Here is a 110,824-nt window from a genome sequence, read left to right as displayed (position 1 = left end):
AAGGCTTTTCCACGCAAGTGGTCAACTTCGTTTATTTTCTTTTCCTATCACCATATATAAATGGTAATTTTGGCCCAATATTTAGGTTTCAATCCTCTCTAACCTTAATGGGAAAAAATTTCTCAATAAAAACAGGAAAAAAATGGGCATGGAGATTAAAAAAAAACTCTATAACCAATTACGAGGATATATGAATCTTCTCCTCGCCCCACCTTATCTCCATCTTTTTTATTAATATATTTATATATTTATTTAAAAATATAAGCATATATTTATAATTTTAGATTATTTATATATTTTTAAATTTATTTAAGTATTTGTTATGTATATTAAAGTAGTTAATATATTATATTTGTGATATTTAAAATAGTAGATTGATTTTAATTTTACTTAATTTTGTTATTTAATATTTATATTGTGTTTAGATAATACAAAGAAGAGATTTTTTCTTACAGAAATGAGAAGAAAATTTTTTTTCATAGGAATGAAAAAGAGATTTTTTTTAATGAAAAAAGGGTGAAAAATCATTTTTATCTTCATAACAGAGACAAGTTAGAGATGAGGAGTAATATCTACTATGAAAAACGGAGATGGGAATTGAGATCCCCTCCCCATTGTCATCCCTCTCACAATGCATCAACTTGCATACACAAATCGGAATTCCAATTACCCATGAAACAATTGAAAAAATTGCACGTTATATTATTTTCACCTGTAGTTTCTGATCCCCAATAATTATTTGACCTACCAATGACAGAGCTTACTCCAGCATGGACACTAAATCCTAAATCCCAAAATAAGGGCACGTTCAATTGAAGGAATGGTGTTTTCCTAAATCCGCTCAAATTAAGGGCTTTTGCCATATACAATGTAGATGATGTTTTGATAAAGACGAGACAACAGAAAGAGGATTAGAATCAATGCTATCATTTCACCGCCCAGTTTGGGTAAGATGAGGTGATGAGCTTCTGGCTTCTGACTGACTTCTCTTTTAAGGGAAGCCTACGTACAACTCAATGGTAATCTTCTTAAATTTTCAACTCACATCCCCATTTGCAGGCCCCATGCTTTCTTTCTTAATCAGGTCGTTACGAGACCACAAGCCATGTGGTTCTTCTAATAAAGTCAGTCATCTCATTTCAACTTTATTGTTATGCTTTCCAGGCTTGAAAAGATATTTCCAATGAGAAGAGATCCGAAGAATTTTAATTACTGGCGGTGTAAGTCAATTAGATGATCTAACCCACCTGATTACGCTTATAATGTCTCATTGTGGGACCTGTTGTTTACCCAACTGTCCATACATACATTTAAGCACTGCCGTGCTGTACAACTTTTATTATTGATATACCCTTCGAAGTTCAAAAAGGTAGCGTCTGGTTAGTTTAGTTCTTATGAATAATATAATCGGTTAATTGCCACCCAACTAACATCACCAGTCAGTGCCATTCTGGTTCGCACTTCACCTATATATACTCTACATTGCATATTCAAAAAGCAACACTAGCCAAGCTTATTCTTTACACAAATCAAAAAATGCCTCATAGAACCACTATCGCTTCATCTTTCTTTCTGCTGTTTCTCATGGGTCTTCTTCTGGGTGTTTCCAGTTTAGCCCGGGAACCATTTGCTTGCGACCCAAAAGTTGCAATGACGAAAACTTTGCCGTTTTGTCAGGTATCTTTACCAATACAGGAAAGAGTGAAGGACCTCATTGGAAGGCTGAGTCTGAAGGAGAAGTTTGGGCTGCTTGTGAACAATGCAGGAGCAGTTCCACGCCTTGGAATCAAAGGATATGAATGGTGGTCTGAGGCTCTTCACGGGGTTTCCAATGTGGGTCCGGGAACCAAGTTTGGTGGGGACTTTCCTGGGGCCACTAGCTTCCCACAAGTCATCACAACCGCTGCTTCTTTCAATGCATCATTGTGGGAAGCAATCGGACGGGTAAAATCTTAAATCTTTCTTAATTAAAATTAAGCTCTATACTTCTTGCATGACGATGAAGTCAACCGTTGAAGAACTCTTTTTTGTTATATTCTCTCCTCTTCTTTACTCCATATAACATGAAAAATCTTAATCCTGCAGGAGCCTTCCCCAGCAAGCCAATAGGCCCAGCACTAAAATAAATCATATTATATATCACAACTTGCATTTGTGGCCCACAATCCGTACAATAGAGGGATTCGTTTTATTTGTGGATAATGGCAGAGATTAGCCGCATGATTGTGGTTAATACCATTTTATGCATATTTAATGACCACAAAAATGAAAACATATTGCAGGCTAAATGATCTGTTATGAGCAACAAAAATTCTTTATGCCTGCAAGCGTAATGCAATGATGAGTTTCATAAGCACGGATCAAAAGTGTTTATCTGCTTTTAATTGCTTCTACTTTAGACTGATAGGGCAATCCAAGATTAAAAAAAGTGAAAATATATTAACTTGTTCGAGATTTATTATTAATAATAGTGGTGTTCACAGGTTGTGTCAGATGAAGCAAGAGCAATGTACAATGGTGGCATTGCTGGACTTACTTATTGGAGCCCAAACGTGAACATTTTTAGAGACCCAAGATGGGGCCGCGGGCAGGAGACACCCGGTGAGGATCCTGTGGTAGCCGGTAATTATGCTGTTAGCTACGTTAGGGGGTTACAGGGTAACGACGGTGAGCGGCTGAAGGTAGCTGCTTCTTGTAAGCACTTCACAGCCTATGATCTCGATAACTGGAATGGCGTAGACAGATTCCACTTCAACGCTAAGGTTGGTAAACTACGGATGCATATTTTTGTCAAGGGCAATTACATTTAAAAGCTGACATCAGATTGTGCTTTTACACTTGTGGGCAGGTAAGCAAGCAGGACATGGAGGACACATTCGATGTGCCATTCAGAATGTGCGTGAAAGATGGTAACGTAGCCAGTGTTATGTGTTCATACAATCAGGTTAATGGTATACCCACCTGCGCTGATCCTAAAATACTCAAGAACACCATACGCGGCCAATGGCGCCTCAACGGGTAATTAATATTGCAACTTTTATCTTTCTGATTTCACACTTTATATTCATGATCTTCCTATTGGTGGCCGTCAGGTATATTGTTTCAGACTGTGACTCTGTTGGGGTATACTACGACACTCAACATTATACATCAACGCCTGAAGAAGCAGCTGCTCTTGCCATTAAAGCAGGTTAATCCCTTTTTCAACACAAACTATTAGCCTTCCCGCATCGGCACATTGTCAGTTAGAATGTAAACCAACTTTAAGAACTTAATTTTGTATATATAGAGGCAGACGGTAAGTAAACATTGCAGAGTTTTGCAGGTTTGGATTTGAACTGTGGACCTTTCTTAGGAGTTCACACAGAGAATGCGGTGCAGAGAGGGTTGGTGAGTCAGGCGGACGTTAATAACGCATTAATGAACACAATTACCATACAAATGAGGCTTGGCATGTTTGATGGAGAGCCATCTGCACAACCATATGGGAATTTAGGTCCCAAAGATGTGTGCACCCAGGCTCACCAAGAGCTTGCACTCGAAGCTGCCAGACAAGGCATTGTTCTTCTTAAAAACCATGGCCCTTCATTGCCTTTATCCCATCCCCGTCACCGCACTATTGCTGTCATTGGTCCTAATTCTGATGTCACTGTTACTATGATTGGTAACTATGCTGGTAAGTCAAGGAAGGATGGTAGTTTATTGTTGTTATTTTTTTCAAGAAGCCTTATGTTTTTGTTCACCACCAGGAGTGGCATGTGGATACACAACTCCCTTGCAAGGAATAGGGAGATATGCCAAGACAATTCATCAACAAGGTTGCAAGAATGTAGCATGCGCCGATGATCAGTCATTTGCGGCAGCTATTGACACTAGCCGTCAAGCGGATGCAACGGTTCTTGTGATGGGGCTTGATCAGTCCATTGAAGCAGAACAAAGAGACAGGACTGGGTTGCTTTTACCGGGACGCCAACAAGAGCTTGTGTCTAGAGTTGCTCAAGCCTCTAGGGGCCCGACTATTTTGGTCTTAATGTCTGGTGGACCTATTGATGTATCGTTTGCCAAAACTGATCCACGAATTGTAGCCATTCTATGGGCTGGGTACCCCGGCCAAGCTGGAGGCACGGCCATTGCTGATGTCTTGTTCGGAACGACCAATCCTGGTTTGCTCTAGTCTAAAAATCTCCAGTTTCATGTGTATTTCTTGCTTATTTTCATTCTCATATTGTTAATGCAATGCAGGAGGAAAGCTGCCAATGACATGGTACCCACAGGAGTATATTAAAAATCTGCCAATGACAAACATGGCCATGCGATCCAGCCCATCAAAAAGCTACCCTGGAAGAACCTACAGATTTTACAAAGGTCCAGTTGTGTACCCATTCGGTCATGGAATCAGTTACACAAACTTTGTACACACTGTAGCCAGTGCACCCACCGTGGTGGCTGTCCCCCTACGCGGGCGCCTGCGCTTTGGGAACGTAACTGTTTCTGGCAAGGCAATCAGAGTTACACATGCAAAATGTAAGGGGCTCTCATTAGGCATTCAGGTGGATGTGAAAAACATTGGTTCCAAGGATGGTTCTAACACATTGCTAGTATACTCCACACCACCAGCAGGGCATTGGGCGCCACACAAACAATTGGTGGCCTTTGAGAAAGTGCATGTTGCTGCTGGAACTCAACAACGAGTTGGAATTAATATACATGTATGCAAATTTTTAAGTGTTGTGGATCGGTCTGGAATTCGAAGAATTCCAATGGGTGAATACAGTATTCATATTGCCGATACAAAGCATTCCGTGTCACTTCAAGCAGCTCCTTTAGGGGTGATAAAATCTTGAGTTCTTCCTACCAATTTCATGGGCAAATATAGTCTCAAGTTAAGGATCGATAAGAATGACTATAATTATTTTTTTACTATTGATAATTTGAGTTCCAGTTATACATTGATGATTGTTGTAACTAGTGAGTCCATTGAGAAGCAGAATGGGAAAATCAAGATAGAGCTGAAGCTTGTATAGGAGAAAAGGTCTCTGTTTCTGTTTGTTTGCCTTCATTATTGGTGAAAGACACCTTGCTAATATGTCCTTTTTTATAGTCTAAAGGAGATACCGAAGAGTCAAAGAAATCATGGGTCTGAGGACACCAAATGTTTAAAGAAATGCGTCAGTAGTGTCGATGAAAACGATGGATGTTTATATTAATTTACGTAATCGACATCTAAACTAAGGCAGTAGTCAAATTGCAGGTATAAGCTATGTGGCTGTCAAACGATGATCATCCATGTTGCAAACTTGTAACTCAAGGTTGAATTGAAACATAAAAGAAGACCCGGTTGCGTATAACCCAAAACTAACTGGGCCCTAGATTGTTAAACTAGGATTTGTTTTAGAACTTTCCATGGTTGGAAATTTGATTTTACATATGACATGATGGCCCCAACGTTCCCCTTTTGTTCAAGTGTCTGGTGTACCAATAATAACCGGCTCCTTCCGTCCAATCGAAGTCTCCAAATTCAGAAAGTTAGGATCCAGTTAGAATTCCTATTTAGTTCAACAAATTAAGTTTAGTATCGAACTTGTAATTGTGGCTGCACTGCACTATTCACACTAAATGGCCACGTCCTATATGTCTAATGTGGAAGCAAGTGAGCTGTATACCAATCAATGTCTCGTCATTTCGGATGAGCTGGATCTGGATATCAGTTAAACAAACTGCATTAAATTTGGACGCCCTCAAGAAATTCAAATTATTTAACTTTATGTAGAATCAATGGCCAAAAATGGCCGGCCTAAGCACGCTATCAAGTTGATGTGCAGCATTTTCAGAAGATAAATTACATGCTCTGCTACCATGCCCCAAGTCATGACTGAGCTTTAGCACGTGCAACAGTACTAGTGTAATGCCAGGACAGAAAATCATTGCCGTATGGCACAGGCTTCAACATTTATATACAAGAATTGATGGCTCTCAGAAAACCAAATAGCATGACAGTATCAGAGAATACATCAATCTTCAGTGCCAATTGACTATTATCTACCACTCACTTATGTGTGATGATCTGTATGGCATCTCCATGGTTGCTCGGTCCCTATATAATTAAGGAGACACGGTCCCAGAAATTAATATAAACTGGTGAGTAAATTTGCAATCATCTTCTTAGAATTCAACAAAGAATTTGCCTAACCTGCTGCAGTCCCATGTTAAAATGCCTTGCTCGGCTTCTGTGTAACTCAAAAGAAACACACAGGGATTTTACTTTTTCATTGAAGTTATTATTAAGAAAGAAAGCTCTAACAAACAAGTCGGGGGTGCGCTCGAAAAGCTTCGGGCGATTCTAATCCATCAGGAGCCCATGACTTAGCAAAGCTCAATAAACACTTTTTCACATGTGATTTCAAATAATTGCAATAGCCCTTTTATCTTCTCTCTCTCTCTTTTAACCTTTGGATCGGTTCTTGCTTGAGTCAAGTTCTCATCTGAGATGCCAATGAAGATGAAATGGTCACGGTCAGCGGTGCTGCCAATTAGCCAAAGAGGTCAAAACTTAGAGCTTAAAACTCTTCTTTTCACACGTGTCATCTATGCCAGCCATTGAAAAAAAAGTTAATTAGACTTAGGAGAACTGAAAACAAGAAGGGTCAAATACTGAAAGCTTCAAAATCAATTATCAAAGACCTGCTTCTGTTTTTAGATACTGTTATTGGGAGACACGCCAACCCAGATTCCCGAGAATATAAGGCTTTTATCAGTTAAGCTTTCACCTTGCAGGGGTAGACATTATTAAGCAAAGTTTATTTATAGTATTCACAGGACTGTTATAGGGAAACCTAGTGCATTTGTGCTCGTCTGTTGGGTAACAGTAGTAAAGATTTAATTTTCAGAATTCAAAAGGCCAAAAGACATATTCCCTCCCAAGGTTTATTGCAAACCCAAACAGTACTTATTAAATATTAAAAATCTAAACTTTCACTTATAGAGTATTAAAATTAACAAAAACAGTTATTTTCAGGGACAAAATCATTATTTAATCAATAATATAGTAAAAATAATAAAATATTTTCATTTTTTTTAAGTTTAGAAAACTATTCCCAAATTAAACTTTGAAAAATCTCGATTAGATTTTGTATTTTCGAGCCCTCTCTTTCACTGGCGACAGTCCTTCCTTCTCTCTCTTCTTTGGCATTTTCACCTTTAACGAAAACATCGTTGGTGAAGACACATTGATGACTAAGATGCTAAAAAAGGGGTAGAAGAGGAGATTGTTGCCAAAGGGAGAGAAGGTTGGAAAATGCAAACCTTAATTAGGGGAAATTAAAATTTAATTTTGAGTGAAAATGATTAGTTTTCTAAATTTATAAGAAAAATAGATAATATTTTATTATTTTTAATATATTACTGATCAAACAATGATTTTACGTATATAATTAATTATTTCTGTTAATTTTAACACTTTATAGGTGAGAGTTAAAATTTTTAATACTTAATAATACTAATGGGTTTACAATAAACCTTGGGTGGAAATATAGCTTTCGGCCAATTTAGAATTAAGTAGTGTATGATTTGATTGGACTGGATTGGATTGGATTGAATTATTAAAGACTTTTGAGGAAAGCAATTTTGGCTGGCCTTGTTGGCCAAAAGAGGCTCATGAGGTATCACTTTGGGTTAGCACTTGCAAAGCTGCACGTCCTTGCACATGGGATAGTATCCCACGTGAAATTCCATCAATTTGACACGTGCCCAGCGCAGAGTTTTGCAGAGAAAATTCAAAAGTTTTAGAAAAAGAGAGACATGACATTGGATGAAATGACTTGAAGAAAGATGAATGGCTTAAAAAACAATACATCATAAGATATTATTAAGGTACCAGCGTGTTTTATTATGCCGTCAAAAAGAGTGGTTATGCATAAGACACCTTATCTAAGTGTCTTAATAAGATAGAATCTCCAGGAGATCACATCTCACTTGCCCCCTTGAGCACAAACATGTCTTAAAAATGGGAGAGATTTTTCATTAATAATTAATTAATTAATCTAACACGTAACTTATTAGATTGCCACAAATCTTAGACACCCTGTCCAATCCCTACGTCGATTCCTTGTTAACAACTTCTAATTAACATTAATCACTCAGAATTAGGTACTAATCTTCATCATAGACGTGGCTAATTAATAATCTTCTATTTTCTTTCTATTATGATGTGCTGGTTTGATTAGGAACTTAAACCGATTTCATAAGAACACCGCACTAACTAATTGAGGGTCCTATATTATTATATGACTAAATTGTATTAGTGATTTAATTTATGAATAATAATTGTATTCTACCTAGTTAATAATTTTAGGCGAGAAACAAAATATGTTTGCGTAATAGCAATGATTTAAAAATCAGATCAAATAAATCAGTTCAACCAAAAATTAGTATCAAAATTGATCTAGTTAATATAAAAAACCAGTTTTACTATTACTCAATTAAACCCTGTCAAAAATTAGGTTTGACTTTTGATTTTTTTTAATTTTAATTGTTTTTAAATAATTTGATTATTTTTTTATTTTTTATTATTTTTTGATTGAATCGATCAAATCATAAACTAATAAAATAATCAGTTTGATCACCGATCTGATTTTAAAAATATTGTTTAGTAGACTTTATTTTCTAATTATGTTAGTTTAAGGTTCAAAGCAACCCATTTTGATGATAAAATTTGTTCCCCTCGTCTCTTGGAGGTCTAAGGAAGTTTATTTTATGAGAAATTGTACTAATTGACGCTATTAGAAGATAAGAACTACAAATACTTTTTCTGTCGCTGAATGATACATTTTTATTATTAATTACTTGTTTGTCAAAAATACCCTCATCTCTCATCTCTATTTTTATGCATACTAATGAACGAGAAAGATAAATGAAAGAGTCAAAATGTCACAGTGAATCCTATGTTTCAGCCAAAATAGTTGGTAAAATTATATGTTTTGGCCAAAAATACCCCTATCATCTACGATTGTTCAAAACTCATCTTCAATCTATGAAAGATGTAAGTTTTGGTATTTGAAAGTTTTGATTGATATTGGTTGTTTAGATTAGCTTTTTGATGGGGATGTTGAAATTAGTAGACTTTTGATGATTTTTGCAAAGCATGAGCCTGCATATAACACCAAAAAATGTCAAAATGAGTCAAAACTATGAGGTTTCATACACTTTTATATTTACGAAGTGATATTAATTATATTATAATTTTATGAAAGATGATTTTATATTGTTAGAATAAGTTGTCGACTAGGTAATATCACAAATGCCTCGGTTTCAACTAATATTTTTTGGATAAATCAAACTCAAATAGATTCGATTTATAAGTTTTTCAATGACGATCTTAATGTTTTATATATTTTTTAAGGATTCTTTGGTGTATAAAGTATTTAAATTGATTTAGTTGTTTAGAAAGGATAGGTAAAATTGAAAATGAAGTTCAAGTTTTCTTATTCTGCGGAACATTCAGAATAAATGAATTCTATATTGTCAAGATGCACAAGCATTTGTACTTTTAGTTAGTCTAATATTTCATATTTTTGTGTGATAAAGAATAGAAAACTATAAACTTTAGAGAAATCCACATTTGATTAAAATAAAACTTTTCCACACTATAGTTTTTACTCTATGGTGATTCCGGTTTGTGTTGAGAAGTGATATGAATTGATGAACTTCATGCAAAATAACCATCCTCACAAAATCATTAAATTCCATAAAATCAACAAAAAAATAAAAATTTCCTCACATAAACATTCTTTAACAAAGTCAATACCATACCCCTCCCAACCACCTTGCCCATCTCCACCCTTAACAGGAATAAAGCAATTAAATGTCCAAGCCACGGTATCAGCTAACTTACAATTGTTTTGCTTCTCTTATATCAACCATTTAGATTTTGCTTTTCAATGGGTTTGTTGTAGAGTTATGGTTGTGTGCAGTGATAGGTTGAGGGACGACGAGGAATTAAGTAGCCATGGCAGAGGAGAGATTTAAACAATGAGGGAAGATGAATTTCACCTTACAACTTAACAACAACAATATCTCTAGCGATCTTTCACGCATCTTTAAGTGTTTGGATGCGAAGCATGGTGAGAGATTAAGTACAGTGACAGAAAATTATGAAATATTAAATGGAGGTGAAATGGAGAGATGAGAGAAGATGAAAAGGTTGGTATGATTAGATTTAAGGCTAGTATTGATAATAAAAAGTTAAAAGTGAAAGTGTATTTTAGTAAAAGGAAAAAATAAAATACATCAATTCTCAAGTTTTAGCTCGAAGTAACATCATTTTATATAATTTCTCTTTTTTTATTCTTTCTTCACCTTTATTGGTTAGGGAAAACCAGCAAGCTTCCAATCTAAGCCTCATAAGCATAAGGGTATCTATCCATTGTTCACTTTATTATTTGAAGTCAACTTCCCAAAAACTATGAGAAATCCAATAATATAATGAGGAAAAATTGGGGTTGTTAGTTGTTATAGAACTGGTAGTTAGCTGAATCAATGTGAACGTCTACCTTGCATGCTGAAAATAATTGCCAATAATAAGGAATGACAACAAATGGAGGGTAGAGGTTGCTCCAAAATAATGCAGAAGAAGACAGCACCAATTATAGTTTTATCAAGCTAGGGTCCAAGAATAAGGGCAAACTGTTCTCTCTAACACCAAAATTAATTTAGTGATTCCCCTCTGGAAAATTTAGTCAACCCGATTCCGAATAGAAGATGAGACATAGCATGTGTCTTCCACAAAACAAAAATAGGCGTATGATATGTTGTTCTCTCTTGTTCACATATATATTTCTACTCTCCCATTTAAAATCTGACCTAATTAGGGCCCATAATTCTCATGCAATGCCAAGCATAGACTTCATTAGCACGTTTAATTTATAGAAGTGATGGTAATATTCGTTATATCCTCCATTCCCTCTCTCATCCTTTCCTCCAAAATTTGAAGGGAAATTTATAATTTAAAGAATTCAAACATTAAAATGTTTGTTTACAATGGTCTCTTTCAAATGAAACAAGTTGACACTGTAGCCCATGCAAGCAACGGCTAGTTTCATCGCTGGTGATGATCTCCAACAAGAAATGGGCCCTGTTCATCAAAGAAATACTCCCCTTTCACCCGCAATTTCCAAAAATTTAGCTGTAGATGAGTTGCAGAGATGTTTATGGAAGAAACTGACCATTCTCTACCCTTATATTACTTGTCTCTGGGTCCAATGGTCCCGAAAAACAACAATAACAAACATAACATTACAATAATTTCGCTCAACTTCTTTGGCTGTATCAGAGAAGAACACTCACCATGAATAACTTAACTCTTGATTGGAGTTGAAGCTGGTTAACTTGGATTGGATTAAGACGTTTTGCAGGTGGGTTGAACTGAGAGTTACCTATTTTCCCTTTTCTGGCCTTAATTTTTGGAGAAGAAAAGAGGGTTGTTTGGTTATGTAAATGGGTGAAAGATTCAGTACAATCTTGCTGCCAGGAGGCTTTGCAAAAATTACAGTAGAACTTCTCATGGCCTCGAGTAGTTTAACTGGTCAAAGCATGGAATTCCCAATTATAATCCTAAAAGGTCCTGGGTTTAAGATTCAATGCAATCTGTTCAAAATAAGAGTCTTGAAAACTTTTGAATTATCAAGTATAATAATTACGGACTGCTGAAATAAGGTTCTTCATTTGTAAAAAAGAAAAGAAAAGAACAGTTCTCTGTCTTGTCAAACCCAACGCAGTAATGCAGTCTGTGGTCCTCATTTCTATGTATTTTCCTAAAACTCAATGACATTTCAGTATTAGTTTAGTCATGATGAAGAACAAAAATTAAAGTATTTTTAAACATAAATGAATGAATTATTAAAATATTTTAATTGTGATAATTGAGTTATATTATAACTTAAATGTGATATGCAATTTTTGCATAACCAAACATTAATTAACTTTTTAGAGATAATCTCTCACATAAATACATTTATTTAACATAAGGCTAAAACTTAGTTGAAAAGACTTAATCCTTTAAAAATAATAGTACAATAATATTTGGTTCCGAAACAAAGGTGGATGATCTGTACATGTGAGACCTAAAGACGTTGATGACACGTGGAGGCCAGGTGGATATGATGACATGGCAAGGAAGTGGATGTGGGTGTGGGTATGGGTATTCGGGTGGGGTAGAGGCTAAGGGAAGAAAGTTAGGGCGAGCCTTTAAGACAAACTCATATGGCTATCTATCCATATTCATGTGCATTCATTTATCAATCTGGGTGAACTCAAAAAGCAAACCAAAAGCATGATTCTTGTGGCTTACGAGACAAGACTCGCTTTCTTTCCCCCTATAAATATGTTTCAATTAATTTTACCAATTCCTCCTTTTTATTCTTCGTTATTTACAACCATGTCCTCTATCTTAATTTGCTCTCTTTTTATAAATAATCACGTACAAAAAGTCAATTAATCTCCAAGATGTACACTTGTAAATTTTTAATGACCATTGCTCATTGAATTCAATAAGTTGTGTTAATTGTGTTAATCAAATATTATTAACCTTTAACATTGTTTTATATATTTATTAATCAATAACATTTTACATATGATAACTGTGTTCACGAAGGGCAAATAGGTAAATTCAACGTCATCAGAAATAAATAACCAGAGAGATATCCTACACTATCTTTACTTACTTTTGGGGCAATTTGGTGGCGTGTTATCTCTTCTCCGCTGGTTGAACCCGAGGACCCGTGATTTTTGTATCCGGTCATAATCATGCAGTCACTGGCTATACCAGGTAACGAATAATTATACCGAATTTTATTTATTTCCATTATTAAAAAACTTGGGGAATACTTTATAGACTGTTATAGGCCACGTAGGCTCGCAAGGTGAGAGAATAAAAATGTTGTGGTGCCAGCTATGAAGTTGAAGGATCAAAGCTTCTCTGAGGTCAAAGCTGGCAAATTATTTTTATGGGGCTTTGTTCTCTGTCCACAGCCTTTCCCTATTTATTTACACTTGAGAAAACTACGCGCATTTTAAATCGGCCCCTCTCTTCTCTTCTCCGTCTCTCTCCCCACTTTGCTTCCTTTTTTTCTATCTCTACAAAAACAGAAAAATGTATGTGTTTTGAGAGAGATTAAGAAAGAGAGAGGGGTTTGGTTTTCATGGTTGATTCTTCTGCAATAGTAACAACATTAACAGCTACAACCATGGCTACTTCTCCTTTAAATTATGGTGAAAAGAAACACTGGTGGCTGAGCAACAGAAAGGTATGGGACGTTTAAGCCTTAATCTTGGTTTTTTATTTTTATGCATTCTTCTTGAGTGAAAAAAATGCAATGTTTTATTGATTCGTATATACAGATGGTGGATAAGTACATTAAAGATGCTAGAAGCCTTCTTGCGAGTAAAGAGCTGAGTGGGATCGCTTCTGCACTCAGTCTTCTTGATGCCGCTCTTGCTCTCTCTCCTCGCTTTGAACTCGCTCTTGAACTCAAAGCTAGATCTTTGCTCTATCTAAGACGATTTAAGGATGTCGCTGATATGCTTCAAGACCATATTCCTAGCCTCAAAATGGGTAACGATGACTCTGGTTCTGTTTCTTCTGATAACTCCTCTCAACAACTTTCAAGAGAAAGAGTCAAGCTTTTGCCATCTAGTGGCTCGTCCGATGACTCACTGGGTCGTGATCCATCTTTCAAGTGTTTCTCCGTCTCGGACTTGAAGAAGAAAGTCATGGCAGGGCTATGTAAAAATTGCGAGAAAGAAGGGCAATGGCGGTAATTTCAAATTTTTGTTTCCCTGTTGTATTGAATTTTCACAATTTTTCATGTGTTTCCAGGTTTCTACTTTAATGACGCCATTTATTAGACAGTCAGTCATTATTGACTGCAACTTTTGAATTTTGACATTTTAATTAAGTACAAAAATAAATGCATTTTTGCCAACTAAATTAGTCATTGAAAAGTTGAAAAACATGCGAAGAATTTCATCAACATCTTTTGACAATCAACTAGCTTTGCCAGCTAAGTGGAGGAGAGTAGTACATTTGTCAAATATCTATTTCATAGGGGTATTTTCGTAATTAGAATACAGAATCCTGAGTCCATCTTATCTGACTCAGTCGACTAACTTTGTTGCTTGCAGGTACTTGGTTTTAGGTCAAGCGTGTTGCCATCTAGGACTCATGGAGGACGCCATGGTTCTTCTCCAGACTGGAAAACGCTTGGCTACGGCAGCATTTCGCCGTGAGAGCATATCTTTATCCGATGATAGCTTCTCTTACTCTAGGTTTCCGATGTCCATATCCACCAACGGCCACCACACACCACCTGCAACTCCTCAACGAGTTGTAACCGAGTTAGAGAGCATATCACAGCTGCTCTCACACATAAAGCTCCTTCTACGCCGTCGTACGGCAGCCATCGCTGCACTCGATGCTGGTCTACACTCGGAGGCCATACGCCACTTCAGTAAAATCGTTGATGGACGTCGAGGGGCCCCACAAGGCTTCTTGGCTGAATGTTATATGCATAGAGCTTTTGCTTATAAAGCCTCAGGAAGAATAGCTGAATCTATCGCTGATTGTAACAAGACTTTGGCTCTTAAACCCAGTTGCATTCAAGCACTGGACACCAGAGCCTCGCTTCTTGAGACCATTCGTTGCCTTCCTGACTGTTTACATGATCTTGAACACTTGAAACTCTTGTATAATTCAATCTTGCGTGATAGGAATCTTCCGGGCCCTGCTTGGAAGAGACATAACGTGAGATATAGAGAGATTCCTGGGAAATTATGTGCATTGACCGCCAAGATTGAAGAATTGAAGCAGAGAGTTGCTTCTGGACAGACTGGAAATGTAGATTATTATGCTTTGATTGGCTTGAGACGTGGGTGTTCACGATCTGAGTTAGAAAGGGCACATTTATTGTTGTCCTTGAGACACAGGCCCGATAAAGCTAACACTTTTATTGATCGGTGTGAATTTGCAGATGATCGTGATCTTGATTCTGTTAAAGACAGGGCAAAAATGTCTGCATTATTGCTGTACAGATTACTTCAAAAGGGTTATTCTAGTGTTTTGGCTAATATTATAGATGAAGAAGCAGCTGAGAAACGGAGAAAGAAGGCCACAGCTGCTTTGCAAGTAGCTATTCAATTACAACAACAGGAAACTCAAAAGTTCAAATTGGAACCGGAATTGAATCAACCTTCTGCTAAATCTATGGAGATTTCTGGTTCTAATAGAATTAATTCAACTGAAAACAAGGGGCCAACGGCTTCCAACAAAAATAATGTGTATCAAGGTATTTTCTGTCGAGACATAGCTGCAGTTGGAAATCTGTTATCGCAAGCTGCCTTCAACCGTCAACTTCCTGTGAAGTATGAAGCACTGAGCTGCTGAATTTTTTTGCTGGGAAAATTGAAATGAATTAAGGGAAAGGCTCTTGAGATGTTACCGGCAGTGCAATCTCTGGTTCAATTTCTCTGTTTTGTACAAAAGGATAAATATAAAAGGTTGCCGGGAAATTTTGTTGTCAGTTCTTCTTCTTTATGTACATGTACAAAATTTCAGTATTCAATTTCTACTTTTGGTGTTTTCTTTTTAGCTTAATTTTAAAGTCATTTTCATTTCACTTCTTTTAAATTTTTATTGCTGTACAGTACTTAAGATCTGCATGTTGATGCACAGATATAGAGAAGCTGGCTTTGGCTTCTCTCCCATGTCTTATTTGTTGCATTTAATTCTTCTCTGGTTAGTTTATCCAATGACTGACAAATCTGACATTCCACTAGATTTCATTTTTTTTTCTACTTCCACCAAAGCTTTGTTATTTTACTTTATATATCCACTCGGTTTTGTAAAAACAAAATCAAATGACATGGATTTGGTTATGAGCATTTTTGCGGATGGACGTGTTAAAATCAAGAGCGAAAGGGCAAATGTCATGTCAAGTACCCCCATCCACAGCAGGTAAAATGTTTTCCCTTTCAGTAATTCTAGAGAAAAAATAAAAGAAGAAAGGTCAAATCAGCACTCAATACAAGAAAACAAAGGCATCTAAAAAGGTAATGTCTATTCATGCTACAGAATGGCATGATTATCTGCTTTAGAAATTCAACCCACATTGCCACTAATTTCTTCTCGCAAAAGCACTACTGATTGATGTATCCCTCGCAATTTATTCATTCTGATTTTGCAATGATAATGATAAAAGTGTGCACTGTAGATTCATCTCTTTAAAGAGAGTTGTTGGTTTGGTTGTATCAAATTGATAGACCTAATATCTTCTGTTCTGTGCTAACAAAAAGCCTGTGATTTCTGCAATATGAAAAGGGGGCGCTATAATTTTTTTTATCTACTTTCTTGTCTTTTTACTAGAAGGTTTTTGCCATAATCGAGGTGGGATTGTTGTCAAAATTTGATCTTGGCAGCTATTTTTCCTTTCCAATAGCAAACAATTGTGCTTTCAAAGAAATTTTTTCTTCAAAGAACAAAAATCCCAATTGGAATGTGAATTACCCTTATTATTTATTTATACATTTAATTTATTTATAAGTGATTTCAAAGATTTTGATTGTCAAGGGGCTCCAATTTCACTCGTTTAGAATCTTTCCTTTTAAGAGAATTCAACAATCCTTTTTTTTTTTTTCATACATCAACTTCTTATATCTTATAATCAACATGGCATGCCATAATGACAGCCAACTTCCGAGCTAGCTTGCACTATTCTATCATAAGAAAATTAAATGTAACTGCCCAATGGTGGCAAAATTTAAAACCCACATGCCTTGCACATCTATTTTTAAAGCCATGAAAGTGGCCAGTCATATTTCTCAATTGCATCTTGCCCCTCTGACAAGGAAATATTTTATTTATTTGTTTGTTTATATTGCGTCATTTTAAAGGTATATATATATATATATATATATATATATATATATATATATATTCTTCCGGTGAAAGAAAAGGGTTCTTCACGAATTCTCACGAGGCTACCAAATTGATTTTGTTTTATTTTAATATAAGATCGTCAGAGATTATGGGCATCTCTCAGTTGTATTTTTAAAATTAATTATCTGCAAGTTGAAGCGTAATTTCTACACAATTATTTACGCTGTGTAATGACATTAGTATCCTCATAATTTGGGGCAGGTGAGAGAAGTTAAAGGAGGACAAAGGTGGGTAAAAGAGTAAATTAATAAAATTTGGGTGGAAAAGAACACGTGATGTTTGAATGTTGGAAACGTTGGAAAGAGGAGAAGTCGTGGCCAGATATGATGATGTCAGGGATAGCATGTGATGGTATCATGTGCCTTTCAATTTCAAACAAATAAATCATAAGATTAGAAAAAAAAAAAAAACTGTTAATTGAATTTGGCATTTGATGGCTTAAGAATATGACAAAGAACTTTTTCGATTAATCAGTTTTGAGTAAAAGTAAAACATCAAGGAGAAAGAACCGAGAATGTGTTCATACTTGTTTTCAGTTGTAATTCAATATTGAAAATTGAGATCTAGAAGTTTGACATTTTTTCACATATTCAACCAATTCTGAATCGTTCTCATGGGAAATGGGATTCATTTTATGATAATAAAAAGGAGGCAGATCTTCTTCTTCAAGTGGGAAATCAACAAGGATGGCAATGGCATTCCAATTAGTCAAAGTTAATGGCTGGCAGCACAAAACCAAGTCCTAGAGAGAGAAATGGATCTATTCACATTACTTAACCAATAATTAATATGGTTTAAATTTATAGAAAACGTTAATATTTGAATATGAATCTCACGTATTCAAACATATATATTATTAAAGTACATGAAGAAAGACAAGTTCTGTACAAGTAACGTGCAAACATTCTGTGAAATTTGCTTAGCAATTCAAAAAGATGTTCATTTTGTTTGTTGTTGTGGCCGGCTGTGGGAGACATGCTTATATGGTGAGAGTGAGAACCCTCAATTGGATTGTGGCTTAGACGAGTTAGTATCACTCACTCTGGTCAAGTAAAACTTCAGATTCCATAACATATCATCGATAATATTCGAACGCCCGGAGGCAAGAAGAGTTTCTCTCATTTACTATTGTTTGTTTGTGTCGTACCTTAGTACTGGTATGCCATGCTTGCTGCCTGTCTGCCTGGCACATGCAGTCTCAGAGATATTTAAACTATGACCGGAATTTTTTTTGCACTCCACTCGTGTGTTATTCAATTCAAGGCTTTTGCATTTGCTTACACTTTTTTTATTTAAAGAAAAGCGGCGGTAAATTTCGATAAACACACCACCTCCGTTCTCTATTTACAAAAACCTTTCCCCATCCCATAATCAATTGAAGAGGGACCTTTTGGGCCTCCACTCAGGCCCAATATCCCATTGTTTCGTCCTGAAGGCCTACGAAGCAATAATAAAATTAAACCGAATGAACAATATTCTTTGCATAGTCAAGGAGTTGACAACGAATTTTAGGTTGATTTATTCCTGCTCCTTGCTGAGATCATAATTAAAGATTGAATGCACAAGCAATCTGTCAGCAAAATTCCATTAGCATCAAGCATAATGTCTTAATCTTGTCTATCTTGAATACGGGAAATATAAATTATTATATAAGTGGCATCGAGAAATAATTATGAACTATTTTCCAGTATGGTACACCAAAAAATCAGCTTCAGAAAGTAGGCAATAAATCCTATAATGACAGAATTCTACATGTTTACAACTGAAAATGTACATGATAACATACGCTCTTCTGCAAAGACAGAAATGAAATCATTTGCTCTTTGATGAAGGCCCTTTTTTCCTTTTCTTAGATGGATTAATCCTGCTGCTACTACACTTGGGACAAAACCAATCCTCCTCTGGTACATTTTCAAGTGGAGGGTCACAACAATGAATGTGGGTACCAACCCCGCAACCAACAGAACCACTTTCGTCACCGCAGATCAACATAACTTCTCCTCTATCAGTACAGCCACAAACTTGGCAACTTATATCATTGTCCTCACCACTATCTGGTGGACCTGAGTCTGCAACTATTTCTTCTGCTTTGCTGAGCAATTTAGCGAAAGATTTCTCTGCCCAAGCATGAGTCTTGTATAGCACATGTCGCTCAAGGGAATAACCAGGCTTGCAGACAAACTCCACTAAATAATCAGCCACAATGCAGGGTACCTCATGTTTTAAGAACTCTTGAACCCATATATCAACACATGGCATGCCAGGACTGACAACTGCAAAGTCTACTCCAGATTCAAGGAAGCGAGTATAAGGGGGAGCAGTTGCTAATATGATCCCATCTCCAGCCTTCACTACACGCTTCAGAGTATCCTGGATGACCACAGGGCAGATAATTATTTCAGAAGGGCAAACAGAAGCGAACTCTGACCATCATTTATTTAGTAGTTGAAGGAAACGCATTAGTAAAGGAGAATTCACAAAATAAAGACTAATTAACGAGGAGATATGATAGAATCATAATGCAAAATTATTGCCAGCAAAATGAAGACTAAAAAATTAAATAAATACCAGAGGTGGCGCAATGCATTCTCCATATACAATAATGCGCATTCCATAGAAGGCACCATGACCTGTTCTCTCCCTCAAGAGCCGCCACTTCCTTGGAGCCTCTAAGTTAATAGCACCATCTTCACTAAGACCATTTGTGTGCCATTCATAAGGCTCCTCCAGCAAGAACTTCCCTGCCTGATTACAAGCACTTAAATAATCCATCTTAAGAATCCACCTGCACTCAAGACAGAATCAAGTTAACAATCTGCCGGAACAAAGAGGCTAAGATAGCTAATGCTTGATATTTGGTCAAAAATAAAAAGCAAAATTCTGAGACAGTCCACCTCCCAGATGCAGCAGCAGCAAAGAACTTCTCTGTTCTTCTAAGATCAGGGGCTATGAAGTGTGTTGCCTGGTATGACCACTGATGAGAATCTCTGCAACATCTTCCTTTCAAACGCCTTATAACTTGTTGAAACTCCTTTCTCTGCAGTCTGTGTCCACTCAATATAAACCATACAGGTTCAGTCACTGGTGCACCAATTGTAACCCTCTCAAAATTATTATGGATCTGCTTTGGTGTCTTCAAAGATTTAAGATCTGATTTCTGAACACATGAACTTGAAGTTTGGTTTTCAACAACTGGCCTGTTTTCCTTCTCCACTTCCACAGAGTTCTCAATTACAGACACAGAGCTACCACAAGTTTTGATTTCAGGATGCAGCAAACTTTTATTCATTTTAGTACAATCCTCTTTTGTTTTATTTTCATTCATAGTATCTTCCTTATCCACATCATTCTTAGATTTCACAACCTTTGCATCAGCAGGTACATTCTTTGGCTTGGCCTTACCTGCTGGACGTTTCTTCCTTGTATTTACTTTCCCCTTCATACCCTCAGCTTTGCAGGCTGATTCATCCAAGTCAAACTTATTGGGGCAAACTGTTTTTCCCAATTTAGATTCATTAGTCTCTTCTTTTGCAGCCATTATCTCATGTGAACTAATATTAGAACTATTTGCTGCACGTCTATCGCCAGATTCTACTCTCGTCATATTTTCTTCTTTTAGTATCAATTCAACCACCTCAAACTTCTCGTTATTTAGTTGCTTTTCATGCTCATCTTTCTCATCAGGAGCCTCAGTCTCATCCTCCATGGGCTCAGTCTTATCACTAGTTGCATCGTCACACCCTGTAACAGTATTTGTATCCAGCTCTTTTACAGCTTCGACACTTTTGGTTGGAGGGGGTTTCTCAAAGACCATAGTCAACTTCTCCTGGTTGGTTTTCTCCTCTCCTGCATTTGAACAAACTGCAGGGTCATTTAGGGAGGCAGTTTTACTCAAGTAAATGGAACCCTTTTGATTAGCAGCACGTCGAGAACCCAATGTCTTTTTGGCAACCATCTTCTTCCTAACGGGCTCTGCAATTATCTTATCATTTCCTCCCTGAAGTGACTCCAAGTCGACAGGCATACGCGATTTCTCCATCTTGAAATCCCTATCCTTGGGTGATGAAGCCTCTATTTTCTGCTGCTGGTTCTGTGGCTCCCCTGCCTGAGCTTCAATTTCAAGTTTGTGTGCCAAGAAGGACCCTTTCAGTCCTCCAAAAGAAGTTTTAGATGGCTTATCATCATCTTCATTTTGCCCGGTCTCAAAGGTCATAGTTTCAAAGGAATCCAGATCACATGTCAGTAAGTTCTTGTTAACAATAGAGGAACCATCATGAGGATTAAGAGCAAGATTCAAATTAGCAGCTTCATCTCTACAATTATTATTAAGGGAAAAATGTTTAGTATTCTCAAGTGTCTGACATGCTGGAGATTTTGGATCCAATATTTTAGCCCTATAATTGGACATTGGACTTCTGTTGCATTCTGTTGCATTATGACTAGTCTTTTGTGATTTTGAACTGGCACTAGACATATTTGTAATGGTCTTTGCAGGTAAGCAGCCACTTGACTCTGCCTCCTGACATGATTCCTCCTCTCTCTGGGGAATTTTAACATAGCCTGCGGCAGTTCTGGCTTCTTCATGTTCAATTTTGGAGGAACTGGCTACAAAAGCCTTACTGACTTCAAATCCACCTAAGTTTGCTTCTGGAGATCCACTTATATTGCCAGATATATTTGATACAGACGTTGACAGTGGGGATTTCCACAGGTTTTTCCTTGAGTAACTTATAGAATTTTTTTTTGACTCAGAACAGGAAGGCATTTCAGCTCTTCTAAAGGTAGATGCCAAGTCATTTTTCACTCCTGTAGAATGTGGAGTCCTCTCAAGCACAGGATCAATAAAAGCATCAGTTTCTTGCAAAGCATGCACCTCAGGAGCATTACCACTATCATGAGTCAGGAATTGATGAGATCCACTCGCTGTTGAATTTAGCAGCGTTTTTGGCAGCTCCATTGCTGTTTTTGGCGATTGGCAAGCACTAGCTATTACTGCTTTCGAAGTATGTGGACTCTTACTCATGTCTTTCCCCACAAATTGTCTCGCTGTGACACCTTCTGTCTCTTCTTCAGAATCTTTAGCTTCAGCTTCCATCGTCTCCAATTCATAGCCACTGTCAGAAGAAAATTCACTCTAGAATCAGTTGATTCTAACTTCAAAAGATGTTTTAACCATTTTTACCTAAGGCACCTCAAGCTTGCCAAAGATGCATGTGAAAAGCAAAAAGCCATTAATTAAGAAATCAAGCAAAGAACCTCAGACATAATACAACAAGCTAATTAAAGAATTCAATAACAACTACACAATAAAAAGTAAATATATGTTCACCCACTGTAGCGTGTCATGGAGAGGTCTAATTCTATCCATATTTCATAAGTTATAGAAATAATAGGCCAAACATACATACTTTTATACCAACTTGACTCCTAAGCAGAATACTACACATATATATGCATTTCAAAAAGCCAAATTATTATTCAGCAACTAACAAATATAATTTTATTTTAACATACAAAACAAAGATGATAGACCATACCCAAGCATAGATACATACAGACAAAATAACAGCATAGAACAAAACATTCAAATACCTCACCTCTTGTCATAGTTAGCTTCAGGAAGAAGATCCCAATCCCTTAAACTGTAGAAAGAGCAAGTAAGATTAGATAAAAGAAAAAAAATTATTCATTGAAGACCAATGCAGCAAATCTTGGTTCAAGTATTAAATATGTACCCCTAAAATTATATGGTATTTCATTAGTATACACAACATCATTTCAAAACATAAGAGAAAAAACAAAATCTATAAGTATACCAATCTTCCAACCAGCGGTGATTAACAAGCTTTATCTTTTTAATTTTCTTTGCCAGCTCATACTTCTCTCCTGTAGAAATAGACAAAGCTTCATTAAAATATCATTCTAATAATGCTCCTTGTTCAGGATAAAATTTAGCAAATATGAATTGATAATCTGAGTGTAAATTATAAAAAACTAGTTTATCCATGTGATAAAATGAACTGTCTTTATAAAGAAGCTTCGTGATAGAATTTAAACAAATAACTCATGCTGCAGATAATACATGTGAGAGATTAACCAGTCCACCCCATGGTTCAATTAAACAGACAAGAATGATCTGCATTGTGCCCACCTAAATCCAATGAACAACAAACCATATACAACAAAAACAGACTTGATGGGATGGATGAGAGGATCGCAAATTACAACATTACTTGCTAGATAGTTTTCATCCCTTCAGATAATAAAACATCAAAAGCATACCCTCAAATTTGTAGCAGATGAGATGTGTAACTTTGCTTGCCACCAGTGGTTTAGAAAATAATGCACCCATCAAGCCAACCATTGTCTGAGAACAGAAAAAATTACTGTAAAATAGTGGGAAAAATCAAACAATCAGAAGTCATAAAACAGCAAAAAGGAATGGAATCACATACCATTATGTCTTCTCGATCTTGTCGCTGATAACCAGTCAAGCATACAACTAAATCTTTGGCACCCGGAATTCCATTCAGATCTTTTAGTGGTCGGTACATAACCTGCACAAATGAAATGCATACAAGTATTGCATGTGGCACCAAAACATACAGTAAAATGAAAGTCTCAGATACCAAACTGATGAAGCATGTTTTAAATTAAGTAAATTGAGTGACTATGAACATTCTAGACGCTACATTATTGCATATAAGATAAGTTCCACAAATTCATACTAGATCGATAAGCATTGTCACTATTTGTCAACCTAAAAATGAAGAATTTGATAAAAATAATAATAAAGGTGACAAAATCCAATGAAATATTCATAATAAATGTGTTTGTTCAACGCTTGGACGGAAGCACACAGTTGAATTTAGAACTGAAATTGACAACACATAGTAACAGTAAGAACCAAATTGCTTATTTGTGAACAGAATGAATATTCTTATACAAAATAAAGAATCTCACTGAATTAGCGTCAACAGTCATTCCAACATCATAACTATGATCAACCCACAATGATGTGATGATTGTCTTCCCATCATTTCGAGCGGCAACACAGATAGGATCGTCCTATACCACAAAGTAAGAACAAAAATCGACTCAATTTTGATAATAAATAGCAATGATAACAAGAAACTACAAACGCACAAAGTAAAAATAAAATCCAATTTCCAAATAATTAGGCATTAAAGCAAGTTCAGAAGTCTGAAAATAAAATGAAGCGAAGATTATGTAAAACGAGAAACAAGACTTACATAAATAATCCTATCCACAATCACGTGAGTGCAGTTTTGGCCGTACCGGCCAACATCAACTCCACCGCCATGTACTAGCTTCGACCGAACCTGCGGATTTTGTTATGAAATTGAAAAAAAAAATTTTTACAATTCAATTAATTCTGCTACTATACAGTACATAGTAATAGATAGAGAGAAGAGAACGAAATACCTGATGCTCATTGATTGGGTCGAATCCAGATAGAGCGAAACGGACGCCAAGAAACGGTTTGGATCGGGAATCGATTTCCATGATTTATTCTTGGGAAATGAACAAAAATTTGAAGAAGAAGAGAAAATGAATAAAGGAAGAGCGCAGTGATGTGGAATAAAAAATGATCGAGGGTTTAGGAGTGAGTGCAGACTGCGTTAACAAAACTTGCCAAGGAAGAGTGAAACAGTGTGAGGAGGGAATTATAAATTTCGATAATAGGTTCAATTTTTGGTGCAACTGGCGGGAGTGAAAATTCCTAGTTAAACGCCGTGTGTCCCTGTGAAATGTTTCGACCCAATGTTTCGCCTTAAAACCTTTCCAACCCTAATGGATATGAATAATACTTTTTCACCCAACTAATTAATGAAACAATAATATAAACGGTAAAATCATAATTTTATGATTATTATTTAATTTTTTTTTAATTACCATATAATATTAAATTAACAAAAATTAAAAATAATATTTTTAATATCTAAATTAATAAAAATTCTTTTATTTATCTTTCTTTTTACTTTCATATATTCTTCTTTTTAATTTATAAATACAGATATATTTGTTATATAATTGTATATTAAAAGATAAACAATAATTTTTCAAAATGTTAAAGTTTTATATATTTTTTAAGGGATTATTAAAAATTAAAAAAACTTAAAAGGTTTTTCAAAAAATTTTAAAGTACCAATCCGTCTCTAATTTTTTTTAAAATAACAATAACACTTTTAAATAATTAAATAAACTACAACAAATAAATATACAAAAGATTGAAAATATTGTAAAGAGTAATTTATGAGTTTTTAATTTTTTCTAAATTAAATTGTCATGAAAGTGTTTGGATAATATAAAGCCTTTTTTTTTTAATTAATAGAAGGTATATTTATTATTATTTCCTTAAGTCATTAGTTTCGACATATATAGGAAAAAAGTGGTTTTACTCTAAATATAGAGTGAGAAAATATTATTTATTTTTAAAAAAATAATTTATTTAATATAAATCGAGTCAACCTTAAATTTAAATTAATTCTATTTTAATTTATTTCAAATATAATTCCTAATAATAAATTAAAGAAGTGCAAAACCATACCCGAGCCTTTATTAAGACGCCGACGAAGCAAGCAAAATAGTTCAGAAAAGTAATGATTAGGTGACGTGGCGGCATAAGATGTAGCCACGTTTACACACCTCAAAAGTCAGTTCCACCAACGAACTGTTTTGAATCACAGCCTTAAAACTTGGTAGGTGATCCCTTATCGAGTATAAAACCTACCAGTTTATTTGGCAACTGCAAGCATTGTTCTTCTTCTTCAGGCAGCCGCAGGCACAGAGAGAGATAGATGGCTTGGCTAACTCGATTCATTGTAGCTGTGGTTTTCTTATCCATCGGAGTTATGTTTTCTCCGGAAACATTTGGATCAAATTCGGAGCATTTTAAATCCCCAAAGCTATCGACGTTCCTGAAGCTGGCTCATCTCCTCTGTTTCTCCACCGCCTGGGGTGCGGCTCTTTGGGTCACCTTTATCGGTGGCATCATTATGTTCAAGTACGTTCTTCTTCTTAGCCCCAATTCCGCATGTTACACTTCCTTTTTCTTATGTTTTCTTGTTTTGGGGTCTCTTGTGTTTCTGTAAATTGATAATTTAACCTGGAATAATAATTCAGAGACTTAATTGAGTGCAAATTATGTTAATTCTGAAAACCAATTTATGAAAAAGAAAGATTTAATTGATCCATGTTTTCCCTTTCGTAGATTGACGTAGAAACCAATGCAGGACAATTATGGTTTTTTTTTTTCCTGAAATGATGTTTACGAAACTTGGAGTTTTTTATTGAATGAAATTAGGAATCTTCCGAGGCATCAGTTTGGTAATCTACAAAGCAAGATGTTTCCAGCGTATTTTTCAATGGTGGGATTGTGTTGCGCCATATCCGTGGCGTCATTTGCGTATTTACATCCATGGAAGTCATCATCCACTGCTGAAAAGTATCAGCTTGGATTTCTACTCTCTGCTTTTGCTTTCAGTCTCACCAATTTGTTTGTCTTTACTCCCATGACAATTGAGGTAACTAACTAACTCATCATTCTTTATTTTCTCTTGACATTTATATGATCTGCAGCGATGTTCATAATTATGAATTGTTTCATTCCAAGATGTCTCAACTGTTAGGGTCTTGTTGGAAGGCCATTCGTTCAAGATCAATTTAGACTTGGTGCTTTTGAGTTCAAAAGTTTCCTGCTTAGTTTTTGATGAAACAGTGCTGAAAGTCCCTTTTTTTACATTGAGGATAGTTGAGCTCTATACCTTTTGTTGACGGGCACTTTTAAGAATTATTATTGATATGTTATTTTGCATTATTTTTTGTGTTGTAGATGATGAAGCAAAGGCACAAAATTGAGAGGGAAGAAAAAATAGGCGACGAAATTGGGTGGACAAAGAACAGGGAAGTTGCAAAGGTTAATCCAAAGCTTGCAGCCATGAACAAGAAATTTGGGATGATTCATGGGTTGTCATCCCTTGCTAATATTATGTCATTTGGCAGCCTTGCCATGCACTCATGGTACTTAGCTGGGAAACTCAATCTGTAATTTGAGGTATATCAGCCTTTACAGGGAAAGTTGTGCTTTGGTTATAGATTAAATTACTTAAATGAGGACTGTTTGTGCAAAATATGTATGATTCACCTATTTATCAACTTACAAAAGAGGTCTCTCTGTTTACTTCAGAATAAAATTTTGATAGAATTATGTGGAACATTTGAAGCATGTCAGTTCGCCTTGTTGGATGTATTATGTATGGGAATCAACAGAATATGCAAAATGGTACTGCCTCTGTTATACTAAGGGGCCGTTTGGTTTCAATTTTTTAAAATTATCTTGGTAATCTATCTTTTATTCTCTTGTTTGGTTTGTCAGTAATAATATTACAGTAATTTTCTATTACCAATATTGACATGACAGATAATAGATAATTTTTTAGGCTCAGCTTCAACTCGCGTATGATAAGATGTGAGAGTTGAGCACAAGCTGACTTTACCAGCCCCGTTGGATGGATAAAATCAGAGAATCAACGACGCGGCCAATTTGGACTAGGGACACTCCATTTTGTCTTCAATCACGTTTTCTTACACTCCAAACTGGGCCAAAAAAAGGCTTCTGCTTTGTCGATTTCTCTAGCTCTCACATTTGCCAAATCGGTTGATGTGGGCCTTGCAAATGACTCTCAGACACATTTGACTAGCAAATATTTAGGTGTCTCAAAAAATACAAAGAAATGCCAGCAAGTCCCGGGTCAATAACTACATGGTTAAAACTCATGCAGAAGAGCATAAACTTTAGGGTTCAAATATCCCAGAGAAAATTTAAGTAAAAAAGTAATAGTAATGCATTTTGTGTTTCTTTAGAATGTGCCCAAGTTAGGCAACTTAACACCATCCGGAGCTAAAACGACCGAACTACTGATGACTGATTGAGATATTTTGAAAAACCATCCACACAATGCACCAGTCGGCAAATTTATTACACAGTGTTATCTTGAACCACTTCAATTTAATTAACCGCTCTCTAAAACTCATAGTCAAATGAAATTATTGCATCCATCTAAGATTTATCCATCAATTTTAGCAAGAGTTCTTAAACTTTCACAATCTTGAAATTGCATGTAACAAATTGAGACTTAGGTCATCCAAAACTGAATCCAAACTATAATTTCATTTTTCTATCGAATGATATTGACTGTTTCTTTTTTCTTTACATATCATTTCAATATATCAATTGCTTTTGATATCCAAATCCAATGAAAAAGAAAAAATCAGTTAATCCAAATTAACTAACCAACTAAATAGCCAGCCATGTGCCCTCACTGTACAATCTTCTCTATCAAAGTATATACATTGTGGCAACCCATTAGACCACTCATCTGAAGCTGATCAGGTTATATGCCCCTAGAAGTAACAATCTTGCAGGGAACAAGAGCACCACAAGCAAATGCATGCACTGTGATGCAACAAGCCTGCTAAATCGTTTTAAGGATTCTTTACCGGTATGAAGGATGCCAGAAAATCTGAATTGGTATAGGCCTCCCAAGTTTGCTGACATGTGACCAGAATATATTCCATGCGGTAACACAAGAGGCCACCAAAACTTGCGACGATGCTCTCTCCTGGCCTTCCTGATCTGATTCAGCTCTTGGCGAATCACACTCCGCACAGATCTTAAATAAGAATTCATATCATGATCTCTGAAAATCGTTCCTTCAGAACCATATGCAGAGCGATCACTTAGGATCTCAAGTGGGTGTGGGGAATTAAAGAATACCAACTTCGCAGCCTGCAGCTGCTTCTCAGCATCACCAGTGTCCAACAATGGGCAGCTTAAAAAATATAACCCACTGCCAGAAGGAAGGAGGGGATGTTCAGGGGAAATTCTCTCATCCGGCTGTAGTATTAGAAGCTCCCCCATTGGAGCATATAATAGTTTCTGCAGTAAATGGTAGAGACATGTATAAGTCAGCTACTTGAAAAGTTGACTTACATGATTAACTTGAATATTATATAAGTTGAAACTTCTTTCTATGACACTAGAAATTATACCTGGTTATTTAGACAAGGATGATTACGGAATTTCCCATTAACAGCCTTCAGAAGCTCTGCAACATGATTAGGATAATTACAAGAGAAGGCCCGAGGGACTATATCTCTGTGCATTGTTATTGCCTGAACATGACTTCGTGGCAACCCAAGCTTGTGAAGAAGATGATCACCTCCGCACATGATAGACGGTGCACCGAATGTTATCACAGGAAGCAAGGAAGATGCTGGCACTTCACCCCGTATGAGCAACATAAGGTTTATAAGTAGTGACAAGCTACCCCCAAGAGAGTGTCCAGTGAAGCGGAATGTTGCACGTTTGCCACAAGCCTTTAAGTGTGCATGAATTTCAGGCAACATCTGTTCATATATCCCTTTTGCAGCCTCATATATACCTCTATGCACTAGCACATCGAATTCCTAGAGAAAAATTGCATTTGTCAGTCCTTGTGAACATATCTAATTGATCCTTTTTTTTCCATTCTATAAATTGCATGCATGAGAAACCCTTAATAGCATTCATCATATATTACCTAATACAACTTCATAAGGAAGCAAAGACATCTACCTCAAGCGTCTCAAATGTTGAGAATTCACAATTCAATTAAAAAATTATTAAATAAGATGAGAACAGCCAATTAATATTTAGCAAATATACAACATAAAAATTACCTCAAACTGACAAGGCTCAAAAAGTAAATTTGCCTGCCAGGATGCCAAAGATTCAGACCCCTAAACCAAAAAGGAAAAAACCAAGTTCATATAAGCGACCTTATGAAAAAAGTTTTGATGAGTGCTTCATATCATTAGTTAGATTAAATTTTAGAATAAACCCATTCTGTGTTACCTGAATGACAAAGAACCTCGTACAACTTTGATCATCATCACAAATGAACCACTCACAGGGTGATGAACGTGTTGATTTCAAATCATCTGCAACAGCTTGCTTCACTTCCTCCTTTGCAGCAACCACAGCCGTCACTGAATCAGTGGTTGCCATGACAGAGGCTACCTCTGCATTCATCATATTAATATTGCCATCAGTTCTACTGCCTCTTTCTGATAAATTTGCACAAGCATCGGATTTTGAGGATTTGAATGGTAGAATGCTCTTTGTGTGAGAATGTAGATAAGAAGCAGCAGAGGCAGCTATTTGATAAGCAGTAGATGCACTGATTCGATAACCATTGTTTTTCTGTTCCTTGCCTTTGGCCTCATCCTCTGGCTTGCTTTCTGCTTCCTGCTTTTCAGAAGCCACCTGATTCTTCTCATGTTTCGTTGCCAAATCTTTTTTCTCTATTGAAGAAGTCACATACTGTAGGCCACGATATTTGAGTAGATTTCCTGTCTGACCAAAAGGAAATAAAATACATATTCCATTCTGGTTAAGCATACCATGATAGTTGGCATGCACATTCAATGCATACCAAAGTCAGTTTACAGAAAATACGGTATTGACAGATGAAATTCCAATATAATGATAAAATAAAGGATCACCCCTTCATATATTTAAATTATATACTGAGGATAACAGAGAAAACATTAATAGAGTTTGTATGACCAAAATGCATCAAAAACTGCTCAATCACATCTATCAAACTGTAGAAATATCTATGTAATCAAAACCTTGCCTGATAAGGTAACCATTTCTTCAACCTTTTTTTCTCCATTGGACTTAACATGGTACTTATATGTGTTTATACTCCTAGTTTTGGAACCTCGTTAACAATTATCTCTTGAACCCCAGAATATACAAATTAACACAAGATCTTTCCTCCAGATCTAAAGCAAATTAAAATTTTTTCATAATACCGCAAGTTATTCATAGTGGAAACATAAAACATTAAAGAAATTGAGAAAATTTCAAAGATATAAACAATATAAGAACTGAGAGCCAAACAGTTCGATTAGATTTCTTCGGGAAAGATCTACACCAGCTCTCAATGCTAAAGATCAGAAAACTACGGACTTTCAAACATGATTATATTGTAAACCATCCAGCAAAGACACTTCTACCTCAAAAAGAAGAAAAAACTAAATCATACCGTGATTTTTGGAATGCAATAAGCCAAGTTCCCCAAATATGACATTTGAGCATAAAGCTTGGCTTCAGTTAATGAAACCTTCCGTAGCAAACTTGAAAAAGACTCTTTGTCAAACTCAAACTCTTTTTCGTCATCATCAATTTTACAAACTTCACATTCCTCCTCATCATCAGCTTCGTCATCGTCCATTTGACCATCCACCATAGCACCCTGTTCCTTCTCTAATCCTTCACGATGTCTCGTGTCTTCTCTGTCTTTCCAGAGAGACCTCACGTGCAGAATCTTCAACACCCAATTCCCACCACGCCCTTCCCTATACGATGTCTCCATTGTCGTTTCATTCTCGCAACAGACTTCATCATTCGACTTCTCTCCATTCTCCACCAAAATGGCGTCTTCTAATGCAATCCCTTTGTATCTTTTACTATTTCCATCACCTCCCCCCAGCCCCGGCCACAACGACTTGAAAGGATATCCGAAAAAAAACAACCTCGACGACATCGTTTTGTTAGGCAGCGTAGCCCCCGTTGATTTATCCACCGTGGACCTCCCAACCGCACTCATTTGTTGTGTTGCGTTTGAACGGACTTCAACGCCCCCGCCCACGGAGATCGACGGAGCTATTCCGGTGATCCCGCTTTTCAAGCACAAAGTATCCATATCTTTCGCTCTCTCTCCTGCTTCGGTTTCTTTGATATTTATTCTCCTTATAAAATGTTATTGCTAGATGATCGGAAAGTGCTAATGTACGTACGTGTGCATCCGAAAATGTTGGCGTTAACGTGCACGCACGCAATCTTTGAATTGTTTTCGTTTTCTTCTTCTTAGTGTCGTTGCAGCTGCTTCTTTAATCCATTCTTTATAGGCTACTAACGAAAGCTATGGGAGCATTTGAAAGTAGCGGGTTTTGCCGTGCGTTTGCAACCAAACAGGTCCCCCATCCTAACGATATTTATTTCCGGGAAATTCTGTCATTTCTCTTAAAATATATAGCTTAATATTCCAGAAACGGCATCGTTTTAGATAAAGAAATATTTTTTACGTGTGGCACATGTGTGAATTGTGATAAGTACTTGCTTCCTACGAAATCGCCTGTTACTGTGGAACCATAACTCTGATACCGGTGTTTTAGGTAATTTAAACGAGAACAAAAAAAATTATGTATAAAATATGTTTAAGTCTCTCGTGATTGTATTTTAAAATTAAATTATTAATTTATTTAATTCAATATTATTAATTTTTGGTGTGACTTAATTTAATCTTAAAGGATAATTTAATTTTAATAGAGTTTGTTGTTATCAAAATATATATATATATATATATATATATATATATATATATATAAATAATATGTATAATTATATATAAAAATAATAATATATTATATAATAATTCAGTATTATTTGTATATAAAATTATATATTTTTTATATCAAAAATTTTATTCAAATTGAATTGTTATATTAAAAATAAATTAACCACATAATTATACAATTTTTATACACATAAAATTATTCTTATTAATGATATTGCCACATCAACGATCTAGATAAACAATAATGTAACCAAAGTGATGTGTTCGTAAACCCTTAGAGTGCGTTTAGTTAGGAGACATTAAAGATTATTTTGATAATCTATCTTTTATTACTTACATTACTTTGTTTGGTTTATAAATAATAAAACATTCTAATAATATTTTATTACTAATGGTGATGTGACAAAAATATAAAGGATAATTTGATTACCATCTCCACATTAAATAATCTTCATTTTATTATAACTATATTTTTATTTATTAATTTTTTTAAAGTAAAAATAATCACATTTTTAATTAATATAATAAATATTATAAAAAAATATTTTATAATAATTATACTAAAAAATATTTAAGTAAAATAATATATTAGTATTTTTTATTATAATTAATCAAATATAATAATTATTTATATTTATTTAATTTATCAAATTTTATCAAAAATAATAATAATTTATATTTATTAATTTTTAAACTAATTTATTTTTAAAATAATTTTTTAATTTTAATAATAAAATATTAACTAACCCAAAACAGCCCGATGCTTTTCCGTTTCATCCTTCGGTAGATGATCCTCATTTCAGATTTTTGGCTTTACATGCCGCTTACACTCGACAGCTGTCCTTTTAATTCCCAATTGCTTTTTCCTTCCACGGGGCCCCTGATTTTTTTTTTAACCGAATTTATAGAACAAGAAGTGAAACCCAAACTTTATGGAAGCCGACATGGTGACCGAGTTAAAGGGGCAAGCTAACCTGCATCTATATAATAAGATTTTCTTTTTAATATTTTCTTAATATAAACGATCAAAGATTGCATTATTAAATCAGGTTATATGTCACAACAGGTAGGAAAATAGACATATAATATAATAAACATCTTGGGTTGGAAATACCTAAGGCGTAATGAGATTTTAATGCAGTGCTTTTTATTGAAACGGTTGGTAATGGGGTAGGACTTAAATTCTTGCTGTTGAAGGCATATAAAGAGGTGGTTAGTTGTTAACAATGCCCTTGCCACTCAGGCTTAGCCCTACAATCTTCAATTAAACCTAAATCTGGTGCCCCTAAAGTTGGTGGGAGTTGATGGTACCGCAATGACTATCCAATTATTATTTCATAAAGGCCAAAGGACTGTTTCGCAATCCAAATTTTAATATAAAAACAAACACAAATTTATGAGATTTAAAAAATTTAAAATCTTATCTATAGACTAACTTCTGTTAAAATTTTTTATTATAGATAAGAATAAAATTATCATTTTATCATAAATTTCATTAAGTTTTCTCCCATAAATTTTAAAAATTAATAATTTTACCTCTGCTTACAATTTTATAATTTTAAAAATTAATATTTTCCCTTTTCCCAAAACCTAGGGTTTATTTTCTTATCTTTTCCGCCACCAATGATAATGCTTGAACTCACACATCGACCACCATCTCTTTGACACGAGAAAGAGTCGTATGGAATTGAAGAAACTACAAGGCTTTGTCAATTTGTTTGAATCAACACATCTTCATTGCGCATCAAAAAGGGTGAGAGATGGTGGTCAGTATGTCCTCAAGTGAAAACATCATCATCGGTAACCAAAAATGGTGGTCGAAGAGGATAAGAAAATAAACCTTATGTTTTGGTTTGGGGGGGGGGGGGGGAGGGGAATATTACTTTTCACACTTACGATTTTATTTTTACTTTTAACAAAATTTAGCCAATTAATGAGACTTTGGATTTTTCAAAAGTCAAAGGACTTATTCCTATCCAAATTATACTGTTTTCCTAAGTTTTACTTTTTAACTTTAAAAAATCTCATTTACTCACTCATAGACAATTAAAGTTAACGAAATTCTAACTCTTTAAAATTTTATCTTATTTTCATTTATAAACCCTAAAAACTAACAATTTCACCTATAAGGTTTAGTTTTCAAACTTCAAAGCCATCTCAAGCCTTATTGTCAGTGATCTCTCTTTCTGAGAATCTCTCTCCTCTCACATAGACCTTCAATCGGTGTTGATTGAAATCGGGAAGACGAGCACCTTGTCTTCTTCTAGGAAGACAATTTTTGTCTTCTTAACGAAACTCTTTGTTTTCTTGACTTCAATTGACACTGGTAAGATGTCAATATAAGAAGAGAGAGATTGTCGGCGATAAGGTTGAAGTTTAAAAACTAAACCCTAAGAAAGGAAATGTTATTTTTTTTAAAACCTAACATAAGGGTAAAATAGTTAGTTTTTTATGTTTAAGAAAAAAAATTTAAGTTTATTTTAATATTACATTAAAATGACAAATTTACTCTTAAAATTAATAGATTTAATTATTTATAAATAGATAAATAAAATTTTTAAAATTTGGAGATGAAAAATTAAAAAAATAACATTCCTGAGGTAGGTATAAGCCCTTTGACTTTTTTTAGATCTCATAAACACATATTTATTTTGGCATTAAAGCTTCAGTGGGGGGATAGTCCTTTGGCCTTTCACCCCAGCAGTCACCATGATTTGATCCATGAGTAACCGCCAACCAGCCAGCGAAAAAAAGCATGTATTAAAAGCATATTTTATTTATTAAATGAATGGTACATGGATTATTTATTTGTTTGTTTTCTTAAACAACAAACACGATAACTTTTAAAATCAAGAGGCCAAAAATTCTCTTATTGCCAAGTTTTTATTATTTTATTTTACATTGAGAATTCCATACCATTGAAGAATCAATCAATTTAATACGAAGAAACCCACAATTTTGATTATTTTTAGATTTATATATGTATATATTTTAAAACTATTGCAATGAATATTCTGATTCAACCAGTTTTTTCCTTATTATAAAAATTAGCTAAAGTTTATTTATTATTTTTAAACCATCAAAGGGGATATTATGTATGAATATCAATATCATACTATATATAGTACGTATCTTATGATATAATATAATATATATTATACCATATGTATTGTAAAATATATTAAATTAATCAGTGTTTTTTTTACATTTATTGAATTTTTATGTGATTCTCATTTATACACAATGACCCTTATTTTTGGCCAAATGACTATTTCTCTTCTGTCCAAGTTTTGATAACATAACGAATTATATATTTTTGTTTATATGAACTTTATAGCATCTTTAGGGGAAACTTAGGGGTTTTTTTGGTCACAGGTATGATAGAGCCAGTCAGTTGGCGGATGCCCGATGCTTGTAAATTAGTATGGCCACACGGCAATTTTTTATTATTTTTACCTAGGAAGCACGGAGGCGCGTTTCCACGTTTTTGGAACGGCCCGAAACGTTTTGAGATCGTTTCTGTCAGTTTAAAAAATGAAACGTGTTTCTGCAACAGAAACGCGTTTCTTTGAGTTAAGAAGAGGAACAAAATTCGTTCCCCTTTGACGCTGAAAGCCAGACATTAAGCAACCCTAAAACCTAACCATCTCCGCTCCATCGCTGTCAGCCTGTCACGAATCCTCTCCGTCTCCGGCGTCTCAAAGTCTCGGCGAAGGCATATCCGGCGTCATCAGACATCAGTGCATCGAGGACTTCGTCAGTTCTCAAACGCTGACTTGTTTGTATTCGAAGGGCAACGGCTTCATCAGTTCTTCCGTCTTCAACGGTCTGTTCGGTCGCCGACTTCATGCTTTAGGTTCGTATGTTGCTGCAACTTTTATTTTAGCATAGTTTATTCTACACATGTAAATTATGTAATCTGTTATTCTTTTCCCATGAATAATTCTTTAGCCATGTATTGTGTAAACCTGTAATTCTTTTCCCATGAATAATTATTGAGTTCCTAGGTAATTTAGCCATAAATTTAGAATAGTTTTTTTTTTTTTGTCGTTTCAGAATCTTGCTGAGCAGCCCAAGTGTAGTGTGACAGACCTCAATCGCTTGGTGGGAATGTTTCAAAGCTTATATCTTTGTGATGTGTTGACTTGTTTTTTAGATTGTTTGACTGTTGGCTTGTTTATGAGATTTGGATTTTGAAAATTGTGAATTTGTGTTGTGCTTTAGAAGCCTTTATTTATTCTGCATTTTGTGAATTTGAGGATTTTGAGTTGTGCTTTGAGGATTCTGAAAATGACAATCTTTGTGCTGTGCTTTGAGGATTTTGTGACTTTATTTATTCTGCATTTGGGTTTATGCAGAGCAAATTTTGTGACATGAATTTGCATAATGGGTATGAATGATTAGACTTAATTCCAAGGAAAAGAGAAATACCGTCCATCTTCTGAGTGTTAAATTGTAGATGTATTTTTTTTAAAATATAGGTTACAGTAATTTTTATAAAAAAGACCCTATATTTTTAATATTTACACGTTTCCATTTTCATGCTACTTGGAGTTTTACTATTGAAATTATATAATGTAGCTATTTTTGTTGTGAATGTAGTATTTGACTGTTCAATGCAATTGATTTCTGAGACAGGTAGTGAAGGGAGCAATATTGTGCATAAAAAATGAGCAACTCTGCTGCTGGGCAATCCTCAAAATCAAAAGCAGGATCCTCGCAGCCTAATGAAACAACTTCATTCAAGCGCAAGCGTGGAGTCTTTCAAAAAGATTGTGAGTATATGGCCAAATGCCTAAGTGTTTTTTTTAAATTCTTATATTAGTGAAAATCTATTTTGTAGGGGTTCTATTGCCGTTTCTGTATTTTAATTGATGCACTTTGTTTGGAACTTTAGTGCAGCACATGATGTATGGTTTTGGTGATGATCCTAACGTAAGTAGCGATATCTGTCTTTCAACTTTTGTTTTTTGTATTCTTCTAGAGGATTAGGACATTGAATTGTGTTGCCCAAAAATGTCAAATTTAATGATTTGGAATGTATATGTATGCATTTTCCTATTTTATTCTTTGTCTAGTTGATTCATGTATGAATTTTCGTTGTGTGTTGCTCAGCCACTTCCAGAAACTGTGGCACTTGTGGAGGACATAGTTGTGGAATATGTCACAGATTTGGTATGCATTCTTTCGGACTAGTACTTTTTTTTCTCATAAGATGGCATAGTAGGTGTGATAGCTATGTATGCCACTTTATTCTTCAGGCACATAAAGCGCAGGATATTGGATCAAAGAGGGGAAAGTTATCAGTTGAGGATTTTCTGTATTTAATCAGAAAGGTATATCTCGTGAGAGCTTGTTAAGTTCACCTGGTTATTAATGGAAAAGTTGATTAACCCAAATTGGATTTTCATGTTATTTTCCTCTTATCCAACATAAGAAACTCCATTTCACCTTCATAAATAAACTTCAACTGTATGAAAAAATCTCAGTTGTTTATGCCACCAAATGCCCATTTCCTCTAGACTGGAAGAGAATCTTAGCACTACATTTAAAATTTTATATTGTAAAATTTTAGTACAAGATATTTCCTTGGATTTGCTGGATACTGGGAAGTGGTAAATTATAATCGTCCTTACTTCTGTATTTGGGGAAGTGTGGTGCTCTAGAAGTATGCTTTTTCAGTGTTCTTGAAAACTGTCATCACATTGAAAAATTGGTTGAAGTTGAATTCATTGACCATGCAGGATTTGCCGAAACTTAACCGCTGTAAAGAATTGCTGTCAATGCAAGAGGAGCTCAAACAAGCAAGGAAAGCTTTTGAGGTTGATGAAGAGAAGTTGGCGTCAGTAGAGTGATTGATATGTGAGACCTACAGATGGGATGGTTGTGCTATGCTGATTCATTTTCCTTTGAGAAACTGTTGTTTTGTATGTAAAGTGAAAGAGGTGCTCCTATCAAGTTAGTGTGCGTGCTTAAGCCTGAGGCTCTTTCACTGCAAGTGACCTTAATTATGAAGTGAGGCACATTTTAGGGTTTCTCATCTTAGATAAACGAACTGTTCTGTATTTACAAGCTACATTCATTATTTATGGAGGATATTTTATATTGATATCGTAACCAGTGGCAGTTGGGAAATCATGAAAACGTATGCAAAACTGAAAAATAGTTAGGAAGATTATTGTGGGAACAATACATAATTTTAGTCTTGCAATTTTCATTTCATCTCATGTAGGCAAAAAAAATATTATGCCCGGAAGGCCAACGGTATGAAAGACAATGAAAAGTTCTACAGAAAAAAGACATCTTTAGGCTTTGCACTAATGGTTAATGAACGGTGGAAAAAAGGTGAAGAAAGAGTGTAAAACCTCAGCTCCTGTATTTTCCTACACAATCTTGTCATGTTACAATGGGAGTGGGAATACCTTAGAACCCAAAAAGAAACATTAATTCTACAAATCCTAGCCAAGAACTTCCTTGATCTTCTTCTTCTGATCCCCTGTAAGAGATGTGGGAAATAGAACCTCAAATGTGACATAGAGATCTCCTTTCTTGTTACTAAAATGCAATGGCATTCCTTCCCCTTTAAATTTTAACACTTCCTTGGGCTTAGTGATTCCCTAAATAAGGAATACAAGCGTGTCATCAAATAAGTCTGAGAGTTGATCCCCTCCCAGATCATTTAAGCAAATAACAACATTCATATATCAAATGGTTTAAAGGTCATGCTCATGCTTACCTTTGAGCTAATGTCAACCAGATGTTCATCGAGGTGCTTAATGGTCTTTTCAAAACCTACAAGAGCTTGAACCTAAAGGAGGCCAGCAGTAACAGAAATCTGATGAGACTGGATAGTTTTTTTTTCAAAAGGGATAAGAACCCCCTACTCTTGTCAAAATATAAATTGATAACGATATTACTAGAAATGAGATTTACCAATGTTATCGTGACAGTTGTATGCAAGTCATTTCCCTCCCTTCTGAAAGTATCATGAGGTGCTGTGTGAATACGGAACTGCAAAGAGTGTGAGAGTTATCATCTGTTGCAAAGTGAATATAACAGACAAATTAGAAACAAGGGTTGAAAACTAACCTTCAGATCTCCAGGTTCCCCATCTATTTTTGGCTCACCATCTTCGTAGAAAACCACCTCCTGCAACACATTTGAATTGGAAAAGCCAAGTGAAAAAAACAAAAAACAATAAATGGGCACAAAACATAGCACATCGTAATTTATAGAAACTTCGACACACTTAATGTGCCTTGTGAATGGTACATGTTGGATCTACTCTCAGAGGAACAAGAGTGTATTGAATTAATGATTCACAACTTTTGTTACATATTTTCTAAAACAAAAAAGCTATTAATACTGGCTCATATACTTACACCAGACTGCAAGCCCATAAAGTGAATAATTTGCTCATACAGAATGTGTAATTATGGTTTATCAAAGCAAACTGCAACTTTTCACAAAAATAGTCAAGTAACTGAATTGACTTCTGATAGATAAAATAGTGAAAGAAAAATTCCAGTTAGTTATGGACTAGAGATGCATGACTTTGGATTCAATTTATAGAAGAGTGTTAATCAGCAGAGTTTTACAACTGATGGGACATCATTAGTAAATAAACAAGGCATACAACTTTCATAATTCCAAGGTTCCCTCAAGAGTTTTAGCTGAGCAGAAATCCTAATTGCCATTTATATTTGATAAATGATAATGAACTGAAGTAGTGGGGAGGGAATGGGCTGCACATTAAGGTCAATGCTTTAAATCAACTCTTCCAAATTTTCACAGGGCAAGAACATTAAGTTTCATCAATTGGGGAAAAGGATTACCATTGCAGATACTGGCTCGACTTTGGACAATTGGACTTAGAAGGGCACATAAATAGGAGAAAAAAGAAAAGGAAATGACAATATTACATGCCCCTCAGTATAAACTTCCATAAAAAATAATCTTATATATCACATATAAACGGTATACAACTTACTTGTCCATCTTGCATTCCTTTTTCAATATCAACTGTGATAAAATACCCCTCCCGCTCATATTTGACATTCTGGCATTGCTCACAGACCTAAAAGATGATAATTGAGAATGTAATAAAGCTGAAAATAAAGAAAGGAAAGCCAAGCTTTTAATAATCAATGTGTCCAACAATCTTTTTGCTTAGGTAGACTAAAAAATTTCATAAGCCTTCCAACTAAATTGTTAGACGCATAAATACCTGCTCAGTCATCTGTTGGAACATCCCTGGACCAATTTGCTTATGATAGACCTCATTTCTGCAGTTGCACTGTCTTTTACCTGGAGCTGGCTTTATGATGTTCTTCTCCCGCCAAACCTAGTTAATACCACACATATCAAAACTGAAAACAAACCAACAATGAACTAATTTATATTCCCCTTTGATTTTCTACTTGTGTCATTTTCCTATCTTCTAGCTTTAAAAAAAAAAAATCTCTCTCTCCAATAAAATCTCAGACTACGGGTTTGAAATGTAATAGTCACACGTGCACAAGACAAATTCCTCTGAAAAAAAAGCAATAACCAACCTCATATCTTACATCATATGAGACCACAAGATTTTTTTAAACTGCTCTTATGGCAGCTAACAAATACCATGTGCATTCAAGATTCTTACCTTCAGTGAACCTCCCATGTATAAATCTTCTAGCGTTGCATCCAACTCAACAATCACATCATCACCTTTAACAATTTTCTCTTCCTCTTCCATTGTACCTCCACCAAAGAAACTAGTAAGAAACCATCATCTTGTCAGCAATGACAGACTCTTGAACCAAAATTCACTAGAATTACTGTTACATTTGCTACTAATTACTACTTGTGAAAGAAACGCACAACAGAAAATTGACATTAGTTTACAAGAAATAATTACATTCTTGACATCTAGCATAACATTGGATAAATCCAAATTTATGTTTTGTAGTATGGTACTATAAATAGATATACCTATGTTCTTAATACAGTTACAGTGGCACTACTAACATTTATGTAAACACAATAGAATACAGACTCCAGCCTCAGTAAAAAAAAATTCATTCTCGGTGATTAATTGATTTAGTATTTATATTTTATTACAATGTATATACCACTAATAGAAACTTTTAACAATTAAATCAATTTACAAAAATGAAAGGATTCAAAATGACATACGAGCTAAAAATGTCTTGAATGTTGACGCCCATGCCTCCACCTCTGCCACCACTGGCGGCATGCTGTTTTAGCCCCTCTTCTCCATACTTATCATATATATTTCTCTTCTCACTATCGGATAAAACCTCGTACGCTATTAACCAACCAAATCAATTAAAATTAAAATTTCCAAAAATTATAAACATCATAAAATAATTAAACAGGAATGAAACTTACCGTTACTAATCTCAGAGAATCGTTTGTTAGCCTCTTCATTGCCCTGATTCTTATCAGGATGGTACTTCAATGCCAGCTTTCTATAAGCTCTTTTGATCTGCTCGTCGGATGCTCCCTTCGGTACTTGCAGTATTTCATAGTAGCTCTTCCTGCATCAATTCAAAACACACATTTCAGGCGTAAACACGACAATTTTCAGCGAGAGAAAGAAGGTGATGTACATCAACAAGAATTCGTACCCGGAAATGGTAGTAATGGTAGTAAGAGCGTAACAAAGAACACATAATAGGAACAAAATCTTTTTCCCTTGATGCGCCATGAATAAATGGATCAGGAGAGAATGAAAAATCTCTCCAAAGTACGAATCTAGGGTTTCTTTAAGATCTTGTGAAAGTTTGAGATTATATTATTACCTATAAATCAAAAATGCAGAAGAGATCACAATTCTTCGCTAAAACTCCTCTCGCTCTCGCTATTATTGTGGCTCTTTTTCTTTTTTTCTTTTTAATTTTTTTAGCTTTTGTTTGCCCCTGGTGCAGCGTCCCCTGAAACTGGCCCTAAAGTTAAACACGAAGTAGGAGGCAAAGCAACAACTTGACTACTGACTAATTTTTGCAACGTGTTCCTTGTAGATACTGGCCAATAGGCGTGAGCTTATGGTTGTTTCCACCAATAAATATAAGCCACGTGGATGTTTACTTAGCATACGACACCGTCTTTTGCCATCCGCAAACGTACCCAGCTCTCGATCATTCTTTTCCTGCTTTTCCAAATGAAGGACGGGCTAGTGCCTTGGGTAACAAAGTTGATCTCTTCATACAGTAGAGTTAATTTGATAATTTTACCTTATATTATAAAAATATACATATATTAATCCTCAATGCTTGTCAAATTTTTGGTGAATTTTGAAAATATTTCAAAACCTTGTGTGGGTTTCGGTATTTTGTTTCTTTGGATAACTGTATGGGTTTTGGTTTTTGTTAAACCGAAAAGGGCTAGACACCTGCTTATATCAAGAATATTTATTGGGCTTTGGACTTTCAGCCCAACCCAAACTACAAGTCCAATAACATTGTACTGTAACAGTGATAGGTAATCTTATTAAATTATGGCTCATTTCATCTCAATAGTTGAAGAGTTTGTTATGTTTAGGGTTTGGTGTAAGGCTTCAGGGTGCTGGGGGATGAAAATGAAGATGCAAGGTAATATTCCATACATTAAAGCATAAGGTAGTTATGGGCTAAAGGACTGTTTCCCAACCAAATTTTAATGTAAAAATAAATATACATTCGTGGGATTTCAAAAATTTAAACACCCACCCACCCATGAGTCAATTTCAGTTCAAATTTTTAATTAAGTGAAGAATAAAATTCTCATTTTATCCATAATATTAAAAAATATATATAATTTATTATATTTTCATCTATGAATTTTAAAAACTAATAATTTTATAATTATATAAAATTTTCTAACTTTAAAAAGTCAAACTCCTCTCTCAAATATAAGGTTTTCATCTTTTTTTTGTTTCAACCGTCTCATGAACTTTTGAAAAATTTAGTTTAATCCCACCTCTTCAACTTCAAATTACTCAAAAATCTAATGACCTTTGCCTCTGTCGATTCTTGCTTCTCTTTGGTGACAATGCAACATGATTTCTCCTTTGTTGGGTTTATAACACGATGTCCCAAAGATCTTTTCCTTTCACCCCATGCGTTGCCCAATCATTTCGACAATAAAAAACAATCGATTGAATAAAAGAAAAATGAGAAACCACTATAGACAAGTGATGGCCAGAGAAAGGATTAAAAAAACCAATGATAGAGAAAATAGAAGCTTTTTTAAATTAAAATTGTTTAAGCATTAATGAAGTTACTAATTTCTAAAATATTAAAAGAAAGATAAAATAAAATTATATATTTTATAATATTATTAAAATATTAATTTTAATATTAATTATAATAAAAAGTTTAATAAAATTTAATTTATAAATAAATATTTAAATATTCAAAATACTATAATATATATTTATCGTTCTTCCAAACTTAGAGCGGAAAATATTCCTTTGGCCGCAATTATGGTGCGTATGTTTTTATCATTTACGCCTCATTCCAGCTGAAAGCGAAATGCCCTTACTTTTAACTTGGGTACGCAATTCTATGTATACTCAAAACAAACAAAAGCTAGTACTCTAGCGTCGCTATGATGATTGCTGATGACAAAATATGACCCACACCTTAGAATTAGGGATGGCAGCGTACTTCATTGCGGATATGGACACGAGGACAAGGATTTTCCGTCGTTTTTTTTTGTATTTGTGAAATTTTTTTTATTTTTTAAATATAATATAAATATATTAATAATAAAATTAATATAAATTAAAATTATTTTATTATTTTAAATATCATAAATATTATATATTAATTATTTTAATATATATAATAAAAATTATAAAATATATTAATATTTTAAATAAATATATTAATATAAAAAAATAAAAAAATAAGAATAAAAGCAGGACAAAAACAATAGAGGGGAGAGATGAGATGAGACACATATATTTTTATCTTTAATTATAAATTTTTTTATTTTTTATTTTTATTATAAAACCTTTTTCTTATTAAAATTAAAAAAAGCAAAGCTTTTAAATTTTGATCAAATTATCATCTTTGACTAACATTAGGGTACCTGATCAAATCACGTCCCTCAACTGAGAAATTATTTCAATTTCTTTTTTCCAACAAACTTTGAAAATGATACACGTATGAGATACAGTACAAATGCGCTTTCTTTCATTTTTCTTCTTCTGTTATCGATTATTTGTCTTTGAAATACAAATATCAAACTTCCAGAAGCAACTTTAAAAAAGTTTGATGGTGTCGACAAACATCATCATTAGGTGTGCTGCAACATATTCAATTTATGAGATGACGGCAATGTTTATCCGCCAGTCAACCAAAAGGTTTTTGTCTTTACCCAAACTCCGTGTCACTCTTTTTTTTTTTTTTAAATTTAAATATTTATTTTTTAATTAAATTTAACTGATATTATTAAATATAAAATTATTATTTAATTAAAAATATAAAAAATTAAAATTGTATTACTTTTGAATTTATAAATATAATAATTTTTATCTAAATTTTAAAAAATAATTATTTTTTCCTTAAAAATTTGTTTATTTCTTTTTAATGATTATTCGTTATCTCCGATCATCAATTCTCTCCTTTTTAATTATTTTCTATTTTTTTAATAAAAAAGATCGAAGAGAAAAAAAAGAGTACCTAAAAAGAGAAAAAAAGGTGGGAAGAATTGAATCAATGGCTAGAGATGAGGAATGGTTATCAAAAATAAAGTTTAAAATTTGAAAGGATGAAATTGAAATTTTTTAAAAAATTAGAGATAATTATATATAAAAAAAAATGAGAGTTTATAACATAAATTTTGAAAGAAAAAATTAATTTTTAAATTAAAAAAATATGAGATTAATAAATAAAAATTTTAAAATATGAATTTAAATAAATTTTTTAATTAATAATTTTATTTTTTATAATAATAAAAAGATTTAAAAATTTTAAATTTTAAAAAATTGATCAACATAAGACTGAGCTCACGTAAATAAGTGTTTTGGCCTTATAATATATATAATTTAAGTGACGGCGATGGAACAATGCGTCAAATCAATATATTAATCTCATTATATGAAGCCAGGAATCTATCCGTCCAATTACATCAAAAAATAGTATTCTTAAAATTAGAAAATAACATCGAATATATTAATGAGAAAATAATGTCTATTAATATTTACGTATGCATTTTCTATGAATATGTTTCTCTTTATGACCTTACTGGAAGCCAGTGATCATCATCATAGACGAATCAACGTGGACAGATGGAAGATATCCCATTATTAATTAAATAATTTTAAATTAATAATAAAATATGTAATTACGTAAACAATTTCAATCTCAACTTTTAAATCCCAAAATGCAAATATTAAAAAAAAAAGGCTTTTATTTTATTAATATAATTAGTTAACGATAAGGTGTTTTCTTTTGAATCTTAAATAAAAGACACAAAAAGCGGTTAAAAGGTCGTTGAAGCAATAAAAGCTAATGAGAAAATTTTGCGTTGGGTCTTAAACTAAGAAATGAGGGGACAAACATAATGTTTTGGTAGAGGGGTTATCGACGTGGGAAATTGAATCCCCACAGGAGGCTCTCGACGGTGGAGATGCCACGACGGTGGTCTTTTTCTTGGAGCAAGCGTGGCATAATCTCACACCACATAAACATCTCCATCCCATGGCCCACATCTATGGTGTCTTCAAATATAAATTCAACCTGCAGTTTCGCCTTTCGCTTACCTTCTATACATGTAGAGGCAATAGTAAGTTAACTACGTCAACTTGGTCACAGTACTACACTCTTGCTTCTTCTCCAGTCCGCAAATTAAGCTAAACTTGACTATTGGCATTTGTATTTTGCGTGTTGTTCTCCTTGTAGTTTATGAATAAGAGAATCATGGGGAGAGCTCCGTGTTGTCAGAAAGTGGGATTGAAGAAAGGTAGATGGACAGCAGAAGAAGATGAGATACTGAAAAAGTATATTCAAACTAATGGAGAAGGGTCCTGGAGGTCACTTCCCAAGAATGCAGGTAAAAAAAAACCTTCTTATTTGCCTTTCTTCTAACGTAGTTACTTAATTTCTGATGGTGGTCCACCGTTTGCAGGGTTACTGAGGTGTGGAAAGAGCTGTAGACTGCGATGGATAAACTACCTGAGAACCGACTTGAAGAGGGGCAACATATCTGCAGAAGAGGAAGACATCATCATTAAGTTGCGTGCTTCATTGGGAAACCGGTTAGTTTCCTCTTTCATTTTACATATAGAACAACTTTGTAAGTAAGTTTTCTTTAAGAGAAAATCAACATATCTTTTTTAAATAATATTACAAAATAATTTACTTCTCCCAACCCATCTCTCTCCGACTTGAATCAGTGGTGTTTCTTGAATAATACACTTTTGATTCTATCTATTAATTTCAGTTTGAAATTTTTTTTCTCCTTTAGTTTTTAAAATGTTGACATTTTTCACAATTCAACATATTAGAAACTTAAGAATATCTATATTTGAGATTTACTTTATTGACTCTTAGGTAAGTCAAAATGCTATAATAATTTGATTAATATTTTATATATATAGATATATATTGATTATATAAACATATTTATATATATTATTATACAATTAAATATTACTTTATTATTTATTAATTAAAAATTATTTAATAATATATATATATATATATATATTTTTTTTTTTTGTACATGTCACGTAGTTTTATTGTAATAATTTATAAGAGAAACTATCACTTTTTTATTTTTTAAGGCAGATGATGTCCACGTCAATCTTTAATTTGAAAATATAATATGATTCTTTAAATTTTAATGATATTAATCAACAATAATGTAGTTCGAAATCGAAAAGACCGGTAAGTTTGGGAATGGGGGGACTGTAGAGAACATTTTTGTACCCTTTTGACGGAAAGGGTCGTCGAGCATTAATGATTTGTGAACCCACTTTTTTTTTTAATAATTTAATTATATAAATAATATATAATTATATAATTAAATATTATTTTATTTTAAAAAATATATTCACATAGATTAATCAGTTTAAATAAAAAGGTTTACAGTGACTAGAGTTGATTTTCCTTTTTTAACCCGGTTTTCCATGCCGGAACTGAGTTTATTATTTTGCTTCTACTTCATAATGTAAGCCTATGACAAGTCAAGAAGCTTAACAGTTATGGGGAACACTTGTGATATCGCATTAGGTGGTCGGTGATAGCAAGCCATATACCGGGAAGAACAGACAACGAGATAAAGAACTATTGGAACTCCCGTTTGAGTAGAAAAATCCACACTTTCTGGAGGCCTTCCGGCAAAACAGTAGGGCTTATATCAGCTGACGTAGCCAAGCTTGACTTTCCAACGAAAAGGAAAGGAGGCAGAACTAGTAGATGGGCAATGAAGAAAAACAAAAGTTATTATATCCAAAGAGATTTAAGTGATTCCAAAAAGCGACCAAAAGAAACTGTTTCTGTCGACGAAGTTATGCCCTTGCCAGCCACAGAGAAAGAGACTTGGCCTTGTGCCCAGGAAGGCTGCTTGGTGTTGAATCCATTTGAAGGGCTTGCTTTGGCAAGTCCTTATCAAGAGACTGCCGCACAGGAAATGTTGTGTTCTAGTGAGGAGAGAGAAAGGCAAGTATTAAACCCTACAGAAGACATAACCATCTGTAATTCAGAGTTGCACGCCAGTGGTAAAGAGAAAGAGACCGAAAATTTTGGACTATATGAAAGCATTGATGGTGAGATGCTGTGTTTTAATGACATTATGGACGATGGACTACTGGATCCAAATGGGGACTTGACCTTGAGTGCAGTGAGAGAAAATAGTTTAATGGATCCGAACTTCAATGGGGAGATAGAAAACAGAAACTTAAGTAGTACTGCTAATCTAAGTGCAAATAAAGAAGGTGACTGGTACAGTAGTTCTTCATTAACTTCATGTTTTGATGACAGTAATAATGATTGGGATTCGGAAAATGTTGCTCTAGGGCATGATCAGCAATTTGATGAAATTATATCTTGGTTGTGGGAAGAAGAGAGTAGCAAGTTTGAAGATATAGATCATGAAAAACAAGATGCAATGGTTGCTTGGCTTCTTTTATAGATGATCCATCTTTATTTTGGGTGGTTTCTTTTTTCGTTTTTCATTGTTTTGTATTATTGTGTTATGAAGTTGATTGTGAGAACAGTAGGTGGATCATCAAATCAATTTTTATTATGCTATGATTATGAACCCATCAATGTCTTGTGGCCCATATACTTTGATATTATTTTGGAAGCCAAGTAAACTTGATTAAGTATTTATTGCTTACTTAAAATTAATAATAATAATTAAAAGATTGTATTGCTAATAAACCTAAAGTCTGCCCTCAGGCCTTAGTTATCTAAAATATTCCCTATGAATCTTTCCAATGACACGTGGTTTATGTTCATAATCTCTGTGCCTAAAGATGTGCTTTTCTAATATAATATGCTTGTAATAATATATTATGATTCGTGAAAAATGTAAATATGCCACTTTCAGGGAAATAGGACGGCAATGATTAACTAACTCAACGGGGCTTCGCTTTCAGTGAGAAGTTAAGGGGCCGGCCACCGAGTTTGTAGGCCGCTGGGCATAAGACCGCTGAAAATACATCACAGATACACCTAGCATCGATTGAAAAACCGGATTGGATCGGCTGGTCGAACCGGCCAAACCGTAAATTGATACTGTAGATAATTACTGTAGAAGACAGAATCATTTTGAGTTTAAAATCGGTTTGGACTGCAGTAGAACCGTTGGTTCATACCTGAATAGCGATCCACTCTGGTTTAGGTGATTTCGATTCAAGGTTTTATATGAAATAAAAGTTTTATTTTTTTTTCTTTTTCCTTGCCGTGCATGCAGGACTTCAGTTGCTGCAGGAGACGACTTTCTCCAACTTTTAAACCGCTGTTGATTTATGTTGCAAGCTTGTACGATCGTTGATTCAAGTTTAAATCTTGCACGCAAGACTTCAGTTGCTACAAGCTCTCAAGGCAACAGTGAATAATAATAATAATACTGTTGGTTTAAATTAAAAGGTTTGTTTTTATATTATGTTTGTTTAAATGCTTACTGTACAGTGTTTTTTAAATTTTTTTCTTTTAACAATTTGGTCAAATAGTGCACAACAAGTCAACATTGTAATTTTTTACATTTTAATTTAACAGGTTTTCGACATTTGGTGCTTGTTAATTTGTGTAACGATGTGTTTGCAGTTAATGTGCATGGGCGTGACAACTGCAATGCTTGATGCATCTTTTTGGGTACGTCGAGTGTAATGTAAGTATGCATGGTGCATTGATAACTAATTTATGGCCTCCTCCATATTCTCAAATACATGGGACAATTGCCCATACTAACTTTATTTCATTGAATTCAATTGAAGGATACACGATCTCAATTATATTTTTCGAAATAAATAATATTATGTATACATATTTTTTGTATATAATGTAAGTATATAAATAATATATCATTATATAATTAAATATTATTTTACTTTTAATTAAAAATCATCTAATAATACCAAAACATTATTATATTAGAAAGGGGAGCTTCTTATTTTCTAAAAAAACTAGGTTTGGAACCCTACTTCCGAACAACTAACAACTACAAGGATGCTTGCATGCTGGCATCAAAGCCCTTTATTATTATGAATGGGTTGGAGTGCGCACAAATCAGGCTCTACTGTTTTTCCTAAGCTTTTCACACTAAATTCTTTGATCCTACCCTATGCCTCTGCAGGCATAAGCAATAGCTCATGATTGATATGTGGATCTATTTATATAGTAGTTGACTTTGTAGAAGTTTCACCAGAAACGACTAGTCGCTCCCTGAACGCCTTTTTACTTTAGTATGTATGGTTTGAGTTTGTTCTAAAATTCAGCATCATCATATGTATAATATAATTATTTTTGGACAACTATGACATTTTTAATCCAATTATTCTTTGTTGTTAAGCATAATTTTTGTTAAAAATTAGACAAATATACTCAAGCTGTATAGAAAAATTAAAAAAAAAAAGTTATGAGGTGTAATGTAATTAATCTACAACTAATTAATGAGAACTCTAATAGGTTTCATAAATGCCATTTGGATTTTTCAAGAAAATTTTCATTATGTTTTATATTTAAAAGTTTTTTAATTTCTCACATTATTTTTATATCTAATCATAAACGCAAAGCAAATGATGAGTGTTTTTTTTTTTTTGGGTAAATTTTTAAAGGATTTCTCCTTAATTTTTGGATAAATTAGAAAAAGAAGTTATGGGATGCAAAGGTCAGTGTTTTCGAGTCATAGGGGTGTCATATAATAATTAGGCCTTGAATGATGATTTTTGAAACTGTCGGAGGCAATATAGTGGGCAAATTGATTTTCTCAGTTCTCCACATAAATTTGCACAGGGTTTTTGTGGTGCGAGTTGATTAATACTTTTTAATTTAAATTAATAATAAAATAACATTTAATCATATTATAATATATATAAATTTGAATAAATTTATATAATATTGTTTATTTTAAAAACCATATTTAACCACTTTTAATCATATTTTTATTAAAAAAATTTATAAAATGCAAAAGTAAAATAATAATAATAATACTCTTTAAAGTACATTATTAATAGATGACTTTAATTATTTTAATACCTTCGAAGATTAAATAAAAATGGAAAAAAAAAAGTGAACTTACTGAAATGAATGTAAAAAGTTTTCTCTTATTTAATTAAAAATAGTTAATTTAATAGGGGTTTAGAGGGTAATTGGGTCCGACAGAAAGATTAAATATTAATAAGTGAAATTATCATTTTATCTTAATTATTTAATCTTTTTAAATTATCATATAACTCATACTAACAAATATAATCATACATTTTTGGGATGATTTAACTTTTAAAAAATTATGGGTGTTAATGAAGAATGCTAGAGGATTTATTGTAAATTCAAAAGAATTGGGGTGTTTTGAAAATTTTTTTAATTTTAATATAGCTCCTAATAATTTCAAAAATAATGACTACATCTTCAAAAAATTGAACATAAAAAACAAATTAAGAATGTAATTATCACGTTACAAATATTAGGGTCATAATATATTTTAAAAATACATGAGCTGAATGTCATCATTTTCGCAACAATAATAGAAAATTTCTTTTTTGCCCCTCATATTTTTTAAAACTGCATTTACATAAAAAAATATTGTTTATATTTTATAATTTAATAAGAAATATGTAATATTTTAAACTTTAGTGGTGACAACAGTGAGATCATGGTTGAGGTAAAAAGCAACACCAACATTAAGGTTTCTAAAAAATTTTAGAGAATGATATGTAAGTTTTAAAACATTTTAAAAGATAAATTATCATATTTAAAATGTTTAACTTGAATATATAAAATTTTTAAAATTATTTTAAAATTAATAAATGATAAAATTATTATTTTCCGTTTATACTATCAATTTTTTTCTAAAAAGAGTTTGATTTTGTGTAAAAAAAAAAATTGTTTATGCTATATAGAAGTGAACAAATATTTCAGACCAAACATTGTGCAGAAAAATGTAATTTACTCTTCTATTTTTATTGACTGAGTAGAATAGGTGTGAATTCAAGACAATCCAAACCTGAACATCCTTTGGCTTAAGTTTGACTCTAATAAAAAATAGTTTGGTTTGAGTTTAGCCTCAGTTCGTCAAACCAAAATTAAGTCTGATTCAAGTTTAGTTTGAATAAAAAATAGCTCAATTCAATTTGATTTGAGTTTGACTCGATTTCGTAACTCAATTTCGATTTGAATTGACGGTTTAAATATATGACTTGGATTCGTGACTTAAGTTTATAGTTCATTGACAAAACGATATTGTTTTATCCAAATAATATTCAAATTTCCTAATATGAGTCATGAATTCAAACTATCAATTTGAACTACTAATTTAAACCTCAATTTCAAGTCAAATACCTCTTAACTCAAATTAAAAAATGGGTTAAATCTTTTTATTTGAATTTGATTCAAATCAATTTAAGCTGAATTAAATCAAATCAAATCAATTTTTGATATCGAGCTGACTTGAACCACATCCAGGGCTACAGCAGAATAAAAACTGCTGTTATGTAAAGTATAAACTATACATATATACATATATACATATAGTCATTTTGAAATAGATGTGATACAGTTCATTGTTATTATTAACGCCAAGTTCAATTATAGGCCAATCATTTTCAAATAGATGTGATACAGTTCATTGTTGTTATTAACGCCAAGTTCAATTATTGGCCAATCGTTTTGAAGTAGATGTGATACAGTTCATTGTTGTTATTAACACCAAGTTCAATTATTTGGCCAATAGACTTATTCTCATCCAATTTTTTTTTTTTTTTGTGTTTTTATTTTTTAATTTTGAAAATTTCTTTTATCTATTTGTAGGTAGTTAAAATTAATTAAATTATTTTTTCTCTTAAAACTTTAAAAATTAACAATTTTTTCTAATTCAAGTTTTCAAAAATAGTATTTTCTTTTTAGTGTTTTCAATTTTTCAAATTCAATTTTTTCAACAACAAAAAGACTTCTCCGATGATTTTCAGACAACATTTTTTTTTTCGACTAGTCCTCCTTTCAACGTTATATTGCAATGTCATCGCCGTCAAAGAATGAAAACAACTCGTCTTCATTAGAGAAGAAAACGAGTCGTCTTCGTTCTCTAACGATGATGACGTCGTATAGTGTTAAAAGTAAAATGTGTTGAAATGAGGATTTGTCAAAGAGAAAGAGATATTGTTTGGAGATCATTGGAGAAGTTTTTTCATTGTCAACAAAAATTAATTTGAAAAATTGAAAACCATAAAAGAAAAATGTTATTTTTGAAAATTTGGATTAAAAAATTTGTTAATTTTTAGATTTTAAGAGATCAAATAAAATAAAATTTAAATTTATTTTTCATATTAAATATAAAATAATAATTTTATTTTTAAAATTAATAAATTTTATCATTTATAAGTGGGTAAATACAATTTTTAAAATTATGATAAGCCCTTTGGCCTTCAATTATCTGTGAAACACAATATTCCAAGTTAATCTGATTGGGACATTTTTGTCCATCAAGTCAATTAACTTAACTCCGCAAGCGGATCTTGTGGACCCGACTTGGTAACTGTTTTCAAAATAAAATAATTAAAGGCTGCATAGTGCGTTGGAATCGTGTACCGAATCTAAAATCTGAAAATTTCGTATGGTATATTAGTTATAACTTTTTAAAAATAATAATAATTAATTAATAAAAATATTTTATATATAACACTGTTACTTTAGAAAATATTTTAAAGAGGTTAAGTATATTTTAATCACGCCCTATTTTATAAAAAAAAAAGATTTAATAATATATATTATATCATAAAATACATTTTTTATATTATATCAAATTTAATATATCGTAAAATATTATATTATACTATATAATATAATATATATTATAAAATACTAATACTATAGTTAAATAGTAAATTTCTTTTTTATATTTTATATTTAATATTTTATTTAATTCGAATTATTTAAATTCTAAGCAGATTTAAAATGTTTAATTTATACTTTTTTTTAATTAAGTCTAATATTAAATTATTTTTTATCTAAGTTTAAACTTTGATTTTATAAGTTGGAGCCTCAATTTATTTAACTTGTTAATGTCAAATGGGATGTTTTCAAATTTAACCCAATCTCAAAGTAACATTTATTTGAACTTAATCCTAATTGATTCAACAGTAAATGTAATGTTAGTAAGGTTGGATTCGAATCGAATCGAATTCGAGCTCAGTTTGATTCATATAAAATTGGCTCAAGTTTGAGCTCGAGCTCTCAAGTTTGAGCTCGAGCTCTGCTAAAGCTGACTCATTTTGGATTCGAATTCAATTCAACTCATTTTTCGTTATCAAAACGACATCGTTTTTAATATATATTGATCAAAATGATATCGTTTTATATCATAAATTTTAATTAAAAAATCTGACGAGTAGCTCGAACTCGACTAAGGCCGACTCATTTTGGGCTCAATTGAGTCGAGCTTGAATTTGAGCTCGAATCCAACCCTAAATGCTGAGATTGTAAACTAACTTATTAAAGCCTTAAAGAAAGGTTCAAATGTCCTATCACCTATATAAATAATGATGTCTTAAACATTATGCCATAGCATTGTTTGGATAAATTAAAGGCCAAAAGGCTTATTCCCACCTAGAGCATAGTGGAATATGAGAATCATATCTTTTAATTTTTAAAAACTTAAATATTTATTATAAGACAATTTTTATTAGAAAATTCAATTAGGGTTAGAGATAAACCATTATTTAATAAATTTTTTCTCTTCAATTTAAAAATCTAATAATTTTCTCTCAAATTTTCTTTTGAAGTTTGAAAAATAGTAATTTTTACCTTAGGGTTATTTTTCTCTTTTCTCCAACAATGATTCATCATTGCTGGTCATCAGTTGTCCTCTCTCCCACTTTATCTCTCTTTCTCCCTTCTCCGATCATCTATCAAGAGAAATCCTCTAGAAATTTATGTGATTTCTATATGAAAATCTAGACAAAAGTCTCTAGATGCATCTAAATGAAAATTGTTTGAATTTCTAGATAATTTTTGTCAATCGATGGTCAGAAAAAAAAAGATAGATAAAAAGAGAGTTAGGATGACCGATAGTCGAAGATGATAGATCATCACCAAAGATAAGAGAAAAAAACCTTAGAAGGAAGTTGTCATTCTTCAAACTTTGAGTGAAGAGAAAATTATGAGATTTTTAAATTTAAAAAAAAATATGATAAAAGTTTAATTTTTTAATAAATAATAATTTTACTTTTAACTCTAACTAAGATTTTAATAGAAATTACCTCACAACTGAATATTTAAATTTTTAAAAATTAAAAAATAAAAATTTAAGTTTTCACTACACCTTGGATGGGAACAAGTCTTTTGGCCTAAATTAAGCCGCTAATCAAAATTTGAGAACTCTCTTGCCACATAAAAATTATTTGAATTCTCGGTGCCATTTCATCAAACGTCAAACTAAACGGCCGCTATTGCTCTTTGGCCCCTTTTTCTTTTGGTAATTATAATGGTCATAATAGAAGCAGGATAAGCCAGCTTGCCACCTTCTCTTATTTGCTGCACTTAATCCTTTCGTTAATTGCAAATTAGATATACCAGAAATCCACTCGAAAGTCTACTTGTCCTTGAAGTCCCGAACCCATGCATTCTTTTCAATCAACAAATCAAGGAAACAGGGGACTCTGACCTAAATATTTATTTATAATTTAATTTTTGATAATAATCTAAATTATAATTAGAGATAATATTATTATTTATTAAAAAATTAAATTTTATTATATTTTTTTCTAAATTTAAAAATCTAATAAATTTTTTCTATCTAAAATTTAAAAAATGATAATTTTTTTAAAGGTTTTTTCTCAAATTCTTTAGCAACGATTTGCCGTTGGTCATCCTCTCTCTCACCGTAGATCATCCTCTTTTTCAACAATTGACTCATAAGATCTCTTCATCGCATGACGATGTAATAAAAAAATCTCAATTTTTTCGTTACAACAATAAAAAAATCTTAATCTATTTGTTGTACATCGACCAATGAGGGAGAAGATGACCGATAGCCAATAATGGCGAATCTCGTCAAAGAGTTTTAAAAAAAAAAACTCTATAAAGAAAATTATCGTTTTTCAAATTTTAAATAAGAGAAATTATAAAAATTTTAAATCTATGTAATAAAATTTTGATTTTTACTAAATAACAATTTTATCCTTTAACTCTAATTAAAAGTTTTAATAAAAATTAGATTATAAATAAGTATTTAAAATTTTAAAATCTTATAAATATATATATACCTTTACATTAAAACTTAAATTCTTTGGCCTTTAGAATAATACCGAGTTCATTTAAGATTCAGACGTATGATTAAGAAACAAAATTCTTGTGTCTATTTTTTGTGAGGAAATTAGTGTTTCGGCAGCAGTGGAATTATTGGTTGTCTATTTTTGTAAGTTATTTATTGTTAACAGCCTTTAGGCAGGTGTGGAATTATTGGGTCTATACTTTTGTGAGGAAATTATTGTTTAGGCAGCTGGGGAATGCAAAACTTCTGATGTGCCCCCTCTAACAATAATTCTAAACCTACAGTCTGGCCTGCCTGGGTGAACAAAACTGTTGAAACATAAATCTAACCTCTAATAAATATGGCTAAGCTTGCAGGAGCCGAAAGTCCAGTAGCAACAGATTTTCTATCTAAACTTCTAGATTTCTAATTCCCACGGTAGCTGTTTGCCGTTCAAACAAAGGTCAACAAGCCTCGAATGCTGCTTAATTCTAATAGTTCAGAGGTATGCCGCCATACTATAATCAGCTGTTACTGCGTGTTATGTAATTGAGCTCTGGTTCAGGGTCTACCTTCTTATTCAGGTGGGATTATGTTGCCGCTCTTTTAATTAGAAGGACTGAAAGTAATTGAATAATGCAGGGGCTTATATGTCATTTCATAGGTCAAATTAGTCGTTTTACTGGTTAAATATTTTAATAACCCTTTGGTATATAAACCGTAAATGGAATTTAAAGGAATTCTATCATATTGTTTATCTCTTTTTCTCTTTTGCATAAGGTTTATGATATCGTGACAAAATTCCCTTAGTTTCTTCAACTTGAGTTTCGGTAAAATATCTCGTTTTATTTTCAGTATTTCTTTTTAGCAAATATCCTCTAATAATAATTTTTTTTTTTTTTTTTATGAATCGAAGTATTTTTATATTATAAGTTATAATATTTTATTATTTTTATATTTGACGAGAAAACCTTCTTTACTTTGAATATAAAATTTCTAGGAAATAAATACCTTATTACATTATTTCTATATTTTTTATATTTTCTTTTATATTATTATTGCCAAAATACAATTATATCGATCTTTTTGTTGAAAAACAAACACAAATGAAGCCAAAATATTTCTACACAATATAAAACAAATGCAAATTAGTTTGATATAGGAGATTATTTTTTATTCTGAAAACAATTATCATAAAAATGAAAGTCTTTTATATTAATTCTTGGGGTATGTCTTTGAGCAGTTACCCATACAGCCATTCGATTTTGCTTCATACCTGACAAACACAAACAAAATGCAAATCAATTAAGAAAAGTGGATTCCTGAGAAATTATGAGAGATTAAAAGCAAACTTCAATTACCAGGATTTTGTCTGCTGCTGAGGTTGACATTAAGAGTCTCTAAGGAAGTGAGAGGCTTGCAAGTACTATAGAAGCAATCGTGAGTGCAGGCTGGACCAATTTGGCCCCGTTTCAAACATGTAAGACGGCAATCCCTGAGGCATTTCTTCTCACTGAAATGGGCTGTAGACTGGCTAAAGAGTAACCCCAACACCAAACAAACCATCAAAATTGATTGAAAAGTATTTCTCTCTATTTTCTTTTCTGGTATATGCAAGAAAGAATTGACAAGCTAAGTTTAATGGCAATCAAAATCCCACGAAAAATTTTCATGAACACTTTCCTATGATGATTTTGAAAACTAAACTCATATTTTGCCATGAATAGACATTGAATTAAGTGGAAAGAATATTGTTACTAAGAAATTAAACACTTTAAGAGTTAATAGGGCGTGCCGAAATTAAGAGAAAGTTTGATAGACATAATTATTGATGCCAAGATTTTCCAGTTAAGGCACTCGTAAAAACCTACCAACCAACCTTAAGGCTCATCCATTTACTTAATGTCAGGAATTTCCCGATGCGGGCTAATAGTAATTATATTTTTTGTTTAATAAAATCAGGGAATTTAATAATGCAATGTCAGTGTACAAGATAAATTTAAGTATTCAATAAAGATAAGTTTAATTTACTTAAGTATTATACTCTGAGTGAACAAAATAAATGTGGGTTTGAAGTTTATTGAACTTTGATGGGTCAATATTTATTAGCTAGGTTTTTGCTTCAAAACTTAATGCAATATGGTTACAGTATAATTTACCTTTTTAAAGTTGTCATTTAGAGAGGTTTATGAAATAAAATATTAAGTTACATTATCGATAACTTTACAGATTCAAATTGTATGAAGATTCAAATATTTCTACAATTCAATTCAGTATTTTATATTTTGTGTGTAGATCTTGTGAATTTAGGATTGGTTTGTTTTATTTAGTTTACACAAAATAAATCACACAGTTAGGCCAACCAATGTGACCTGAAACCTACTCAAAATCTCTGTTCTATAACACTTACATAATTTCATTGTCTTTGCTTTGAACTTGAATACTTCGTCCTCTATTAGCTTTACCTTTTACTCTACCTCTTTCAAAAGGATTGAAGTCATCTGCATTAAACACTGGAATTGATTGCATTTGCATCAACAAAATTCAGAGATGACTACTGATCGTATTTACAAATAATGTTTCCTTTTATATATTGCTGGCTGCTCTGAAGCTTTCTCCCACAAGGGACCATATAGAACCAATACTAGCTGTAAAAATTCACATAAAGAGCTAATCTTTCGAAGTCATACTTAAATCAGGATTAAGTTAACATACAGAGAGAAAGGTCCAAATTATTATCAACGATGGATACTGATTCAACTGAAACTAAAAGTTTGTCAATTTTCTCTGGTGATCTTGTCCCACATGAGAAGGAATAAACATACACTGTTGTGGAAGAAGAATATAAGGAGAGCCAAATCATCTAGACAAGGTGTCTTTGCGCTTTGGGGCAATGGGGTAGCTAATGAGGTTCTAACCGAGGCGTGTCTATTGCTGTTTGGTTGAAAACTAATTCTAAACCCCCTTAGGCTTGGGTTTGACGCTGACCTTTGAGAATTTCTGCAAGGGCTCCCTTTGGGATTTAAGCCCTACATTTTTTAGTGTTAAGCTTCCTGGTTACACGCCTGGGTTCGGCCTTGGCCTTTGAGGATTTCTGAAGTGCTCTGAACTGCTGTGGATGGACCTGAACGGCCCGCCAAAGCTTACATTTTTGTGAGCCTTTTTAGGACAGCCGCTGTGGCACGCCAGGCCTTGTTATTTATCAGATACAATAGGGGCGGGCTGATCCAGTGCCGTCTCGAACCCTCATTTGCAGAGTTACCGCCCCATAGTTGTCAATTGCCAATGAAAGACAACGAACCTACAGTTCCCTCAAACTTCCACGTCCCGCGAACAAATAGTAGAACGCCACATAAGCGAAACAAAGGTTGTGCGCATGGAAAATAAATGGAGTTCTCCACTTTTTAGCCTTTCCCATCTAAAAATCCAACAAGACCATTGAAAACTCAGACCTCCCACTCCCACATAAAGTTCGAATATAACCAGAAATAAAAACTCGTGCAACGAAGGGAAAAATGGAGAAGAATCGGATCTGGCTGGCCTTTGGGACTCTAACCCTGCTGTTCCTATCAGTTCTAGCTGAAGATGTCGTTGTGCTAACAGAGGAAAACTTCGATAAGGAGGTTGGCCAAGATAGAGGAGCACTTGTTGAGTTCTATGCACCTTGGTAAGTCTATTACACTTTCTTGAATCATTAGTTTTATCGTTAGTATACCATTTCATGCCGATCCTCATTATTTATTTTGTAGATCTGTTTTTTTTTACCTTTTTTGGGATGTTAACTTACTGGTCAATGTTTAATGGACGATCGTTAGGCATCGTTCAAAGCGGCGCGTCTTCCAAATTTAACGTTATTTAGATATTTGCATATCAGTGTCGAGCTTTATCGAGCAGAAATTCCGTTAAATTGCGAGTGATTGAATGCTAAAGGTAGATTAGGTAAATGAAAGACCATATAGCTATCGAGCTTTTTTAAGCAGAATTTCCAATAAACTCCAGAGAATGATAGATCAACATTAAGTATTCTCTTCAATTTTCATTGATAACTGATAATAGGGAGAAACTATTTCCGTCAGCGTCCAAACATTGAACAATTCACTATGTCTATATGATAAAGTCTCTTCTTTTAGCGAGTGGAAGGCGGCTTTGCTAGGGAACAAGCATAACATTCTCAAGAGTCCTTAAAGTGATGTTTTCTTTTTGGTAAAATGTTATGAAGGTTTCCAAGAACTTTTTCTTGCTGTTTTTGTAATACTTTCTGGTGGACTTTGAAAGGCAGCTGTCTAACTTAAGGTTACATTCCTGAATATGTTTTATGTTTACTGTGACAGGTGTGGGCACTGTAAAAAGCTTGCTCCTGAATATGAGAAGCTTGGTGCAAGCTTTAAGAAAGCTAAGTCTGTTTTGATTGGCAAGGTGAGCTCATCAACAATTGCTGCTCCTCCTTGTTTAATATTATTAAGATGTTGAGACTGCTTTTAAATTTCTTTTCTTAGTTATTGTTTTATAGTATTCTTAACTTAACCTGAACAATTATTATCTATGATGATATATTTTATGCAACTGATCTAAGTATGTTTTACCTGAAACTTTAACTTCTTGCCCCCGCTTTATTTATTATAAACTCATTTGTTCTTTCTTGACATTCTATATGTTTATGTGGTGGTGTAGGTGGATTGTGATGAGCAGAAGAGCATATGCAGCAAATATGGGGTTTCAGGGTACCCAACAATTCAATGGTTCCCTAAGGGATCTTTGGAACCCAAAAAGTGAGTGCGCTCTAATAAAGTTCATGCCATTTTTCAGTTCATTTCTTTGTTTCCTTTAAGATCTGCATCTTTGTCTGCTGGGTACATTTAAAATTGGAACTTTCCAGGTATGAAGGGCCACGTACAGTAGAGTCTCTTGCCGAGTTTGTGAATAGTGAAGGAGGTAATGTCAACAAAGTTCCTTTTTACAATTATTTTAACCGAAGAAATCATAAACGTTTAGCTCGTTTTTCAACAAGTTTTGTCCTTTTGACTGCTCTTCCATAATATTAGACAGTGTAAAAATTAATTTTCTTTTTATGGAGAAGGTATGATTCTAGAAGCACTGCATAGATATTTTTGTATTTTATGCAAGTACCCAGCCATCTTTTGGTAGTAGCCTTCCCCATCTGCAACATGCATGGTTTTATATGCAAAAATTATGTATAGTGTGTGTCTTACTGATATAAATTATTGACAGGGACCAATGTGAAGATAGCTGCTGTTCCATCCAATGTTGTGGTGCTAACAGCTGATAACTTTGATGCGGTAGTCTTGGATGAGTCCAAAGACGTTTTGGTTGAGTTTTATGCTCCCTGGTGAGTAATGGATGCTCTCTCTCTCTCTTTCTCTCTTCCTCTCTTATACACACACACACACACACACACACATATATATATATTCTTTTTCCTTTAATTAATGTCCTCTTGCTCCTGAAAATTTTATTTTCAATGGGTTTTGTTTTCTTTTGTTTTTATTCCTAAATAACTGTGCTCTGATTAAATGGTTTCTGGATTTTACCACTTTCAGGTGTGGTCATTGCAAAAACCTTGCTCCTGTAAGTATGGGTTGCCTATTTATGTGAATAACTTGTCTCTGTTACTTCTGTCTCACTAACCATTTGTACTGTCTGGTTGTTTCAGACATATGAAAAGGTGGCCACAGCTTTTAAGATGGAAGAAGATGTGGTAATTACTAATCTGGATGCCGACAAGTACAAGGATCTGGCTGAAAAGTAAGTGGAGATTTAAATTTATATGCTCATTTAGCCTCAAATATGCTTTCCCATCATTAAAATCTAAATGGAGGCTATTTCTCTGTATGCAGGTATGGAGTAAGTGGTTATCCTACATTGAAGTTCTTCCCCAAGAGCAACAAAGCTGGTGAAGATTATGAGGGTGACAGAGATTTAGACGACTTTGTCTCTTTCATCAATGAAAAGTGTGGTACCAGTCGTGATGGAAAAGGACAGCTTACATCAAAAGTAGTAACTCATGACTTAAATGACATGATAGTTTTTATATGATAATTTACTTGTATATTGATTTATCAAATTTTCAATAGGCTGGTATAATTGCAAACCTGGATGCTTTGGTAAAGGAGTTTGTAGCTGCTAGCAGTGATGAGAAGAAGGCAGTTTTTGCCAAGATAGAAGAGGAAGTTGGGAAGCTACAGGGTTCCACTGCAAGGTACTTGTCTTATATTGACTTATAAATCTAGTATTAAGTCGTCTTTTACTTCATAATTGATGGACTCCTATGTGTCAGGACTGTTATGTCAATTTTATTGGTGCTTACTACTTATATTCTGTTCTTACTCTGCTCAAACTAGCACTTCTTGCTAATAACCACTTGGATCCTAGATTTAAGTTATATTGTGTCCTTTTTCTAGGTATGGAAAGATTTACCTGAAAGTTGCAAAGAATTATATGGACAAGGGTTCTGAGTATGCCAACAAGGAGATTGATAGGCTTCAGCGCATGCTTGACAAGGTGAGATTATTGACTGTTATCTCATAAAGCACATACTTTATACCATTTAACATGTGAAGATTGACGAAATAGGTGGTTTAGTTTTGGTGGCTGCCACAAATTACCTTATGTAGGTAGTAATATATTGTTTTAAGATGTAGGGGATTAACTGCTATTCTTTTATAAAACCTTCAAGATAATTGAAATATGATGAGATCATGTTTTTTTTTTTTTTTGGGTCCAGTCAATCAGCCCAGTGAAGGCAGACGAATTCACCCTGAAGAAAAATATTCTATCAGCATTTGCTTGATTAAGCGGACCATTGTATTGCTGTCATCTCACACAGGACAGTGGTTAATTTTAATCTGTTTGATGGAGATTGGTGGGTCAGTGCTGCCTGATGATACCATAAAATTGATTTGAGCAGAGGTTTTCTAACACTGATGATCTATAGGCCTTTAATGTTATTAAATGAGCCCATCTGTGCGGTACTGAAAAGCGGATCCCTTTATTAAGAGTAGTACAAGTAATTAGTGTCTTCATTGAACGCTACTTTTGTTTACACATTTTCAATTTTCAGATGGAGTATATTTTCCACAGGCAATTATTTGTTGTCATATTTTCATTACGTCAAAGTCAGGTAGCTAAGATAGACTGAAAGCCTGTGTTCAAAGTATTCCAGTCTATAACATGATGGCCAATATAAGGTATCGTATTCAGGGTAAGACCAGAGACATTATATAAGGGAAAAGCCGTCGACACTTTTGACTTTGTACTATTTATGAAAAAAAATCCATTCTCAAAAATATGAACTAAAAAGAAGTTTCCTTCGGATCTTATGACTTCTAACAGGAGAGATCATAAATCTAGATGGGAGAGAATTGAAAAAATATCATTATAGCAAATGGGTAAATATACGTGATCGATTTACGACATAAAGGATTTGAAAATCGGTCAGGTTAGAAGCTCAACATTAACGGATTACTGAGGTAAACAAGTGTATCGCTAGTTACAAGCCTCATCTATTTTCTATGCAATGGAGACTAGAGATACACCGAGGAAAGCCATCCACCTGCTACCAAAAAAAAAAATTTTCAAAAACTCACAAAATGAGGGTTAGCACAGATTTGAAGAATTCGGTTCCTGAAGCATTTAGCCCCGAGACTCTTGTGCTTTCATATTCAAGTTTAGCACTCTGCACGATTTCTCCTGACTAAATTCAGGCTCTGACATTGGCAGTGAAGAACACTCAATCTGATACTCCCTCTCATCAACTAAAGACTTGATATATGAGCACGGCTGCTCCTCAACAGGTTCCTGTTCAAAAGATGGCATGCCAGGAGGCTGTGTTCTCGTCTGCACAGACCTCAAGAGCGCAGCTCTCCTCAAGTCAGCTGAGTAGCATATATCACTAGGTGATGATGGGAACCGGCCCTCAGAATCCGAGCCTCGCTGACGTGGCTGTGAGCCACTAACAGAACAGTTATGTGAAGGATATGAACTGGTAGAAGGAGCAGAAGAGAACCCACTCAGTGGCCTCTGGTACCTGTGCGGAGAAATTGGACGGGTGGGCAGGCTATCACTTTGGGATAAGCAATTGTGTATATGGGCCTCGCAAAATCTTGAGTCATCAGAATCTTCAGACATTGGTGAATACTGCATGGGAAGTTCATCCCTGGATACATACAATTCAAAAAATCATAATGAGTGCGATGGGACGACTCAACATAGTAAACAAGAATTATTACTGAAGATAGGCAGAAAAGAATTTGTCTTTAGAAAATAGACAACAGCTGAGTGTGGCTCATTATTTGCATGGTTAGATAGGGTGCAAATGAACCACAGTTTGAAGATGGCTCATTATCAAATATGGTTCAGATATTCATTTTCAAAGGAACAAGTTAAGAAAGTGACTTTTCACAAACTAGTTGCTCACTAACTACTCGAAAGATTAGTCTATTAGAAGATGTTGCCTACCTACTCTTACAGATGCAAGATCCAATTCATTTCTATGGTAGCAATATTCTTCCTCACACAATCATAAATGATGAGAACCTTGATTCATTCTAGCACCACTGGTTGTGGGTCACATAATAAACCAAGACTATCACATAAAAAATGATAATCCACAATACTAGTCCATTGGATAATGTCATCTTATAAACCATGACTTGATCCACTTTTATCATATGTGAGGTCACCACACAAATCACATGCAAACATTATAGCTAAACTAATACAGCATTTGCTAGCACACATGCACGGCAAGGAAATCTAACAAAAATATTCCTACAACTTTCTCCTTCAGAAACTTGCACTTAATTAGACTTGTCAATAAGTGTTTGTTCAGGGACTGCACAATCAGGAAAATGAATTTTGGCATCTCACACAATGAAGGTTAATAATCAGTACAACAATAAGCCGTCCTACATTGCCCCAGAACTTCACAATCACATCAGCTAGGAGAACCCATAATGATACCTTTCTCAAGGCAGCATAGGGCCACTGGACACTCCAAAATGAGAAATCTCAGCTCAAATAAATCAGATACTAGAGCTCACACCCTCATTTCATTGACATGCAATTACATTCTTGCCAACCCCATAAACTTATAGAAAACAGAGTGTAAAGTGTCATTACCATGTAAGAGTCGGCTTATTTTAATTATCTGCTTCAAGGAAAACGTCTTTCAGCCAAATGACAAATACAGTAGATTGAAATTTCTCTACAACCGAAGCGAGGTTGGTGTCTCTAACTCAATTCAAACCCACCATTCCTAATCAGTGATTTTCATTTTTAATTGTTAGCTGCAACATAAGATTAAGATAGATAGTTCTCATACCTGGCCGGCGATTCCATGAGATTCTCTGAAAGTGGATCTCCGACAGTTAATCCATTTAAGCTGGAAGCCATTATCTGCACAAATAAAGTTTCCCCGATAAATACGTTTTAACTGTAGGATAAACTAACTAGATATCTGAAACTGAAACCATCAATCCCGTAAAAAAAAATCCCGAAACTTTGAGAGATAACATCGACAGCCAAAAACTAAAAATTAAAAAAAGTTCTCATACAACAAAAAGAAAAAAGAGGGCACAAAATGCGAATCCCTTGATAACCCAGAATTAATAAAATTAAGAAAACCCTATAAAAAAATGAAAATTAAGAAAAAAGAGGCACAAACTTCGCTTAGGTAACGCTTGTGAGAGCGAAGATTGTCAAGATAAACTTCATCCTCTGGATCTCTACTTCGCTTCCCAGTTGAGGATGGAGATGATGTTGACGTAGTAGTCGAGTTCGATTCTGAACCCATCTTCAATTACCTTCATCTCATTTCATTTTAATTTTACATCAATTAACGAAATATTTACTAAATCTCCGCCATGGAGACAGACACAGGTATCTATGTGCTATGTTTTCTTCTATGCTTACGCACAAGGGAAATGAGAAAAAAAACTACGTTCTTCTGTTTCCTTTTTTTGTCGGTGAGTAGCGTTTTTCTATTTCGTTTTTTAAAGAAAATAGCTGGTAGAAAGAACCGCTCCATCTCCGGGCCTGGAATAAACGACGTCGCTTTCTTGGTATTGTAATTGTACAACTCGATTGCCTGGAATGGCAAAACATTGGCAAAAAGTAGAGAAATATGGTACAATTTTTTTTTTTGGTTAACCGAGATTTATCTATATTTATTAGATAAATAAATTTAAATTATAGTAATAAAATTTAAAATTATTATATTAGATAAATTAAAGTTTTTATAAATGTGATAAAAATTTATATTTATAAATTAAAATTTTATAAAGATAATAAAAATTCAAACTCAAATCTATAACTCTTGTATTAAATAAATTAAAATTTTATAAATATAATAAAGACTTAAACTTGAATTTTTATTTCAAAATTTTTAATAAATCATTAATTTTATTAACCCTTATGTCAAATGTAGTGTAAATCATTTAATTAAGGTTAGATTCGAATTGAGTCGAGTTCAAACTCAATTAAGGCTGACTTGTTTTGGACTCGATCGAATTGAATTTGAGCTCGACTCGTTTTTTTAATCAAAATGACATCGTTTTGTATCAAAAATTTTAATTAAAAAATCTAATGAGTTGCTTGAATTTGAGCTCGACTAAGGCCAGTGTGGCATTGTTTAATCAGTTATCCAATGAATCAATTATTTTAATTCTGCTTTGGTAATATATATGGCTCAACCACTCTTCTGCTGTATTTGTTGAATATCAGATTAGATTCGAATCGAATCAATTTAAATTTAAGCTCGATCGAATTCAACTAAGGTTAGCTTATTTCAAACTCGATCCAACTGAGTTCAAACTGACTCAACTCAAATCTAACCCTATATTCAACAAATACAACAGAAGAGTGGTTGAGCCATATAAGTTAGCGGAGCAGAACCAAAATAATTGATTCATTGGATAACTGATTAAACAATGCCACACTCAATCTCTTGTCCTTATCGAAGACGACGAATCCTTCAAATGTTTTTTCTGATTTCAACTCATTGAGTTCTATTGGCTGGAGTTGCGCGTGTCCATGGCGGTTATCAGAAAGTCATCGCAGCGTCATGAAATTCCAAAATGAAAACTGAATCCTGAGTTACCAGTGGATCACAAGGCTGGGCTCAACACCACCACCGTCCAAATTTCTGAGTCTTACTATGATTACCAACTTTTAAAAACCACAAACTAAACTCCTGTAGGTTTATTCTATAACAGTCGCCGGATAAATATAGGCTTTATTACAGTCAATTAATTGGAAGGCTGTACTAGAGAGAGTAGAGTAAGGATGAGTGTGTTGGACTTTTGGGCACACAATAATGCAGTGGGGACCTCGCCTGATTATACCAATAATATTATCGTCTCTTAAAAGCCAAAAGAGTTTTTTCCCAAGGTACGATATAAATATGAACCGAAATCTGTTAAGTAATAAAAAAACTAACCTTTTATTCACAGATGATTAAAATTAATCTAAAAATATTAATTTTAAAAATAAAATTATTATTTAATTAATAATATATTAAAAATGATAAAATATTATCTATTTTTTTTATAAATTTAGAAAACTAACTGTTTCTCCTTAAACTTTACAAAATCCCATCTCTTTCTGACAATTTTTCTTTGACCTTTTCTTCCTCCAATTATCTTCTCTAGAGTCTTCGTCTTTAACAAAAATAACGTCTTCATCACATTTGATGACGATGTTGTCCTCATCATTGATACATTTTCGCCAAAAACAAAAACTTTGGAGAAAGGGAAAGGAAGAGAAGATCATCAAAGAGAGAAAGATGATTGGAGAAAACTCACTAAAAATGGATACCTAGCAAGAGGGAAAATAAGATTTTTTAAAGTTTAATTCTGAAAAAAATTGTTAATTTTTTAAATCTAAAGAAAAAATAGATTATATTTTATAATTTTTAATATATTATCGATTTTACCTTAGAACTAATTTTTTATGTTAATTTTAATTATTCATAAGTGAAAATTTGAGTTTTTAATACTTTAACAAATATTAATTTGAGTTTGCAGCATACCTTTGGTGGGAATATATCTTTCGGCCCTCTTAAATTGTCGAAAGTATCTTTCATGGTAATTATAATATCTAATAGAATATAAAATTACTTGCTACTCTTTCCAAACCTAAGAAACAAAACAAATAACCCATATTTGCCTACCAAAAGCAAACTTTATTAAGTCCAAAATATTTACCTAAATCAAAAGTTTTAACCTTGCCCATTTTCATATATTTATACTTTCTGTTTGCCACTCAAACTAAGAAAAATTTGTATTAAGAAAACCCAAACCAGAAAGGACACATAGAAACCCTTTGAAGGCTGTGACTGTCATATCCATACCGAACAATACAGAAGTCACCCTCGTGGGGCTAATTAGATACAATCTAAATTTGACATGGATATTGGATAATACTAGACACTTAACAGCTCGCCGAACAAAAACAAGCCCATCTGGGCCAGCTAAATGAAGAAGATTGCCAGAGATTAATTCACAAAAATGTCACATCTACCGTAAGCAATAATGTTAAGGGTCCTTTAATTCTAAAATTTAAAAATTAATTTAATAATTTATCTCCGGTTATTTTATTTAATTTCTGATATATTAAATAATATAAATACAAATAAATTATTATTTTTATTTTAAATATTAAAATATTATCAAAATAATCTTGATTTTATTATAATTAATTATTAATTTTTTTAAAAAATAAATTTATTTTTAATTAATATAATAAATAATATAAAAATATTTAAATAAAATAATTTATTAATATTTTTTGTTATTTTAATCAAAATTAATAATTATTTATACTTATTAAATTTTATCAAATATAATTATTATTTATATTTAATAATATTTTAAATATTCTATCTTAAAAATAGAATCTTTATTTTGATAATAACACATTCACCAAACCAACCCTAAAGGTAAAGGGCATTAATATCAAGTACTTCAATATTCCATCAGCTTAAGAAGCAAAATCACAACACGATGATTCCAAACATAACTTCTCCCCTGGATAAAAACGTTAAGAATTCTAAAAAGTAATACAGCCGATACAAATATATTACATCATAATAATTATTTAATAATACGATAAGCGAAGCATATGTACAAACAATTAAGAAGTTCATCGGGTGACATGACTACCTCGACGAGACCGGGTTCAGTGTCTTGGCCAATCCATTGAGCGCACCGTATCCTTTGGAACTAAACCCCAAGCAACCAAACAGACCTTGCCTGTACGGCAAGTAAGTCCTCTTCTTCAACTCCTCAGCTTGAGCTCTATTCGCCGTGTAATGTAACTCGTGCGCTGACAGCGGGACTCTGCGTTTGGCTACACCGTTAGCCGATTTCCCTTTAACCGTTTTCCTAGTCGAGCCTTGCTCGTTTCGCTTCTGCTTCTGCTTCTGCTTCTGCTTTTGCTTCTGATCGTCCTGCACTTCAACAGGAGGATGAGGAGGAGGGTTCTCTTCTTTAGATAGAGTTAAATCAGAAGAAGTGCGTTTCCTATCTTTGGGAGAGAAAGAAATTGAAGACCAGAACTTCTCCTTTCCATTTCCTCTTCCTTCACTTTTGCTTCTGTACAAAAGGTCTTTTAAAAATATCCATTTCTTCGAGTTCCTACCAGAAGACGAAGACCTGGAGGAAGAAGCAGAACATGATGGTGTCGTTTCATTTGATACAGCTTCGCTCTCTTTTCTCTCCACATACTCTTGCAACTCTTCAACATTTTCACTAATATCTCTCTCAACGTTAATATCCTCTTCGTGCCACTGAAACTCTTGATTTCTTAACGGCGACAGAGATCTGGCTTTTCTGTGGAGAGATCTAGAACGAAGCTTAAGATCTCTCCCTCTTTTCACCGACTCTTCCACGTCTTTATGATCACCCATTTCATCCTCTTCAACGTCCAGATCTATAAGAGGAACCAAGATCTGAGGTCTCTGCAAGTGAGACGAAAGCCTCATGGGCCTAATCTGACCATTCAAAAACAGCTCATCAGCCGAGCTCATTGATCCTGCGGCTAAAAAACCATTGCTCGAGAACCGAGAAGAGAACTCAAACTCGAAGTCAGACTGAGTCGACAAGATGGATGACTCAGCGGAATGACGCGAAGCTGAAGAAACCGAAGATAGCACAAAATGCATTGGACTGGCCGGCGCACTGAAGAAGTAGCCACTTGTGACGGTTCCATGGCCCGGACTTGAAGGAGCGCTAACGTAGGGCGTCGAACATGTTGAGTCCAAGTCTTCATTGAAACGCTGCGTTTCGATAGAGCCATCACTAGGTTCTGGCTCGTCATTTTTTGGGTTAGGATTGGGAAGAAGAACCATTATAGAAAACGGAAGAGTTGAAAGGAAGATGGTGGCCGTTGCGGGGGTGAGAGAAGTAACTAGTGGCTTGTGCGACAAGCAATTATTGTGCTGCAGACTGCAGTGTGCAGAGAGAGCGCTCTGAACGAGGAGAATGCATGTGCATTTGTGCATGTGATCCCTCTCTTATGCAAGACTCATCACCCATCATCATCATCATCATCAGTGGGTACATTGCACTTCCTGCGTCCATTTCTTTTTCAATAGCACTGTATATATAATTTATAAACATAGTTTCATACGTAAATAATAATATATTATTATATAATTAAATATTATTTAATTTTTAATTATTATTTATATAATTATATAATAATATATAATTATTTATATATAAAATTATATACATAATACAACCTTTTTTTTCTTTTTTCAATTATAGTTTCCATATTCCCCTGTCTTTCTATTTTTAAATTAAAAGCCGAGGCTTTATTTTGGGCTTGGGCCACTTGATGGGCTTCTATCGATCTGTTACAGTCGGTCATCCAAATTAAGATAATCGCAAAACCCTGCTCCTCTATTCGTCCGAGACGAATCGTCTCTCCCACTGACAACAGATGAATCTGTCTGCATCCATGGCTCTCGCCCGGCAAAACATCTTCAGCATGACTTCCCAGTGCGTGAACTTCTGGTAATTTCATAGTTTCGCTGTATTTTTTTTTTTTTTTCTGTATAGGAAAAACTTCATATGCTTTTGAATTCAGGAGGAGCATGAGTACGGTTTCGGAGAAGCGAAATATAGAGGACCACAAACGCAGATTGCTTTCTGCTAAATATGAATTGAAGCGAAAGCTTTACAAAGCTCTTCACAGAGATACCGATCTTCCTTCTGAGATCCGAGAGAAATATCTCTGTAAGTTGTCTCAGTTGCCAAGAAACAGTTCCTTCACACGAGTAAGAAACCGTTGTATATTCACTGGCCGACCTCGTGCCGTATACGAGAAATTTCGAATGTCTCGTATTGTTTTTCGTAGTTTAGCATCCCAAGGTCTTTTGAATGGCATCAAGAAGGCTTCTTGGTAGACTGAGGTTTGCGGCTTTTTCGCAAGCAAGGTAGAATCCTTTTATGGTCGGCTTATACTTTGAAAGATCTGATTCAATAATCTCAATTCGCCCCTTTATAGAGTTTTTGGGGCTGTCATACTTTTGATTTTATTGTCTATTTTGGCTCTTTTAACTTTTGTTGCTTCATAATACCCATTAGTATTGTATCACATACTAAAATTTTTACTCGGAGTCGGGATTTTTTTTCCGGGTAAATGGAACATGAATTGTGATTTTAAGTAATATCAGAGATGAGTTTGGAAGTAAAATCAATTTCATTTGTTTATAATAATTTCTAGATTTGATTGCAATCCTCTTCATTTTGCATATTTCCTCAGTGATTGTCAATCTCCTTTTTCTTCTTCATCTTGTCTTGTTGCTCCGCTCTTGTTGTGTTTCTCATTCTTAATGTTGTGAATGGCTCCCGCCTGCGAACACAATTATCTTCCAATTGTATGGAATCACTTTAGCAACAGATTTTGCCAGTCTACTGTTATTATTGTCAGAGTTGAGTTTGTTCCATGATTCTTTTACTGTAATGACTTATGTATGCATCTGTGTAGCCCCGAATTTTTACCTTTATTTTGTGATTGCTTTGGCTGTCCCAACTTTGATATTGTTCTACTTTTCCCGATCACCTGGAGATTGCTAGCAATAGAGTTAGGTGGATATGTTAGTGAAGGAACAAATATGGCCTTCCCAAAACTTTCTCGATCCTTTCTTTTAATCCGATACTGATGAATTTCAAAGAATTATGTAAAATTTCAGTGTTGGAGGTATAAGAATTTTTTGTTTATGGCTTTAGACAGTTTCTCTTCTGGAACCTCTTGCTTGTAATATTTTTGTGTGGAATTAACAAATCATCCGAAGATTTGTGTGGGATAAGCTGTTCATCAAGCAACTAGTATGGAGACTCTAACTCTGTGAGACCATGGTACTGGATAAGTTTATGTTATTTTCCATTATAAACAAATGGGGAAGCCGTACTACTTTATTACGTTCCTACTATAATTTGATGAACATTATAATTTCTTCATTATTAAGAGAATTTGGGCAAGGCAACTTGGTGAAGAAAAAGTAATAGATAAATTTCTTTGTCTAGTCAATAAACCACTTTATGGAGGCCTGATTCAATCAGCTATAGGTTTTGATTTCTCTTTTTATCCTTTTAAAGGAACCGTATTTCAGCTGGATAGTCCTTTCAGAATTGAATATTTTTATTCTTCTAAAGCGACCGAATTTGGGTTTGATTTTGATATGTAAGTGATGGATCTCAATCCCATATTATCGAATTAAGGATTTCATATTTTTTGTCACTCAAATTTATCTTTTGGGCCCTGCTGGTTTTGAAATCTTAATAGCTACGTTAAGAAGTGCATTTCCGGGTAGAGAGATGTGAATGAGTGTCTTACACGGGATGAAAGTCGCATACGGTAGTCTATTTTTCTCTACCGTTTCCAAAGGGTTCTGGTTTGGATGCTCTTTTCTTCTGTTATGCACCTGAGCTTGAGCTGCTGTTTATAATTATCTCTTCAGCCAATTAAAGTGCTTATTCAGTCTTAGGAAAATGCATGGGATAATACCTTCGTTTATTCTACCGCGATAGCACCATGCACGTTTAAGAATCAAAAAAGGGTGGAGCCAGTTGAAGCATATAAATCAATGATGTCGGAATCCTAATGACGTAACCAGTAAAAGGCAAAAGAAATATCAACAAGTTGCGGGCATCTTTTGTAAGAATATGCCTATGGTCAATAAAAAAATTTTTATTAGTAAAAGATTATGGTTGAAAGTAAAACATATATTTAGTCTTTATTAAATAAATTTAATTTTAATTCTAGATTAGAAAGGAGTTTTGACTAATCAAAAGAAAGCCAAAAGACAGATGCTGTAAATGTTCACGTGGCAGCATAGAGTTGATCTATAAGGCGGCGTTGATTGAAAGCCAAAACTTCCAAAATTTTTCTTTCTAGGTTTGTTTAAAAGCGAAAAGCGACCTTTTCAGGAGCCAAGGAGGGGGCTCGTGTGCAATCTTCTTCTTTAATCTTTTCCCGCTAACACATAAGCATAAACACTTGGTCTACAAACCACAGAGATACATTTGAGACTAGTACTGTAATAGCTCAAAATACAGAAGATGAAGTTCGTCCTGGTTACAGGAGGAGTAGTGAGTGGTCTGGGTAAAGGCGTCACAGCCAGCAGCATAGGTGTCGTCCTCAAGGCCTGCGGTCTTCGAGTCACTTCCATCAAAATTGGTTCTCTTCTCTGCTCTTCCTTTTCTTTTTTTTAATTTCTGATATCATTTTTGTGCAAAATTTTTGTTGGAATCCGATTTTTTTTTTTTTTTGAAAGCGTTGTTGCTTTACTAAATTTAATATTTGTGCTCGAGGTTGGTTTAGTTTGCTTCATTTCATATTGGAAGTCTGTGTTTGTCTTTCATTTTCAGTTATTTAATTGCTTTTTCTATGAACTCACTAATTTTTTTCTTGTTTTGAACCTTAACCGGAATCTTTATCGGAACTATTCCTTTTGTTTTAAGTTCATTATTTAGTTTTCTTTTTGCATGTCAATTGTTGTAACTATCTTTTATCTCTGGCAGATCCTTACCTTAATACGGACGCTGGTACCATGTCTCCCTTCGAACATGGGGAAGTTTTTGTTCTTGACGATGGTGGAGAGGTTTTCCCTTATCCTTCGATATAAATTTTACTTGTCAAGAAGTTTTAATAGTATACACTCTGGCATACATGATAATTTCGGAAGTTATGGATATAATATATCAAGCAGTATGCTACAAGTTATCACTTTATTTATTTATTTATTTTATATAGGTGGATTTAGATTTGGGTAACTATGAACGATTCCTGGATGTTACTCTTACTAGAGATAACAACATCACCACTGGAAAGATATATCAGGTGCTTGAATTTATAAATATAAATGAGAATGTATGAAGTCCACTTAATTGTTTGTGTTACTAAAAACAACCAATCTTCTTCACTTTAAATCAGTCTGTCCTTGAGAAGGAACGCAGAGGTGATTATCTTGGAAAGACAGTTCAGGTAATGCTTCTTATGCTGAAAAATGTTTTTCTTATATTTTAATTGTATTAAAAAAACACTGGTGACTTAGATTTTTGCCACTCTTGGGTGGATTCCAGGTGGTTCCACACATCACAGACGCCGTCAAGAATTGGATTGAGTCTGTTGCTGCTATTCCTGTGGATGGTAAAGAGGGACCGGCAGATGTTTGTGTGATTGAGTTGGGGGGAACTGTTGGTAAGAGTTTCCTGATACAAAAGAGACTTATGGTGCACAAAAAATTGGTGATTTCTTGTTTTGGTTGACACTTGTTTTTTCCAGGGGACATTGAATCAATGCCATTCATTGAGGCTTTGCGACAGCTATCTTTTTCAGTTGGTAAGTTGCGCTTATTATGATAAATTTATGTGTTATTTAGATTCATATAGACACTTAATTATGTCCTGTACATTTTTAAGAAGTCTAATGAAATATGATGTATTATTTACATGATGGTATAATTGATTTTGATTGAATGGTTTAATAATTGGGTTATCATTATATGTGGATGATTTTGTGCCACATAGATGAATCTTTCCAATTTTTTAGATGTATTAATGCAATATTTTACTGTTCACCAATTTAATGGAAACTCAGAAATTATTTCTTTGATGTGCAATCATGTGCTTTTCATATGCACTGGGTTATAATCTCCAACATATTTTGCAGTGTTTTCTTACTTTAACTTTCTATTCCCTCAGGTCCAGATAACTTTTGTCTCATTCACGTGAGCCTAATACCTGTGCTGGGTGTCGTTGGCGAGCAAGTAATACTCCATAATTTTCTGCAAACATTTATATGAGATATGCAATATATTAGGATCTCAAGTACAAGGTATGAGATTTGGATCCCATATCAAGAAGTACGAGCTTCTAGAGTGAGATTTATATGGTTTTGGGTTATCCAATCTCAATAACTAGCTTTTGAGGTGTGGTTTTTCCAAGGTTCATATCATTTGGTATCAAAGCCACCATCATGTCTCTCAGTTGCAATCGTGCGGCGCAGATGATAACACCAACATTGTAGTGTTCACCTCAGGCTAGTCGGAAGCTAGCACATAATTAGCCTACGTGGGCGCCGGGGCTGCAGAGCGTGATGGTATGTTAGGATCTCAAGTACAAAGTATGAGACTTGGATCCTACATTGGAAAATATGAGCTTCTGGTGTGGATTTTATATGACTTTGGACTTTTCAATTTCAACAGCTAGTTTTTTAAGTATGGTTCTTCCAAAGTTCATACCACAATATTTTCTTTGTTCATATTGTCCTATTGTTTATAATATTACTTGAAATTCATTATATATTTGCCTTGAAATTGTTTCTTTTTTCAGTATTTGGCTCATTATTCTCTCATTCTTGCTTTATTCTCTTTAATTTTTCTCTGTCACATTTTTTTCATTAGAAAACTAAGCCTACACAGCACAGTGTTAGGGAATTGAGAGCATTAGGGTTGACACCTCATTTGTTGGCATGTCGCTCTGCCCAGGTTCATCTCTTTCCTTGTCTGTTACCCACATGCATGTGATGTTTTATATTGATAACAACCGTTTGCTTTATTGTGGTTTAGATGCACCAAATTATTGTGCTACCTAATTATTGGTTGGGATAATATGATTTAAATTTTATGTGTTCTAATCCAAATCGTCTCAATAGTTAAAACGATGGTTAACACTTGAAATTTCTTTAATTGGCTATCCTATTGCAGCCTTTGTTGGCAAATACAAAGGAGAAACTTTCTCAGTTCTGCCATGTCCCGGTAAATTGTGTTGAAGTTTGTTTCTTTGACTTTTGATCAGATTCTGTTTAATTGATTTGTCATCTTATATTTTATGGTTTCTCCCAGATTGCTAATATTCTCAATATTCATGATGTTCCAAACATTTGGCACATTCCTCTCTTACTTCGAGTGCGTTTACTGACTCTTCTATGGTTCCTCCTAAACTAATTGTTTCCTGTTTGTTTTATCAACATCCAATTAATATTTTTGATATGGGTATTTTTTTCAGAATCAAAATGCTCATCATTCAATTCTACAACAGCTAAATTTGCTCAGGTCAGTGTTTGTTTCAACTTTTTTCTCTATGATAAGACATTAATTTTCAGATCAGAGCCTTTACTGACCTCAGAAGTTTTCAGAGAAATGAATCTAAGGGAAGCAATCTATGTGATGCTGTCTAACAACTTTTCTATCTGTTTTTTGTGCCTGTTCATACACAAACATGGGTTGGTGCATTGATTATATCTGTAATTAGTTTCCATGTTTGGGTTGCCACCAATCAAACTTAATTAAATATTTAAAGAGCAAGACATTGCTATTTTGGGAAAACTAGACACTCAAGGCAGCACAGTTGATTTGTTTACTAACAGATTCAATTACCCGTTTCAGCATTGCTGCACCTCCAGATTTACAAGCTTGGACAAAGATGGCCGAGACTTTTGACAATATCACCAATTCTGTTAGTAATACTTTATTTATAACTTAATCATTTTTTAGCCTGAAGGCAACCTTATCCATATATGTTATAATGTATATGGTTAGCTTGTAATCCTTATATTGAATATTCTTCTCTTGTACTTGAGACAAAAACATGCTGTTATGACAGGTGAGGATTGCTATGGTTGGAAAGTATGTTGGCCTTGCAGACTCGTATCTGTCTGTTGTGAAGGTATGCTTTTTATATTTTTAACTTTGCTTTTAACTTTGAGCTAGGTAGTCTGGTTAGGTTGCTTAGTGTATAGTCTACACATAACAAACTTTCTTATGGCTATGCTTATGAGTGCAGGCCCTTCTGCATGCCTGCATTGCATGTTCCCTGAAGCCATCAATTGAATGGATTGCAGCTTCTGATCTTGAAGATGATAGTGCAAACTTGGTACTAAACAGTACCATTTGCATTCATGTTGATCTTTTGTTCTTGTATATTTTTTAAATAATATAAACTTGTATAATTCTTTTGTCTGCATTTGCAGACACCTGAAGCACATGCTACTGCTTGGGAGACTTTGAGGGTAAGCCTTATGGCAATTTTATTTCTTTGCTTATCTTATTCAGCTTAATTCTGATCAGATTATATATTTTAAGACCAACCAGAATGACTCTGTCGAATTCCCAAAATGGTGCCATATTTGGATTTGTTGATCACTTTTGTAGTGAGCTTTACGCACACTGACATTCAGATTTCTGAGCTGTTCTAGCTTTTTTTTCATTTTTTAATAATTTTTTTAGACAAAGAATCTCCCCAATATAATTTTATTTGTGTAATGGTCTTAGAAAAGATCTTGAAGTATTTATGTATTTTATACTAATAGTGGTAACCATTTGTTGCAGAATGCAGAATGTGTCTTAGTTCCTGGAGGATTTGGAGATCGTGGTGTGCGAGGAATGATATTGGCTGCAAAGTATGCTAGAGAGAATAATATACCCTATCTTGGGATATGCTTGGGCATGCAGATTTCTGTAATTGAGTTTGCTAGATCTGTGAGTGGTTTGATTTTTCTGTTCACTGTTCATTTTTAGATCATTTGGTAGCCATTCTCTGATTGCCTCTAGTTAATTGTTTCTAGGTTCTGGGTTTAGAAAGGGCAAACAGTGCAGAGTTTGATACCCAGAGTCCAGATCATGTTGTTATTTTCATGCCTGAGGTTGGAATTCTACTGCTCACCTAATTTTTCTATTTATTGTGATATGTTACACTTACCTCACAAACTATATTATCTATTGTTTTGTATCCATATGCAGGGTTCGAGAACTCATATGGGAAGCACAATGAGACTAGGTTCTCGAAAAACGCTATTTCAGACCCATGATTGCATTTCTTCAAAATTGTATGTGATTTGCTACTTTCCAATTTCAGGAAGTTTGCTTTAATGCAATATAGAATTTTACCATTCATTCTTTTCCATATTTCTTTATTACACTACATCAATGCATGCTGGAGCCATTACTGGACCTTAGGGAACCCATGTGGTGGACCTTAGGCCACTAGGATAGTCTTGTCATCCATTTTTGCTGCTTATCAGTCAGTAACTTGCTATCCAAAGAGGATAGTTCGATGTGTTCTCATTTACTGCTATGCATGCCCACTGTAGTTTCTCTTGCTTGCTAGGTATTCTAATCCAGAATATGTGAATGAACGGCATCGCCACAGATATGAGGTCAGTTTTAAAATCCACTCTTAAAGGGGCAAAGCTGTTTGGTGTACTGTGTGCATAATTTCTGGTTTGCACTATGATGCTTTGGTCCTGTTTGCCGCAGGTGAACCCAGAGGTAGTTGGGTTTCTTGAAGAAGCTGGCCTAAAATTTGTAGGGAAGGATGAAACTGGAAAACGAATGGAGGTGGGTATTCTTCTCTGGTGATAAAAATCCAGGCTAAACCTGAAACATGTTTGTGATATGACGAAGTTGAATCAGTCATAATATTTAAACTGTGATTGCCTTTGATAACTAATATTCATTTTTATTGGTGCCATCCCCTTCACATGCATTGAGGGTTAATGAGCTTGGGCATATTTTGTTGGTTTTGTTTGCTAGATTGAGAAGTTAGTTTGTGCTTAACCCAAATTATTCAATTTTGAAGTTCTGTTCTTCTGTTCATTTCTGCAGATTTTGGAGCTTCCAGGTCATCCATATTATGTAGGAGTTCAGTTCCATCCAGAGTTCAAATCACGACCTGGGAGGCCATCTCCTCTGTTTTTAGGTACTTATTATTCTATGTATGAGCCTTCTTCTCCATTCTATTTTATATCCTCTCCTAGAACCCACATTGTATTCCATGGTGTACAGAATTCATCACAGTATCGTTGGGTTAATCTTATATTTCATTTTTGTAGATAAAGGAAGGATCAAGGGAGACTGTGAAGGTTATCTCCCTTGTGTGGTTGGAAGCATTGGTTTTCTTCTAATTCTTTCGCTAGTCTTTCCCTTTAAAAATAGGAGATATTTATAAAGAATAATTTTGAGCGAAAATAGTGTAATAATATGTCTTAACATTTGGGACCATTCTTTCACTAACTTTTAATCAAAAGATTATTGAAGATAACCGGTTTATTTTATTGATAGCATTTAAAAGAGAACAGGGTGGTAGTTGAAGTAGACGTGTTGACCTGTGCTTTTATATGGGAGGCTATGTAGGGCAGTGTAAATATCTACATCCAGTTAACAAAATGCCGTTGCAATTGCAGGTTTGATATTGGCGGCAACAAAGCAGTTGGAAGCCTATCTTAATACACATCAGAACGGAAGTTGATCTGCAACTTTTTACTATCTAGAGGTTTCTACATCATGTTCTTACAGTTAATAGGTAAGCCAGTTCTGAAGGAACAAACAATCTGAGGAATTCTTAGCATTTCTTGCCTTCTTTCATACAAAATATAAGTTAGGCTTAATTTAGTGCCTGTTTAGTATAGTTTATTTAATCTAGAATATTGGATTATCAGATTAAATAATCAATTATGACATGTTTAGGATAGTTTATGTAATTAATTTAATTGTGGATTATAAACATATTTTTAGATTATTAAAGTTATAATCCGAAAGTTAGTAGATTAAATAAGCTTTCAACCAAATTCCAAAAACTTTCAAATAACTTAGATGTATTTTACTCGTTTTATTTATTATAAATAAACTTATTTTTTTCCTTTTTCATTACAATCTAATGTTCCATGTTTTTTATTATTAGAAAGTATAAATTTGAAAAAATATTTTCTAAAAATAATTTATTAAAGTTAGTAAAATTTGTTGAGCTCAAGCGAGTTTAGCTCAAATATATTCCTAACATTTTGCTTAAGCATTTGGTTTGAAACATCTTACACTTCAAACCCTAATAATATGATTGATCATCATTAGAATTAGTGATGTGTGGGTTGGTAATTCATAAATCTAGAGTGTGTTTCCTTGCACATAAATTAGCAGGGATGCAACTGAGGCTTGTAAGTCTCAGGGCGATGCCCAGTTCTTTTATTAGAATCGTGTCATCTGTATTCAGAACGTATTTTATGTTGATAAGCTCAAAGAGGTGCATGTTTTATAGTGGATTAATGTTCATGGATGTTGATTCTTCTATGTAGTTGCATTTAGAAGCAAACTTACCATGCACCATTTCAGCGCAAAGCTCCGATTTCTTTTTTATTTTATTTTCTTTTTATGTGCAGGTTGTGATACAGTGCTTTGAATTTTTCTTCCCTATCCATCCTTCATTTAGATATCATATGCAAGCCACACTCCCAGTATGAAGAATTGGGGTGTGTTTAAGAAAATTTTGTTGTACTTTAGTTACTCTTTTGTATTTCAATTTCAGAATTTTGTTCCCGTTTTCGATTGATTTTCGTCCGGGGCGGGAAAAAAGTTGTAAGAATGTGTTATGTGATGTTCAACCCTCTTGCCAAGTGCAAATTGATTAACTCTGAAATTAAATAATTTAATGAATTATATATTCACTCTCTTGAAAATACATACATAAATGGTTTATTTGTAAACAGTTGAGCACAATAAAAGCTTTTATCTACAAAATGACGAAATAATGAACAAATTACTAGAAGAAACAGATGGTGAACTCAAGTTGTGGTTTTATTTAGGCTCTCATTGTACTCCAAATATGAAATCTGTCTTTGCATTTTGATTTGTTCATAAAACTTAGCTATGAACTCCTCCGCTCTCAGATCAATTCCTTGTTCCTCTAATGGAATTTTCTCTTCTTCTACTACTTGTTCTTCATTTTCCAAGTAACTCTTTCTTCCATAATCGTAACCATCTCCATCTTCATCATCATCATCAAGATCAAAATCATAATCAAAGTCAACTGGCGGGTCTATGCAAGGAATAAGAAATCTCATGGAAGCTAGACGATGCATCTTCACTTTGAAAATGGGTGTCTTGTCAAAGGAAAGCTCCCGCTCTCCATAATAAATTTGGTCTGGTGGAGTATTGTGACCTAAACTTCTGATGAATTTTGGAAGCACACGTAGTTCCATCATCAAACGTCTCTTAAACAATCCCCCTTTTCTTGCCCATAACAATGCTGCACGTAACAAGTTCCATGCTCTACGAGAAACATCACCATTTTTCTTCGGCATCTTCTTAGTGATAGTTGCAAATAAGCAGAACTAAGCTGAAAAAAGTTTGAATTTGTAGCTGTAATTTCGAGAAGAAAGAACAAAGCTTAAAAGATGATTGGTGTTTAATTTTGCAGTGATGGTAATGATGCAGAGCGTGAAGCTACTTAATACGAATAAATTCTGATAATACGCGGAGAGAGAAAGTGTGGGCGGTGCAGCCTGCTGGTTTCCGGTTGTACCTGTACACGGGAAAATCACGTTGGAATTCTATTGTTTCCAAATCTACCCTTGCAGGAGTAATTATGTGTGTAAGTCGTTCTGGAAGCCTGAGGTCATTGTGGTCATATGCTAAATGTGAACATAAAGTCAGGATACCTTCAGTTGGGTTTTGTTTTTTCAGATTTAGCTTGTAAGTCTGCACAAGTAAAGATTAGTTGTGAAGCAAAAGAGAATCCTAAGCTCTTGATTAATGTTTGAATCATACTCCAAACCGTGTTTTACTAAACTAATCACTGAATTATAAATTTCGTCTTTATTTTTTAATAAATAATATTATATATATAAATAATAATATATCATCATATTATTAAATTATTAAAAATTAAAAATAAATAATATCTAATCTTATAGTAATATATCATTATTTATATATAAAATTATTTATATAAATTATACATATAATTTTATTATTTTTTAGTTATAATATTCCCGATGTAAATCTTTTTATAAACAAGCACAAAATTCGCAACTTTACACAATTAGGTCAATGAATTGGGGGTCATCAGCCGACTTTGCTTTAAAATTGAACTGAATCTGGTTCACTTGTAACAAAAATAAAACAATCAATTAAGTAAAGTTAAAATGAGACAGCTTAGATGATAAAATTTGGGAAAAAGGTGTACGATTTGGTTCAAACAAAAAAAATAGACAAAATTATTTAAAAATTATGGTTTTGATTAACAAATTTTTTAAAAATAATTTTTAATTTGAGTTATAGTTTAGATTATTTTCAAATTAAACAAAACAACATTGGCTTTTAAAAGTGGAAACATGCCCCTACAAGATGGTTCGGATAACTAAAACATGGGTTTTTAAAGTGAAAAATTTGGATCTAAATCTCTTAAATTTATTTGATTTTGTAGTTGATTTATAAAATGTTCTATATCAAAACTTTAATAATATTATATATAATTTATTATTTAAATTTTATATATAATTTTTTTGGAGTATTAAATTTGTACATAATATTTTTTATTTATAATTTAATTTTTCATTTAGATTGTAATATTTTTATATTTAATTATTTGAGTGAGCAATTGAATAATATATTTAAAGAATTGAGGGTCAAATTTTCGGGAAGGGGCCGGGTGCCCACCTGGATCTTAACTGGCTCCGCCCCTTTTACGGATGCATGTTTCAGTGCTGTAAAAATAAAAAAGACTTTTATGACCTTAAAACAGGTTTTTACCTCAATATAATATAAATAACTTTTTTATGTCCAAAATTAAATACGATAACAGGTCATTTTATAATTATTATTTAATTTTTTAAATTATTATAAAACTCAAAATTAATAAAAATTAATTAAAGATATTATAACGTATAATTATATATTTAAATAGTTAAATAATCTTTGAAAATATTATAAGTGTTAATAAAATTATAAAAGGGTTTTAAGATTTAAAAAATGGTTTGAGAATATTTTTAAAATTTTAATATGTCTTTTAATAATATAAAAAAATATATTTTTATTTAAAAAAATTGAATAAAACATAATAAATAAAATGTTTAAATATCATATTACAACTATTTAGATCATAATAATATTTTCCAAATACACAGTAAAAATAGGTAATTCCTTAAACAAGGAATAAGAAATGTCTATTTACTCCTTAAAAATTTTAAAATTTGCATTTAAATCCCAAAATATTGTTCACATTTCTGTATAGATTGAATGTCACTGTAATATTTTAAATTTTGGAGATGACAATGATAAGATTTTAACCAAAGTGAGAAAGTAATGTTGATGTTAGGGTTTTAAAAACATTTTAAATATTGATTTATAAATTTTTAAATATTTTTAGCTTAAAAACTGTTATATTTAAAATATTTAAATATAATTATTAAAAAAATATTTTTAATTTTAAAATTTTTTTTAGTTAATAAATTATTATTTTATTTTTATAAAATAAATATTTTAAAAACAAAATTTAATTTAATGGAAAAAAGCTATGGGCCCAAACCTTGGGTGAGAATATGTAATTTACTTAATAGAAATTCTAGAATACGGTGCACATGCAAAGCTGTTGATGCTGACCAATTCAATCATTGAACTGATACGCACGCGAACTTACAAATCGAATTAACGACAGCCGTTACATCACATTGACCTTTTGGTTACCCCCTCAACCTATTCCTTTGCCTAGAACAACGCACGACGTTCTGCTTCTACCTTACTTCCTACCACGTTACCTCCAATGTTTCTTCTTATTACGATTATGCCACCGCCTCTACCAGCTGAGCTGAATCCATTGTAAGTTGTAACTGTGCCTCGTTGGCTGTGTTGTGTTTTTCTAGTACGACACACTAATTTAAGAGCTCTCCATATATGTACAGCACACCCCAATACGAATTAATAATAATAAGAAGAAACCTTTCAGGTCTTCCCCACCTAATGGAACATATGTCAAGCAGCAACGTTGTCACCATCAGAAATGGCAAGAACAAGATGGTCAACGACCAAGGGTCAACTAATAAGATCCAGAAGAAAAGGCTAGGTGTAATGCATTTTGTGAGGGTAGCATTGTACATGATTCGTCGTAAATCTGACAAATCGAAAAAATCTATGCAAATCGATGTGCCTTCCAAGGGTCCGTGGACAGAAGTTTTGGCGTCCATGCGTCCATTACATGCCAGAAGCAGCCAGTGTCCGCCACCTTCCCATGAAATTCCTATGACTTTGCCAATGATGGAAGGATTTAAGGATTTGTTGACGCCTCCTTTATCGCCAGTAACTTCAGCAAAGACATTGACTCAATCTTCCGAGCCTGATGACGGCATGAGCCAATACGCTTCTGCTCAGGATCTGCAAAAGCTTGTTATGACCACTGACAACAAAGAAAACGATGATAAGGGTGGTGACGAGATGATTGATGTCAAGGCGGAGGAGTTTATTGCTCAATTTTATGAACAAATGAGGATTCAAAACGCCCACTATAAGAATACTTACAAGAAGGAACTCGGGTGCACGTCATAAGATGCTGAGGCTAAGGAAATCGATGGGTTTTAAATCACGATCAAGTCAGGTGTAATGAAGCGACTTAAGTTAAATCAACTAATCTCGTACGTCAATTTATCTTGATAAGTCAACTAATATTTCAGATTTCTTTTTTTTTTTATTTGTTTTATATTTGTAATTGAAATCGATGCTTAGATTTGTTGAATTGACTTTAATAGAATAAGTTAAACATATGATACAGTGCATTAGTTTTACCCAAAACAAGACTTTCTCAAATCACTTAAGGCAAAGAGTATAATGCAGCAGAGATGGAGGAAGACTTGGGATTGACTTTATGTATGTCCATTAATTAATTAAGAATTTTTTTCTTTTGAATTCTAATATGTACTGTTTATTTTCGGCCAAAGGACTTATTCCCACCCAAGTGTTGATACGTTGTCACAATTACATCTGTATACTTTGAAAAATTTAAAGACTCACCTATAAACAAACTGTTATTAAAATTTTTAATTAGTACTTAAAGTAAAATCGTTATTTTGCTAATAATATTAAAAAATATATAATTTTATCTTATTTCCCTTCTAAATTTTAAAAACTTGCATTCGCCCTTCAGCTTTAACTTTAAAAAGTAAATTTTCCCCTCTAAATCTGCTACAAACTTCGATGACAATAATAGTGACGGTGACTGCTACTGTCCACCTTTAACTCGATAGAGGAGAGAGATAGTTAACAACATTGATGAGGAAGAGACACGACAGATGAAAAAGAGATGAAGACGAATCTATCTCATCTTTCCATTGAGGAAAAGAGGAAAACAATCCGTTGACATTGTTGGTCATCTCCCTCTTTTGTCGGGCTAAAGATAGAGACTATGGTGGCCATCGTTATCATCATTGGATTTTGCAACAAACCTTAAGGATTCGGAAAGGAAAAGTTATTTTAAAAATTAAGACTAGGGATGAAATATGAGTTTTTAAAATCCAAGATAAAAAATAAAATAAAATAATATAATTTTTAATATTATTAATAAAATAACGATTTTATCTATAGTCAGGAAATTTTAACAATAATTGATTCATAAATAAAATTTTAAGTTTTTTAAATCTTATAAATATATATTATTATTATATTAAAACTTAGGTAGGATATGGGTTTTTGGCCTTTATTTTCTGTTAGCCATCTCAGAAACATTTTACTGCCAATCAAGAGTATCATGTAGAAATTGTAAAACTTTAGTTGCTCGAGGCGTTTTATTACAACTAGACCAGGACACCATTTGAAACCGAAAGTAGTAGACACTTTAAGGTAGGCCTATTGGGCCATCACTTTACTACAGGAGTGGCGATAAAAGAGAAACATCGTAATAATGCAGCTTTGGAGTTTGGAGAGTAGAAATTTCAATCAAAGATTAATGCATTTATACAAATTTATGATATAAATGAAAGAATAAAACTAAAAATTGAATTAACACATTCAAATACAATAATCTTGAATTAATTTGTTATGCAGTATTTTTCAATACGAAATTCTGTCCAAAAACCATTTATCTGCAACCTCACTTTTGTAATTTGAAATCAAATCGAAAGAACTCCAAAGCGCACAAAGAAAATAAATAATCGAATTTCAAATTTAAGAAAAGAAACATAGAAAAGTTTCCACCGAAAGAAAGCTAGTACCCGTGGACGATCTGGCAGCACTTGTTCTTGATCCAACGAAACCCCTTTCTTAAAGAAGCCTTAACTTTACCTTCAACCGTGTAAACCTTATACTTGGCAATCCTCTTCTTTCTCTTCATCTCAGGATCGCTAAAGCCCCACGGTTTTACAGACGCACTATTACCCGGCCGTGTCACCCGCGGCGGAATCGGTGGTGAGTGGGACCGAGTCATATAAATCTGCTTGGCTCCAAATGCACTCCCAAAGCCTCTTCCGCTAACAATCTCCAGTCTCCGATCACCTCCGTATGACGCCTGACCCGACCCGAATCCGTCCATTTAAATTAAAAGATTCTCTTAATTGAGAGGGAAAGACTGTGAGATCAGAGACGAGAAGTGTTTACACTATCTATATATTTGGGGTTTATAAATGTGATCTTAGGACTCAACTCAACTGAGGTTAGGGCGAAGGGTAAAATTGGAAAAAGAACAAAAAAGTATAGCAATGAGTTGTCTCGTATGCTGGTGGTTTTCTACACTCGATGATTTCCTTTAAATTTTGGAATAAAAAAAATTATTTAGCTGTAATGTAATGAAATGTTTTGTGTTACGGACAGCCTCGATGTTCCCCATACATGGCTGGCTGCAAAGTTGCTTCACTTTATAATTATTAGGATGTCTCTTAATTACATTAATTTACCAGTAATTTCTTTTTTGAGCTTATCCTTTGGTACCGTAATCCGCCATTGATATTGATATTGCTCTTACATTAAAGTTAAATTTTAGCTTGATTTGGTAATTAAATCACATGACCAGTCAAATTTCCAGGGTAATTCGCGCAACTGTCACAGCTCATGAATATTAAATCAGTGGCTCTATTGTTTACTGTTAAAGTCTCTATATATGTATATAAATAAATGGCAGAGGGGAATTAATGATACAACGGTACAAACAATATCTGACCATCGCTTAATGCCTTCAAATTTCAAAATCACAGCTTAATTTCCTCACAGGATGTTACAGAAAAGAGAGAGACAAACACTAGCAAAACTTGCCAAAAAGAAGTAATACATGTGGTTCTATGCATGACAAGCATAGTTTATCTTAATTAAGTTATATGAAAAATCAACCAGAGGAAGAAAGTTTAAGATGGAGATCAACGCCTCTGTCTCCTCCCACTCCCTCAGGTAGTTTACCAGAAAATTCAGTAAACGAAGTTGCAGCATGCATAGGCTGGGCGATAAAAATTCGAGAAGGGATTAACTGAGAAGGCGACGAAGGAAGCAACAAGGGGCGAGATGTATAATAATATATAGGCCGTGATCCATTTGTAGCAGCAGTGCCAAAATTGCTGATAAACTGTCCTTGATAAATGGGGGCTGCTGATCGCACTGCATGTGAGCTGAGAAGAGGTGGTGCAGCACCTGCTGTGAACCGTTGATCATGAAACTGGGCTCGTGATTTTGCTCTTTGACGCTCCCTTTTGTGCGCATTTTGATGACCCCCTAGCGCTTGAGAATTAGCAAACACTCTGCGGCAAAAATGACACTGGAACTTTCTACCTTCACCAATTAATGTTCTCTCAAGATTTTCATCTTGCTCAGTTAATGGAAATCCGAATAGCTTTAGTGCTGAAGCTGGTTTATCATCAGAATGTTTATCTGGTCCAATGTTGGATGCAATCGATCTCTCTCCCATTGAATTATGAATTTGCTAGAGAATTGGTTGTGATGTTTGGAATGAAATTGCATGTATTTATAGGGAACTGGGTTAATCTCTCTTCTGTTTCAGCCTTGGCCATGACGATGAGCAGTAAAAAGTAATGGATCCCCATAATTTTCTACTGTTAACCTTGCTAATCATGTGACAAAAAAGTCGCTGGTCAGTAGTACGATTCCCAAGTGAAAGTAGGGTTGCAAAATAATATTGCTAGCTAGCTCTAGGTCGGATAAACACTTGTTTTGACACTGTTTGTAATACTATATGATATTCTAAAATATATTTCATTGGTGGAAACGGATTCTAAGGATCTTCATATTGATGAAACTACGAAAAAAGAGCCCGAGAAAAAAGGGGCCTCGCCTCGGCATTGTGGTGGGTCATTGTTCATTGTCTACAAGTGTAGCTAGGCACGAGATAATGCTCATCCTAAGGTTGTCTTGTCCGGGGACCAGGGTTCTGCCATTCATGGCATAAAGAATCATGGTAAAACCCAGAGATTTACCGTCTGTAAATTCAATTACGGAGCACTAAGGTACAAGTTTCTTAGAGGGCCATGGAAAAGTCAATGATAATTTTATACTCTTGCAATAAGAAAGCAGCTGAGTGGCAGCCATCAACAAGGTTGTAAGGTAAATAATTTATCTTGTCAGTGTCAGTATTAGCTGAATTACTACGGTCAGATCTTTCAGAATATGAACTAAGATATGGGTTGGGATAGAGGTAAAAGTGAAAGTAAACCAAACCACTCAGTGAGAAGGCTAGGTTTCGGCTCCCGTCCCTCTGCATTGAATCTGGCGTAAGTTCCTCGCCTTTAGCCAATAGGACAGAGCCCTTTTTGTCTTTAGAACTCCAAATTCACTGAACAATTAATGAAGTGATTGCGAAGTTCATATTGACAAAATGGAAACGTAGATAGATAGAGACTTGAGTAGTGGGTTGCAACTTACGAGTCTACGCGTCAATGATTCAAGGATTTGGCATCTTCTGTTATTGTATTTTTAATTTTTAATTTTCTTTTGGCCAAAGCACTCTTTCCGTTCCTTCGCACCCCTTTAGTGAAATGATATACATACAACTATATCTATCCAAATTTTAATTCTTCAGAATATATTTATAATTCTTTTATTAATATTAAGAGATAAAATAATTGTTTTATTAATGATATTAAAATAAATAAAATTATATCTCATTTTTTTCTTTTGATTAAAAAAATTAACCATTTTTTCTCAAAATAAAGTTTTAAAAAATTCATTTTTTCTATTGAAAACCAAACTTGAAATTTGGTTACTTCCTTTGACGAACGACAACCCTATAGTGGATGAAGGTGTTATTGTTATTCAAGGATAACGACTATCATTTAGATCTAGACGTTCGTGTCATCTAGATCTCTGGATGACAAACATTGTCCAAAATGGATGACACTCCATCATCCAAATTGGGCAACAAGCGTCTAGATTTGGATGACATTTGTTGTTTAATAAACAAAGTTTGAGGCCTTTGGCCACAAATGATCGATGGTGGTTCGAGAAAGGGGTGAAAAAAAAACTTAAGGATTTGAGAGAAAAAAGTCACTTTTCAAAGTTAGAGTTTGGGGTGAAATGTTAATTTTTAAAACTTGAAAGAGAAAATAAGATACATATTTTTTAATATTATTGTTAAATAATAGTTTTGGCCTTATATTTAATGACAATATTAACAAAAATTTAGGTATAGATAGGTGTTTAGATTTTTCATCTGCTATAAGTATATTTTGGCCAAAGGACTATTTCACCCCCAAGTTTAAGTGCTATCCCAAAGTCACACCAATGAAGTTTGAAAAATCTAAAATCTCACAAATCCTTTAAAAATCACAGTTATGGTTAGGGGCAAAATAATTATTTAATAAAAAAATTTTAAAATATAAAGTTTTGTTACATTCCCCCCTTAGCTTGAAAACTCACAATTCAACCCCCACCTGAAGTTTGAAAAATCAAAATTTTCTCCCAGGGTTTGCAAATCATGGTCGAAGTCACTAGAGATGGCTATCTCCAATGGCGTTAGCTCTCCCTTCGGGCTCAACTCTCCTTATCGATCACTTCCTAGCCACTGACATAGGCTATTTCCTCTGACGAAGACTATTTCATCTTCATCCAAGACAAAGACAATCGTCGGTGGTCTCAGATGGCCACGTCGTCTCCGTCTGAGACCACCAAAGGTCGTCTTCATCTCGGACAAAGATGATTTTATCTTTGTCAGAGAAAATAGTCTATGTTGATGGCTGAAAAGTGATCAACAGGGAGAGCCAATGCCATCGAAGATGACCATCTTCAGTGACTATGACTATGATTTGCAAACCTTAGGGGAGAAATTTTGGTTTTTCAAACTTCAGGTAGGGGGAATTGTGAGATTTTCAAGTTGAGAGAGCCAAACGTAATAAAAAATTTGTTTTTTGTTAAAAGACGATTTTATCTTTAATCATAATTGAGATTTTTAACGGATGGTTAGAATTTTGAGTTTTTCAAATCTCATGGGTATATCTTCGGAATAGCACTTAAACTTGGGTGAGAAATAGTCCTTTGGCCATATGTTTTTTAGATTGCATTAAAACTTTGGAAAAAAATAGTCCTTTAACCTTTTCTTTTTTACCCTAATTAAAATGAGACTATCACAGTATAGATAAAAAGTTAAACTATTAGAAGTTAACTAAGGTAACTTTAAAAAAATTCGTTCGAGTAACAAAATAAATGAATTCAACATAAAAAAACAAGGGTTCAAATCACATAGGCATCATGAAAAGAAAACTTGTGTGGCATCTGCACTGAAGAAGGTAAAGTGTGGAGTGAACCAGAGATTGAGAACCATAAAAAATGAGGCTTTTATCTTTGAAATTGGGTAATGAAAAGAAACAAATGATTTGTTGTACTTTGCATAGACGATTGTCAGCATGTAACGACACGTTTTAGTGCGTCGTAGTTTATGGAGGAGATAGGCTGTCGGCCACTAGCCTGCGCATGGACAGACTAGCATTCTTCACCCCTTATGGACGGGTCAGGCTGATCACAGTGTCTCCCATAATCCACTCTTATTCCTTTAACTTTAATTTCCCCAAATTGTAAGTCGTCATCAACTATACCTAAACGATCTTCCTAAATCATCTCATTTCAGATTTTTGTTCTCTTATTCCATAGGACACTGTAACTTCTTCGCACTTTGTCCTACCACAGATTACTTGTTGAAACTGAGCTGCAATCACATGATCTTGTCCGTTATTCAGTGAATTATTGAGCATTGCATTTGTACGAAAATCCTCAGACCGTGTCTGTGTGTGTGTTAAAGGTTTTTTGGAAAATTATAAGTAGTAGGCTCGAATTGCTTTAAAGCTTTAGGTCTTTCTCTTTCCCCTGTGAAACTGAATTGTTGTATATGGGACATAATAGCTTGGCTATGCCCCAGTGCTCCCTTATTTTAACTTTAATACTTTTACACAACATGAGTACATAAACTCACATGTGATTGGGAAAAATCTGAGATGCCTAGCCAAACAGAATAGCCGGCCCCCACCACTGCCCTTATGGTGTCAAATCACCACGGCTCTCCATTGTTTGGCCCTACTAGGGTTTATTATCATCATCAACTCAAAAAAACAATACACGTATCTTCTTTTTGATTTGCTTATCCGAACCGAATTCGATCGAGCAATGCTCCTGTTTCTATACCTCCACGTATCTACATTTGTTATGGCATATATACAACACTCAAGTTAAGTTTAATTCTTGTCATTATAATATCACGTGTGAGCTTGAGTTGATAAAAATTAAGACTTCGTATTATTCTAATGATTTTAAAATTAAATTAGATTTATTTATTCAATCGGTTAAATTAAAAATTAATTCTAAATCTATTATAAGTAATATAAAAATATTGTTTATTCAGTGATTCGATCAAATTTGGTTTGACCAAAATTTAAAATATTTTTTAAAATTTTAATTATTTTTGAGTAATTTGATTATTTTTTATTAGTTTGGATGAATTTTTAAAGGTTCATAAAAAAAATAAATTTAAAAAAAAAGTATATCTATTAAAATGTTTTCTATAGATAATAATTTACAAAATTATATTTTTTTGTATCATAAGATTGAAACTTTTTTTATTTTAATTATTTCATTGAAATCAAATAAATAATTATTATTTTTTAAAAAAGATATGTTTTAATCTCCATAGATGTGAGTATTTTAATTGGTTTTATTTTTGACAAATTTTTAAGCAAAATATATTCATTATAATTTGATAATAAGTTAAATTGGTTGAATCATAAATTAATGAGATAATCAATTTGATCATCAACCCAGTTTTAAAAACATTGTGTTATTCTTTTGGTACTGTTCTCTTATTTTATTCTGAAAAAAGCTTCTCACTTTGAATGAATCATATGCAAGAGCCTTTATTAGGTTAACTTTTTGCCTTTTCCATTGGACCTTGATGGAAGAAGCTGCCAATGTTCAACAGGACTTTGTTGTTGCTTAATTGGAAGAACGACCCACCATAACTTGCTTCATTTTGCCCAAGTGTACACGGAAATCTATATTAAGGTCGTAAATGTCATGTTATCTCTTTTAAGCTAGTTCATTCAGTGACTGCGAAATCATATAAAGCTGTCCAGACAGTGAAAATGAAGGAATATTATATAAAGGAATAATGGGCAATTGAATATATGATAATTAAACTATGGGCTAAATTACAATGCCGACTGAACTACATGCCAAGCCACTTATTTCACATGGAGATAGACATAGCTAGGCCTTAGTGGAGCATGAGATAAGCAGTGAATAGAATAGAAAATGTGCAACTTTTCGGTGATTCAAGGCAAGGAGAGCAAATGAAGTAGTAATTACTGTGTGTTGATGACTTTTGCACGCCAAGGTCTCATCAAGAGGTCGGTCAGGCGCACATTCCATCTCGAGAACACGATATTATTTGCCCATTAATACGACAAAAATCAAACAAATGAGAGAGTGGCATGGCCGCTCCATATAGGAGAATGGCTACCAATGCCTAGAGGCCTCCCTCCTCCAATATAAGTGTTGTACGACCAAACAAATAACCCACCTCTTACTCTACTCTCTTTTTTGTGTTGTCGTTTTCACTTTTACAGAAATTCACTTATATGACGGGGTGAATTCAGTTTTCATCACTAGTTAACCTTCGCTTGATCAGCATTAAGCTTATCAAGCAAAGATTAAGCTTTGTATTTCTATCTGATACATAGTTGGAAATTTGTATCCAAAGATTTCGCAAACTGGGATAAGAGAATAAATTAGTTGGCTGATGGTGATGGAGAGACAGAGACCGCGGCCCTCTATTAGTGGAACTCAAATTGGAAATTTAGCGAGAGTTGAGGCTCAGCAGAATTTGAGAACAGTACTGAAAAGAGAACATCATGGTATTGGTAACGATTGTTGTGGGGGTGAGGATAAGACACAGTAAACTGTTCGATGGCATTGTTTGGAGATTTCAGAATCTATTATTGATGGCAAGCCGGGCTCCATGGTTCTTATCTGAAGGGACTAAAAGCTGTTTTCTGCAGTTACATGATGCAGCACCAAGACCTTTATAAATGGCTATGAGTTGGTCAACTTATTGAATGCAAATTGTCACTCACAAAACGCTTTTCACTTTTCAGCTTGAAATATGGGTATCCTAAGATCATATTTCAGGATAATGTGGGCTGAGTGTGGTAATGCTACCCATTACAATCTACATGTATATAGTTAACTTGATAACGATTGATGTTATACATTTCGCTTTTCCCTCGCAATGGGTGATGATTTCGTGACATTTATGAACAAATTCCTTGAATCGTGTGATTTGTGTGACAAATTCAGTACAATAATTTCTTTAAATGGCCTTTGTCTCTTTGCTCGTGAATAAAGGGTATGTCAAGTGGTTACTGGTTAGCTACTGTTATAGTGCTCAAAACTGCACCATCAATGTTGGATTTTGAACCGATTCCCATGTGTAGATAAAACCAGATAATTGAAGGACATGTTTACTCATGAAACCCTCCTAGTCCTGCAGCAAAATAAAATGTCTGCAACAAGATAATATTACGAAAAAATTTGTTCAGCCTTTAAAATTGTAACCATTATATATAAGAGTAATACTATATGTATTTATTTAGAGTATACAAATTTATACATATTTATATATGTTATTATATTATCAGCTATTACTTTATATTAAATTCAAAATCTTTCAATCATATGATGACACACATAAATGTATATATATTTATGTATCTAAATTAAGTATATATAGTTTTATTGTATATATAATAAGTATTAACAGACCAACATTTCATTTATGTTAATCCTTGATTGTGGAAATTCTGTAATACAGAATGGTCAATTATGCAAGTAACCTTCGCATATTGAGCCTCTCCTAAGCTGGCTTGGGCTAAATAAAACGCAAATTTGAAGGTGTTACACTGGCCCAACTTTGCTATAAAGTATCGAATAACTAAAGCCCATTGGCTAATGCAGAACCATATTGAACAGTTAGACAACCGGATCAAAGGACCATCAATAGCAGTATGCTAAGAGCAAGCCGTTGATCCGGTAGCGGCCCATATTTGACAATCAGGTTACAACCCAAACATCCATCGAAACTGCCACGTCTAAAATGCACGCAAGCATCGTTTTGATCTAACGGCTGAAAACCAGAACCGTGTGCTTTTGTTAACCTCGCATCACCTCCTGGCACAAAATAGCCTTTTTTTTAAAACTTCATAAGCTATTATCCCCGCATGGATGCGCGGTGTTCCCCCCACTCGTTAACCTTCTCGAGTCTCTCCCTCCACCCCTTAACCTTCTTGACCCTGAAATATCAAATCTTACAACAGTCGAATCAAATTAAGAGTTGAAATACTGTAAAAGAAGATTTACACTCATGTTCGTAAAACGTTGTTTTTTGACACTTAATTTTAGATCTTGACAAAATAGATAAATTGCTTGTAATATTTGTAATTAATTATCTAAAAATCATCTATTATTTTTTTTAGTTGCCTTCATCTTCCTCTTCAACATCAAACTTTTAATATATTTAATACTAATTTTATATATTTTTTATTTTTTAAATATGAAATAAATTTAAATTTATTTTAAAATTAAAAGAATTTATTATGTTAAAAATAAATTTAAAGAATATAAATACTAAACATTTTATTATAAATATTTATTTTAGGTTCAATATTAAGATTATTTAAATATATAAAAAATATTTTTATAATTTAAATTAATTTTTTATTCTTCCATATAATACTTATATATTTAAAAAAATTATTAATAATTATAAAATAAATATATTAAAATAATAAAAATAGAAGAGACACGATAAAAAATTAATAATAATAAATAACTCACAAATGGATGTATTACGAATAAATAACTCTATTCATTTTCAATCTACATTCATATCATCTTCAATCTACATCCATATTATCTCGACCCGCATTTGTCCTTGCTTACCCGAACCATGCCACAAGATCAGAAACACCACCCTTCAAAACGCATGCCCTAAGAAACCGATGAAACTACCATCCAATCTTCTTGTTTAAAGATCTACAAGGACTAGAGATTGGCAACAAGAGGAAACTAAGCCAAAAAATACAGAGGAAGGCGTCTAACAAAAACAAAGACACAACCAAAATTTTTACATGCCGGGAGAAGCCAACCCAGCAGCCACAAGCCTTTCCCCTCCAAGCAAAAATCACAAAGAGGAACTACCACAGGAGAAGCAACACCAATCAAACAAGCAGTCTTCAATAGAGGGCGCAACTCAAGCCATCCAGCCAAGAAACCGGTCAAACAACGCACACAAGCTGGACAGGAGGGAGATCAAGACTAAACCGGTCAAATTAAGCTGAAGGTCCCTAGGGTTTCAAATGAGCTGGAGATTGGTGCTGTATACTTGCAGTTAGCTAATATGTAAGTTCGTTTTTCCGAATTTGGCTGTGAATGATGCTAGTGTGACTAACATTCTAGTCAAGAGGTTTGGAAATCTTCTGATTTGTATAAGCTCTTGATGGAAGATTATAATGGGATTCAAACAAATCGATATGCTCTAATGTGAAATGCTTTTGTTAATTTTTTCACATTTGGACCGATTCAACATTGTTAGGAACACTCACTGTCATAGTCCTACGGTTGAAAACAAGATTTATGTATATCCAAACATTTTGGATCCTCGGTTCAACAGCAACTTAGATGATTTACGCAAGATTGTAAGGTGTTCAAGGTGTACACCCTATTCCAACGCTCTATAATTTTGTGTACACCCCTCAAATTAGGCTATTTTATAATTAACCTTGTTTCTATCTCTTTATTCTTCATTAAACGCAAGGAAATTGATTTAAACCCTTTCGACAGATGAAAAACAAGATCTCTCTCTTGGTTTGTACAACATAAACTACTATCAGCTCAAGTACTTTGTATATGATTCATTCTTCTTCATGCATTTTATGAAGTCGTCATGGCTTCAAAACTGATAAGACTTGCACCACATGAGGCGGAGAACGAGTTTGAGCTCTCTCTGAGACAATCCTTTGAGACTGTTGAGCTGCAGCTGAGACCCCCATTCCCTTTGAAGATTCCTAGCCCACAAGAATACTCACAGTTGAATAGTGCAATACTTTATGGCGTTTTGACTGAACCCCACTTTGCCAAAGTCCACATCAAGCATCTACATGCGATTGTCACTGATGGGTATGGTTTATTTGTGAGTTTGCTTGTTAAAGTTGTTAATGAATTGTATGTGAAACTTTTTTATTCGGTGAAAAGTCAGCTGATTTGGGTTACCAAGGAGATGATTGATGTTTTAGCTATAGGATTTAATGGTTTGTTGTGTTGTTTGTTGAGGCAAATTGTTGGTGGGGATTTTAGTGATGAGAATTTGTGGTTGTGTTTTGAGCTGGTTAGTCTGTTTTTGGGTAAATGGAATTGTTTATTAGAGGAGGAACCTTTGGTTTTGAGTAGTGCATTGTATACTTTTCTGCGATTATTAGCTGATCATTGTAGGTTTTCAAGTAATGAGAAATTAGATCCTTTGAAGCAGTTGGAGATTGAGTTTTGTGTTAAGATGTTGAGGGAGCAATTTCATTTGTGTTTAAAGGTAGGTAGGGATCTTGTTCGGTTGCTACAGGATTTGTTTCATGTTCCAGTGTTTCGAGCTATATGGAAAGATTTGGTATTGAACCCCAATGAGTTTAAGACTCCAGGGTTTTCAGATTTATCACAATTGTATCACCTCAGGACTTCAAGTTGCTATTTTTTACTTAGGATCACTCCTGAGATGGAAAACCAGTTGCGGTTTTTGCTTACACATGTGAAATTGGGAAGCCAAAAACGATATCAGTCATGGTTTGCTAAGAAGTTTCTATTTGGGCCAGAGAGAGAGACTCTTATAGTTGACATTGTTAGGTTCATATGTTGTGGGCATCACCCTTCTAATGAAGTTCTTCAATCGGGTGTTATTCCTAGATGGGCTGTCATAGGTTGGCTTCTAAAATGTTGCAGAAAGAATTATGTTGCAGCAAATGCGAAGCTGGCACTGTTTTTCGACTGGCTTTTCTTTGAAGAAAGTTCAGATAAGATCATGAATATTGAGCCTGCAATTCTGTTGATGGTATGCTCCATACCCCAATACATTGACATGACATTCACCCTTCTTGATTTTTTGTTCCTCCTTGTGGACAACTATGATACAGACCATAATGATATTGTAGTTAGAGGAGTAACATCTTCTTTTGGTGCATTGGTTAAGAAAGGAGTGATTCACTCACTGGATGTATTGACCTCATGCGAAGCACTTTCTCCGCATCTGAAAGAGAGGCTTGGGAAGCTTGTGTTAGCTTCGAAAGCTGGCCTTTCTAAGGAGCTGCAGTCCAGGGTGCAACTTTTAGCACCATCTCCAGAAAGACAACCAACAAAAACCGAGGAAGTTGGATGGAGAACCAGATCTGCTGATGCTTCTATTTTAGTTTCAGATGACTTGGCTACTCCTTGTAGTTCACTAGTTATTACTGCTGAAACTATCATGAGTTTGGTTCAAAATCTGGGAGAAGCTATAAAAAATTCAACCAAACTTGGTCTTGAAACTTTGGATGCACTACTTCTTTCATTTGTAAAACTTGAGTCCCAAAACCCCGAAAGTGCTTCTGTTGACCCGGAAGTTTTGTCTTCTAAAATCTCGAAGGAATTTGATTTGAATGGAGACAAGCTGTTTGCTTCTCTTGAGAATTCTCCAGATGCTCTTGAGCATGACGATGAAATTGGGTCAGCAACGGCCTTCATAATTCGCACATTAATATATTCACAGCATGAGAAGATGCAAAAATTGTTGTTGTTCTGGTTAAAGAATGGTTTTCCTGTTGGAGCCCGCATATTATCTTATGCTTCAAGGCTAGCTTATGAGGCAGATATAGTGAAAAATTTGATGGTTGACAATGATCTTTTAAAAATAAATGGTTCAGGGATGGAGCTACTGATCTTTCATGCTGATGGTTATTTTTCTTTTCAGAATGAAAGAAAAAGAGGTTCCTTTGGATCTGTTGTTTCAACTTTTGTACCTGATAAAGAATTAGTTGCTAAGTTAGTGGATAGTGCTTTTGCTGCTTACAGATGTTTCCTAACATACTTGAAAACTATCTCACATGGGGAAGATGATACATCTCTGTCCAAGCTCCTTCTCTTTGACTTGATATCTTGTTACAAGTGGGGAAAGAAAAGACAGAAATTCTTACTTGGCAGCATCTTTCGTCATCTCACTGATTTATCAGTTAGTGAGGAAAACATTATCAATTTTATTGTCAGTTTGGATCATGCTGATCTTGTAGATATACGGCTAGAAATTAGCTTGAAGAAATACTCTTTATTTGGGGAAAATATAGAAGCCATTTCCCACTTAATTATGAACTCTCTCCATTGGGACTGCCTAGAACAACATAAATTTTGGGACTTGGTTCGATCAGAGCTTGCAGTTTCTAAGGTTCAGGTGGAGAAGATCATTTTGAAATTTTTCTGCTCTCATGAATTAGATGCAAATGTTGATGCCATCGCTGTTGGAGGCCTTTTGTCATTATGCAATTGTTGTGCCCCAACGCCTGAGCTTGTTGGGGCAATAATGTTATTGCCAAATAATGTATTCCAGGACTTTTCAGCTGTAGCTCTGGCTGCATGGGTTATATCTAATGCCTCAATGTTGTTTGACAGCTTAGCTAAATTTTCAGAAAAGTTTGACAAGAAGAATGAAGATTCTGTTTTCTCCAATTCAACTGGGATTATGATAAACCGGTCTGCTATTTTATGGTTAGTGAATCATTTTAATGTGCAGGGGACAAGTAGCTCTGATGTTTTGAGTAACTTGTCTGTCAGTCTAGAAGGCTAACAAGCAGCATGTATAAGTGTCAGGATGATGTTTCTTTCACCTTCTGGGGCAAGCCACAGACTCTGTTTGAGCAGGTTGGATTTTTTTCAGTTAAATTTTGGGATATTATGTGCTTTTTATCTCATTTTTTCTGACATTTGTTGTTGCTAATTCCTGGTTCCTTTTATTTTCCATGACCAGACAAAGCCTGCACTTCCAGCTCTCAAGCGCCTTTTGCATTCAAATGATGACGAAGTCCTCATAGATGCTTGCTGGGCTTTATCATATCTATCAGATGGCACCAATGACAAAATCCAAGCTGTTATTGAGGCCTGTATCTGCCCCAGGCTAGTTGAACTTTTACTGTGAGTATTTCATTTTCTTTTGTTTATGGTGTATTAGTATTTAGTTTTTGTTTCTCCTTTATTCCAGTATCTCAATTGTGAATTTTGAATCCTTTATACCTTTGTGTATATTTCTAGTCATCCATCTCCTTCAGTGCTCGTTCCTGCCCTTCGTACAGTTGGAAATATTGTTACTGGGGATGATATGCAGACTCAGGTATTTGTTCTTAAATTTGTTAATGATGCAAGTCTGTATTACTTTTTAATTTAATTTTATTTCTTCTTGGCATCCACAACATTGAATTTTATTGGTAAACTGACATTTGTTGTAGACAAGGTTTTGTTCGTATTAAAATGAAATTCTAATTTACGGCCTTCTGCTTTTCGCATATGGAAATCTTAATTTTTTTCAAATTCTTGGTTTTATGCCCACAGGCAGAAATGATAGAGAGACATAATTAAGAGTAGCTCTTAAGGTGAACACCTTACATTTCTGTTTATACTTTGCTAGTATATGAAAAGTTAAAAGTAAATACTAGAACAGTGACCCATGTAGAAGTGATATACTACAGTTGTATGTCCGACAGTTCCCTGTCTAAACATTCTTGTACTTTCTTTTAATTTAATTTTAAGGAAACTTACTTTATATGGTATGCATTCTGGTTTTCAGGGGTTATTTATTTATTTTTGGTTAACATAGTTTGCCTCTTGAGCCTGTGTCTGATCCTTTTATTTATTTCTTCTTTCATTGTATAATAAACCATCAGGCTCTGCCATGCCTTTTGAACCTGTCGACAGAAAATTACAAGAAGAGCATCAAGAAGGAAGCTTGTTGGACTATCTCAAACATCACTGCTGGAAACGTAAATCAGATACAGGTTGGTGAATCATCTGTTTTTTTTGTCTTCCAGAGTTTCTGGTTTTTTGCTTAGGTAGCTTATCTCATATTGTTTGATCATATATAGCATCTCACTATTTTCTTTAGCTGCAATGTATTGAAGGGTCCCATAGGATAATTTTGTGGAGATTTCAGTTTTGTTTTTTTCTGGGTAATTTTTGGCCTTCTTGTCAATTTTTGAAGATTGATTTTGCAGCTTTTATTAAATTTAATGTAGGCTGTAATTGATGCTGGTATCATTGCACCCCTTGTTCAACTGCTTCAAAAATGCTGAGTTTGAGATCAAGAAGGAAGCTACATGGGCTATTTCAAATGCTACTTCTGGTGGTACGAAGGAGCAGATAAAGTATATAATATATTCCCTTATCTCATGATGACAAATTTACCCATTTATTATTATCATACATAACAGATAGCGTTTTATATGTATATGATAGGTTCTTAGTGAGCCATGGGTGTATTAAGCCCTAGTGTGATCTCTTGAACCGTCCAGACCCAAGAATTGTTACAGTTTGCTTGGAAGGGCTTGAGAACATCTTGAAGGTTGGGGAGGCTGAGAAAAATGCAGGTAATACAGGAGATGTGAATGTGTTTGCCCAAGTTATTGCTGAGGCAGAGGGTTTAGAAAAGATTGAAAACCCTCAAAGTCATGATAACAATGAGATATATGAGAAGGTGGTGAAAATTCTGGAGACATTGGGTGGAGGAGGATGAAGATGAGCCATTACCTCCTGGTGATGCTTCCCAAGCTGGATTTCGTTTTGGAGGCAATGAACTTTCTGTTCCTTCTGGTGGATTCAACTTTAGTTGAAGGTTTGGACTTAACCCTGTAATCTTTTATTTTATGATTTTTAAATCAAGTGAAGGTGTTTTGGGAACTTCTCGATAAGTAGGATGGAGTTGTTCTCATACTTGCCATTTGTACACTGGGATACTTTCCTGCTTGGTTTTGCCTTGTTTGATCATCTTTTTTATGACTTTAAATATCTTAATGATGTTTCTTAGAGAAGGAAAGAATTTTCTGGCTAATTTTAGAATTTTGCATCATGACAGCATTTGTAATTTGCAGGACATTCAGTTGGTTACATATTGAAGGTCAGAGTACACATATGGACTGGTTCATTAATGCAGTCTCCCTGCAATGCAGCCCCTGGAAATTACAGAGTCTAGAGTCTTCATTTTTATCTTTCATTTTTTTGGTGGTGGTTCTTTTTCAAGTGTCCTCGTTTTTTAAAGCAAGCGTGGGCCATGCAGAGCTACCGATCGTCTCAACTTTTCCTTGGAGCAACAAAAGAAAAATATATATTTGCTTCTTCTCTTAAAGGTTTCCTTTTTACATTTTTCTGTTTTATTTTTTCATTTGGAGTATTGCGGACCGCCTGATTATTATTTTGATCAAGATTAATGATATATATATAATGTTTGGTCAACTTCTGTAAACCACTTGCAAGCGCACGATTTAGCAGTTGGTCTATCTATCCATATGTGCTTTTTTTTTTTTTTTCATAAGAAAGCCTGTATTCGGTTTATTCATATCCATGTGTGCAATTTGTTTACTTTGGAGAAGTGGTGGAAAGGGAAACGTAGATCCTCAAGGTTTAAGGTAAAATCATTTGAGCCTATATATTTCATAAAATGACAAAGACGCCCAATTTCTTAACCTGAAATCTAACTTCAAATTTAAGTATCAAATATGAAAGTGAAACTGTTGTAAAATCTCAGTTTTTCGGCGCTAAAAACAAAAACTAATAATCTTGTAAAATATGAAACGATAGTTTTTAACTGCAAAAACTAAAGCCAGTATTCAGACTTCAAAATCTGCCAGACCCCCCAGTTTACACAAGTACGTCGGCTGCTTTTGCATCAAGAAAAAACTCCGCCACTTATTACTATTTTCTGCATATGCGGCTATTAATTTAGGCATGATTTCTTGGTCTCAAGGCACTTTCAGCTTCTTCTTCGACTGGCAGCATCTTACTTTTTGAATGGATGGTAAATCTGCTGATACTATTTAAAGTCCATACATTTTGCTTTAATTTATGGGGAAAATGAAAATGAAATAATCTGATGAGGTTATGGAATCATTAGTTGGTGACACCCAGCAGAATCATGGTTTTTTTTATGATTGAGGAACTCTGCCTTGTTCGATTTTGCTCAACAGATAAACTTTAGATACAATAACTTGATCCATAATCACTGTACTGAGTAAGTCCAAGGTGATTTATCGTGGTACATGTCAATCAACTTCAAACTATTCATACCTTGACCTTTCATATTTAGAAGATCATATTATTCAAACTTTAACCTTTAATAAGAAAAGTTTTCCTCTTTACCACTTAACTCAACCCTTAGGGTCACAGCAGACACATGTTAGTGGATTCCATTGCTACATAATGTAGGGCATTTGGACCACATTACAGGTATGTCGAAGCTGTCTGTAAAGTGAGTGGGTTCCATTTTATTTATTTATTTTTAATCTGGACAAAACATGTCTGTGCCATATGAACCAGAATATATGAGCCGGATGTTGTCTTTTATTGCATCATTATCTTTCTAAATTCTAATAGTTACAAATTTTTAGTATGAATTATAAATATTTTTAATTGGATAGTAAGCGACACAAATAACCTCTCTTGATTCTGGCATTCATAGATTATAAGGCAACCACCACAAGCAAAACAAGAGACAGGAAAATTAGAAACCTGTAAAAATATTTGATCAGAATGAACCACTCCCTATGGCTTTGTTCCCCGACTGTATTGATGACATGAGATATTAAAAAAACAGCAGCAAAATCTCGGGGCCAACTATTTGACCATCACTTAAGCAGGTCAACAGGCTTAGTAAAGTTAGTTAACATTACTATTGCCCATTCGGCGTAATCAGCTCTGGCAAAGAAACCAGTAAGTGCCCTGTTTCTGCTCTATCTCTTTCCTATATCACTTTTCTTCTGATCAATCTCAATTCTGTGTCTATGATTGCAAAATTTGAGTTTTGCTTTCACCTGCATTACTCATCGCTCTTGTCCAGATACTAATATTTATCTGGTGGCTCACTCTCCAGAATTTTGAGTTTAGATTCTCCCTCTTGATCGAATTCTTATTTATATCGTCTTCGCTGCTGTCTTATATCTAGCTTCTTCCCTCTATCTCCCAGTTGGGTCATCCATAATATCCAAAAACATGTTTTAAACTCTCAATAAAGCGCCCAATCAAAGGCACATACCAGAGGTCTTGTTTTCTCTTCTTCAGATAGTTGATAACTGTGATGGACGTGAAGACAAAAGTGAGTGCTCTATTTCTCTTTACCGTGCTCAGCTCTAGCTATTTAGGTCATATTTCCTGTTATATGAACTCATGATCAACCGCCTTTTTCAATTAAATAGGGATCAGAACCAGAGGACTTGAATAGTTCAGCACCAACTGTATTTAACCAAATCAAGAGAAGTTGTACACATTGTCACACAACAACGACACCTCTATGGCGAGGCGGTCCAGCTGGCCCGAGGGTATTGCAAAGTTGATTTATTTGGTTCTTTTTAGTTTTTATTTTTTTTCCCCTTATTCTTTTTTGGCATTTTGTTTGCGGTCACTTTGCGATGCTTGTGGGATTAGGTACAGAAAGACAAGGAACGCACCCCTGGGATTAAACAAAGCTAGAGCAGAAAATTGTAAAAGAAAGAATAGTAAAGATTGTAGGAAGCTTGGAGTTTCAATGAAAATGGGACTGATGGGTGTTGAAGGAGAAATTTCGTTTCACAGATCATTGAGAGAGGAAGAAGAAGCCTCCATGCTTTTGATGGCTTTATCTTGCGGCTACATGTCTATGCAGGGACCTTAGAACAAAGAGTGAAAAACCCTCCTGGTAGACAAGGAATCTCGTTCGTATTTGGTTATTTTTTCGGTCACATCAAATAAATAAATAAAAATTTAAGTCTAAATTTTTTAATTATTTTATTACATAACTTAAAAATTTAATCTTAAAATCAGTTAAAACTTGAACCCGTGGAATTGGTGAATAAACCTCCATTTTTGTCAAACTGTTTCTTGGAACCATTAGAAAGTAGATATTGCAGCTGCGACTATGCCACTTGCACATTCTGAGGGCATGAATCTCAAAGAAAGAGAATTATAAAGTCAGAGTCTCAGTTAACAGTTTCATTCCGATTTGTAGAGAATTCTAGTTGGCCCTACTTAACGTTCGGGCTTTCTAGCTGCTCGTAGAAGCATTAAGCAACTTGCGATGCATATGACCCACAAAGCACAGCAAGGCACTTTAAGCAATTGCTACGTTACGGATTTTAACACGTGTCTTCTCTAGAAAGGCCTCCATTTTTCTGCATCGCTTTGTTTGGAATTGGTTCCTTTCTTGTAGACCATTGGCATCAAAGAAACCAGAAAGTACTCGAAGTTGAGCATAAACCAGAGCTGAGTCCTGTCAAAATAGAAAAAGATGCAATCAAGATTAGCAGCTACTGCAACAAGATCTTTCTGGGTTTTCTCGGCGGCAAACAATCAAGCTTTTCAAAGAAAATTTCTTGCTGCTGCTGCTGCCTCGAGGGGTCGAACTGCTGACCCTGATGTTCACACAGGAGAACCTCAAGTAAGACTCTCTTGAATCTCTTAATTTCTTCTCATAATTGATATTCACATGAATAATATTTAAAAAGGGAAAAACCAACACGTCCCATTTGTTTTGCAGGGCACAGGTAAGGGGACAGAGGCTGAGCCGGCCAGGCACAAACTAGCATCTGAACAAAGACCCCGTGGTGACGTTATAGAAACTGAGCCACTGGTGACACCTAAACCACCACATATCTCTGCTCCTAGGCTTGAAAGTGCTGGGCTACACCAATCCTTTAACCCTCAATTTCAACAAAAGCGCCGAAACAGTACTAATCTAGACGTGATTTGCGTTGGTATAGATGGCACGCCGTTGGAAAAAGACAATGAAAATGAACAGAGAAATGTAAGGGAGAAAACAGTTGATGACAAAGAATATTTTAGTGATCACAAGGCATCACCGTTATCGGAAATTAAGATAGCGGATACAAGAAAACCGATAACTCAAGCCACTGATGGAACCGCGGATGGAAGAGAAGATTACGGGGCTGCAAAAGATGTGATTGGGTGGAGGCCAGAGCAGCTTGACACTGCTGAGGAAGCCCTCAGGAGAGCTACTGAAATATGGAAACAAAATGCCATGCGTGGTGATCCCGACACGTTTCCACACTCAAGAATTTTGAGAGAGCTTCGCGGTGAATGGTTTTGATCGGGTCAAATTTGAGTGTTCATATTATGATGTGATAACTAATTTTCAGACAGGTTTTGTTATGATGTATTTGCTGGTCATGAATAAACATATAAAATTTGCTAAGTAGAAGCCAGGTTATTTGGTTTGAGATATGTCCTGATTCAAAAAAAAAAAAATATATATATATATATATATATATATATATATATATATATATATATATATATATATTATTTATTAGACGAATAAATTTGAGTCACGATGATCAAACGCTCAATCTTCTACAAATACTTTCTTATTTTATGATCAGGTTTATAATAATAATAATAATGTGATATAAGGATTTTCCCCCAGAAGTAATTAATGTATGTGTTTAGGAGAGATTGTTTTAATTCCCATTGAAAAATGTGAAATATTCTAGACATGGATTCAGTCTGTAGGATTGTGAATTCAATAGAGAGAAAACAACTCATAAAATGGATTTAGGGTTGTCGGCTGACTTTCCCACCACTTCTCTCCCTAATGGTTTTTCACATAAAAATCATTAAAAATTTGATCAAAATGACCAAATGATACACAAATTTGCATAAAATCGTCCAACCATTTTGGAAACTAGTGGCCATTTCTGTACCGTCCGGCCATTTTGTAAACGGAATGTTACAAACCATTCCCTACCAATGTCATCGTTCTTTTACTGGAAACTGGGCGCCATTTCAATATCTTAGGCGATAAATTATGCAGGGATAATTTATGTAGCAAAATCCGGACGGAAAAAAGACTTACCTCTTGATTTAGAGATTTTGTTTTTATTTCATTTTGAGAATAGTGCCATAGAGGATAGAATTGAAGGAATTTTAGTGCGGCCACCAATGCACACACGCATGTACTCCTATCCTCCTTTCTGTCAACAGCCAAACATTATCATCCAGATCAAATTCAATTCATCTTTTAGTCTCCATCGTTTCCCAAACTCCTCTTTGCCATATCACATTAATTCCATGGGGAAACTACTTATCCTTTTCATCTTCATCCTTCTATCCCTTCCCAACCTCTCATTTTCCACATCAATAACAACTTCTTCAACAGATCAAACACCATGCACAATGTGCTATTCGTGTGAAAACCCTTGCCAACCCCTTCCCTCGCCACCACCTCCTGTAATAGTTTGCCCGCCACCACCTCCATCACCACCACCACCACCACCAACGGCCCTTTATGTCCGCCACCCCCAAAGTTGCACCCTAGGACGCCTGATACTGGGATTATTGGAGGCGCTTATTATCCACCACCGACTGGCGGAGAGCTTTCCCCACCGAACCCAGAAGTTCCGTACTTCCCCTACTATTATAATTACCCACCAGCACCACCGTCTTCTGTTACTTCCAACTCTGTCGCATTGAGACTAAAATTAGTTGTTCCTTCCATTTTCCTTTTCCTTACCATGCAGCGCTTCTTCTAAAACCTACTTGCGCTGCAGATTAATTGGCCTGTAGATGGTTTCAATTTGTTTCCGTGGTGTTTCTAAGTTTTATCTCTAGCATTGTTTAAAATTTTACCATGTTTAGTTACAGTTACTGCTCTATATCGGCAGCTTCAGCTTTTCAATAGATTAATGGTAGACTGCTGGAGAAGAAATAAGGCTTTTTTTTTTTTTTTCCAAATATATAAGAAATCTGTCCTCCCTGTGTAGATTATAACATGCTCTCATGTTCGTCAGCGATTAAAATTTAATAAATCTGCAGTTTTTCTTTATATATTATTTTATTTTTTTAGAGTTTTTATTTTAATGTAAAATTTCTTCTGATCTTAATGGAGAACTAATTAATATTAGAAATGTTAGATTAACATAATAAAAATTGATTATCTATCAGGAGTGGCCGTCTACATATACGAATAACATCTTGGCTGATGCAAGCAGGAATGTAGTCATATACGTATACATATACAGACACATGCGCAGTACTTCGTTGTCGTAGGCATGAAAATACATTTATGGGCATACCCAATTATACAAGACTGGACAAAGTTTGGATAAGAACGAGTGTATTACATCACACGTGTTGATAAAAGAAGCTACTGTAAACCTAACCCCACCACACATGAAGCCTCTAAAGAAAATACGAAAAAAAAAATTTACATGAATATAATACGATATATAATAAAAATATATATTTATAAAAAATAATTAAAAAATTTAGATTAAAAAAATATAATATATATATATATGAGTTGAATAATTTTCCCACCACCAATTCAGCGCATCATTTTTTTCGTAATCCATGTGATTTATATGAATGCAGGCATTTTCACGCCTTGAACTTTTTCTACTGGTTTATATTTTTCAACATAAATATTGATTAATTTGAAAAAGATGTTTAATTTTTAATTTGAAAATAATATTGCAGTTTGTTAAAAGAAATTTCTCATCTACTTAAGAGGTTGTTGGAGATGAAAGAAATGACATTTTTGGTATAATTTCTTATGTGCTTAGATAATTTGGGATTAAGATCAAATATCAGGTAACAGTAATAATACTTTTAATAATCAACTTTCATAAACCCAAGAAGGAAAATGCACAAGTTTGCTTGCTTTGAGAGTAAAGGAGTCAACCTCAAAAGTCAAAACAGAATGTGGTTGCGGTAAGCCGGTAACCACAGACCTCCAAACCTAACACCTAATTTCTGTACCATCACACTTATACATATTTATATTTATATAGGCCCAACTTCCTTCCCTTACCCAGAAGCCGCGCCATTATTATTAAATCACAGCTCAAAATCTTTGACTTTTCACTTTCAGGTCCATTTTTAACGCTAAACACAACTGATTGTTTCTTAATATGAAATAGGTCCTACCTAAGTTTAGGTACGATTTTAAAGTTACATTCATGAAATTTAAAAAGTTTAAAGTTCTACCTATTCGTTAATCGGAGTTTAAATTTTCTATTAGAAACAAGGGATAAAATTATTATTTTATTAATAATATTTAAAAAATAAAAAATTTATTAAATTTTTCTCTATTAAATTTGAAAAACTAACATTTTACTCCTCCTAAAGTTTTCTAACTTTGAAAAATCATATTTTCCTCTCTAAAACCTTAGAATTTTCTTCTTTCCCTCTGACCACATTCTTTGACGATCTAGAAGACAACAAGGAAGCCTCTTCGTCGTCAAAGAGATCTCAGATGAAGAGATCTAGAATCTTTTCCAGATCTCGTAGGATCTCTTCGTCTTCAACAAAGATATATGTTTACGTGTGCTGACTAACCATTTAGGGTGAAGAGGGAAGGTCATCGACGTCGGAGATGGTGGGTGGTGAGATAAAGAAAAAATTTAGGGGAAAAATGTAACTTTTCAAAGTTAGAAAACTTTAGATAAAAGTAAAATTGTTAGTTTTTAAAAGTTATAGGAGAAATATAATAAATTTTATAATTTTTAATATTAATAAAATAACAATTTTATCCCAATCTCTAATAAAAATTACGTCATGGGTGAAATTTTAGATTTTTCAAACCTCATCAGTGTGACTTTAAGATAACATCTAAGCTTGGCTGGGAAATAGTCCTTTGGCCTGCGAAATATTATATAAATTAAGTCAAAAGACTATTTCCCACCCATGGTTTAGTGAAAAGATATTTTCATCTATTAACTTTTAAACAACCTAAATACCTATCAATTTATTAATATTCAACGTTATGATTAAGGGTAAAATTGTTATTTAGTTAAAAATATTTAAAAAATTATTTTATTTTCCCCATAGATTTAAAAATATAACAGATTTTCTCCATCCAAAATTTGAAAATTCGCCATTTTCCCTAGGGCTTGGAATTTTTTTCCTAGATTTTTCAGTAGGCTACTCCGTCTCAGTCAATTTCTTCCTCCCACCACTCTCTTCCTCACTAGCGCTCTCTCTCCCTCCAGAGATTGTCGATTTTCACCGTCAACGACGAACAACTTTAAAACTCACAAGTGGGTTTAAACCCTAACAACGATCGACGATGCTAGGGAGACCAAATGTGCAACGGAAGAGACATTGGGGAGATGAATTGCGCAACAAAAGAGATGTCGATATAACATCATTGATCCAATAACCCGATCCACTGTCAAAATATTGTCCACTTTGCTTATAGGTTTTGCAACCCAAAACAAGTTTTAATAGTTTAAGTAGTTCACATACTATTTAACCAGTCAAATTCTCCTACCTCTAACCAATGTAGGATACATAGACAGAATACAAATAGATCCAATATCTCTTTCATGCTTTATCGATGTGGGATTTACCTAAGGGTATCACAGTCGAGGAGACGAATCGCATGATGACAATGTTGAGGAGACACATCTACTCGTGGTTAGATCCATTGGCCTTCTTCTTTGGCCGTCGAAGGAAGATGAATGGGCGGCTGGCTCTACTTGTTGGAAG

General features: G+C 34.0%; 20 protein-coding genes and 1 non-coding gene across 31 annotated transcripts; 13 read left to right on the top strand and 8 right to left on the bottom strand.

Moving 5' to 3' along the window:
- Positions 1-1,360: 1,360 nt before the first annotated feature.
- On the top strand, positions 1,361-5,086 carry LOC123207517 (probable beta-D-xylosidase 2). Of its 2 annotated transcripts, none has more exons than XM_044625014.1 (7): positions 1,361-1,944; positions 2,484-2,762; positions 2,849-3,018; positions 3,093-3,190; positions 3,326-3,676; positions 3,750-4,163; positions 4,243-5,086. In XM_044625014.1, exons 1-7 carry the CDS (start codon positions 1,537-1,539, stop codon positions 4,842-4,844), a joined length of 2,322 nt encoding a protein of 773 aa, XP_044480949.1. In that variant the 5' UTR covers positions 1,361-1,536; the 3' UTR covers positions 4,845-5,086. The 2 variants fall into 2 exon arrangements, with proteins under 2 accessions (XP_044480949.1, XP_044480950.1); XM_044625015.1 differs by having other exon boundaries at positions 1,808-1,944; positions 2,086-2,762.
- Positions 5,087-13,055: 7,969 nt separating this feature from the next.
- Positions 13,056-15,637, top strand: LOC123207520. Its single transcript, XM_044625020.1, has 3 exons — positions 13,056-13,298; positions 13,393-13,808; positions 14,176-15,637. The coding sequence occupies exons 1-3, from the start codon at positions 13,194-13,196 to the stop codon at positions 15,431-15,433; spliced, it is 1,779 nt and encodes a 592-aa protein (XP_044480955.1). The 5' UTR covers positions 13,056-13,193; the 3' UTR covers positions 15,434-15,637.
- Positions 15,638-18,611: 2,974 nt separating this feature from the next.
- Positions 18,612-24,636, bottom strand: LOC123207521 (BRCT domain-containing protein At4g02110-like). Its single transcript, XM_044625021.1, has 10 exons — positions 24,431-24,636; positions 24,238-24,327; positions 23,948-24,052; positions 23,440-23,541; positions 23,267-23,351; positions 22,801-22,870; positions 22,582-22,626; positions 19,879-22,098; positions 19,553-19,769; positions 18,612-19,354 (listed from the first exon to the last, which is right to left on the bottom strand). The coding sequence occupies exons 1-10, from the start codon at positions 24,509-24,511 to the stop codon at positions 18,797-18,799; spliced, it is 3,573 nt and encodes a 1,190-aa protein (XP_044480956.1). The 5' UTR covers positions 24,512-24,636; the 3' UTR covers positions 18,612-18,796.
- A 1,048-nt stretch (positions 24,637-25,684) lies between these two features.
- On the top strand, positions 25,685-27,329 carry LOC123207516 (transmembrane protein 205-like). The gene is made up of 3 exons (XM_044625013.1): positions 25,685-26,012; positions 26,313-26,532; positions 26,841-27,329. Exons 1-3 carry the CDS (start codon positions 25,807-25,809, stop codon positions 27,054-27,056), a joined length of 642 nt encoding a protein of 213 aa, XP_044480948.1. The 5' UTR covers positions 25,685-25,806; the 3' UTR covers positions 27,057-27,329.
- An 822-nt stretch (positions 27,330-28,151) lies between these two features.
- Positions 28,152-32,042, bottom strand: LOC123207519 (phospholipase A1 PLIP2, chloroplastic-like). Of its 2 annotated transcripts, none has more exons than XM_044625018.1 (5): positions 31,102-32,042; positions 29,904-30,437; positions 29,729-29,788; positions 29,060-29,476; positions 28,152-28,946 (listed from the first exon to the last, which is right to left on the bottom strand). In XM_044625018.1, the coding sequence occupies exons 1-5, from the start codon at positions 31,759-31,761 to the stop codon at positions 28,383-28,385; spliced, it is 2,235 nt and encodes a 744-aa protein (XP_044480953.1). In that variant the 5' UTR covers positions 31,762-32,042; the 3' UTR covers positions 28,152-28,382. The 2 variants fall into 2 exon arrangements, with proteins under 2 accessions (XP_044480953.1, XP_044480954.1); XM_044625019.1 differs by having other exon boundaries at positions 29,904-30,404.
- A 3,959-nt stretch (positions 32,043-36,001) lies between these two features.
- LOC123207530 (transcription initiation factor TFIID subunit 13-like) lies at positions 36,002-38,524 on the top strand. 3 transcript variants are annotated; one of them, XM_044625040.1, is made up of 7 exons: positions 36,002-36,271; positions 36,472-36,519; positions 37,054-37,190; positions 37,313-37,350; positions 37,531-37,590; positions 37,677-37,751; positions 38,160-38,524. In XM_044625040.1, the coding sequence occupies exons 3-7, from the start codon at positions 37,085-37,087 to the stop codon at positions 38,268-38,270; spliced, it is 390 nt and encodes a 129-aa protein (XP_044480975.1). In that variant the 5' UTR covers positions 36,002-36,271; positions 36,472-36,519; positions 37,054-37,084; the 3' UTR covers positions 38,271-38,524. The 3 variants fall into 3 exon arrangements, with proteins under 3 accessions (XP_044480975.1, XP_044480973.1, XP_044480972.1); XM_044625038.1 differs by having other exon boundaries at positions 36,472-36,523; XM_044625037.1 differs by lacking the exon at positions 36,472-36,519.
- A 237-nt stretch (positions 38,525-38,761) lies between these two features.
- On the bottom strand, positions 38,762-42,439 carry LOC123207529 (dnaJ protein ERDJ3B-like). The gene is made up of 10 exons (XM_044625036.1): positions 42,048-42,439; positions 41,809-41,957; positions 41,593-41,725; positions 41,060-41,171; positions 40,643-40,759; positions 40,406-40,492; positions 39,505-39,564; positions 39,349-39,426; positions 39,152-39,223; positions 38,762-39,032 (listed from the first exon to the last, which is right to left on the bottom strand). The coding sequence occupies exons 1-10, from the start codon at positions 42,125-42,127 to the stop codon at positions 38,874-38,876; spliced, it is 1,047 nt and encodes a 348-aa protein (XP_044480971.1). The 5' UTR covers positions 42,128-42,439; the 3' UTR covers positions 38,762-38,873.
- A 3,700-nt stretch (positions 42,440-46,139) lies between these two features.
- LOC123207526 (transcription factor MYB111-like) lies at positions 46,140-48,691 on the top strand. The gene is made up of 4 exons (XM_044625029.1): positions 46,140-46,191; positions 46,308-46,458; positions 46,534-46,663; positions 47,640-48,691. The coding sequence occupies exons 2-4, from the start codon at positions 46,311-46,313 to the stop codon at positions 48,538-48,540; spliced, it is 1,179 nt and encodes a 392-aa protein (XP_044480964.1). The 5' UTR covers positions 46,140-46,191; positions 46,308-46,310; the 3' UTR covers positions 48,541-48,691.
- A 10,502-nt stretch (positions 48,692-59,193) lies between these two features.
- Positions 59,194-59,348, top strand: LOC123207535. The gene has a single exon (XR_006500374.1). It is a non-coding gene; the product is annotated as a U4 spliceosomal RNA (small nuclear RNA).
- A 401-nt stretch (positions 59,349-59,749) lies between these two features.
- On the top strand, positions 59,750-63,421 carry LOC123207532 (protein disulfide-isomerase like 2-1-like). The gene is made up of 11 exons (XM_044625042.1): positions 59,750-59,986; positions 60,651-60,735; positions 60,991-61,088; positions 61,196-61,251; positions 61,549-61,666; positions 61,878-61,905; positions 61,991-62,082; positions 62,175-62,331; positions 62,412-62,536; positions 62,739-62,838; positions 63,062-63,421. Exons 1-11 carry the CDS (start codon positions 59,835-59,837, stop codon positions 63,125-63,127), a joined length of 1,077 nt encoding a protein of 358 aa, XP_044480977.1. The 5' UTR covers positions 59,750-59,834; the 3' UTR covers positions 63,128-63,421.
- A 338-nt stretch (positions 63,422-63,759) lies between these two features.
- LOC123207533 lies at positions 63,760-66,321 on the bottom strand. Its single transcript, XM_044625043.1, has 3 exons — positions 66,002-66,321; positions 65,660-65,733; positions 63,760-64,492 (listed from the first exon to the last, which is right to left on the bottom strand). The coding sequence occupies exons 1-3, from the start codon at positions 66,128-66,130 to the stop codon at positions 63,970-63,972; spliced, it is 726 nt and encodes a 241-aa protein (XP_044480978.1). The 5' UTR covers positions 66,131-66,321; the 3' UTR covers positions 63,760-63,969.
- Positions 66,322-69,253: 2,932 nt separating this feature from the next.
- LOC123207523 lies at positions 69,254-70,914 on the bottom strand. Its single transcript, XM_044625025.1, has one exon. It carries the CDS (start codon positions 70,835-70,837, stop codon positions 69,494-69,496), a length of 1,344 nt encoding a protein of 447 aa, XP_044480960.1. The 5' UTR covers positions 70,838-70,914; the 3' UTR covers positions 69,254-69,493.
- A 279-nt stretch (positions 70,915-71,193) lies between these two features.
- LOC123207525 (ribosomal protein S14, mitochondrial-like) lies at positions 71,194-72,036 on the top strand. Its single transcript, XM_044625028.1, has 2 exons — positions 71,194-71,354; positions 71,428-72,036. Exons 1-2 carry the CDS (start codon positions 71,281-71,283, stop codon positions 71,744-71,746), a joined length of 393 nt encoding a protein of 130 aa, XP_044480963.1. The 5' UTR covers positions 71,194-71,280; the 3' UTR covers positions 71,747-72,036.
- A 1,576-nt stretch (positions 72,037-73,612) lies between these two features.
- LOC123207522 (CTP synthase-like) lies at positions 73,613-81,294 on the top strand. Of its 3 annotated transcripts, XM_044625022.1 has the most exons (24): positions 73,617-74,022; positions 74,367-74,446; positions 74,599-74,685; positions 74,779-74,829; positions 74,928-75,045; positions 75,130-75,186; positions 75,549-75,613; positions 76,250-76,333; positions 76,553-76,603; positions 76,691-76,753; positions 76,854-76,900; positions 77,234-77,303; positions 77,451-77,513; positions 77,631-77,720; positions 77,818-77,856; positions 78,176-78,325; positions 78,412-78,489; positions 78,587-78,672; positions 78,954-79,002; positions 79,103-79,183; positions 79,451-79,544; positions 79,678-79,737; positions 80,029-80,147; positions 80,998-81,294. In XM_044625022.1, exons 1-23 carry the CDS (start codon positions 73,905-73,907, stop codon positions 80,091-80,093), a joined length of 1,746 nt encoding a protein of 581 aa, XP_044480957.1. In that variant the 5' UTR covers positions 73,617-73,904; the 3' UTR covers positions 80,094-80,147; positions 80,998-81,294. The 3 variants fall into 3 exon arrangements, with proteins under 3 accessions (XP_044480959.1, XP_044480957.1, XP_044480958.1); XM_044625024.1 differs by lacking the exon at positions 76,250-76,333 and having other exon boundaries at positions 73,613-74,022; XM_044625023.1 differs by lacking the exon at positions 79,678-79,737 and having other exon boundaries at positions 73,629-74,022.
- Positions 81,255-82,060, bottom strand: LOC123207524. The gene has a single exon (XM_044625027.1). It carries the CDS (start codon positions 81,916-81,918, stop codon positions 81,400-81,402), a length of 519 nt encoding a protein of 172 aa, XP_044480962.1. The 5' UTR covers positions 81,919-82,060; the 3' UTR covers positions 81,255-81,399.
- A 2,549-nt stretch (positions 82,061-84,609) lies between these two features.
- LOC123207534 lies at positions 84,610-85,212 on the top strand. The gene has a single exon (XM_044625044.1). It carries the CDS (start codon positions 84,629-84,631, stop codon positions 85,154-85,156), a length of 528 nt encoding a protein of 175 aa, XP_044480979.1. The 5' UTR covers positions 84,610-84,628; the 3' UTR covers positions 85,157-85,212.
- Positions 85,213-86,352: 1,140 nt separating this feature from the next.
- Positions 86,353-87,396, bottom strand: LOC123207531. The gene has a single exon (XM_044625041.1). The coding sequence runs from the start codon at positions 87,129-87,131 to the stop codon at positions 86,808-86,810; it is 324 nt and encodes a 107-aa protein (XP_044480976.1). The 5' UTR covers positions 87,132-87,396; the 3' UTR covers positions 86,353-86,807.
- Positions 87,397-87,775: 379 nt separating this feature from the next.
- Positions 87,776-88,646, bottom strand: LOC123207527 (zinc finger protein 10-like). The gene has a single exon (XM_044625030.1). It carries the CDS (start codon positions 88,488-88,490, stop codon positions 87,918-87,920), a length of 573 nt encoding a protein of 190 aa, XP_044480965.1. The 5' UTR covers positions 88,491-88,646; the 3' UTR covers positions 87,776-87,917.
- Positions 88,647-95,946: 7,300 nt separating this feature from the next.
- Positions 95,947-100,472, top strand: LOC123207528 (integrator complex subunit 3 homolog). 5 transcript variants are annotated; one of them, XM_044625035.1, is made up of 5 exons: positions 95,947-96,475; positions 96,669-96,785; positions 96,917-100,006; positions 100,113-100,276; positions 100,394-100,472. In XM_044625035.1, the coding sequence occupies exon 3, from the start codon at positions 97,020-97,022 to the stop codon at positions 99,930-99,932; it is 2,913 nt and encodes a 970-aa protein (XP_044480970.1). In that variant the 5' UTR covers positions 95,947-96,475; positions 96,669-96,785; positions 96,917-97,019; the 3' UTR covers positions 99,933-100,006; positions 100,113-100,276; positions 100,394-100,472. The 5 variants fall into 5 exon arrangements, with proteins under 5 accessions (XP_044480970.1, XP_044480969.1, XP_044480968.1 ...); XM_044625034.1 differs by lacking the exon at positions 96,669-96,785; XM_044625033.1 differs by having other exon boundaries at positions 96,669-100,006.
- On the top strand, positions 99,941-101,867 carry LOC123207515 (importin subunit alpha-like). The gene is made up of 5 exons (XM_044625012.1): positions 99,941-100,006; positions 100,113-100,276; positions 100,394-100,472; positions 101,023-101,133; positions 101,625-101,867. The coding sequence occupies exons 1-5, from the start codon at positions 99,941-99,943 to the stop codon at positions 101,865-101,867; spliced, it is 663 nt and encodes a 220-aa protein (XP_044480947.1).
- A 3,597-nt stretch (positions 101,868-105,464) lies between these two features.
- LOC123207518 lies at positions 105,465-106,554 on the top strand. Its single transcript, XM_044625016.1, has 2 exons — positions 105,465-105,755; positions 105,855-106,554. The coding sequence occupies exons 1-2, from the start codon at positions 105,606-105,608 to the stop codon at positions 106,422-106,424; spliced, it is 720 nt and encodes a 239-aa protein (XP_044480951.1). The 5' UTR covers positions 105,465-105,605; the 3' UTR covers positions 106,425-106,554.
- Positions 106,555-110,824: the final 4,270 nt, after the last annotated feature.

Source organism: Mangifera indica, unplaced genomic scaffold (genome assembly GCF_011075055.1).
Source record: "Mangifera indica cultivar Alphonso unplaced genomic scaffold, CATAS_Mindica_2.1 Un_0085, whole genome shotgun sequence".
NCBI lineage: Eukaryota > Viridiplantae > Streptophyta > Magnoliopsida > Sapindales > Anacardiaceae > Mangifera > Mangifera indica.
This window is presented reverse-complemented; position numbering and strand designations above follow the sequence as displayed.

Coding starts and splice junctions, on each gene's coding strand:
- LOC123207532 (XM_044625042.1), top strand. CDS start 59,835: ATGGAGAAGAATCGGATCTGGCTGGCCTTTGGGACTCTAACCCTGCTG. Junction 61,667..61,877: donor GTTGAGTTTTATGCTCCCTG/GTGAGTAATGGA, acceptor TACCACTTTCAG/GTGTGGTCATTGCAAAAACC. Junction 62,839..63,061: donor TTCAGCGCATGCTTGACAAG/GTGAGATTATTG, acceptor TTTTGGGTCCAG/TCAATCAGCCCAGTGAAGGC.
- LOC123207524 (XM_044625027.1), bottom strand. CDS start 81,918: ATGCCGAAGAAAAATGGTGATGTTTCTCGTAGAGCATGGAACTTGTTA.
- LOC123207523 (XM_044625025.1), bottom strand. CDS start 70,837: ATGCACAAATGCACATGCATTCTCCTCGTTCAGAGCGCTCTCTCTGCA.
- LOC123207515 (XM_044625012.1), top strand. CDS start 99,941: ATGTATAAGTGTCAGGATGATGTTTCTTTCACCTTCTGGGGCAAGCCA. Junction 100,007..100,112: donor CACAGACTCTGTTTGAGCAG/GTTGGATTTTTT, acceptor TTCCATGACCAG/ACAAAGCCTGCACTTCCAGC. Junction 100,277..100,393: donor AGGCTAGTTGAACTTTTACT/GTGAGTATTTCA, acceptor GTATATTTCTAG/TCATCCATCTCCTTCAGTGC.
- LOC123207519 (XM_044625018.1), bottom strand. CDS start 31,761: ATGGATACTTTGTGCTTGAAAAGCGGGATCACCGGAATAGCTCCGTCG. Junction 29,789..29,903: donor CGAGGTTCTTTGTCATTCAG/GTAACACAGAAT, acceptor TTTTTGGTTTAG/GGGTCTGAATCTTTGGCATC. Junction 28,947..29,059: donor ATCCTTGTCTAAATAACCAG/GTATAATTTCTA, acceptor CATTTACTGCAG/AAACTATTATATGCTCCAAT.
- LOC123207530 (XM_044625037.1), top strand. CDS start 37,085: ATGAGCAACTCTGCTGCTGGGCAATCCTCAAAATCAAAAGCAGGATCC. Junction 37,191..37,312: donor TGGAGTCTTTCAAAAAGATT/GTGAGTATATGG, acceptor TTGGAACTTTAG/TGCAGCACATGATGTATGGT. Junction 37,351..37,530: donor GTTTTGGTGATGATCCTAAC/GTAAGTAGCGAT, acceptor TGTGTTGCTCAG/CCACTTCCAGAAACTGTGGC.
- LOC123207526 (XM_044625029.1), top strand. CDS start 46,311: ATGAATAAGAGAATCATGGGGAGAGCTCCGTGTTGTCAGAAAGTGGGA. Junction 46,459..46,533: donor GTCACTTCCCAAGAATGCAG/GTAAAAAAAAAC, acceptor CACCGTTTGCAG/GGTTACTGAGGTGTGGAAAG. Junction 46,664..47,639: donor CGTGCTTCATTGGGAAACCG/GTTAGTTTCCTC, acceptor ATATCGCATTAG/GTGGTCGGTGATAGCAAGCC.
- LOC123207521 (XM_044625021.1), bottom strand. CDS start 24,511: ATGGAAATCGATTCCCGATCCAAACCGTTTCTTGGCGTCCGTTTCGCT. Junction 23,542..23,947: donor TGACTGTTGACGCTAATTCA/GTGAGATTCTTT, acceptor TCATTTGTGCAG/GTTATGTACCGACCACTAAA. Junction 19,355..19,552: donor AATGCATTGCGCCACCTCTG/GTATTTATTTAA, acceptor GTGGTCATCCAG/GATACTCTGAAGCGTGTAGT.
- LOC123207528 (XM_044625034.1), top strand. CDS start 97,020: ATGGCTTCAAAACTGATAAGACTTGCACCACATGAGGCGGAGAACGAG.
- LOC123207522 (XM_044625022.1), top strand. CDS start 73,905: ATGAAGTTCGTCCTGGTTACAGGAGGAGTAGTGAGTGGTCTGGGTAAA. Junction 79,003..79,102: donor GGCATCGCCACAGATATGAG/GTCAGTTTTAAA, acceptor TGTTTGCCGCAG/GTGAACCCAGAGGTAGTTGG. Junction 79,738..80,028: donor TTGTGTGGTTGGAAGCATTG/GTTTTCTTCTAA, acceptor TTGCAATTGCAG/GTTTGATATTGGCGGCAACA.
- LOC123207520 (XM_044625020.1), top strand. CDS start 13,194: ATGGTTGATTCTTCTGCAATAGTAACAACATTAACAGCTACAACCATG. Junction 13,299..13,392: donor GGTGGCTGAGCAACAGAAAG/GTATGGGACGTT, acceptor TCGTATATACAG/ATGGTGGATAAGTACATTAA. Junction 13,809..14,175: donor GAGAAAGAAGGGCAATGGCG/GTAATTTCAAAT, acceptor TGTTGCTTGCAG/GTACTTGGTTTTAGGTCAAG.
- LOC123207518 (XM_044625016.1), top strand. CDS start 105,606: ATGCAATCAAGATTAGCAGCTACTGCAACAAGATCTTTCTGGGTTTTC. Junction 105,756..105,854: donor TTCACACAGGAGAACCTCAA/GTAAGACTCTCT, acceptor TTTGTTTTGCAG/GGCACAGGTAAGGGGACAGA.
- LOC123207531 (XM_044625041.1), bottom strand. CDS start 87,131: ATGGACGGATTCGGGTCGGGTCAGGCGTCATACGGAGGTGATCGGAGA.
- LOC123207517 (XM_044625014.1), top strand. CDS start 1,537: ATGCCTCATAGAACCACTATCGCTTCATCTTTCTTTCTGCTGTTTCTC. Junction 2,763..2,848: donor GATTCCACTTCAACGCTAAG/GTTGGTAAACTA, acceptor ACTTGTGGGCAG/GTAAGCAAGCAGGACATGGA. Junction 3,191..3,325: donor TGCTCTTGCCATTAAAGCAG/GTTAATCCCTTT, acceptor AGAGTTTTGCAG/GTTTGGATTTGAACTGTGGA.
- LOC123207525 (XM_044625028.1), top strand. CDS start 71,281: ATGAATCTGTCTGCATCCATGGCTCTCGCCCGGCAAAACATCTTCAGC. Junction 71,355..71,427: donor TCCCAGTGCGTGAACTTCTG/GTAATTTCATAG, acceptor TTTTGAATTCAG/GAGGAGCATGAGTACGGTTT.
- LOC123207516 (XM_044625013.1), top strand. CDS start 25,807: ATGGCTTGGCTAACTCGATTCATTGTAGCTGTGGTTTTCTTATCCATC. Junction 26,013..26,312: donor GGTGGCATCATTATGTTCAA/GTACGTTCTTCT, acceptor GAATGAAATTAG/GAATCTTCCGAGGCATCAGT. Junction 26,533..26,840: donor TTACTCCCATGACAATTGAG/GTAACTAACTAA, acceptor TTTGTGTTGTAG/ATGATGAAGCAAAGGCACAA.
- LOC123207534 (XM_044625044.1), top strand. CDS start 84,629: ATGGTCAACGACCAAGGGTCAACTAATAAGATCCAGAAGAAAAGGCTA.
- LOC123207529 (XM_044625036.1), bottom strand. CDS start 42,127: ATGGCGCATCAAGGGAAAAAGATTTTGTTCCTATTATGTGTTCTTTGT. Junction 40,760..41,059: donor ACATGGGAGGTTCACTGAAG/GTAAGAATCTTG, acceptor GGTATTAACTAG/GTTTGGCGGGAGAAGAACAT. Junction 39,427..39,504: donor GGGAACCTGGAGATCTGAAG/GTTAGTTTTCAA, acceptor CACTCTTTGCAG/TTCCGTATTCACACAGCACC.
- LOC123207533 (XM_044625043.1), bottom strand. CDS start 66,130: ATGGGTTCAGAATCGAACTCGACTACTACGTCAACATCATCTCCATCC. Junction 65,734..66,001: donor ACAAGCGTTACCTAAGCGAA/GTTTGTGCCTCT, acceptor TTATTTGTGCAG/ATAATGGCTTCCAGCTTAAA. Junction 64,493..65,659: donor CTCATGGAATCGCCGGCCAG/GTATGAGAACTA, acceptor GTATGTATCCAG/GGATGAACTTCCCATGCAGT.
- LOC123207527 (XM_044625030.1), bottom strand. CDS start 88,490: ATGGGAGAGAGATCGATTGCATCCAACATTGGACCAGATAAACATTCT.